General features: G+C 40.3%; 2 protein-coding genes, 1 long non-coding RNA gene and 1 pseudogene across 5 annotated transcripts; 3 read left to right on the top strand and 1 right to left on the bottom strand.

The window, feature by feature from the left end:
• The first annotated feature begins 18,080 nt into the window (after nt 1-18,080).
• On the top strand, nt 18,081-24,317 carry LOC127621739 (U5 small nuclear ribonucleoprotein 200 kDa helicase-like; annotated as a pseudogene).
• Nucleotides 24,318-26,101: 1,784 nt separating this feature from the next.
• On the top strand, nt 26,102-42,295 carry LOC127621771 (serine/threonine-protein phosphatase PP1-beta catalytic subunit). The gene is made up of 8 exons (XM_052095495.1): nt 26,102-26,201; nt 34,206-34,337; nt 35,816-36,046; nt 36,522-36,626; nt 36,773-36,844; nt 37,047-37,198; nt 40,770-40,904; nt 41,271-42,295. The coding sequence occupies exons 1-8, from the start codon at nt 26,150-26,152 to the stop codon at nt 41,373-41,375; spliced, it is 984 nt and encodes a 327-aa protein (XP_051951455.1). The 5' UTR covers nt 26,102-26,149; the 3' UTR covers nt 41,376-42,295.
• Nucleotides 42,296-54,137: 11,842 nt separating this feature from the next.
• Nucleotides 54,138-59,725, bottom strand: LOC127621778 (uncharacterized). Of its 3 annotated transcripts, none has more exons than XR_007967901.1 (3): nt 59,121-59,725; nt 56,979-58,969; nt 54,138-55,104 (listed from the first exon to the last, which is right to left on the bottom strand). It is a non-coding gene; the product is annotated as an uncharacterized LOC127621778 (long non-coding RNA). The 3 variants fall into 3 exon arrangements; XR_007967902.1 differs by having other exon boundaries at nt 54,138-55,063; XR_007967900.1 differs by having other exon boundaries at nt 54,138-55,240; nt 57,197-58,969.
• A 6,139-nt stretch (nt 59,726-65,864) lies between these two features.
• On the top strand, nt 65,865-135,396 carry LOC127621770 (monocarboxylate transporter 10-like). The gene is made up of 6 exons (XM_052095494.1): nt 65,865-66,715; nt 101,685-101,829; nt 103,946-104,375; nt 122,367-122,510; nt 122,693-122,921; nt 134,181-135,396. Exons 1-6 carry the CDS (start codon nt 66,466-66,468, stop codon nt 134,411-134,413), a joined length of 1,431 nt encoding a protein of 476 aa, XP_051951454.1. The 5' UTR covers nt 65,865-66,465; the 3' UTR covers nt 134,414-135,396.
• The last annotated feature ends 3,917 nt before the right edge of the window (nt 135,397-139,313 follow it).

Here is a 139,313-nt window from a genome sequence, read left to right as displayed (position 1 = left end):
CTATAGCCACTAATATGTTTTAAAAATAACATGAACAGGTCACATTTATTTAGATGAACAGATTTGAATTTGTAGTATGTACTTATTTGTGAGGCATCGTTACTTTTACTTAAGTATGGGAATTGAGTACTTTTTCCACCACTACTTGTCATTCCCATTTTAATTTGGATTCTATTCAGGACGGAGCACCTGACATGAGTTTTTTCGCTGTAGACTGTCTGCACTTTATTGAGAGGACACACTCTGAAATGGCCATCGCCTTGTGGAACAACATGGTACACACACACACACACACACATGCACACTCATTATGGTAGGTAATGTGTGTCTTCTTTTAATGATAATTGTCTTGTTTTTGTAGCTGGAGCCAGTGGGGAAGAAACAAGTGTTCAATAACTTCACATACTACCGCACAAAGATCAAGTGCCCTACAGAGGTGAGACTATCTGCCTTACACAATTACAGACTTTTTTGTTGGTGGACCACTTTCCTATTCTATGGATTTACATGGTTATATTTCTCATTCTGAAGTCAAAAGAAACATTAAGATATTGATTTTACTTGTGATTTAACCGCTTGCTCTGCTGCATATTGTGGCTGCCGCCTGCAATTTTTCACATTTAAAAGCTTGCTTACACACATACAGCAGGCTGATTGCAAAATATTTGTCTCATTTTATAGAAAAAGATTCCAATAACTCAGAAATAATATTATATCTTTTACAACATTGTAATTAACAAATAAAAATTGTCCTAACTTTTAAAGCCTGTGATTCAGGAAAAATCACTTTTCGCTATCACCTTCCATCACGATATACAGATTTGAAATGTAGGTGGCGCTCTAATGCAGCTGAGCACTCACACGTGCTCGTCCATAGACATTCAATCTAATTTGTGTGCCGTACACCTTTCCCAATATTTCGTCAAATATCTCGGCCTCTGAGTGGACTAGAAGATTAATCTAGGTGTCGTTGAAAAGCTGATTATATATCAAAAGCTTTGCATTGATATATAACATTCCATCATGATTAGTCAGAAACATATTGTGCCAATGATTTGTTTATCATGCTTGTTCTGCTGTTCTGCTTGTTTGTTCTGGACATATGAGAGAACATTGGATTATTTAACCAAGCAAGCTCACAGACAAGTAAATAATGGCTCATTTTGAAGAAAACTGTTTGTGACTATTTTGGGCTTACAGAAGCAGTGATCGATACAGTAGCAGAAATAAGTAATTTTTCTTATGGAGATCATATTACATTCTTTTGATAATATTTTGAACTGTAGTGTTATGACAATGAAATAATTCACATTTTTGAGAAGAGCTTTCATTAAATATATGACAAGTATATGTAAGACATTTACATTCATATTCATATTTTTACATCATCACCACAAGGTGGCGCTCATTTGCGACACAGAGGTTTTCAGGTCTTATATTATGTAACATAAATGCAAAAGTAATGGAGTTCTGTGAAAAGTTCAGATTCTCAGCTTTTAAATGGTACCACATATGATCCAGGGACTTTTACATTTTAAGTGCAAACTTATTACACACTTCTGGTCCCCTTCCAGAGTTTAAGTGGTTTATAATTCATGCCTTAGAGAGTTAATCGAGATGGTTTTCAGATGCCATAGTGCACAATGTAAAAATAATCTTAGGGCCACCTTAAAGAAGTAAACGGTCTGCCATCATGCTTGTTTTCTCAGGCTCAGCCGTTCATTTTCACCCAGATGAACAGTGTCATCGGTCCTGTTCCAGACTCCACTCCATCACCAGCACAGCCTGAGTGTCCCGGGAACATCCCAGTGTGGGTGCCTGTGGTGGTGGGTCTGTCCGGTCTGCTGATGGGCTGGGCCACCACATGGTTCTTCTTCTCCTGGTATCAGAGAAAAAGGCAGAAAAAGAGAGCTGAGCAGTAAATGATGACACAGATGAAAGGAACTGGATTTTAATGCCAATTAAAACATACTGTGACTTTTGATTCTATTTAATAATATTTGATATGTTCCATATGGTGGAAAGCTTGTGATAGGTGGAGATTAATTTGTTTATATAAAAACATTTATGTAAATGTTAATATAAATAAATACATTTTGTAAACTTCAGTAGATGCTTACTTCATTTAAAGTATGTACTTTTTAGAAGGAAACGGTTTCACTTATAAATGTAAATTCTGCCATCATTCACTCAATCACATGTCGTTCAAAGATAGCAGAAAAAGAGAATTTCTGAAGAATATTCTGGCCACAATTTTTTATATAATGAAAGTAAATGGGATTGAAAAATGAAAAAAAGGTTTGTTGTCAGTCATTTATATTGATGGACACTGGGTGACGAAAGGCATCATTGACGTCAAATGTGATGTAATGCATTTAATGACGTGAACAGTCTTCAGAAATTGTCCTTTAGCGTTCCATGGGGAAAATGAACAGTTTACAGATTTGGTACGACATGATGTTGAGGTTTTTGTGTAAATTATATTCCATTCTCAAATCCCACTAAGGTGAAGGCCTGGCTCATGGATATGAATTAACTTATGTAGACATTGCTGCTCCATAGTAGGTTTGATAAACTCAGACGCGTCCTCTGCCGGTGAGCTGCGGAATCTGGTCATGTCTAGAAGGGATCCCTCTCTCATCAATCTCACTAGATTTTTACACGGCGTTAATTTGAAATCACACAGCAACGAGGAGCACTTGTAAAAGATTATTTTAAATTGATAGTTCAGATGATCAATTCAAGCTCTAATATAAATATTTCACATAATATATTTGATAACTTTAGCTCTGCATTGGTCATGAGTTATTGTTGGTCACTGGAGAAGTGCATCAATCAGCTCAGATATTGTGAGTCTAACTGGGTGGTCTAGTGGTAATTAATTAATTCCTTGTATTAGAAGTTCTGGGTTCTAATTCAGCCGTATGCACTTATGAACTTATGTCAAAACGTGGGATGCTATATGAGATTTCAAGAAGACAGCAGGATTTCTTAATAATAATCATTCCCAGGCAAAAGACTGAGGCTATTTACAACCCTAATTAAATACTAACAGGGCATCACTGCAGTGTGTTTATTTAGGGGGCTTTCACACTAGCACTTTTGGTGCGCACCCCGGTTCGAATGACGTCAGAGTTTGGTTCGTTTGGATGATGTGAACGCTGTCTTACGAACTCAGGTGCGCACCCGCGAACCGTACTCGAGTCCGCTTAAAAAGGTGGTCTGGGGTACGGTTCATGTGAACTCCAGTACGGTTCGCTGCTGATATGAACGCAATCGAACCAAACCGCGGAAGTGAACCGCTATTGATGACGTATAATGTGGTCGTCAGTCTCACACGCGTCACTTTCAAAATGAGCGGAAAGGGTTTACTTTCGATGCGTCGCGTGCGCGTGTGTGTGTATACACTTACCTTGACGAAAAGCGGGATTGACGCACACGCACTGCAAGCAGAGAGATGATTTCTGCTTGCCTTCGCAAAAATTGACTTCGGCGGACAGCCCGCTGTCTTTTGAACGATTTCAGTATTTTTGCGTCAGACAGACGCAAGTGTGTTTCTGTATCTTGATGTTGAAAACAAAACCAAAGGTTAAAAAAAAGAAGAACAAATGTGAACCGAGCAACACGATTACGCACCAGCTGCAGCTTGATGACGCAAGCGTACCGCGGTTCGGATACAAATATATAATGTGAACACAGGCCATCGGGGGCAGGGGGGAGGGGGGAGCAATCGAACTCGGGTTCGGAACAGGCAATCGAACCAAGTGTGAAAGCCCCTTTAGAGTCCAGACACCCTACACCACCCTATCACTGCAAGGAAATCAACCTTTATATTTATTTATTTATTATTGTAAGTACTATAAAAGAGTGGAGAAAGGAAATATAATGGGAAAAACTGTGTCAAAAGGAGGATTAGAACCCAAGTCATCTGCATAGAAAAGCACATTCACACCATCTTATCACACTAAGCCATTGCAGAGAAACTCCAGGAGCAGTTTGTCTTTAATTTTCTTTGTTTCCATCAGACTACTTCAGTGACAATAGCTGCACTATGGAGAAGGATGCAGCTGCAGATGGAGCTCTAAAAAGGGATGTGATCTCCAAATCGTCAATTAATATATAGGAGGCCCCTAACCTTACCCTTTATCTAACCTTAACCATGAGTGGAAGTAACGCCCTTTTAGAGTTATCCCAACCCCCTTTTGGAGTAACCCTGCCCCCTTTTGGAGTAACTCCACCCTCTCTTGGATATTCCGCCCCCATTTGGAGGTCTCCAGCCTGCAGTTATACATGCTTGGCACATTGTGGCAGGTGCAAATAGTCAGTCTATGATAATTATAATAATAACAATGTTATATTATAGAAGTTTCTTGTGCTTTTCATCATTAATATGCAGAGCTGCAAGCAAAAAATCACAGGCGAAAGCATTTTAAGCTGATACCTCTGAACAATATATTTTTGTTGGAAGTTGGAAGACCTTAAGAATCACGCTAGGTGGAATAGAGTGCAAATTGTTGTAATTCCTAAACATGGGGAGGGCGAAGATATGGTGAAATTCCTGGACAAGCTCTTCCCGAGTCTGCTCGACATAACAGGCGATAAGCTGGAAATTGAGCAAGCTCACAGGGTTCCGGCTCGCAGATCTGCTGAGGGAGACAGACCCCGATCAATTCTGGTCAAATTTCTCAGATCATCCGATAAAGATCTTGTGTTCTGTGAGGCAAGGAGCAAAGGAAAGATTTCTTTGAAGAATCACAATATTTTCTTGCTCCCAGACATTGTGAACTCGGCAAGATAGAAACGTGATCGATTCAAGGAATTAAAAAAACTCTTACATCAACGGAAGATCACTTTTGCTCTGATGTTTCCGGCCAAACTGAGAATAGATACTAAGCATGGCCACAAAGTATTTACGTGTCCCAAACAAGCACTGCCCTTGATAGAAACAATGGGTGAGCAAGCCATTTGGTGATTCTCATGTTGCTGTCTAGTGGGCCTGACTCACTGAACATTCACTTGACTGTCTGAGGAAGCTGGGCACCATTTTTTGTTTCTGTTTGTGTTGGTTCCGCCTAGCTGCTGAGTTTTTTGTGTAATAACACTCTTTCAAGAAACTCTTACATCAACGGAAGAGCGCTTTTACACTGAATTTCCTGGCCAGATTCAGAATGGATACTAAGGATGGCAAAATATCTATATGTCCAAAACAAGCGATGTCTTTTATAAAGTGCATGGAGAAGTCATGTTGTGTTTTGTTTATGTGGCCTCCATGTGAATTTAACTCACTCAATACACTATTGACCGTCTGAAGATCTGAGTGACAGGACGGAGGGCTGGGCCGGGTCGTGATTATACACACCCGGTCCCTTATCAGGCTAATTAAGCCTCCGAGAGGGATAAAGGCAGATTGCGGACGGAGGTGCGACGAGAGACAGATCGTTTACGGACATGTCCGTCATGTGTGTGTGTGTGTGTGTTTGTCTTTTGTTTAAGTTAATCATTAAAATAATGTTTATTTCGCCAGGCCGGTTCTTGCCTCCTCCATTCTGGATTTCGGCACCAGTGTAAAGCAGTTCAATGGAAAGGAGGGAAGATATGGGGTGGACATTTTTTCTTTATTGATGGCTCAAGTAAGAGCAGTGGAGTCATTACACTGATATGTAAACATCTACAATTCAAATGTCTCAAGCAGATTAAAGATAAATTAGGAAGAGTCATTATTGTTTTAGCAGAAATTCAGGGGCAAAGTCTTATTTTGGCTAATATTTATGCACCTTACACTGATGAACAGGGCTTTTTTATAAATCTTGATGGGATGTTGCAAGCCGCTGGCACTCCTGTTGATATAATATTGGGAGGAGACTTTAATCTTTTGATGGACTCAGTCCTTGATCATAGTGAAGCAAAAATGTGCAATCCCCCTAGAGCAACATTGATGCTTCACGTGATATGTAAAAATCTTGATCTTGCAGATATTTGGAGACATTTGAACCCATCTGGTAGAGACTATACATTCTTTTCATCAGTCCATAAGATTTATTCAAGAATAGATTTTTTATATACTGTATATAAGTTCCGTCATTTCCATCATCATTCCCTCATTCCATCCGTTGTCGATTTCCCTGGTGAGTTTAGATGTGTTAATATGGAGAAATATGGAGCCGCATATGGAGAAAAATAAATCATATAGTTGCCGCTTTAATATATCCCTTTTGCAAAATCCTGAATTCCAACGAATGTTAAAGACTTCAATCAATGTTTATATGGAGACCAACTGGTCCTCAGTATCCTCAGTGGGCGTGGCTTGGGAGGCACTTAAGGCAGTTCATTAGGGGTCGAATCATACTGTATGCCTCATTCATCAACAAATCCAAAGCAAGATAACTCGTGGAGTTGGAAGGGACTATTAAAAGTGACAAGGTAGAACTGAAGCACAGTATGTCGTCTAATGGCCTCAGAGAACTGACCCAATAGAAATACAGATATAATACTATAAAACAGAGAGTCTTTTTCTACCATTCCCTGAAATCTGGTAGTGGTGAAATTTGTACCTCGGCTATTGATATTAATAATGCCTTTAAAGAATTCTATCTTGATCTTTATAGTTCCACAACTTAATCTACTGATGAAGATATTAGAAACTTTGTGGAACAATTAGAACTCCCTAAACTGACGACTGAGCAAAGAAATGGTCTTGATTCTGAGATAACCTTGGAGGAACTTAACAAGGTACGAGATGAAAAAAAAAATTGTCGAAACTTTGGCTAATCGATTAAGTAAAGGTATGACATCTCTTATACGTATAGATCAGGTGGAGTTTATTCGGGGTTGTAGCTCTTCTGATAACATTAGGCATTTCATCAATATCATGTGGTCAGTGGCGAATGATCAGACTCCGATCCTGGCCATCTCACGTGATCGAAGTCTGATGCCGAAAAGGTGTATGATATGGTAGAACGGGATTATCTTTTTAAGATTTTGAAAATGTACAGGTTTGGGAGTACGTTTATTGGTTGGATGAAGTTACTTTATAGACACCCTGTAGCAGCGGTAGAAACAAATGGATTCATTTCAGATTATTTTACTCTGGACAGGGTTGCCCTATTTCCCCATTATTGTTCTGTCTTGCCCTGGAACCATTAGCAGCCGCAATAAGAAAGGACGATGATTTTCCATGGGTGGTGGTGGGAGATGTGGCGCATAAGCTTTTGCTTTATGCAGATTATATTTTATTATATGTCTCTGACCCTACTAGATCTATGCCTTGCCTCCACAGGATTATTAATTCCTTTTCCAAGTTCTTAGGATACAAAGTCAACTGGTCTAAATCCAAAGCTTTGTCTATGACAGTGTGTTGCCCAGTAATGGCATTAAGTATTTGGGTGTTTTATTCTCAGCAAATGTGTATGATTTAGTTAGAGTTAATTTTGACCCTTTAATAAAAAGGTTTTTGAGCGATGTGGACAGGTGGGATTCATTACATTTATCTATGATTGGGAAAGTTAATGATATTAAAATAAATTGTATTCCAAAATTCAATTACCTGCTACAATCTCTCCCTGTCCATCTCGTATTTCAAGCAATTTGATAGAATAGCGAAGTCCTTCATTTGGAATGGCAAGCCATTCAGATTACATTTTAGTAAACTGCATAGGCCGATTGACAAAGGTGGGCTAGGCCTACCCAAGATTTTGTTTTATTATTATGCATTCTGTCTCAGACATTTGGCTCATTAGTCACTTCCACCTGAGAGCACCTTCTTTTCAGGAGTGATGCTCAGAGATGGGAAGGGTGGCGGCCTTTGAGGAAGGTGCATTTAGAAGTATGGGGAGGTACAACATGTTCGTGGAGAAATGGGGCGGGTATTTGTCATTTATGGATATGTGATTTTTATTATTATATTTTTTATTTGTTTATTTATCTATAAAAAAAATTGTGCATGTATGTCTGTATCATTTGAGACTACTGTGATGTTGTTGGGGTCAGGATGGGACTGGGAGGGGTAGTAGTGGGGGTTAAGATTGATTCTGTGAATATATGTGAATCAAAAAATTGTTAATCTGAAAAAGAAAAGTGGAAGTAATTAATGAAAACTAAGTAGTAGTTGTGGTCCGTGTACTTGGCGGCCAACGGATTTTCGTTTTGAAAGGAAAAAACAAAAACGAAAAACGGCTCGTTTCCCAATTACCATTAGTAAATAGGAAAACAAAAAACGGAAAACAACCCATTATTCGTTTTTTGTTTTGATATTAAAAAACGGAAAACGAAAAACAATCTCGTTATCCGATTGTCCTTGATGTGTTTATAGATGGAAATCGGAAATCAAAATACGTCGTAATCCTTACTTCTGCGTTGGTATTTTTTCGTGACCCGGAAAGTGAGAGAAGTTACTTTTAAATTAATTCACAGATTCTACCCAGTAAAGTGTGTGCTTAAGCGGTATAAACCAGATATTGAATCTGAGTGCTCTTTCTGTAAAAGGTCAGATGAAGATATTTGCCATTTATTTTGGAAATGTTCGTACACAGAAAAATTCTGGTCAGATGTCCTTGAATTTATCCAAACCTTTTTCGTTACAGATTTCTCATTTTGCTTTAAAGATGTTTTCTTTGGTGTGTTCGACCTCAAGACGGACAAGGAAGGAAAGTATTTCATTATTAATCTTTTATTTCTACTCGCTAAATATCACATCCATAAATGTAAGTTCAGGGGCTCTAAACCCTTCTTTCCTTTGTTTGAGAGTGAAGTCAATGAATACTTGGACTCCATAAGATATTCAAAGAACTGTAAAGCTCTGAAGACTGTGCAGACATATTCAAATCTTGTGACATCACGTGACTGAATGAAATTGGAACTTATAACTGTAAGTGATGCTATGAATTGGACTGCTTGTTGATTAGCCTTCCTGGACTTTGCAGACCCCACTGGATATGATTTATTTATGTATGTACTTTATTTATTTTTGTATAGTTTATTTATGTATGTACTTTATTTATTTATGTATAGTTTATTTATGTATGTACTTTATTTATTTTTGTATAGTTTATTTATGTATGTACTTTATTTATTTATGTATAGTTTATTTATGTATGTATTTGTATGTGTTTGTAACTGCAATTGCTGTCAAGAAATAAAATAAATAAATAAATAGTAAGTAGTAAGCGGTTGTCATAGATACACCTATGAGCGGAAGTCATTTGAACATCAATGAGACCATAGACAGTTAGGAAATGGGATCCGCGTTGAAAAGGGAATCCATTTTTGGATGTGATCCTTTCCCCTCTGAAGAGGCCCAACAATGGACTGAAACTGAGTTTGTTTCTCACTTTGACATGTTATCACTGTACGAAAATGTGGTTCACCATAACTACAGCCCTTTTAAAGATGCAGTTAGGTCTCTTATTGATTTCACCAGAAGGTGTGTGTGACCTGCAGTGGTCAATAAAGAAGCAGTATACTAACAAAAATAACATTTATTACAGCGGAAACTGTAAAAGTGGTTTCAGCCACTTCAGCCAAGATAAATTGCACTAACAATGCAGTAACTCTGATTGTTTACAATGAATACACAGCACTTACAATCTTTATTTCTTTATAAAGTCTTTGTTTAAATGTAATTTTCATGTAAATAAGTTGAGCTTTTGTCTAAAAATCTAGCTCAGCAGATCACAATAAAGAACATAACATCAGTTAATCTGTTTTAACTACTTCCTTTTTCTTTTTGATTTCAACTTCAAGTTGGCCGGCAGGACAGAAGTTGATCCTGACAAGTCCCTGCTCAGCACACCACCTCCGCACACTCCTCTCAGAAAACCCCCGTATCGTTCCAAACTGTGAACCCAACGCAGCTACTATATCCCCACAAGACATCCCATTCTTTCGGTTTTCTAATATAAAACTAGCATATTCATCTAAAAACATTTTTACGTCCGTATCATTCTAACTGTCTATGGTCTCATTGATGTTCAAATGACTTCCGCTCATAGGTGTATCTATGACAACCGCTTACTACTTACGATCGCTTCCGGGTCACGAAAAAATACCAAAGCAGAATTAAGGATTACAACGTATTTTGATTTCCGATTTCCATCTGTAAACACATCAAGGACAATCGCATAACGAGATTGTTTTTCGTTTTCCGGTTTTAATATCAAAACAAAAAACGAATAATGGGTTGTTTTCCGTTTTTTGTTTTCCTATTTACTAATGGTAATTGGGAAACGGGCCGTTTTTCATTTTTGTTTTTTTCCTTTCAAAACGAAAATCCGTTGGCCGCCAAGTACACGGACCAGTTGTGGAGGTATGGGCTGGGGAACAGAGTATTCAAATAATTAATTTTAAAATCCATGTAAGTAATTAAGTAGTGATGTGTTAGGTAACATAGGAGGTGTGGGGGTTAGTGGGGGTTAGTGCTCTTGACGATCTCCGCAGAGGATACGTCGATGTTCAGTGGAGAGCGGTCATGCTGATGAGACCCACCACGGTCGTGTCACCGGCGAACTTGATGATGTGATTCGAGCTGTGCATTGCTGCACAGTCGTGAGTCAGCAGAGTGAACAGCAGTGGACTGAGCACACAGCCCTGGGGGGCCCCAGTGCTCAGTGTGGTGGTGGTGGAGATTCTGTTCCCGATCCGGACTGACTGAGGTCTCCCAGTCAGGAAGTCCAGGATCCAGTTGCAGAGGGAGGTGTCCAGGCCCAGTAGGTTCAGCTTTCCAATCAGGTGCTGAGGAATTATTGTGTTGAATGCTGAGGTGAAGTCTATGAGTCCATTTTATCTAGGTGGGTGAGGGGCAGATGGAGGGTAGTGGCGATGGCGTCGTCTGTTGAATGGTTGTGACGATACGCAAACTGCTGTGGGTCTAGTGAGGGGGGCAGCTGGGTCTTAATGTGCCTCATGACGAGCCTCTCGAAGGACTTCATGATGATGTGTGTGAGTGACTATTCCATAGTTTAGTAAATACGAAAAGGATTTACTCCTTTTGGGGATTTTGATATTCTAGGAACTATTAACAGAATTTTGCGATCGTAATGAACGTGATGAAATATAGCATGGTAGAAGGTAATTTAAGTACTGCGGAGACCATTCAAAGCTTTGTATGTAGTAACAGAATTTTAAAATGAATAAAAAATGTAACTGGTAGCCAATGTAACGATGATAAAAGGGGGCTAATATGATTATATTTCTTGGTTCTCATTAGCACTCTGGCTGCTGCATTTTGAACCAACTGAAGTTTATTTATTGATCTTGCTGGACATCCTCCCAGTAATGCATGACAATAATCTAGTCTTGAGGTCATGAATGCATGAATTAGTTTTTCAGCATCAGCAACCGAGAGCATATGCCTTAATTTAGCAATATTTCTTAGGTGGAAGAATGCTGTTCTACAAACATTGGTAGTTTGATTTTCAAAGGACAGATTGGTATCAAATATAACACCTAAGTTCTTCACTGTTGAAGATGATGTAACAGTACATCCATCAAGAGTCAAATAATATTTTAGCTGCTTGTTTTTAGAGGTTTTTGGTCCAATAATTAGAACCTCTGTTTTGTCGGAATTGAGCAGAAAGAAATGTCTGGCCATCCAATCTTGTGTATCATCGGCATAGCAGTGGAAACTTATTCCATGATTCCTGATAATATCTCCAAGGGGAAGCATATACATGGAGAAAAGCAGAGGCCCTAAAACTGATCCCTGTGGCACTCCATATTTTACTTTTGTTTGGATTTAAAATTCCTAATTTACACTGCTAAATTGGACCTAAACCATGCTAATGCAACTCTACAAATGTCAACATAATTCTCTAGCCTATTCATGAGAATGTCGCAATCTATCATGTCAAATGCAGCACTAAGATCTAACAGCACTAGAAGAGAAATGCAGCTGCGATCAGATGATAAGAGCAAGTCATTTGTAACTCTATAGCACCATGGTCCTGGAGGAACTTTGTCTCGTTTCACTGTGTACTGTACTAACTGTATATGGTTGAATGACAATAAAAACCACTTGACTTTACTTGATAAGTGCAGTCTCTGTACTGTGATGAGCCCTAAATCCTGACTGAAATTGTTAATATATATTATTTCTCTGTAGAAATGAACATATTTTGGAGGATACTACCTTTTCTAGTATTTTCGACATAAACGGGAGAAATCGGTCTATAATTAGCCAGTTCAAGTTGTGACTTCTTAATAAGCGGTTAAATAACTGCCATTTTAAAGGTTCTTGGGATATGTCCTAAGCATAGCGAGGAGTTAATAATATTAAGAAGAGGTTCTGAAATTACAGGAAATACCTCTTTTAAGAGCTTAGTTGGTATTGGATCTAACAAACTGTCACGATCCCGTGTTGTCTGCCCCGTGTTTTCTGTCTCACTCTCCACTGATCACGTTCCATGTAACGTTTTCCTTGTTGTCCGCCCCGTGTTTCACTGTCCTTGTATAAACTACACTTCCCGTCTTTCCCGGCCCTCATCACCGCTGTCACAGGGTTATTGTCCGCACCTGTTCGTGATTTTGTTATTACCATGTCTGTCTATTTTAACCCTGTTGTTTTCCCTTTCCTTTGTGGTTCGTTGTATCGTTGCATGTTTGCCTTTCATGTTCTTCAGATTTTCAGTGTTCGTTCGAGGTTTCCCTGCCCTTCATGGATGTTTCCCCAACCTTTGTAGCCCCTTTATCTTCTTCCATGTGTTTCTTATTTTCCCATCGTGGACTTTTCATTTGCTCCCATGTTTGTTGATCTTAATCTGTCTATGCTGGCCAAATAAAGCCGCGTTTGGATCCGAACCTCCCGTCTGCCTTCTCCTGACTTCACACACACATTACACAAACATGTTGTGTCTTTTGATGTTTCGATAAGTTTTGTTAGCTCTTCATGACCAATGACAGTGAAGGTTGAAGTTGCACGTGAGGAAAAGTATGAGACACTGTTTTATGAGTTGCTATGACAGATTATTGCATAATTCTATTCCTCGAAATCCAAAATTATTTCAATTTTATCTGTAAAGAGAAGTCATTACTCTTGTGCTGCAGCGTAATATCTGATTCTGTTGAGGTTTTATTCCTAACCAATTTAGCCACAGTACTGAATAAACACGTAGGATTGTTGTGGTTATTTTCTATGAGTTTGCTAAAATATGCTGACCTGACTGTTTTTAGTACCTGGCTGTAGCTAAAGACGTTCCTTGCACCATGAAATACTTCTAATTTTGTATGAGATAGATCTGGATGATTATTAGTGAAGCTATCTTTAGTTGTCGAAAGAATATGATCACAGCATACAAGAGACGAGGTAATGATCTGAGATGTCATCGCTCTGCTGCAGAATTTCAATATTATCAACATCAATTCCATACGACAGAATAAAAACTAGTGTATGATTATGCAATGAGTTGGTCCTGTTACATTTTCTCTGACTCCAAGAGAGTTGAGAATATCAATAAAGGCTAATCCCAATGTGTCATTTTCATTACCTATGTGAATGTTGAAGTCACCTACAATTAAAGCTCTACCTACAGTAACTACAAGATCTGATAATTTTTTTTTAGCAAATTCACCAAGGAAATCAGAATAAGGCCCGGGTATTCTATACACTGTAGCAAGGGTAAAATACAACATAGTTTTTTTATTTATATCTGATGGTTTCACATTAAGCATTATTAGTTCATAAGACTTACATTTATATCCTGTCCTCTGAGTAACACCAAAAACTTCACTGTAAATTGAAGCAACACCTCCTCCTTGACCCTTCAGACAAGGCTCATGTTCATAACAATAACCTGGGGGAGTAGATTCATTTAAACTAATATATTCATCCGGATTAAGCCAGGTTTCAGTCAAAGAGCGCATCCAATCTATGATTTGTAATCATTTCATTGACAATTAGTGCTTTGGTAGAAAGAGATCTAATGTTTAGTTGCCATATCTTTATATGATGTTTATCTTTAATTTGTTTGTTTCGTTCAAGTTTGATCTTAATAAAAAAAAAATCTAAATTATTTAGTGAGGGGTTTGTGTTTGGTAGTTCTGTGAACAGACACAGTCTCTATGAGATATCTAAGTGATACTGTCACTATGTGTTGTTGTTTATGTGACCTGTGTGATGTCTCAAGGCAGCTAGCAGATGTTCAGATTAACCAGTTTGTCTGCTTCCTGACCTGGGCCCCAGTTAGTCAAATACTATCATTATTAAGACTATGAGCCAAATTACTAGAGAGCAGAGCGGAATCTTCCCTGGAGGCAGGAAGTCTGTCTCTCTTTAGCAGGTCAGGTCTACCCCAAAAACTCTTCCAATTGTCTATAAATCCTATTCTATTCTCCAGACACCACTCAGACATCCAGCCATTCAGTGACACTAATCTACTATAAACCTCGTCACCACGACGAGCAGGGAGGGGACCAGAGCATATTAAAGTGTCTGACATTTGTTTTGCAAATTCACACACCTCTTTAACATTAACTTTAGTGATCTCCGACTGGCGAAGCCAGATATCGTTAGTGCCGACATGAATAACAATTTTAGAAAGTCTATGTATAGCATTAGTCAGACGCTCTGGCACCCAAAATGCAATTAACAATAGTGGCTGGAGTTTCTATTTCCACGTTCCTTACAATAGAATTGCCAATAACAAGGGCTCTTTCAACATGATTCTCAGTGGGTGCATCGCTGAGTGGTGAGAATCGATTGGAAATCCTAACAGGAACAGGAGAGTGGTGTCTCTTTGGTGAGCGAGAATGCCACCAAAACGTCACCCAAACACCTTGCTGCGGGGGCTCTACAGCCGGAACCAAAGTGCAGTCTCTATCGGCTTCTCACTGACCTCCACTAGCGTTCGGATGCGTGTCTCTAACTCATTAACCTTCTCCATCAGCCTGACAAATTCCTTACATTTATTATATGTTAATCCCTCACTGCTGACAGAAGAGGCTATTGTAAACATGTGACATGCAATGCAGGAAGAAATAAAATGAGCAGATGCCATGACTTCCCGCAGTTGTTTGTTGTTGTTGGTTGTTTCTGAGCGGTGAGGGTTTGAGATTCATGTGAATCCCTCACGCAATTGTTTGTTGTTGTTGGTTGTTCTTGGTAAGCAGTGGTTTGAGATTAATGCCATAATCTGTGTAACACAGAGGAGAAATCGGGTGCACGCTGAAAAATGCACGCAGTTGAATCGTGATAAGAGAATAATGTGGGGGAAAACCCGATACGCACTGAAAAATGGCAGATGTTAAGGATTAAAGGCTGAAAACAGATATATAAGCAATGCTAAGCAGGCTACAAACACAAATACTCTTGCAGCGTGCCGTCAGCAACAGGAAGTCTAGTGACATCAGTTCGAGTCCAGTGATATCAGAGAGAGAGAGATAGAAACTTGCTCGCCGGCTCCCAGACGTGCTGTTGTCCAGTCCTCAACCGCTCCTCTGCCCTCTGACAGATGTCAGCTTGCTCACCCCCGACGGATGGCAGCGAGTCCTCTGGCCCCTGACGAATGGAATGGCTCCTCCCCTTCTCGGCAGATGGCCGCAGTTCCTCTGGCTCTCGGCGGCTAGCAGCAACCCCTCCGTCCCCAGGCAGATGGCCACGGCTGCTTCCCTGGCAGATTGCAGCAGCGAGGGCTCCGAGACAGTGTATCCGTCGTCCCTCCCGGATTTCAGCACCACTGTAACAGGTAAAGTGGGCAAGGAGGAGGAACTGGCTAAACAGTCAACAAAGTTAAATGTAAAACTCAACATAAAAGAAACATATACAAACACACACACACATGCAGCGTGGCCAGGTGCATCTCTCTCAAACCGGTGTCCCCAGCCACCCCTTATCTTGCTCTCCCACTGATCAGCTGATTCAGTGCCGGCAATGCTCTGTCAAGGTCCAGCCATGCCTTCCTACTCATCACAAAAAGGCTGCCATCTCCACATTAAAGTAGCTTCAGGAAAGGTTGCAGTACAATGGTTGCAGTTTAGGTCTAGAAACTGATATTAGAAAGGCAATAGTGAATAAAGAAGTACTAATAGGGGTTTTATTTGATATTGAGAAGGCTTACGATGCGATGTGGAAAGAAGCCCTGCTAATCAAAATGACAAAAATGGGAATAAAAGGGAGGTTATATAACTGGGTTATGAGTTTTTTAATGGATCGGACAATACAGGTAATGGTGGGAACATCATATTCAAAAGTATACTCAATATTTAATGGTACGCCTCAAGGTAGTGTCTGCAGTCCCATTTTGTTCAAAATTATGAACTTCTCAAAAATTGGGTCTGGGGTAGGAAGATCTCTAAATGCAGATGATGGAGCATTATGGTAGAGGGGAAGAAATGTCAAATATGTGGAGGATAGAATGCTGGAGGCAATAGATGTAGTCTGAAAGTGCGCCAACAGTTGGGGGTTCCGATTCTTAGCAAACGCAGGTAGTATGTTTTTCAAGAAGAAAAAAAAAAAGTTAAACTAAAGATATAAAATCAAGGTATTAGAACAAGTATCAAAAATCAAGTTACTGAGAGTACTGATGGACTCAAATTTAACATTTGAATGCCATATTCAAAAAGTAGTAGACAAATGTAAGAAGGGAATAAATGTATTACGATGCTTGGCTGGGACAGATTGGGGGGCTGGTCGCCCTTCCCCAAGGAGAATATATAGTGCTTTAATAAAATCCACTATAGATTGTGGCAGTATTATACATAGTTCAGCTTCTGCATCTCTGAAAAAAGGTGGAAGTTATCCAATCCCAGGCATTAACAATTTGTTGTGGTGCATTCAGATCTTTACCAGTAGCTGCTTTTCCAGTGGAAGTAGGAGAAATGCCTTTGGAAATTTGCTGGTTACAATTGAAAATGGTTTATTGGATATCAATAAAAGGACATATTTATAGTCATCCTGTAAAGAAAGTTCTGGACAACTGTTGGGAGTATGAGTATTCATGATGGAATGCAAATCATGAGGCTTACCGAATGTGAATTTTCAATGTTGAAGTAAGCCCAACAATGGCAATGCCAGTGTTACCTCCCTGGATGTTTCCAGTGACATCAGTCCATTTACAGTGGCTGGAAAAAATAAACAACACACAAAGATGGGTTTCTAAGGATATGGTAGTGAGGCAGTATATAGATCAAGAGTATTATTCTTGTATACAAATCTATACTGATGGCTCAAAGTATCCAGAGTTTGGACATACAGCTGCAGCAGTAGTTATTCCTCAATTTGGGAAAAGAACATTTAAATGTTCTTTTCTTTAGGGAAAAGAACATCTAATTATTTATCTGTTTACTCATCAGAAATTATAGCAATACAGTTGGCTCTTCCGTGGGTGGAGGAGGTTCAGCCACTAAATGTGGATTTCGCATGAAATTGCATACATACGTAATTCGCCCGTGCGTGTTGACGTCATATCCGTACACAGTGAAAATAAGCTCCGGCTACTGTAGCATGTGTGGGAGTAGCTGAAGCTGAAAGTTGGTTGTCACAACGAACGAGAAAAATTGACCACGGATCATTCAAAATGGCAACCCTATGGGGAATCACCGGTTGTAAAATAAAGAAACCCAAAACAGAGCAGAGTCTACAAGCAAAAAGGGAACGTGACTGAGTCCGTAATAAAACCTGAATCAACATCGGCTTGGCTTTTCAGAAGTGGCGACAACTCTAAAGGATTTAAAAGCGCCCCAGGGATGACTTTTTTCTTACTCAACAAGTAAGATATTTTATTGGCATGGTTTATATATAGTTGTGTAATCACACATCTGTGTGTGTAGTGAAATACAATAATTATACTGTAATCGGTGCAGAACATTTCATTTGCTAGCACACGTGTGTATCTTTCTTTATAACGGCAATCATTTAAATACATATTTCCTTTAGTCCCAGGCTTGCCAAGGACATGTGAGTCTTGAAATTATGTTGACCACTGGTTGGTAACAATGAGAATCTATAAATTAGTTACTACCATGGAACTTATCAGACAAGCAATCGTTATGCCTAATGTTATCAAATGTTGCCCAACTTTTGTAATGTAATTTATTTCAAAACATCAATGTTTCCAATAAATTAAAACAACAGCAAAAAAGTAGCGTAACTTGCTATGGCGATGAACACAGCTAAAAGCCGACCAACTTTCATGATTAATGTGCTGCTGCAGGCGTACATCTCTCAGCTCAAACTGGAGGACTTTGCCGTCATGGCTGACACGGTCAATGTGAAACAGAGTGCTGGCAGGCTGATGAGGGCAATCTTTGAGATTGTTATGGGTAGATGCTGGGCCCAACTTATTGACAAGACTTTGAACCGCAAGATGATAGACAAAAGGATGTGGAAGTCTATGTCTCCTCTGCGTCAATTCCGCAAGCTTCCAGAGGAGGTAAAAAAAAATCTACGATCTGAGCCATAATGAATTTGGTGAGTTGATCCACATGCCAAAATGGGGAGGACCAACCATAAGTATGTCCATCAGTTCACCTGCAGCCCATCACTCAATCCACTCTGAAAGTAGAACTCACCATCACACCATTCCAGTGGGATGACAAGATACATGGGTCATCCAAGGCTTTCCGGATCTTAGTGGAGGATGTGGACAGCGAGGTCCTCCTACATCATGAGTACTCCCTCCTAAAGGCCAAGTAAGGAAAAACATCTGGTCACTTTCTTCATGCCCGTGTTTGAGCCTCTGCCTCCACAGTACTTAATTTGCATAGCTTCATACCGCTGGCTGTCATGTGAGACTCAGCTGCCGGTTTCATTCCATCACCTGATCTTACCAGAAAAGTATCCTCCTCTCGCCGATCTTCTGGACCTGCAGCCTCTGCCGCTGTCTGCTCTGAGAAATGCAGCCTTTAAGAGCCTTTATCAGAAGTTTCCTTTTTTCAGCCCTATCCAGACCCAGGTTTTGACTTTTAGCTAAATTACCCCCTTATGTTTCTAATCTTTTAACCTTTTGTACAAATAGCTACTGCACAAGATCTTCAACTCAAATTCAGCTGAAAGTCCCAAGGGTACATTCCGAATTTGGTAAAAATGCTTTTTCTTTGTATGCTCCTTGGGCATGGAATGGATTGCAAAATGTAATCAATTTAAATATACTTCCCCCTTTGAGCACTTTTAAATATCTTTTACATACTGTTTTAAAGGAAACTTGTAATTGTTTTTATTGACCTGATTGTATATATCGACTGTATTTTTTTTTGTTTTCTTTGTGTATTTGCAGTATTTATCTTTTGAACTTTATTGTGAAACTTATATGTGCTGACATCTTGACCAAGACTCCCTGGAAGAAGAGATTGTATTATCTCAATGGGACCTTCCTGGTTAAATAAAATATATACATAAATAAATGCAGTGTACAACAGCAATTACAATGACTTTGTTGGTGCCCTTACTGGCAGCAGTAAGAACATATTTGCAGAGTTTACCATTCTCAGGATGCTCCTACACAACTCAGAGGGCCGCTATGTGTACATCACACCCATGGAAGCACTGGCCGAACAGGTTTTTATTGACTGGCACCAGAAGTTCCAGGACACTTTGAATTAGAATGTTGTCTTACTTACTGGTGAGATGACCACCAACCTCAAACTTCTGAGTAAAGGTGGCTGCTGGGTAAAGGTGACATCATTGTCAGCACCCCAGACAAGTGGGACATCCTGTCTCACCGTTGGAAACAGAGGAAGAACGTGCAGAAATTTTGCTTCTTCAGTGTGGACGAGGTTCATCTCATTGGAGGAGACAATGGACCTGTGTTGGAGGTGATTTGCTCCAGGATGAGGTACATCTCATCTCAGATTGAGTGGCCCATTCGTATCGTGGCCCTCAGCTCATCTCTGTCCAATGCTAAAGGCTGTAGCACCACCGCAACTTTCACCCCAACGTCAGGTTGGTTCCTCTTGAGCTTCACATCCAGGGCTTCAATGTGAGTCACACACAGACTCGTCTACTGTCCATGGCTAAACCTGTGTATCACACCATCATTATATCTCCCCATTCAAGCCAGTGCTGGTGTTTGTGCCATCAAGACATCAAACTCGTCTCACTGCTATTGATATCTTCACATTTTGTGCCGCAGATGTGGTCCCACAAATGTTCCTGCACTCATCTGAGAAAGACCTGGCTCCCTTCATGGAGAGTTTCTCTGATGCGATGTTGAAGGAGATCATAGCTAATGGGGTGGGGTACCTGAACGAGGGCCTTTCGGCTACCGAGTATAGGATTGTGGAGCATATTTTCATGTCTGGTTCTATTCAGTAATGGTGGTGTCTCGCTCTCTCTGCTGGGGCACTAACATTCCTGCCCATCTGGTGATAGTCATGGACACACAGTACTACAATGGCAAAATACATGCATTTGTGGACTATCCAATCTATGATGTCCAGCAGATGGTAGGGAAGACCAATCGCCCTCTACATGATGATGTGGGTTGCTGTGTCATCATGTGTCAGGGGTCCAAAAATGACTTTTTAAGAAGTTCCTGTATGAGCCTCTGCCTGTCAAATCTCACTTGGACCACTGTCTCCATGACCATTTCAATGCTGATATCATCACCAAGACAGTGGAGAACAAACAGGATGCAGTGGATTACCTGACATGGACATTTCTGTACCGTCGCATGACCCTGATACCCAACTATTACAACCTGCAGGGGATGTCTCACCATCACTGTTGGATCATCTGTCTGAGCTGGTGGAAAACACCTTGCAGGATTTGGAGCAGTCCAAGTGTATCAGCATTGAGGATAAGATGGACGTGGCACTGCTGAATCTGGGCATGATCACACCCTACTACTACATTAACTACATAACCATCGAACTGTTCAACATGTCGAGATCATCTCATCGAGATCATCTCCAAAGCTGCATAGTACAAAAACATTACATCAGGCACCATGAGGACACTGCTCTGGCAGTTGGCTTAGAAGGTCCCTCATAAACTGAACAATCCCAAGTTTACTGACCCTCATGTGAAGACCAACCTGCTGCTTCAGGCTCATCTGTCCCACATGCAGCTGAGCACAGAGCTCCAGTCAGATACTGAAGAGATACTCAGCAAGGCTGGGTGACTGATCCAGGCATACGCATGTGCTCTCCAGTAATGGCTGGTTGAGTCCAGCACTGGCTGCCATGGAGCTGGCTCAGATGGTTACACAAGCCATGTGGTCCAAAGACTCTTACCTTAAGCAACTACACCACTTCACTTCTGAACACATCAAGCGCTGCACAGACAAGGGTGTGGAGAGCATCTTTGATATCATAGAGATGGAAGATGTGAACCGCTCTGCTCTGCTGCAGCTTTCAGATATACAAATAGCCAATGTGGGACGGTTCTTTAACCGGTATCCCAACATTGAGCTCTCATACAAAGTGGCTGACAAAGAGGACATCAAAAGTGGCAGTCCTGTGGTCATCCAAGTGCAGTTGGAAAGAGAAGAGGAAGTTACCGGCCCTGTTATTGCACCACTATTTCCTCAGAAACATGAAGAAGGCTGGTGGGTGGTTATTGGAGACCCCAAATCGAACAGCCTCATCTTAATCAAGAGGCTGACTCTTCAACAGAAGGCCATGGTGAAACTCGACTTTGTGGCACCTGTTGTGGGTGTGCACAACTACACACTGTACTTCATGAGCGATGCATACATGGACTGCGACCAAGAATACAAGTTTATTGTGGATGTAAATTAGGCAGACAGTGACAGCGATGGGTGGTTGTTATCCGAGGTCATGTTAAAATACATGTTTTTGTTTTTAATATTGTGCACTGTTTAATTCATTGTGATTTAAATAAAGGAATATGTAAATTGGAGAAAAAAAAAAACAGCAAAAGATATGGCACTTATCTGTTCAGATGACATGTTTTCAGATATCCGTCTTTTCCTTTCTTTTGTTATTTATTTGTCCATTCGCTCTGATAAGATGTACTGTATCTATGTAAATTACATAGAGTAGCTTTAAGAAAGGAAAGCATAACAATAGCCTGTGCAATAATTGTTGATTACCGGAAACTGTTGAACATGCTCTATTAGAATGCATAGGTTATTACAAAGAAAGATCTCAGCTTAGAGAAAATGTTAAAGCCATTCCAAAGTGATAAATGTTTTATCATTACAGAACTTATTGAATAACAATTCAAAAGTGAGGGCTGTATTAGATTACCTAAAGATAACAGGTCTGATTAGAGGAATGTAACCTCAAGTCCTTGGGAAATAATATGATATTCAGATGAAATAATTAGATTTCAGATAGGGTTTTCCCCCCTTCTCTTTTCCAACTTTTTATTCCCTTCTTCATCAATGCCTCACACTCCATCCCAGTAGGTGGCGGAAATGCACCTATGATGGTTTGCCAACCGCCAATAAATCCAAAGAAGAAGAAAAATATTAAAGAATCCAAGTAGTTTACAAGTACAGCTGTGGCCAAATGTATTGGCAGTAACATAAATGTTGTGTTTTGCAAATTTTTCAGCTTCAGTTGTTGTGGTGTTGATTCATATTGTTTCTAGATTATTGTGCAGAGTGAACAGATGCATTTTAAATAATTGCAAAAAGCTTAATTTTCCAAAAATAATTTACTTTATCACAAAAACCCAAATTTCACTGTTTTTTGGCCCAGGCACAAAATGACCAGCTAACATAATTTCACTAATCAGATCAGCAGCACTTGGGAAAGTGTGAACGAGTACTAGTGAGAAGGAAATCACTCTATCATTCTGATGGGATAATAAAGAGCAGACTGATTGCTATAAAAGAGAGAAGAAGTGCTTCCAATCATTGTGTTCTTGTTAGCAATGTTACCTCTAAAGAAAGACGTGCAGCCATCATCACCTTGCATCAAAATGGCCTCACATGCAAGGAAATTGCTGCAAAGAATATTGCATCTGAAAGAACCATTTACCGGATCAACAAGAACTTCAAGGAGAGAGGTTCAACTGCAGTGAAGAAGGCTTCAGGACATCCCAGAGTGTCCAGCAAGCGCCAAAACCATCTCCTACTGAGGAGTCAGCTACGGAATCATGTCACCACCAGTGCAGAGACTTGCTCAATATTGGCAGCAGGTCTGTGTGAGTGCATCTGCACGCACAGTGAGGCGAGGACTTTTGGACAATGGCCTGGTGTCAAGAAGGCCAGCAAAGAAGCCACTTCTCTCAAAGAAAAACATCAAGGAGAGATTGAAATTCTGTAGGAAGTACAAGGATTGGACAGCAGAAGACTGGTGCAAAGTTTTTTCTCTGAAGCCTCCTTCCGACTGTTTGGGACATCTGGAAAATCGATAGTCCAGAGAAGAAAAGGTGAACGCTACCATGAGTCCTGTGTCGTGCCAACAGTGACGCATCCTGAGACCATCCATGTGTTGGGATGCTTTTCATCCAAGGGAGTGGGCTCTCTCACAATTCTGCCCAAAAACACTTCCATGAATAAAGAATGGTATCAAAACTTCCTGTAAGAGCAACTTCTCCCAACGATCCAGGAGCAATTTGGTGATGATCTGTTCCTTTTCCATCATGATGGAGCACCATGTCACAAGGCAAGAGTGATAATGAAGTGGCTCGGAGATCATTATGCTACGTTCACACCGGACGCGAATAGTGCGTCAAATTCGCGCCTACCGCGTCTAGTTATACGCTTGACCACTTTGAATCCATTCGCGCGTCAAGAGCGAAATTGACGCGCGTAAAAAACAAAAGTTTGAAGCAAAATTTACGCGCGTGACGTGCGTCGGAGGCGAAATCCGATGACGGCCATCTTTTTACAAGATGGCTGATGTTGATCGAACATTCGTGGAGAGAGTCACCGCTCTTTATTTGCTCTGGAGAGCAGAACAGCGGCGTATGGGTCGTCGTCGCCGTACTTGGGTCCACCAGCGAAGGGCGGGACATGCTGGAGAGGAGCCACTGCCAGGTCTGGGTCGGGTTGCGGCCAACAACTCCACCAGAGAGGCACTCCGGGTGAGGGATGTCTTCATGGCACACTTCTCAGCGGAGGGAGCAGTACCATGGCAGCCGACGGAGTAGCGTTTGAAGTCCTCCTCATGACTTCCCCACAACGGCTCTTTTAAGAGCCACCCACAAACCTATAAAGAGCTAAACTATCTAAAAATAGTCCATTATTATTATATTTTGTATTTTTTTTCCCAGGTTGTCAGCCCCAGTTCCAGGATGTCAGGTCCACAACATGCACATTTATTAAGTTGAGACTTTTTAAAAATGTCAGGTTTTCCATGGTAGTATATCAGGTTAAATTATTTATTTATTTTTGTTTTGATGATAAATGGAGCCAGCCTTCAAAAGTAATTAACCTGTCCTGTGTTTTTCTCCTTATTCAGCACTGTCCAGACACTAATGTTGGTTGTCTTCACATAACAATAATAATGAAAGTTTACGTCACTTTACCTCCTGAGTGACAGCAGGCAGCTAGGCTCCTGATTGGTTAACGCGGCGCGAATTGACGCCAAAGTTCAGATTTTTCAACTCGGGCGGCAGATGCGAATTCGCGTCAAACGCGTGAATGCACAAAATGCACCATTCGCGCGTAACGCGCGTAACGCGCCAGACGCTCAATTCGCGCCATTCGCGCGAACTTGACGCGCGAATGAGGCGTATTCGCGTCTACCGCGCCGCGCTCTACGCCTCATTCGCGCCGCAGGAATTTTTTACGCGCGTAACGCGTCTTTGCATTGACTTAACATTGAAATCACTCGCGCCTGACGCGCTATTCGCGTCCGGTGTGAACGCAGCATTACATTGAAATTTTAGATCCGTGGCCAGGCAACTCCCCGGATCTTAATCCCATAGAGAACCTGTGGTCAATCCACAAAAGGCGAGTGGACAAACAGAAGCCCAGATATTGTGATCAAATCCGAGTACTTATAAGGCAAGAATGGATCGCCATCAGTCAGGATTTGGCCCAGAAGCTGATATCCAGCATGCCAGAGTGAATTGCAGAGGTTATGAAGAACAAGGGTCACACTGTAAATATTGACTCTTTTTATTGAGTGTTTTTGCCAATAAAAGCCTTTAAAAGTTATGAAACACTTATAATTGTTTTCCAGTATACCATAGAAACATGTTAAATAATAATCTACAAATGCTGAAGCAGCAAACTTTGCAAAACACAAAATTTATGTCACTGCCAATACTTTTGGCCACGGCAGTAGGTATAGCATTTGTTATACCAAAATTGCAAATTTCAAGGAAGTTAAGGATATTAGATAAGCTATCAGTGTTCATGGGGGAAATGATGGCAGTTGTGTGTGAAACAGGTGTAAAGGATGTAGTAGTATTCTAGTGCAGCTCTCCAAGTATCGATGCCCAACAGTCTGACAAAAAACAAGATTTAGTAATGGATATTCTCCAGGAATTATATTTGTTGCCACAAATCAGGGTGAGGGTACAGTGTCTGTGGGTTCCAGCACATGTGGGTGTGAAAGGGAATGAGGTAGCAGATAAGCTGGCAAAACAAGCAATACAGGATACAAAAGTGGATATGGATATCATATAGTAGATCAGAAATCAAATAAAATAAATAAAATTAAAAATGGAAATGTTTTAAAGATGGCGGTATTGGGATACTGAAACTAAAGGAAGACATTTGTATTCAATACAGCCAAATGTGGGGAAAGGATATTCTGGCAGAAATGGAAGAGAGGAAAACATTTTATCAAGACTGATACAGGGGCATAGGGCTAAATAAGACAATGCAATTCATCTCCAAACATCCAACAGGGCTTTGTGACTGGAGTGGAATCAGTGAAACAGTAGAACATGTCATGCATTGTGGAAGATTAAATACAGAGTAAAGAGTAATTCTAGAAAAGGACATGAGGAGAAATGGGGAACAAGATATTTAATTAAAAAAATATTTTAAATCTGATAAGAGGGAATATAATAACAGCAGTGTTTCTGGAGTGTTCAGTCCTAATTGGCATGATATAGTTAAATAGGATGTGAGAGTATTTAACCCCTAGTCAAAGTATAGGATTGTGTGGGTATGAATGTATATAGGCTACATTTGTACTTATTTCCTTTCCCCCTCCTCTGGAGCTGAACGCAGCGCTGCAAGAGCGGTGACTCGTGTTGAGCTGGAGGAAGTGTTAGTCTCTGGCTCACAGAGGGTGGCAGTAATGCACGAGTTTTGTTGCGATCTGCCATGAAAAACGAGGAAGAAGAAGAAGAATGGCTGAGGGGGAGTTGAACGTCGACAGCATCATCTCCAGACTGCTGGAAGGTAAATGAGTTTCATATCAGTACACGTTTCATGAATAGAGATCAGAGAGTTTCTCTGTCGCTCGCTGTTTCAGTATTATACCGATGAGGTTTAATATCACTCTGTAAATCAAACAGGTTGTGTTATTGGGCCTGTTGTTTATTTTCTCTGTCTATCGCTTTCTGTTACTGTCTGTCTGTGTTATCACAAGCATGTCACCTTTTATTTTTCATGCTTTGGCCTTTTCTTGCCTTTCTAGTTCATTAAAATGGAAATTTTGGGCCGGTGTGTTATGAGTGGTTCGATCTGTGTTTACATATTTATGCGCACATTAACGCAATTATAGTTTTAAATTCACCCAATTAAACGGCTTATCTGAGAGATTTTACAGCATGTGTGTCAGATGACTGATGATGATGATGATGATGATGATCTTCAGTTTGGTGAAATAGATCTTAAACAGTAATAATTCATCATTTCAGCCCTGTGTTTGATTACTGTGTCACAAAACCTAGTAAACTTCTGTCCTAGATTGTATTTGTGATCATCACAGGTGTGGGCGGTATTTTAGGCGACCAGAAACTATGTAGGCAGCACACTATAGGTTTATGTACAGACTTGTTGTGTTCAAGCAGAATTCTGTGATTAAATGTTGAGTTTTGCAAACGTGTTGAGCCTTTGATCCAAAATAAACAATATCTAGATCCCGCACACATCTGCTGTGTTACTGTTTGAATGGAAGTCAATGGAGGTGGCTCCTCAGTGCGCTAAATAAACGGATTTTGTGTGTAAACATTTCTTCAGTTCTATAATATTTCCTAAACTCAAATTTTAAAGTCACCAGCTTTTTACATTGATGTTATTTTCTTCATCCACTGGAGGGATACATATAAACCTATCAGGACAGTGTTACAGTATATTAAAGCTAAGAACATTTCTGTCTGTTAAAAACAAGCATTCGGTGTAAACTAAAATGCATAAATTAAAACTACAATAATGAAAAAAGATTGAGTCTGGTCAGGGCCGGTTCTAGACATTTGGAGGCCCTAGGCAAAATGTATGTTGGAGGCCCCCCGCCATGCCCTCCTCCCCTCAACCTTTCAGAATTCACGAGTTCACACTTACATCAAATTAAATAGAGTAAAGATTATGCGTATTTGGCATGCTGTCCAGGGGAGGGCTCCAGGCTCTGAATTTTGGCCAGATTTACACAGTATTACATTGGATTGCATTGTATTTTGGATTGTGTTGTTTACATCCAATAAGAGATTATTAAAAATCAAAGTGAGGAGATGAGGTGGAGGGATGCTGATAAACTGTCAATGAACAGAGGTAAGTCTGCAGTATATATACCTCTTATCTCCTTGATTATCTGAATGTGCTCCTCCCGAACTTTGTTAATAAAACATCATTTAATAAAAAGACTTGAAAACAAATATGATTCCTAACCATTTTATTTATACAAAACCTGTTATCAGTATTTTTATATTTTTACTTAAATGTGCATATTAATGTAACTTTAATTAAGGTAAACAAAAAAAAAAATCATCTGAAAAGTCTTCTTTTTTTTTTTTAGCAGTCAGGAAGTTTTTGCAGTAATTTGTTCAGTAATTTATTTATGGTAACACACTAACCCACTATTTGGGATAATGAACAGTTTTGTTTTTGATAGATTAAATATAGTCATATTAGGTATGTATTGTAGAGAAATACCTTATGATACACAAATCAGCTGCTAGTGGAAGTGAAAAGACAAGTTCATTTCGTCAACTGTAATTGTGTGCTTATTCATATGCTTAAGATTGCATACTTATTTTCAATAAATATTGCAACAGTATTTATGATTGGAAAACGAAAGAAATGAAGTCTATTATGGTCTATAGTCTATTATGATAGACTAGAGCAGTTAATGTAGGCTAAACATCTGCGTTTTAGAAGATATACAGACTGTTTTAAAACATAATAAACAATGCTTTAGTATAGTGCGTTTGCTCTTTGACTGACAAACTTGACTTTTTCTGTAGTGTTTTGCGAGTCAGCTCCTGACTAGGGCTGGAAATCGATTGTAGCTACATACGCTCGGATTCAAAGTGTCAGAAGCGAATTCAGTCCATCAACGGTGCTCGCGCTCTTTTGAACTGGAAATAACCGTCAAATGATCCATCTCAAAATGACGCTGATCGTTAGAATCAGTTTATTTTTTACAATACATTACAATCACTCAAAAATAGATGATACCTGAATCACGAGCTGCACTTTCTTTGCGTGCCTGCTTAGCCTTGCGCTTAACAGCCCCTGAAGGATGAGTTCGTTTCGGCGCCATCAGATAAATTTGCAGAAAAGTTGGATTTTATTCCTCTACAATCTCTTCATTCATAAATTCAGAGGTTGGGAGTGACTCGCATGTAAACGGTGATATTAATTGGTTTAACTACAGGTGAATGACAATTGTTATATCCAATGGACAAACAGCATAGTATTTTGCTGCTCTTGATTGGTGGATAAGCATGTGTATGTTTTGGAGGCCCTGCCTCCAAGGCCGAGGCCCTAGGCAACAGCCTAGTTCGCCTATAGGTAGCGCCGGCCCTGAGTCTGGTAGACATCATATAGATAGACGCCCTATCGACCCCTTCTGCCTACTGGCGCGGACGAGCCGCAGCGCCGCCATCTTAGACCGGTCACCTGCTCCACTCAGTGTAATCTGTATGGCAGGTGCAATGAACAGTCAGCGCATTTAATTAATCATACCTCACTGAATACCGAACTGATTTTCACACGGAGTTTTTTTGCTGCAAAGGTCATTCATGTAGCTATGATACAGGACACATGGTTCGGCGTATTTTAATATTCATAGTAGGCTTAACAGTAATATAATAGTCTGATATATAAGATCAGAGGTGTAGTGGTAAAAAAAGAGGTGGGTAAACTATAAATTCTGGTGGACCACGACGTGGTCACCCGGTAAGGTGGGCCACTGCCTACCGGTGTATGTGTGTGCTGATGACATCGCTATAGGCTATCATTTGATGGTACTACCAAGGGTATCACTGGTTGTTCCCTCATCATAGGTCACACAATCACTATTCAATTCATACATTAATCTAAGTTCTTGTTAAAGAGACCCAAGAAGGAATAATTTGGTTGAAATCTATAAAGTTTACTAAATGACAAAACAGAGAGAACAAAAATATTTAAGAGAGATAGAGAGGGAGGCTTATATCCAGGGCTTCCAATGCAATGCACTTGTACATAATGATTAGGGATTTGGGATTATTTTCATAGTCCATTAAGCTGTTGAATATTTTCTCGATTAATCAATTAGTTGTTTGGTCTATAATATGTCAGAACAATGTGGATCAGTGTTTCCCAAAAGCCCAGGAGGATGACGTCCTCAAATGTCTCGTTTTGTCCACAACTGAAAGACATTCAGTTTACTGTCACAGAGGAGAGAAGACACTAGAACATATTCACATTTAACAAGCTGGAATCAAAGAAGTTTTTACTTTTGTCTTAAAAAATGACTCAACCCGACTAATTGATTATCAAAATAGTTTAGATAGTAAAATAGTGCAGATTAATGACAGAAGAATGAATCTGGTGCCACATATTTTAATTTTAATCGTTTGGGCTCGTGAGTGACGGATGAATCTTGATGCAGTCTGCTGCTTCCTGCTGATTGGTCAACACTGACAGTAATGCAGCCAGGGTTTCCCATATGTTCATTTATTTGTGGCGGCCCGCCACAATATCAACGCTGACCGCCACACATTGATTTTCGATTTATTTTTTACTAAGCCTATTTAAAATCGTATTTGATTGCAGAGAGCCGTAGCGCATTCGCGCAGCACTGGGCTACCTCTCTCTCTCTCTCCCGTACCTCTCGCGCTCTCTGTCCGTCATGGAACACCGCTGCATAAATCTGTCCAACACAGCACTGTCAGTTATTACTTATTAGCCAGCATGCAAGGAGCCTAGCTAATAAGGAGAGCTAAGTTATTGTTAGAATACAGCTGGATTTTTGAGGTCAGCACGCTGTATATAGCTGGTAGGAGTCAATATCGATGCACGCGCATGGGAAACACTGGCAGCAGCGCATTATGAAAGACTTCGTCTTAGGTTTAACAACCTATGAAACTAATAATGAACAATATGAAACTAAAACGACATAAGCTTAGTTCCTAAGCCATTTTAAATTATCTATTTAGAGGTGGATAAACCCACTTTGGAGGTGGGTAAACGCTATTTCCGAATTTTGGGAGGTGCGTAAACGGCGTTTACGTGCGTTTAGCCTCCACTACATCCCTGTATAAGATATAAAGTGACCAGACGTCCAAAATCAAAATATGTGATGTAAGATATAAGGTTTTTTATAAATCACACACTATAAATATGACAAAGAATCAGAAACAGATAGTTGCAGTAAAGTAAGATATTTTAGTAAGTTGAAGAAACTATTTATAATGATTTGTGACACACACTCTCTCTCTTTCTCTCTCTCTCACACACACTCTCACTCTCTCACACACTCTCACTCACACACACACACACTCTCTCACACACTCACACACACACCTAGCTAACGTTAGCTGGCTACGATTTCAGTACAGTAATATCAAAGATCCTTGCTCCTTCTCAATTATCTGGTAATATTCTATTCACAAAATACAACCAATAGTACGGTAATGTTAAAACTTACTTGTGAAAAGTAATCCCGATGGTCCGCCGATTAGAACAGGAAAATTCTCCACAGTGCTCTGGCATCTTAACTGCTGCCGCGCAACGAAACTAGGAGTGCGACCGGTTTAAGATGGCGGCCGTATTTCTTAGTGCGCAGCGGCCAATAGGGCATCTAGTCTCTATATAATATCTATGGATAATATTCTCAAATGGAAAATAAAAATTAAAACGAGGGGGAAACAGTGTGTTTGGTGCTTAATCCCATTTAGGGCCCAATGATTTACATGATGTGGAAAACATGGATGGAGTTGCAGAATCCAGTCATAAAATTTAAGTTAACTATATAATGCAGAATAAAATGAATGTATGAATGGAAATATATTTAAGCAATATCACATGATCAAGAGTGCGACATGGCCCTACATCAGCACTGCTGTGTTTCTGCCGCAGGCCAAGTGCCGTAGGTGCTCATGGAACGTCATGACAAAATTTAAACTGTTATACCACTAATATATATATATAATATATTATACACACACATTTAAAACCTTGATATGTCCTAGTGTGCTTATTAAACCACAGAAGGCTGTGATTTAACTAAATAAATATACAGTGTGCATGTACTGCACACTTCAAAATGAATGTGTGATGCTGTCCACTCATACACTACAGGGTTTTTCCTGGCTCAAAATGAGGCGGAGTTGGTAACATACTGATCAAAAAAGTGACATTAAGAACAAGTAAACGTTGGCTTTGCATTACACTCCTAATGACCTGGCAACTGAATAATAGTGTTATTTTTGACAGCTGTTTTTTAATTTAGTCTTAGTCCTTTGTCAAATGTCCTTTTAGTTATCATCATATTTAGTCAACCTTATCCTATTTTTTTTTTTTTTGTCAAGTTTTAATTGACAAAACTCAGGGCATTTGAATGTAGTTTTAGTCAATGAAAACTGTTGACATTTTAGTCATATTTTAGTAACATTTAGTCATATTGACATTTTAGCCACTGAACACTGTAAACATTTTAGCCATAGCAAGAGTATTATTGATAAGCATTTGCCAATCTTGTCTATTCGAAACCAATATACAGTGTTTCACAAAAGTGAGTACACCCCTCACATCTTTGTAAATATTTGATTATATCTTTTCATGTGACAACACTGAAGAAATGACACTTTGCTACAATGTAAAGTAGTGAGTGTACAGCTTGTATAACAGTGTACATTTGATGTCCCCTCAAAATAACGCAACACATAGCCATTAATGTCTAAACCGCTGGCAACAAAAGTGAGTACACCCCTAAGTGAAAATGTCCAAATTGGTCCCAAAGTGTCAATTTTGTGTGGCCACCATTATTGTCCAGCACTGCTTTAACCCTCTTGGGCATGGAGTTCACCAGAGCTTCACAGGTTGCCACTGGAGTCCTCTTCCACCCCTCTATGATGACATAACAGAGCTGGTGGATGTTAGAGACCTTGCGCTCCTCCACCTTCCATTTGAGGATGCCCCACAGATCCTCACTTAGGGTTTAGGTCTGGAGACATGCTTGGCCAGTCCATCACCTTCACCCTCAGCTTCTTTGGCAAGGCAGTGGTCATCTTGGAGGTGTGTCTGGGGTCGTTATCATGCTGGAATACTGCCCTGCGGCCCAGTCTCCGAAGGGAGGGGATCATGCTCTGCTTCAGTATGTCACAGTACATGTTGGCATTCATGGTTCCCTCAAAGAACTGTAGCTCCCCATTGCCAGCAGCACTCATGCAGCCCTAGACCATGACACTCCCACCACCATGCTTAACTGTAGGCAAGACACACTGGTCTTTGTACTCCTCACCTGGTTTCCGCCTCACACGCTTGAAACCATCTGAACCAAATAAGTTTATCTTGGTCTCATCAGACCACAGGACATGGTTCCAGTAATCCATGTCCTTAGTCTGCTTGTCTTCAGCAAGCTGTTTGCGGGCTTTCTTGTGCATCATCTTTAGAAGAGGCTTCCTTCTGGGACGACAGCCATGCCCCCATTTACACCTGAGACCTTGTAACGCTAATGAATCACATGACACAGGAGAGGGAAAATGGCTAATTGGGCCCAATTTGGACATTTTCACTTAGGGGTGTAGTCACTTTTGTTGCCAGCAGTTTAGACATTAATGGCTGTGTGTTGAGTTATTTTGAGGGGGCAGCAAATTGACACCGTTATACAAGCTGTACACTCACTACTTTACAGTAGCAAAGTGTCATTTCTTCAGTGTTGTCCCATGAAAAGATATAATCAAATAGTTACAAAAATGTGAGGGGTGTACTTACTTTTGTGAGATACTTTGTGTGTGAGTATGTGTATATATATATATATATATATATATATATATATACTCACACATTTTATTGTTGTTGTCATTTTAGTGTTATTTTTCACATAAGATTTATCTTATCATGATGATCTCATCAATGATTAAACGCGTTGCTAGCCGCAGACAGCGGGGGTGAGAGATGTGCGTTTCCGTGTTAGCGTGCGCATCAGCCGGCGGAACTTTAAATCTCACCCGGTCTCGACTCTCCCTCAGATTGGTTCTCTTCCGCGACTGATTGAAGCGGCTCTCACTGCACAGAGAATGACAGTTTTAGAGTTTGTCCTTATTTACATGTCACGCTACTGTTAATTGAACTTTAATTAAGGATGAAATACAGATATATCGCCAAGCTGTGATCTGTGTTTCTATCAGACACTGGACACATTTACATTCAAAATGTAATATTTAAACCATTAAATACATAATTTTTTTTTTTTTATAAATTATTGAATAATTAAATCAATAAATGTTATAAAGTTAAATTTTTTAACCTTGAAGCGCACATGATTAGATCATGAAATATTCAGTGTAGTATTAATAATAATAATATATCTATAATAATTACATTTGATTAGATCATCTAATTTGCAACAAATTAAACAGAATTTGGAAAATAAATCAATCAGATTTCATAGAACTCATTGAGCAGTATAAAACTTGTGCAGGTAATTGAATTAAAAGCAGCATGGTTTCAACAACACTGTAAGTGTTCCCGTTGCAGTTGTTCACCGAACAAAACTATACACTAAAGTTAAATATCATTCAAAATAACTTTGAGACGTTTTACTGTCAAATAATAAAGTTTTTTCTAAATGTCTGTAACTAGTCGACTTCACTACCAGACTAGTGGTTGTTGGACGGCTGGTCACGCATCCTGAACTTTCTTTAATATATTTGTTTTGATCCCACTAATTGATTGATTTATGAGAACGATCTTTACATGAAGAACTAAATGTATGTGTGTTACAGCAGTGCTGAAGTGTGTGTGTCTGTTCAGTGCGAGGATGTCGTCCAGGGAAGATCGTGCAGATGACGGAGGCGGAGGTCCGAGGACTGTGCATCAAGTCTCGTGAGATCTTCCTCAGTCAACCCATCCTCCTGGAGCTGGAGGCTCCTCTGAAGATCTGCGGTCAGAAACACACTCATGTTTCTGTTGTCTTTGCTGTATTCAGATGCAATATACAGTAGTTTGTGAAAGATAAACCTCAGTCGCTCATTTATAACACAAGATTTCACACACTTTTACTCTTGTGACTGTGCGGGTCAAGTTTCTGATCACCCCGTTGGCATTATTTATGTAGGTTTATGGATTCATCTTTTACCGTTTTTGTATCTTAGTTTTAACAAAGTTGTCTTTTGTAAAATGTATGACCCCCTAAGTAAAACCTCTCAATATAATAGTTTTATAGTATAATTATTATGGTTATTTATTTGAAATGTACTTTTTATTTGGTTTATTTTCACTTCGTGACTATTAGTTTGAGTTTGGATGAAATAGTTTTGTAGTGTTTGTTTAGTTTTAGTGTTTTGTATATTTAGTTGTTGGACTGCACAAAATGAATGTGTTCTCTGATATCATTTCAATATATTTCAATGCTAATGGTATGTTTGTTTAAATCAATTCATGCATTGGTATCATAAACTAACAATGAACAATATTTTTACTGCATTTATTAATAATAAAAACACAATTGTTTATTGTTACTTCATGTTGCGTAAAATGTATTAGTACATTGTGAGATTACTGAGATTAATAAATTCTGTAGAAGTATTATTTTTCTTATTCATATAACAAATAATTAAGTAAAATAGAGCCTTATTGTACTGTGTTACCAATGTTGTTCATAATATCAACATAAATTCTTTCCCGTTTTTCTTTCTTTTAATTTCCAGTTATGTTAGGTTTTTTTAATTTCACTTAAAGGAATAGTTCACCTAAACATGTCAATTCTGTCATCATTATTTCACCTTAATGTCGTCTCAAACTCATGACGACTTTATTTCTTCTGCAGAACACAAAGAAATGTTGATGGCAATATGTGGTGTTTATATCCATATAATGCAAGTCAATGGGGTCCGACATTTTCATGCTCCAATAAAGACATCAAGGCATCATAAAATGAATCCATGTGACTCCAGTGGTTTAATTCATGTCTTCTGATGGGATTAGATCGGTTTTGGGTGAGAACAGTTCACAATAAATCTTACCATCTGCAGTCTTCTCTGCATGAACATGATTTAAATGCATGGGCAGATTGCTGTACACGCATCATGACATGGATTAAACCATTGCTAGGGATTACCTTTATGTGCTTTTTGGAGCATGAAAGTGCCCCCACACTCCCACACACCCCATTGACTTGCATTACATGGATATAAACACATTTAACATCTACAAAACGTCTTTGTTTGTGTTCCGCAGAAGACAGAAAGCCAAACGAGACGGCATAAAAGTGAATAAATGAGAGAATTATAGTTTATGGGTGAACTTTTACTTTGCAGAAAATGTTTTCATTTATATTATCACTGACCTCCACTGCATGTATCCAAAGTGTGCGTCCACAGATTTCTTTATTGATTTGGTGTCTTTTTGAACTTGTACTCAAGGTGATATCCACGGCCAGTACACAGACCTGCTGCGGCTCTTCGAGTATGGAGGTTTCCCGCCGGAAGCCAACTACTTGTTCCTGGGAGACTATGTGGACCGCGGGAAGCAGTCGCTGGAGACCATCTGCCTGCTGCTGGCGTACAAGATCAAATACCCTGAGAACTTCTTTCTGCTCCGCGGCAACCACGAGTGTGCCTCCATTAATCGCATCTATGGCTTTTATGATGAGTGTAAGTCACTCTCTGCTCGTGATAATTGAACAATTTGGACAAAAAAAATCTATTTGTGATAATCTTACAAAACGTTGTTGCAATTTGAACTGTGATATGATTAACATATGTTTAAAACAAGTTAGTGAATCTTCTGGGCAAATGCTCTACTGCCAATAGAAATGCTTCTCAAGAAAGGCTGTTCACACTTGAAACATCTTAAAAACAACCAGAATAAATAAATTAAACAAAAAATACAATTATTCAATTATTACAGAAATCTCTTTTGGTATGGCCATTTTGTGCTCTCATCCACAAAGTCCTGGTGTTATGGGGTTACTTTAGATTTGGATATTAACTCTTTGCGGTCAAGGATATTTAAATGTATGCAAATGTTGAGCGCTAGACATCATTTGTGTTATGGGCATGAATGCTGCCTCAGACCCATTTTGCTGTTCTGGTCTGCTACAGTCACATCTGTGTTTGTGGTTTTCAGGCAAACGTAGGTTTAACATTAAACTATGGAAGACTTTTACTGACTGCTTCAACTGTCTGCCCATCGCTGCCATCATAGATGAGAAGATCTTTTGCTGTCATGGAGGTGTGTTTTTCTGTCATTATTTGGAGATTCAAGAATGTTCAATAGAATGTTTGATTGACTTGAAGTATGTTTCTCTTAAAATGTTTGCAACATACACTTATGGAGAAGAGCCTTTCTTTGTCATTGGTGCTCTGCTCTTCCCGTAGGCCTCTCTCCAGACCTGCAGTCCATGGAGCAGATCCGTCGCATCATGAGGCCCACTGATGTACCTGACACGGGTGAGTTCAATCAACTCGATCCTTTTTTGGGAATTTAGTTCTTTTATGAATAATGATCATTACATTTTGGCATTGTAAATGAGTTAATTGCATTTATTGAATGATCTTGTCTTTTTTGTTCAATTTTTTTTATGTCACTTTCACTGTATGATTGATACTTAAAAGTCATTTATTGAGCAGCTCATATCTTCTGTGTTTTCAGGCCTGCTGTGTGATCTGCTGTGGTCAGACCCAGATAAAGATGTTCAGGGCTGGGGTGAGAATGACAGGGGCGTTTCCTTCACTTTTGGAGCTGATGTGGTCAGCAAATTTCTTAACCGCCATGATCTGGACCTCATCTGTCGCGCTCACCAGGTAACATCTGTAATGTTTGAAGAAACCTTCTGTACAGAGGAAAGTTGATATTTCGGATGTCAAAATATGTGATTTTTAGGGCTCAAGAGATGAAAGTGCAGAGGCCCTATTGTTAATCTTTTTGTAATAAAAAAATTTGGATATAAAAAAAAGAAAAACACACACAACACATACACATTTAAAATGTAGCCCTCACTAATATCCCTCTCCAATCATAAACCCCACCCTAATCCGCAACAAACACCCCTGTGGTCACATAAGATGATACACACACACACACACACACACAAAACTAAAAATGAAGTATATTATAAACATAAATAACAATTTTAGTATTATTACTAATAATAGTAGTAATAATAGTAGACTTCTCTGTCCCCATCCCTTCCCGAAAGTCCCCCAAAAATGCTAAATAATGACCTCATTTTCTTACAAACAAGTCCCCTAACCCCAGCCTTCTGCTTGCCACCTCCTCAAAAACTGCCACCCTCCTCATTTCTGCACACCACTCCGGAAATGATGGGCTCTGTCTGACTTCCAGCCCCTTAAATAATTTGTCTGTCAATCATAATACTGGTCAGAACCAGATTGTTATATGTTTGCCCCCAAATTTACAACCACCCCATCACCCAAAATACAATGTCGGTGCCAAAGTAAAATTTGAGTGCCCAAAACATCACACACACAAAACTCTTGGATCTTAACACACCCCAAAAGACATGGGTTGTGTCTCCATCTTCTGATTGGCATCATCAGCATGTGGGTGTGTCTTTAAGACCAAGCCTAAACAATCTTGAATTGCATAAGACACACCCTTGCATTTCTTGATATAGACTTGACGTTCTTTAGAAACCTAGCCCACACTCCTTTCTTCAATACCAAGTTTAAATCATTGACCAGTGAGCCAAATGTCTGAGACAGAATGCATAATAATAAAAATCTCAGGTAGGCCTAGCCCACCTTTCTCAATCGGCTTATGTAACTTATTGAAATGTAATCTGGGACGCTTCCCATTCCAAATGAAGGATTTTCCTATGCTATCAAATTGCTTGAAATAACAGAGGGGGACATCTACAGAGAGAGACTGTACAGGTAGTTGAATTTTGGAATACAATTCATTTTAATAACATTAACCTTCCCAATCATAGATAACTGTAATGAAGCCCACCTGCCCACATCACTCAAAAACCTGTTTATTAAAGGGTCAAAATGAACTCTGACTAAATTACACAAATGTTCTCAGAACAAGATGCACAAATACTTAATGCCCTGTTTGGATCACTGGAAGGCGCACGGGTGAAAAGCCGTTACTGGGCAGTACGCTGTCAGAGCCAAAGCTTCGGATTTATACAAATTAACACTGTATCCCAAGAACATAGAAAATAAATAAAAATATTGAATGGGGTCAGAGACAAATAATAAAATATCATCTGCATAAAGCAAAAGCTTATGCGCCACATCTCCCACCACCACCCATGGAAAATCATCTTCCCTTCTTATCACAGCTGCTAATGGTTCCAGGGCAAGACAGAACAATAATGGGGAAAGAGGGAAACCCTGTCCAGAGTAAAATAATCTGAAATGAATCCATTTGTTTGTACTGATACCAAGTGTATATTAAGTAACTTAACCCATCCAATAAAAGTATTTCTGAATCCGTACATTTCCAAAATAGAATAAATAAGAAAGAAAACAGAATTATAAACATGGTAAAAATATCATGTAACTATAACATGTTATATAACTAAAGCATGTTAGTTTTCATGTTCTCTCTGACATTTAATCCACTGTGTGTGTGTGTGTGTGTGGGGGGGGGCAAGTTGACGAGTCTGCCAGGCAGACGTGGAGGAAAGGGGATGTGCAGGTGAGATTCTCCGTCCGGTTGCATTTTATTTCTCGGTACAATAAGTGGATAAACAAATGTAAATGGTATTATAACCGTCAATTTCCATACCGTGAAACCAGCAACCCTAATATATATACATTTATTTTAGGAGTGTAATGGTTCTCTGTAAAAAAACAAAGCATGCAGTTCTCCAGTCACGGATCAGGAAGCACTGGCACCGTGGTCATTTCACCTCAAGTTTAATGATGCGTCTGGAGCACAGGGTTTGGTGAAAATAACAAAGCACCAAACACACAGGCACAGTTATAACCTCTGCAAATGCACCTGAATGGATCTGTAGATGTTTCACTTGATGATATCACAGTTCTGCAAGCGTTGTGTGTAGATGAAAATGGCAAGTGGAGAAAACGAGCCGCTGATAGAGAAGCCCCCTGCCTTTCGTCTTTCTGGAAACATTTTCTTTTTGCAGTCAATAACAACCGCCATGGTCAAAAGACATTTACAAAACAGGCACTGTTTGCAGACATCGCTCGACACGAGTGCTGGTATACTGGTAATACATGTGAGGGTTTATTTCAAATGTGCACGCGAGTTCTTCCTGTTTCCCCTCGCGTCTGTAATCTATCACAAGCTTCAATAATGTGCTTTAAATGGCATTAAGATGTCGTTATAGTAATACATTGCTACAAGATGAATCGTTTATGCCGACATCCCCCAGGGAAAGAGCTGCAGGTGAGCCGAAACTGCACAATCCCTTCAGCTTTTAAACATTGCTAATTCAGACAGACAAGAGACAATAACTACAGTGCAACATCCCTTCTTGTGTGCATATTAATAGCAAGGTTATTCCTTCTATGGTGATGTACAGCTTCAGAATATTGAATATATGTTGAGATGAGTCTGAAGTGTACTTTTATGTTGATGTACGTAGCATATTAATGCAGGTATTAAGTGAAAATATTGATTTAGTAATTAGAGAAAATATTTGTTTTTATAAAGGACCTTGACAAAAATGATCCATGGTTTTACTATACTAAAATTGTAGTAACCATGACTGCTGTCACCATGGTTTTCTGAACAGAAATATTGTTTTGATGTAAAACCATGATACAAACCGAACCGTGAGAAATTTGAACCGTTACACCAATATGTATATTTAGTGTATTTAGCATATATAGTTCTAACCAAGCTGGACAACTTTCATAATTATAGTCATTAGCTTGAAAGTCAATTTTAAATACTCCTATAGGGATTCATGTGACTGGTACCAAGTTTGTGCAACATCATGCCATGACACTGTAGATGCTAAATTGTGAACGGATTTTTGATATTTTGAAAGGTGTTGACATGGCGCAGCAATACATTTATAGCTAAAAATGTGAAACAGGATGATGAAAATTCAGCTGTATGTTTGGAATGGGGCTGATCACATATATACGGCTATTATGGGTCACGGTCATAGTGCCACCAACAGGCAGCAGGAAGTGTGGCTCGTAAAAAAGACTTTAAAAAAGTCCTCTTATATTTACCCAAAGTGCTTCAAAATTGTTTCGAATAATGTGAAATGCCCGATGCATGTCAACCTTGTATTGTTTTCCGAAAGCCACCAGGGGTAAATTGACCAGTTGTGCTTGGCCCGTCATCGCTGCTTGCAGCTACATTTACAGCTGAAATTGCTAGCAGTGACTTATTTTCATGCCCTGGTTTTTTCTTCTCTGTCGGTAGGTGGTTGAAGATGGGTATGAATTCTTTGCTAAACGACAGCTTGTGACGCTGTTTTCTGCTCCCAACTACTGTGGAGAGTTTGATAACGCTGGTGGCATGATGAGTGTAGATGAGTCCCTCATGTGCTCTTTTCAGGTAACATACAATCAGGATACGCCCTCCACACCATTCATACACAAGACAAATCATTATGCCTCAGGACACACCCTTCTTATTCTAAAACACACCCTCCACACTCAAAACATGCCTTTTGTTGTCTAAGACACACCTCCTACTCTAAAAACACACCCTTCATATTCTATGGCACACCCACTACACAAAACACACCCTTCATAGTATAAGAAACACCCTCTACACTCAAAATACCCGTTTATTTTCTTAGACACACCCTCCACATTCAGGGCACGACCTTCATACTCAGGACATGGCCACCACACATAGTTAACATGGCATTAATATGTCACAAACTCGGTCCGTGTTTGTACCTTTTGTGTGATCCAGATCCTCAAGCCATCAGAGAAAAAGACGAAGTACCAGTACGGGGGGGTGAATTCTGGCCGCCCGGTCACTCCACCTCGTACAGCTCAAGCTCCTAAGAAGAGGTGAACTGATTGGTCCAGCTCAATCCAGCAGCACCTCTGAGCTCATCCTACCTTGATCTGGCCTGCAGGAGGCCCGTCCTACACTCAACCAACACATTTTTTATGTGTATATACATTTTGCTGTGAACAGTGTTCTTTATTTGCTTGTTTTTAGGTGTTTCTGTTAATAATTGTTATTATCCTGGTTGTGTGTTTTCCTGCATCATGATGTATTGCTCATCCTGGACTGTGCTTCAAGGTACAGTAATATCAGTTGAGGTTAGAGGATGATGGGGCAATGAGGTTTTGACACATTCTGCCTTTATTACAAAAGATGTGTGCACGTGTGTTTTTGTAGATGTGGGGGGGTGTTACTCAATTCTTGTACATATTCTATACTTTCATCTAATCAAGTGCACTGGGATGGGTAACTCCCATCTGCAGTCATTCTTACTCCTCTCAAACACCAGTGTTGTGTTTCGAAGGGCCTTTATTCCGTTTCCTATTGGACAAAATGTTTGGTAAAATGTCAACTGAATACAGTAGCCCCAAGAAGTTTTTGGATACTTAAAAATGTATGAATGTCATTGCATTAGCCATGTGACATCTGCAAACTGATTATGCTTGTGCTTTTTTTTTATTATTATTATTAAATTCCCTTTTCTAGGCCATGACTTTTGCAACTGGTGCCAAGTTGATTATTAGTGGATGTATGAAGGAAGTTAACACCGTTGTCCTAGCAGTGTAACCAAAGGTGCATATCATCAGACTAACTATGGACATGTTGCATTAATGTGTGACAACATCAAGTCTCCAAATACTGTCTTTATTTACACAAGTTATTGCCATTTCAACCATAACAAACTTCTTTTATGAATGTGTTCCTTGAAAAGTTTGCGCTATCAAATAAATGTCACTTGTTTTAATATATACTTTTGTAAATGTTTTATAAATCTCTACATTTAAAACACAGCCTTTATGGTCTAAGACATGTTTTCTACACTCAAAACACGACCTTCTAAGTCTTAAAACACACCTTCTACTCTAAAAACGCCCTCTACACGCACAACACACTCTACAGTCACACTTTATATTAGGTGGCTTTAACTACTATGTGCTAACATTTAATACATACAAGACTATGTATTTACTGTGCAGCTAGATGTTGTTCTGCAAAATTCCCATATCTATTGCTACTGAGGTTGAGGTACAGGTAGGTTTTGAAATATGGGTAGGGTTAGGATTAGAGTTATGTTTTGGGGTAAAGTAAACAGTGTTACTACAAATGTTCCTAAATGCAAGTATTTTAAATGTAATGACAATGCAACAACATGAGTGTACATAATAAGTACATTGTATCAAATTATTAAGTACCAAGTTATTAAGGCCATCAAATATAAAGTGGGTCCCCCTCTACTCTCAAAACAGCCTTCATAAACTTAGACACACCCTTTGTTGTATAAGACACCCACTATACTCACAAAATGCCCATCATAGTCTAAGACACGCCCTCTATGCTCAAAACATACCATTCATAGTCTTAGGCACGCCCTCTACACTCAAAACACGCCCTTAGTCTAGAACACACCTTCTACTCTCAAAATACACCCATCATAGTATAAGACACACCCTCTACTCTCAAAACACACCCTTCATAGTGTAAGACACACCCTCTACAATCATAACACTCCATAGTATAAGACACACCCTCTACTCTCAAACACTCCATAGTATAAGACACACATCTACTCTCAAACACTCCATAGTATAAGACACACCCCCTACACTCATAACACTCCCTAGTATAAGACACACCCGCTACACTCAAAACACACGCTTCATAGTATAAGACACACCCCCTACACTCATAACACTCCATAGTATAAGACACACCCCCTACACTCATAACACTCCCTAGTATAAGACACACGCTTCATAGTATAAGACACACCCCCTACACTCATAACACTCCATAGTATAAGACACACCCCCTACACTCATAACACTCCATAGTATAAGACACAGATCTACTCTCAAAACACTCCCTTCATAGTATAAGACACACATCTACTCTCAAAACACACCCTTCATAGTATAAGACACACATCTACTCTCAAAACACACCCTTCATAGTATAAGACACACCCTCTACTCTCAAAACACACCCTTCATAGTATAAGACACACATCTACTCTCAAAACACACCCTTCATAGTATAAGACACACCCTCTACTCTCAAAACACACCCTTCATAGTATAAGACACACCCTCTACTCTCAAAATACACCCTTCATAGTATAAGACACACCCCCTACACTCATAACACTCCATAGTATAAGACACAGATCTACTCTCAAAACACACCCTTCATAGTATAAGACACACATCTACTCTCAAAACACACCCTTCATAGTATAAGACACACATCTACTCTCAAAACACACCCTTCATAGTATAAGACACACCCTCTACTCTCAAAACACACCCTTCATAGTATAAGACACACCCTCTACTCTCAAAACACACCTTTCATAGTATAAGACACACATCTACTCTCAAAACACACCCTTCATAGTATAAGACACACCCCCTACACTCATAACACTCCATAGTATAAGACACAGATCTACTCTCAAAACACACCCTTCATAGTATAAGACACACCCTCTACTCTCAAAACACACCCTTCATAGTATAAGACACACATCTACTCTCAAAACACACCCTTCATAGTATAAGACACACCCTTTACTCTCAAAACACACCCTTCATAGTATAAGACACACATCTACTCTCAAAACACACCCTTCATAGTATAAGACACACATCTACTCTCAAAACACACCCTTCATAGTATAAGACACACATCTACTCTCAAAACACACCCTTCATAGTATAAGACACACATCTACTCTCAAAACACACCCTTCATAGTATAAGACACACCCTCTACTCTCAAAACACACCCTTCATAGTATAAGACACACCCTCTACTCTCAAAACACACCTTTCATAGTATAAGACACACCCTCTACTCTCAAAACACACCCTTCATAGTATAAGACACACCCTCTACTCTCAAAACACACCTTTCATAGTATAAGACACACATCTACTCTCAAAACACACCCTTCATAGTATAAGACACACATCTACTCTCAAAATACACCCTTCATAGTATAAGACACACATCTACTCTCAAAACACACCCTTCATAGTATAAGACACACCCTCTACTCTCAAAACACACCCTCTACTCTCAAAATACACCCTTCATAGTATAAGACACACCCTCTACCCTCAAAACACACCCTTCATAGTATAATACACACCCTCTACTCTCAAAACACACCCTTCATAGTATAAGACACACATCTACTCTCAAAACACACCCTTCATAGTATAAGACACACATATACTCTCAAAACACACCCTTCATAGTATAAGACACACCCTCTACTCTCAAACACTCCATAGTATAAGACACACAGCTACTCTCAAAACACACCCTTCATAGTATAAGACACACCCTCTACTCTCAAAACACACCCTTCATAGTATAAGACACACCCTCTACTCTCAAAACACCTTTCATAGTATAAGACACACCCTCTACTCTCAAAACACACCCTTCATAGTATAAGACACACCCTCTACTCTCAAAACACACCTTTCATAGTATAAGACACACCCTCTACTCTCAAAACACACCCTTCATAGTATAAGACACACCCCTACACTCATAACACTCCATAGTATAAGACACACCCTCTACACTCATAGCACTCCATAGTATAAGACACACATCTACTCTCAAAATACTCCCTTCATAGGATAAGACACACCCCCTACACTCATAACACTCCATAGTATAAGACACACCCTCTACACTCATAACACTCCATAGTATAAGACACACCCTCTACTATCAAACACTCCATAGTATAAGACACACATCTACTTTCAAAACACACCCTTCATAGTGTAAGACACACCCCTACACTCATAACACTCCCTAGTATAAGACACACCGCTACACTCAAAACACACGCTTCATAGTATAAGACACACCCCTACACTCATAACACTCCATAGTATAAGACACACCCCTACACTCATAACACTCCATAGTATAAGACACACATCTACTCTCAAAACACACCCTTCATAGTATAAGACACACATCTACTCTCAAAACACACCCTTCATAGTATAAGACACACATCTACTCTCAAAACACACCCTTCATAGTATAAGACACACCCTCTACTCTCAAAACACACCCTTCATAGTATAAGACACACATCTACTCTCAAAACACACCCTTCATAGTATAAGACACACATCTACTCTCAAAACACACCCTTCATAGTATAAGACACACCCTCTACTCTCAAAACACACCCTTCATAGTATAAGACACACATCTACTCTCAAAACACACCCTTCATAGTATAAGACACACATCTACTCTCAAAACACACCCTTCATAGTATAAGACACACCCTCTACTCTCAAAACACACTCTTCATAGTATAAGACACACATCTACTCTCAAAACACACCCTTCATAGTATAAGACACACCCTCTACTCTCAAAACACACCCTTCATAGTATAAGACACACCCTCTACTCTCAAAACACACCCTTCATAGTATAAGACACACATCTACTCTCAAAACACACACTTCATAGTATAAGACACACCCTGTACTCTCAAAACACACCCTTCATAGTATAAGACACACCCTCTACTCTCAAAACACACCCTTCATAGTATAAGACACACCCTCTACTCTTAAAACACACCCTTCATAGTATAAGACACACATCTACTCTCAAAACACACACTTCATAGTATGAGACACACCCTCTACTCTCAAAACACACCCTTCATAGTATAAGACACACATCTACTCTCAAAACACACCCTTCATAGTATAAGACACACTCTCTACTCTCAAACACTCCATAGTATAAGACACACATCTACTCTCAGAACACACCCTTCATAGTATAAGACACACCCTCTACTCTCAAAACACACCCTTCATAGTATAAGACACACCCTCTACTCTCAAAACACACCCTTCATAGTATAAGACACACATCTACTCTCAAAACACACCCTTCATAGTATAAGACACACCCTCTACTCTCAAAACACACCCTTCATAGTATAAGACACACCCTCTACTCTCAAAACACACCCTTCATAGTATAAGACACACCCTCTACTCTCAAAATACACCCTTCATAGTATAAGACACACCCTCTACTCTCAAAACACACCCTTCATAGTATAAGACACACATCTACTCTCAAAACACACCCTTCATAGTATAAGACACACCCTGTACTCTCAAAACACACCTTTCATAGTATAAGACACACCCTCTACTCTCAAAACACACCCTTCATAGTATAAGACACACCCTCTACTCTTAAAACACACCCTTCATAGTATAAGACACACCCTCTACTCTCAAAACACACCCTTCATAGTATAAGACACACCCTCTACTCTTAAAACACACCCTTCATAGTATAAGACACACATCTACTCTCAAAACACACACTTCATAGTATAAGACACACCCTCTACTCTCAAAACACACCCTTCATAGTATAAGACACACATCTACTCTCAAAACACACCCTTCATAGTATAAGACACACCCTCTACTCTCAAACACTCCATAGTATAAGACACACATCTACTCTCAGAACACACCCTTCATAGTATAAGACACACCCTCTACTCTCAAAACACACCCTTCATAGTATAAGACACACCCTCTACTCTCAAAACACACCCTTCATAGTATAAGACACACATCTACTCTCAAAACACACCCTTCATAGTATAAGACACACCCTCTACTCTCAAAACACACCCTTCATAGTATAAGACACACTCTCTACTCTCAAAACACACCCTTCATAGTATAAGACACAACCTCTACTCTCAAAACACACCCTTCATAGTATAAGACACACCCTCTACTCTCAAAACACACCCTTCATAGTATAAGACACACCCTCTACTCTCAAAACACATCCTTCATAGTATAAGACACACCCTCTACTCTCAAACACTCCATAGTATAAGACACACATCTACTCTCAAAACACACCCTTCATAGTATAAGACACACCCTCTACTCTCAAAACACACCCTTCATAGTATAAGACACACATCTACTCTCAAAACACACCCTTCATAGTATAAGACACACCCTTTACTCTCAAAACACACCCTTCATAGTATAAGACACACATCTACTCTCAAAACACACCCTTCATAGTATAAGACACACATCTACTCTCAAAACACACCCTTCATAGTATAAGACACACATCTACTCTCAAAACACACCCTTCATAGTATAAGACACACATCTACTCTCAAAACACACCCTTCATAGTATAAGACACACCCTCTACTCTCAAAACACACCCTTCATAGTATAAGACACACCCTCTACTCTCAAAACACACCTTTCATAGTATAAGACACACCCTCTACTCTCAAAACACACCCTTCATAGTATAAGACACACCCTCTACTCTCAAAACACACCTTTCATAGTATAAGACACACATCTACTCTCAAAACACACCCTTCATAGTATAAGACACACATCTACTCTCAAAATACACCCTTCATAGTATAAGACACACATCTACTCTCAAAACACACCCTTCATAGTATAAGACACACCCTCTACTCTCAAAACACACCCTCTACTCTCAAAATACACCCTTCATAGTATAAGACACACCCTCTACCCTCAAAACACACCCTTCATAGTATAATACACACCCTCTACTCTCAAAACACACCCTTCATAGTATAAGACACACATCTACTCTCAAAACACACCCTTCATAGTATAAGACACACATATACTCTCAAAACACACCCTTCATAGTATAAGACACACCCTCTACTCTCAAACACTCCATAGTATAAGACACACAGCTACTCTCAAAACACACCCTTCATAGTATAAGACACACCCTCTACTCTCAAAACACACCCTTCATAGTATAAGACACACCCTCTACTCTCAAAACACCTTTCATAGTATAAGACACACCCTCTACTCTCAAAACACACCCTTCATAGTATAAGACACACCCTCTACTCTCAAAACACACCTTTCATAGTATAAGACACACCCTCTACTCTCAAAACACACCCTTCATAGTATAAGACACACCCCTACACTCATAACACTCCATAGTATAAGACACACCCTCTACACTCATAGCACTCCATAGTATAAGACACACATCTACTCTCAAAATACTCCCTTCATAGGATAAGACACACCCCCTACACTCATAACACTCCATAGTATAAGACACACCCTCTACACTCATAACACTCCATAGTATAAGACACACCCTCTACTATCAAACACTCCATAGTATAAGACACACATCTACTTTCAAAACACACCCTTCATAGTGTAAGACACACCCCTACACTCATAACACTCCCTAGTATAAGACACACCCGCTACACTCAAAACACACGCTTCATAGTATAAGACACACCCCCTACACTCATAACACTCCATAGTATAAGACACACCCCCTACACTCATAACACTCCATAGTATAAGACACACATCTACTCTCAAAACACACCCTTCATAGTATAAGACACACATCTACTCTCAAAACACACCCTTCATAGTATAAGACACACATCTACTCTCAAAACACACCCTTCATAGTATAAGACACACCCTCTACTCTCAAAACACACCCTTCATAGTATAAGACACACATCTACTCTCAAAACACACCCTTCATAGTATAAGACACACATCTACTCTCAAAACACACCCTTCATAGTATAAGACACACCCTCTACTCTCAAAACACACCCTTCATAGTATAAGACACACATCTACTCTCAAAACACACCCTTCATAGTATAAGACACACATCTACTCTCAAAACACACCCTTCATAGTATAAGACACACCCTCTACTCTCAAAACACACTCTTCATAGTATAAGACACACATCTACTCTCAAAACACACCCTTCATAGTATAAGACACACCCTCTACTCTCAAAACACACCCTTCATAGTATAAGACACACCCTCTACTCTCAAAACACACCCTTCATAGTATAAGACACACATCTACTCTCAAAACACACACTTCATAGTATAAGACACACCCTGTACTCTCAAAACACACCCTTCATAGTATAAGACACACCCTCTACTCTCAAAACACACCCTTCATAGTATAAGACACACCCTCTACTCTTAAAACACACCCTTCATAGTATAAGACACACATCTACTCTCAAAACACACACTTCATAGTATGAGACACACCCTCTACTCTCAAAACACACCCTTCATAGTATAAGACACACATCTACTCTCAAAACACACCCTTCATAGTATAAGACACACTCTCTACTCTCAAACACTCCATAGTATAAGACACACATCTACTCTCAGAACACACCCTTCATAGTATAAGACACACCCTCTACTCTCAAAACACACCCTTCATAGTATAAGACACACCCTCTACTCTCAAAACACACCCTTCATAGTATAAGACACACATCTACTCTCAAAACACACCCTTCATAGTATAAGACACACCCTCTACTCTCAAAACACACCCTTCATAGTATAAGACACACCCTCTACTCTCAAAACACACCCTTCATAGTATAAGACACACCCTCTACTCTCAAAATACACCCTTCATAGTATAAGACACACCCTCTACTCTCAAAACACACCCTTCATAGTATAAGACACACCCTGTACTCTCAAAACACTCCCTTCATACTATAAGACACACTCTCTACTCTCAAAACACACCCTTCATAGTATAAGACACACATCTACTCTCAAAATACACCCTTCATAGTATAAGACACACCCTCTACTCTCAAAACACACCCTTCATAGTATAAGACACACCCTGTACTCTCAAAACACACCTTTCATAGTATAAGACACACCCTCTACTCTCAAAACACACCCTTCATAGTATAAGACACACCCTCTACTCTTAAAACACACCCTTCATAGTATAAGACACACCCTCTACTCTCAAAACACACCCTTCATAGTATAAGACACACCCTCTACTCTTAAAACACACCCTTCATAGTATAAGACACACATCTACTCTCAAAACACACACTTCATAGTATAAGACACACCCTCTACTCTCAAAACACACCCTTCATAGTATAAGACACACATCTACTCTCAAAACACACCCTTCATAGTATAAGACACACCCTCTACTCTCAAACACTCCATAGTATAAGACACACATCTACTCTCAGAACACACCCTTCATAGTATAAGACACACCCTCTACTCTCAAAACACACCCTTCATAGTATAAGACACACCCTCTACTCTCAAAACACACCCTTCATAGTATAAGACACACATCTACTCTCAAAACACACCCTTCATAGTATAAGACACACCCTCTACTCTCAAAACACACCCTTCATAGTATAAGACACACTCTCTACTCTCAAAACACACCCTTCATAGTATAAGACACAACCTCTACTCTCAAAACACACCCTTCATAGTATAAGACACACCCTCTACTCTCAAAACACACCCTTCATAGTATAAGACACACCCTCTACTCTCAAAACACATCCTTCATAGTATAAGACACACCCTCTACTCTCAAACACTCCATAGTATAAGACACACATCTACTCTCAAAACACACCCTTCATAGTATAAGACACACCCTCTACTCTCAAAACACACCCTTCATAGTATAATACAAACCCTCTACTCTCAAAATACACCTTTCATAGTCTAAGACACACCCCCTACACTCAAAACACACCCTTCATAGTATAAGACACACATCTACTCTCAAAACAGACCCTTCATAGTATAAGACACACCCTCTACTCTCAAAACACTCCATAGTATAAGACACACATCTACTCTCAAAACACACCCTTCATAGGATAAGACACACCCCCTACACTCATAACACCCCATAGTATAAGACACACCTCCTACACTCATAACACTCCATAGTATAAGACACACCCTCTACTCTCAAACACTCCATAGTATAAGACACACATCTACTCTCAAAACACACCCTTCATAGGATAAGACACACCCCCTACACTCATAACACTCCATAGTATAAGACACAGATCTACTCTCAAAACACACCCTTCATAGTATAAGACACACATCTACTCTCAAAACACACCCTTCATAGTATAAGACACACATCTACTCTCAAAACACACCCTTCATAGTATAAGACACACCCTCTACTCTCAAAACACACCCTTCATAGTATAAGACACACCCTCTACTCTCAAAACACACCTTTCATAGTATAAGACACACATCTACTCTCAAAACACACCCTTCATAGTATAAGACACACCCCCTACACTCATAACACTCCATAGTATAAGACACAGATCTACTCTCAAAACACACCCTTCATAGTATAAGACACACATCTACTCTCAAAACACACCCTTCATAGTATAAGACACACCCTTTACTCTCAAAACACACCCTTCACAGTATAAGACACACATCTACTCTCAAAACACACCCTTCATAGTATAAGACACACATCTACTCTCAAAACACACCCTTCATAGTATAAGACACACATCTACTCTCAAAACACACCCTTCATAGTATAAGACACACATCTACTCTCAAAACACACCCTTCATAGTATAAGACACACCCTCTACTCTCAAAACACACCCTTCATAGTATAAGACACACCCTCTACTCTCAAAACACACCTTTCATAGTATAAGACACACCCTCTACTCTCAAAACACACCCTTCATAGTATAAGACACACCCTCTAATCTCAAAACACACCTTTCATAGTATAAGACACACATCTACTCTCAAAACACACCCTTCATAGTATAAGACACACATCTACTCTCAAAATACACCCTTCATAGTATAAGACACACATCTACTCTCAAAACACACCCTTCATAGTATAAGACACACCCTCTACTCTCAAAACACACCCTCTACTCTCAAAATACACCCTTCATAGTATAAGACACACCCTCTACCCTCAAAACACACCCTTCATAGTATAATACACACCCTCTACTCTCAAAACACACCCTTCATAGTATAAGACACACATCTACTCTCAAAACACACCCTTCATAGTATAAGACACACATATACTCTCAAAACACACCCTTCATAGTATAAGACACACATCTACTCTCAAAACACACACTTCATAGTATAAGACACACCCTCTACTCTCAAAACACACCCTTCATAGTATAAGACACACATATACTCTCAAAACACACCCTTCATAGTATAAGACACACCCTCTACTCTCAAACACTCCATAGTATAAGACACACAGCTACTCTCAAAACACACCCTTCATAGTATAAGACACACCCTCTACTCTCAAAACACACCCTTCATAGTATAAGACACACCCTCTACTCTCAAAACACCTTTCATAGTATAAGACACACCCTCTACTCTCAAAACACACCCTTCATAGTATAAGACACACCCTCTACTCTCAAAACACACCTTTCATAGTATAAGACACACCCTCTACTCTCAAAACACACCCTTCATAGTATAAGACACACCCCCTACACTCATAACACTCCATAGTATAAGACACACCCTCTACACTCATAGCACTCCATAGTATAAGACACACATCTACTCTCAAAATACTCCCTTCATAGGATAAGACACACCCCCTACACTCATAACACTCCATAGTATAAGACACACCCTCTACACTCATAACACTCCATAGTATAAGACACACCCTCTACTATCAAACACTCCATAGTATAAGACACACATCTACTTTCAAAACACACCCTTCATAGTGTAAGACACACCCCCTACACTCATAACACTCCCTAGTATAAGACACACCCGCTACACTCAAAACACACGCTTCATAGTATAAGACACACCCCCTACACTCATAACACTCCATAGTATAAGACACACCCCCTACACTCATAACACTCCATAGTATAAGACACACATCTACTCTCAAAACACACCCTTCATAGTATAAGACACACATCTACTCTCAAAACACACCCTTCATAGTATAAGACACACATCTACTCTCAAAACACACCCTTCATAGTATAAGACACACCCTCTACTCTCAAAACACACCCTTCATAGTATAAGACACAAATCTACTCTCAAAACACACCCTTCATAGTATAAGACACACCCTCTACTCTCAAAACACACCCTTCATAGTATAAGACACACCCTCTACTCTCAAAACACACCCTTCATAGTATAAGACACACCCTCTACTCTCAAAACACACCATTCATAGTATAAGACACACCCTCTACTCTCAAAACACACCCTTCATAGTATAAGACACACATCTACTCTCAAAACACACCCTTCATAGTATAAGACACACCCTCTACTCTCAAAACACACCCTTCATAGTATAAGACACACCCTCTACTCTCAAAACACACCCTTCATAGTATAAGACGCACATCTACTCTCAAAACACACCCTTCATAGTATAAGACACACCCTCTACTCTCAAAACACACCCTTCATAGTATAAGACACACCCTGTACTCTCAAAACACACCCTTCATAGTATAAGACACACATCTACTCTCAGAACACACCCTTCATAGTATAAGACACACCCTCTACTCTCAAAACACACCCTTCATAGTATAAGACACACCCTCTACTCTCAAAACACACCCTTCATAGTATAAGACACACATCTACTCTCAAAACACACCCTTCATAGTATAAGACACACCCTCTACTCTCAAAACACACCCTTCATAGTATAAGACACACCCTCTACTCTCAAAACACACCCTTCATAGTATAAGACACACCCTCTACTCTAAAAATACACCCTTCATAGTATAAGACACACCCTCTACTCTCAAAACACACCCTTCATAGTATAAGACACACATCTACTCTCAAAACACACCCTTCATAGTATAAGACACACCCTGTACTCTCAAAACACACCTTTCATAGTATAAGACACACCCTCTACTCTCAAAACACACCCTTCATAGTATAAGACACACCCTCTACTCTTAAAACACACCCTTCATAGTATAAGACACACCCTCTACTCTCAAAACACACCCTTCATAGTATAAGACACACCCTCTACTCTTAAAACACACCCTTCATAGTATAAGACACACATCTACTCTCAAAACACACACTTCATAGTATAAGACACACCCTCTACTCTCAAAACACACCCTTCATAGTATAAGACACACATCTACTCTCAAAACACACCCTTCATAGTATAAGACACACCCTCTACTCTCAAACACTCCATAGTATAAGACACACATCTACTCTCAGAACACACCCTTCATAGTATAAGACACACCCTCTACTCTCAAAACACACCCTTCATAGTATAAGACACACATCTACTCTCAAAACACACCCTCCATAGTATAAGACACACCCTCTACTCTCAAAACACACCCTTCATAGTATAAGACACACTCTCTACTCTCAAAACACACCCTTCATAGTATAAGACACAACCTCTACTCTCAAAACACACCCTTCATAGTATAAGACACACCCTCTACTCTCAAAACACACCCTTCATAGTATAAGACACACCCTCTACTCTCAAAACACACCCTTCATAGTATAAGACACACCCTCTACTCTCAAACACTCCATAGTATAAGACACACATCTACTCTCAAAACACACCCTTCATAGTATAAGACACACCCTCTACTCTCAAAACACACCCTTCATAGTATAATACAAACCCTCTACTCTCAAAATACACCTTTCATAGTCTAAGACACAGCCCCTACACTCAAAACACACCCTTCATAGTATAAGACACACATCTACTCTCAAAACACACCCTTCATAGTATAAGACACACCCTCTACTCTCAAAACACTCCATAGTATAAGATACACATCTACTCTCAAAACACACCCTTCATAGGATAAGACACACCCCCTACACTCATAACACCCCATAGTATAAGACACACCTCCTACACTCATAACACTCCATAGTATAAGACACACCCTCTACTCTCAAACACTCCATAGTATAAGACACACATCTACTCTCAAAACACACCCTTCATAGGATAAGACACACCCCCTACACTCATAACACTCCATAGTATAAGACACACCCTCTGCACTCATACCACTCCATAGTATGACACACATCTACTCTCAAAATACTCCCTTCATAGGATAAGACACACCCCCTACACTCATAACACTCCATAGTATAAGACACACCCTCTACTCTCAAACACTCCATAGTATAAGACACACATCTACTCTCAAACACTCCATAGTATAAGACACACCCTCTACTCTCAAACACTCCATAGTATAAGACACACATCTACTCTCAAACACTCCATAGTATAAGACACACCCTCTACTCTCAAACACTCCATAGTATAAGACACACATCTACTCTCAAACACTCCATAGTATAAGACACACATCTACTCTCAAACACTCCATAGTATAAGACACACCCTCTACTCTCAAACACTCCATAGTATAAGACACACCCTCTACTCTCAAACACTCCATAGTATAAGACACACATCTACTCTCAAAACACACCCTTCATAGTATAAGACACACCCTCTACTCTCAAAACACACCCTTCATAGTATAAGACACACCCTCTACTCTTAAAACACACCCTTCATAGTATAAGACACACCCTCTACTCTCAAAACACACCCTTCATAGTATAAGACACACCCTCTACTCTCAAAATACACCCACATCTACTCTCAAAACACACCCTTCATAGTATAAGACACACCCTCTACTCTCAAACACTCCATAGTATAAGACACACCCTCTACTCTCAAACACTCCATAGTATAAGACACACATCTACTCTCAAAACACACCCTTCATAGTATAAGACACACCCTCTACTCTCAAAACACACCCTTCATAGTATAAGACACACCCTCTACTCTCAAAACACACCCTTCATAGTATAAGACACACATCTACTCTCAAAACACACACTTCATAGTATGAGACACACCCTCTACTCTCAAAACACACCCTTCATAGTATAAGACACACATCTACTCTCAAAACACACCCTTCATAGTATAAGACACACTCTCTACTCTCAAAAACTCCATAGTATAAGACACACCCTCTACACTCAAAACACACCCTTCATAGTATAAGACACACATCTACTCTCAAAACACACCCTTCATAGTATAAGACACACCCTCTACTCTCAAACACTCCATAGTATAAGACACACATCTACTCTCAGAACACACCCTTCATAGTATAAGACACACCCTCTACTCTCAAAACACACCCTTCATAGTATAAGACACACCCTCTACTCTCAAAACACACCCTTCATAGTATAAGACACACATCTACTCTCAAAACACACCCTTCATAGTATAAGACACACCCTCTACTCTCAAAACACACCCTTCATAGTATAAGACACACTCTCTACTCTCAAAACACACCCTTCATAGTATAAGACACAACCTCTACTCTCAAAACACACCCTTCATAGTATAAGACACACCCTCTACTCTCAAAACACACCCTTCATAGTATAAGACACACCCTCTACTCTCAAAACACACCCTTCATAGTATAAGACACACCCTCTACTCTCAAACACTCCATAGTATAAGACACACATCTACTCTCAAAACACACCCTTCATAGTATAAGACACACCCTCTACTCTCAAAATACACCTTTCATAGTCTAAGACACACCCCCTACACTCAAAACACACCCTTCATAGTATAAGACACACATCTACTCTCAAAACACACCCTTCATAGTATAAGACACACCCTCTACTCTCAAAACACTCCATAGTATAAGACACACATCTACTCTCAAAACACACCCTTCATAGGATAAGACACACCCCCTACACTCATAACACCCCATAGTATAAGACACACCTCCTACACTCATAACACTCCATAGTATAAGACACACCCTCTACTCTCAAACACTCCATAGTATAAGACACACATCTACTCTCAAAACACACCCTTCATAGGATAAGACACACCCCCTACACTCATAACACTCCATAGTATAAGACACACCCTCTGCACTCATACCACTCCATAGTATGACACACATCTACTCTCAAAATACTCCCTTCATAGGATAAGACACACCCCCTACACTCATAACACTCCATAGTATAAGACACACCCTCTACTCTCAAACACTCCATAGTATAAGACACACATCTACTCTCAAACACTCCATAGTATAAGACACACCCTCTACTCTCAAACACTCCATAGTATAAGACACACCCCCTACACTCATAACACTCCATAGTATAAGACACACCCTCTACTCTCAAACACTCCATAGTATAAGACACACATCTACTCTCAAACACTCCATAGTATAAGACACACCCCCTACACTCAAACACTCCATAGTATAAGACACACATCTACTCTCAAACACTCCATAGTATAAGACACACATCTACTCTCAAACACTCCATAGTATAAGACACACCCTCTACTCTCAAACACTCCATAGTATAAGACACACCCTCTACTCTCAAACACTCCATAGTATAAGACACACATCTACTCTCAAAACACACCCTTCATAGTATAAGACACACCCTCTACTCTCAAAACACACCCTTCATAGTATAAGACACACCCTCTACTCTTAAAACACACCCTTCATAGTATAAGACACACCCTCTACTCTCAAAACACACCCTTCATAGTATAAGACACACCCTCTACTCTCAAAATACACCCACATCTACTCTCAAAACACACCCTTCATAGTATAAGACACACCCTCTACTCTCAAAACACACCCGTCATAGTATAAGACACACCCTCTACTCTCAAAACACACTCTTCAAAGTATAAGACACACCCTCTACTCTCAAAATACACATTTCATAGTCTAAGACACACCCCCTACACTCAAAACACACCCTTCATAGTATAAGACACACCCTCTACTCTCAAAACACACCCTTCATAGTATAAGACACACATCTACTCTCAAAACACACCCTTCATAGTATAAGACACACCCTCTACTCTCAAAACACACCCTTCATAGTATAAGACACACATCTACTCTCAAAACACACCCTTCATAGTATAAGACACACATCTACTCTCAAAACACACCCTTCATAGTATAATACAAACCCTCTACTCTCAAAATACACCTTTCATAGTCTAAGACACACCCCCTACACTCAAAACACACCCTTCATAGTATAAGACACACATCTACTCTCAAAACACACCCTTCATAGTATAAGACACACCCTCTACTCTCAAAACACTCCATAGTATAAGACACACATCTACTCTCAAAACACTCCATAGTATAAGACACACATCTACTCTCAAAATACTCCCTTCATAGGATAAGACACACCCCCTACACTCATAACACCCCATAGTATAAGACACACCTCCTACACTCATAACACTCCATAGTATAAGACACACCTCCTACACTCATAACACTCCATAGTATAAGACACACATCTACTCTCAAAACACACCCTTCATAGGATAAGACACACCCCCTACACTCATAACACTCCATAGTATAAGACACACCCTCTACACTCATAACACTCCATAGTATAAGACACACATCTACTCTCAAAACATACCCTTCATAGTATAAGACACACCCTCTACACTCATACCACTCCATAGTATGACACACATCTACTCTCAAAATACTCCCTTCATAGGATAAGACACACCCCCTACACTCATAACACTCCATAGTATAAGACACACCCTCTACTCTCAAACACTCCATAGTATAAGACACACATCTACTCTCAAAACACACCCTTCATAGGATAAGACACACCCCCTACACTCATAACACTCCATAGTATAAGACACACCCTCTACTCTCAAACACTCCATAGTATAAGACACACATCTATTCTCAAACACTCCATAGTATAAGACACACCCTCTACTCTCAAACACTCCATAGTATAAGACACGCCCCCTACTCTCAAAACACACCCTTCATAGTATAAGACACACATCTACTCTCAAAACACACCCTTCATAGTATAAGACACACCCTTTACTCTCAAAACTCACCCTTCATAGTATAAGACACACATCTACTCTCAAAACACACCCTTCATAGTATAAGACACACCCTTTACTCTCAAAACACACCCTTCATAGTATAAGACACACATCTACTCTCAAAACACACCCTTCATAATATAATACAAACCCTCTACTCTCAAAATACACCTTTCATAGTCTAAGACACACCCCCTACACTCAAAACACACCCTTCATAGTATAAGACACACATCTACACTCAAAACACACCCTTCATAGTATAAGACACACATCTACTCTCAAAACACACCCTTCATAGTATAAGACACACATCTACTCTCAAACACTCCATAGTATAAGACACACATCTACTCTCAAACACTCCATAGTATAAGACACACCCTCTACTCTCAAAACACTCCATAGTATAAGACACACATCTACTCTCAAAACACTCCATAGTATAAGACACACATCTACTCTCAAAATACTCCCTTCATAGGATAAGACACACCCCCTACACTCATAACACCCCATAGTATAAGACACACCTCCTACACTCATAACACTCCATAGTATAAGACACACCCTCTACTCTCAAACACTCCATAGTATAAGACACACATCTACTCTCAAAACACACCCTTCATAGGATAAGACACACCCCCTACACTCATAACACTCCATAGTATAAGACACACCCTCTACACTCATACCACTCCATAGTATGACACACATCTACTCTCAAAATACTCCCTTCATAGGATAAGACACTCCCCCTACACTCATAACACTCCATAGTATAAGACACACCCTCTACTCTCAAACACTCCATAGTATAAGACACACATCTACTCTCAAAACACACCCTTCATAGGATAAGACACACCCCCTACACTCATAACACTCCATAGTATAAGACACACCCTCTACTCTCAAACACTCCATAGTATAAGACACACCCTCTACTCTCAAACACTCCATAGTATAAGACACACATCTACTCTCAAACACTCCATAGTATAAGACACACCCCCTACTCTCAAAACACACCCTTCATAGGATAAGACACACCCCCTACACTCATAACACTCCATAGTATAAGACACACCCTCTACTCTCAAACACTCCATAGTATAAGACACACATCTATTCTCAAACACTCCATAGTATAAGACACACCCTCTACTCTCAAACACTCCATAGTATAAGACACACATCTACTCTCAAACACTCCATAGTATAAGACACACATCTACTCTCAAACACTCCATAGTATAAGACACACCCTCTACTCTCAAACACTCCATAGTATAAGACACACCCTCTACTCTCAAACACTCCATAGTATAAGACACACATCTATTCTCAAACACTCCATAGTATAAGACACACCCTCTACTCTCAAACACTCCATAGTATAAGACACACATCTATTCTCAAACACTCCATAGTATAAGACACACCCTCTACTCTCAAACACTCCATAGTATAAGACACACATCTATTCTCAAACACTCCATAGTATAAGACACACCCTCTACTCTCAAACACTCCATAGTATAAGACACACCCTCTACTCTCAAACACTCCATAGTATAAGACACACCCCCTACTCTCAAAACACACCCTTCATAGTATAAGACACACCCTCTACTCTCAAACACTCCATAGTATAAGACACACATCTACTCTCAAACACTCCATAGTATAAGACACACCCTCTACTCTCAAACACTCCATAGTATAAGACACACATCTATTCTCAAACACTCCATAGTATAAGACACACCCTCTACTCTCAAACACTCCATAGTATAAGACACACATCTATTCTCAAACACTCCATAGTATAAGACACACCCTCTACTCTCAAACACTCCATAGTATAAGACACACCCTCTACTCTCAAACACTCCATAGTATAAGACACACCCTCTACTCTCAAACACTCCATAGTATAAGACACACATCTACTCTCAAAACACACCCTTCATAGTATAAGACACACCCTCTACTCTCAAAACACACTCTTCATAGTATAAGACACACATCTACTCTCAAAACACACCCTTCATAGTATAAGACACACCCTCTACTCTCAAAACACTCCATAGTATAAGACACACCCCCTACACTCATAACACTCCATAGTATAAGACACACCCTCTACTCTCAAACACTCCATAGTATAAGACACACCCTCTACTCTCAAACACTCCATAGTATAAGACACACATCTATTCTCAAACACTCCATAGTATAAGACACACCCTCTACTCTCAAACACTCCATAGTATAAGACACACCCTCTACTCTCAAACACTCCATAGTATAAGACACACCCCCTACTCTCAAAACACACCCTTCATAGTATAAGACACACCCTCTACTCTCAAACACTCCATAGTATAAGACACACCCCCTACTCTCAAAACACACCCTTCATAGTATAAGACACACATCTACTCTCAAAACACACCCTTCATAGTATAAGACACACCCTTTACTCTCAAAACTCACCCTTCATAGTATAAGACACACATCTACTCTCAAAACACACCCTTCATAGTATAAGACACACCCTTTACTCTCAAAACACACCCTTCATAGTATAAGACACACATCTACTCTCAAAGCACACCCTTCATAGTATAATACAAACCCTCTACTCTCAAAATACACCTTTCATAGTCTAAGACACACCCCCTACACTCAAAACACACCCTTCATAGTATAAGACACACATCTACTCTCAAAACACACCCTTCATAGTATAAGACACACATCTACTCTCAAACACTCCATAGTATAAGACACACATCTACTCTCAAACACTCCATAGTATAAGACACACATCTACTCTCAAACACTCCATAGTATAAGACACACATCTACTCTCAAACACTCCATAGTATAAGACACACCCTCTACTCTCAAACACTCCATAGTATAAGACACACATCTACTCTCAAACACTCCATAGTATAAGACACACCCTCTACTCTCAAACACTCCATAGTATAAGACACACCCTCTACTCTCAAACACTCCATAGTATAAGACACACATCTACTCTCAAACACTCCATAGTATAAGACACACATCTACTCTCAAACACTCCATAGTATAAGACACACCCTCTACTCTCAAAACACACCCTTCATAGTATAAGACACACCCTCTACTCTCAAAACACACCCTTCATAGTATAAGACACACCTCTACTCTCAAACACTCCATAGTATAAGACACACCCCTACTCTCAAAACACACCCTTCATAGTATAAGACACACCCTCTACTCTCAAAACACACCCTTCATAGTATAAGACACACCCTCTACTCTCAAACACTCCATAGTATAAGACACACCCCTACTCTCAAAACACACCCTTCATAGTATAAGACACACATCTACTCTCAAACACTCCATAGTATAAGACACACATCTACTCTCAGAACACACCCTTCATAGTATAAGACACACATCTACTCTCAAAACACACCCTTCATAGTATAAGACACACCCTCTACTCTCAAAACACACCCTTCATAGTATAAGACACACATCTACTCTCAAAACACACCCTTCATAGTATAAGACACACCCGCTACACTCAAAACACACGCTTCATAGTATAAGGCACACATCTACTCTCAAACACTCCATAGTATAAGACACACCCGCTACACTCAAAACACACCCTTCATAGTATAAGACACACCCTCTACTCTCAAACACTCCATAGTATAAGACACACCCGCTACACTCAAAACACACCCTTCATAGTATAAGACACACATCTACTCTCAAACACTCCATAGTATAAGACACACATCTACTCTCAAACACTCCATAGTATAAGACACACATCTACTCTCAAACACTCCATAGTATAAGACACACATCTACTCTCAAACACTCCATAGTATAAGACACACCCTCTACTCTCAAACACTCCATAGTATAAGACACACATCTACTCTCAAACACTCCATAGTATAAGACACACCCTCTACTCTCAAACACTCCATAGTATAAGACACACCCTCTACTCTCAAACACTCCATAGTATAAGACACACATCTACTCTCAAACACTCCATAGTATAAGACACACATCTACTCTCAAACACTCCATAGTATAAGACACACCCTCTACTCTCAAAACACACCCTTCATAGTATAAGACACACCCTCTACTCTCAAAACACACCCTTCATAGTATAAGACACACCCTCTACTCTCAAACACTCCATAGTATAAGACACACCCCCTACTCTCAAAACACACCCTTCATAGTATAAGACACACCCTCTACTCTCAAAACACACCCTTCATAGTATAAGACACACCCTCTACTCTCAAACACTCCATAGTATAAGACACACCCCCTACTCTCAAAACACACCCTTCATAGTATAAGACACACATCTACTCTCAAACACTCCATAGTATAAGACACACATCTACTCTCAGAACACACCCTTCATAGTATAAGACACACATCTACTCTCAAAACACACCCTTCATAGTATAAGACACACCCTCTACTCTCAAAACACACCCTTCATAGTATAAGACACACATCTACTCTCAAAACACACCCTTCATAGTATAAGACACACCCGCTACACTCAAAACACACGCTTCATAGTATAAGGCACACATCTACTCTCAAACACTCCATAGTATAAGACACACCCGCTACACTCAAAACACACCCTTCATAGTATAAGACACACCCTCTACTCTCAAACACTCCATAGTATAAGACACACCCGCTACACTCAAAACACACCCTTCATAGTATAAGGCACACATCTACTCTCAAACACTCCATAGTATAAAGGGGCTTTCACACTTGGTTCGATTGCCTGTTCCGAACCCGAGTTCGATTGCTCCCCCCTCCCCCCTGCCCCCGATGGCCTGTGTTCACATTATATATTTGTATCCGAACTGCGGTACGCTTGCGTCATCAAGCTGCAGCTGGTGCGTAATCGTGTTGCTTGATAACCGCGAAATGAAAAGGCGTCAAAATTCAATGAATAGACTTGCTCGGTTCACATTTGTTCTTCTTTTTTCTTCTCAAGATACTGAAACACACTTGCGTCTGTCTGCCGCAAAAATACTGAAATCGTTCAAAAGACAGCGGGCTGTCCGCCGAAGACAATTTTTGTGAAGGCAAGCAGAAATCATCTCTCTGCTTGCAGTGCGTGTGCGTCAATCCCGCTTTTCGTCAAGGTAAGTGTATACACACACACACGCACGCACGCACGCACTCACGAAAGTAAACCCTTTCCGCTCATTTTGAAAGTGACGCGTGTGAGACTGACGACCACATTATACGTCATCAATAGCGGTTCACTTCCGCGGTTTGGTTCGATTGCGTTCATATCAGCAGCGAATCGTACTGGAGTTCACATAAACCGTACCCCAGACCACCTTTTTAAGCGGACCCGAGTACGGTTCGCGGGTGCGCACCCGAGTTCGGAAGACAGCGTTCACATCATCCAAACGAACCGAACTCTGACGTCATTCGAACCGGGGTGTGCACCAAAAGTGCTAGTGTGAAAGCCCCCTAAGACACACATCTACTCTCAAAACACTCCCTTCATAGTATAAGACACACCCCCTACACTCATAATTCTCCATAGTATAAGCAGTGGCGGCTCCAGACAATTTTGATTGGGGGGGCAATAGGGGGTCCTGGTCATTTCAAGGGGGGGCTCATGAAAACCAACAAAAAATACAGTGGACACGGCTAATAACTGCATATTACTGCTACTTAACAAAAACAACACAGCATATCAACTACTTTGTTTTTATTTAATTAATCAATTGCAGTTTGCAAACAATATGCTCAAACTTGAATTGCCATAGCCACATCCATGACAGAAAACATGTTTACAAAATAGTATTTATTCTCATACTCTCACCACCTTTTGATTGCCGTACTTCTGTCCAGTTTCCCCCAGCATCTTCTCTGCTCCTCTTAACTCTCCAGTCTCCTCCTGTCTTCTCTCCATTCTCAACAGGTGTGATTTCCTGCCACAATTGTGTTTATAGCACATTAAATACAGTACAATTTAAACCTTTTAAAATATAATGTAAGGAGTGTACTCACCACTTAAAAGAGAACAATTCGCCTGTTGTTATGATTGGCTGCAAAGCGATCAATAACAACATCTACATCCATCTCTTTTGTTCTTCTTGAGCTGATTGCCAGCACAGCAAGATTGCTGGTTCGGACATCTCCACTTTTGTTTCTGAGGTAGGTTTTTAAACGCCGTAAGCAGGAAGTTTAAACGCCGTAAGCAGGAGTTGATCCGGTCGCACGTCCTCATCCTCCAATTCCTCGGTGTCCTCTGTTTCTAGGATCAAGCAAGGCTCGCCCTCCACTGCAACGGGTATATTTTCACTCCTATTGCTATTTCCGTCTGCTCTCAATTTTTTTTTTTAGGTATGACAAAGCGATGTAGCTTTGCAGCCACTGCTCTGAATGACTCAAAAGAAGATTGAGATGCTGTGGCAGGACCTTAAACAAACAGTTCATGCTTGAATACCCTCCAATGGCTGAACTAAAGCAGTTCTGGAAAGACTGGTGTGATTTCTCAGGATCTGAGTTTACATTCAAACTGTATTTATTCAAATTGTGCACTTACTTAATAAATAGTTAGGATGGTAATGAATGTGTCATTTGCATCTGTTATATCACTGTAGTATATTACTGCATAAAGTGCAGAGCAGATATGCTTTATGATAACTTCTATAGATTGAATCGGATCCATTCTCAGCCAGTGGGCTTGTAGCCCCGCCTCTGCCAGCTCTATCTATATCTCACTGCAGCTGCTCAGAGATGTTTGTGTAGCACAGAGTTTCAGTTACAGGTCCAGCATGACTGACAGTCAATCAGACGCGGAGCAGCCGGAGGTGAAGCGCGAGAACGGAGGCGGTAAACTCACCTCACCGTCCGAACCGGCAGAGTTCGAGCCCCCGGAGGGCGGATGGGGCTGGGTGGTAATGCTGGCGTCTATGTGGTGCAACGGCTCGGTGTTCGGGATCCAGAACGCGTTCGGCATCCTGTTCTTGTCTCTGCTGAAAGAGTTCGGCTCCGAGAAGGACGAAGACCTCCGCTTCAAAACAGGTAAACAGCGACTGATGAGTGTGAGCTCGTGTTCAGTTCGTCGAGAAAAGTCGTGCTGCGCGTGAGGAAGCTCGTGCAGATCCCCTCTACTTAATGATGTCGAATAACCGTTACATAAACTCCACCCCTCAGACACAAGGACGTTTACTAAAGGCTGTGTGTGTGTGTGGTCATTGAACAGGTATAAAGAGTCATGTTGACCTTTAGCGGGGCATGTTGTCACGCAATATGGGTTAGTTTTATCTGGCCAGTTTGAAGACGAAACATTTGTAAGGTCTGTTAATCATTAATTCGCCAATATATCACACATCCGCCTGAGATCTTCTACTGTTATAGTGAACATTATCTCTGAAAACATCTCTCTGTTGTTGAAATAGATCTTTCAAGGTCTTTATAACGTCTGTGTAGAGTGTCATGCCAGTGAAACGAATCATGCAAATACATACAGTATATTTATTATCTGCAATCAGAAGCACACCAGCTGCTTACAGTTGAGCAGAAGGGAATGTTTCCATGTGTTTATAGTGTTGACTTTCTTATAAACCCTACTCAAAGACTCGTTAATAAACATGTTATAACACATTCATAAGTATGAGTGTTGTAATGGTGTCTAAACAAAGTTTGGCGTGTTATTGGCTGTATGAAATACCATCTGTGGTTTGGGGAAGAGTTAAACTGAGGTGTGTGTGAAGTATAAATGCCTCAGGTTGCTGAATGTTGTGTGACAGCCCCGGTGAATGTATAAACAAGGGATAATGCAGTTCTGCTGTGAACTCACACATGATGTTTCTGTTTTTGACCAGGTGTTATCAGTTCTTTGAAGCGTGCAGCACATGCAGACTGTAGATTTATTTGCGGATGAATCATCAAACTAGGACACATCACAATTTAAATTTGATTCATTAAGCATTAGTACATTCATTTGATCCCAAATATGTCAAATTCCACGTTTAAGAGTTTAATTATATTTATATACATTTTCTTTGATTCCATCTGTGTTTTCCGCATTGCAGAAATGAAAGGGCCCATTATTCATAGGGCTGTTTAAAGGAATAATGAAAATTCTGTCATTGCTTACTCACCCTCATGTCTTTTCAAGCGCTCTTACCATACGAACCTAGTTCATATTGGCCATGTTTGTCAAGTTCCAAGAAGGACAGAAAAATAAATCTAACCCATAAAAAACATAAAATATGTCCTCGCAACCTGTGCCCTATATTCCAAGTCTTCTAATGTCATATGATAGGTTTGTGTGAGGAACAAACTGAAATTGTATTAATAATTCACTGATAATCTTACCCTGCGCCGAAGCTTACCCATATGCTATTTTGTATCAAGAATTAAAAATGGTCACATTTGATTTCTAAATAGGGATGCACTGATACCACTTTTACAATTCCGATATGTGAGATCTCATTATCAGCTGATCCGATACCACTGTTATAATGTGTTATGAGACCAGCAATATCCTCTTATAATGTCTTTACATTATTGTGTGGATGCGAGTTTGACTTCAATGATGTTGATGTGCCATTTTTTTTCCAGCTGGACTCAGTGGCAGGATTTGGTGGCATGAATAAAGCTTACATTTGAGCAAAGCTATCATTGGTCTTCAGAAGGCTTGGAATATATTGTATTAATTGAATTGACTACTTTTATTATACTTTTATGGTTCTTTTTGTGGTGCGCTTGAAAATTTTGGTTTCATTAAAAGAGAGCTGCGCAAGAAAAAGAACCAAATACACATTTGGAACAACATGAGAGTGAGTAAATACTGACAGAACAGTACTTTTTGGGTGGACTGTCCCTTTAAGGTGAGATTAGTCACTGTGAGAACAACAAACGTTGCGATTTTACTGAAGGTTTTTGTCATCCCTGTTATGTTTAACTGGTTTGACCGAACAAGAGCTGAAATGTGTTAGTCAGGAACACAACAATAAGGTCAAAATTAACTGTGAAACATCAGCTGTGTTTTTACATTTGCAAGTGACAAGGATCTGTCAAATTTGACTGCTGTAGCATTTAAATTAGCAATCACAATGATGTGTCTAGTGCCCGAAGCTTTCATACATCGTTTCCTTCATAAGGTTTGGTGAAGATTGCATCAGCAGACATTAAGTCCAGCTGTCTCTTGTGCTTACTCACACACACACACACACACACACACATGTACGTCCACTCGTGCCAGTGCTGTTCAGTTCCCAGTTGCTGATGTCTGATGTCACCAAAATCACACTGATATTGTACAATCATTGACTTTCAGTCTTTTTGTCTATGGTCTGGAACATAAAACACTCTATAGTAACTCCCTAGCAATGCCATAGCAACGGTCTAGAAACTTCCTAGCAACCGCATAGCAAATATCATAGCATCCAAAACTGCTCTCTTCAAACTACATGAGGTCTACATTTCCTCAAACTATTGTTAACTTTCAGGCTGAATCCTCTCTCTGACCGATGATGTCAACACAAAGAACACGCAGCTTTTTCCTAGCAACATGTTGCATTAGCTTTACGTTTGGAGCGCTCCCACAATCCACTTAGATCAGGAAATGTACATGAATGTTCTTGTAAAGACGCACGTGATGGACAGATTATACAGATGTTATGCGTTATGATGTTATGTGAAGGGACATCTGTTTCCTCTGGTTATCTTATTTCTGTCTCACAGAATGATATTGAATTACAAAAACAGTATTCTTACTACAGCGTGTGTGTGTGTAGTTGACAAGAAATGCTTGTGGAATATATTTCAATGTCATGCTCTACTCCAGGGGTCAGCAACCTATGGCACAAGTGCCAGCATTGGCTCACGGAGGGGTAATCAACGTCGAGAGAGGACAATTTTAAAAATGAAATTCTACATCTTGATGTAGTCCTTCCTCGCGATCGGCGTGTACGCAGCATGTTTTCATGAGCTGAATGGGATGCTAAACAAAAAGTTCAAACGTGATGGGACTGCAGGATACCCAACAGACTCGTGCAGCGTGTGGACACATGCCGGCAGCGCTACACTTTTGGTTAATCGCGCGAGTAAAAACACCCACTTTGATTCATTTCTTTCTTTTACATGTGATGTAATAAGGAGAACACCACTTAAGATTTCCAACCCAGCAAACACCTCCTTAAACCATGCTCACATTAAACGATTGCAAGAGAAAGCCCCTCATCGTCGGGTTCAAAAATCTTTTCAAGTCTAATCAAAATATCAATTCAACCTGGAAATAAAGTTTTAGGATTTAGCAGGTGCGATTCACTGAAAAGGACTAAATAGTTGATCGGCTTGTGATGTGTGAATGGCTTGCACGCTCAGCGCGAGTCACGTCACACTTTAATAGTGTTTATTCTCCCATTGAACTGATGAAAACACACTCGTGATCATGAGGAACAATTACAATGATGTAGATTGCAATGCAGGTGCAAAAAACTTCTAATAATTGAAATAATCTCTCACTGTTGCTGGTGTGCCACGATTACACGATTACAATGACATAATAACAGAAATATTTATGATTCCACACAATTTTGTTATCAGTTATCAAATAAGCAAATTTGTGACATTAACTGTGTTTACTAATTTTGTACAAAAGAACAGGTTTTCTTTGATTAAAGCACTTGCACATGATGCTCTGAGAGAATTCACATGCAGGATCATCATTATATCATAATCATATTTTTCACTCAAACTGTTATGCTGATAAAATCATTTGTAATTAAAAATAAACAATTAAATTAGAAAAATCCAAAATAGAAACATTTTCATGAGTGTACTCAAACTTCTGAAAACCGCACTCATTTGCATGTTGTTGTTTTTTGCCAGCCATTGACCAAGAAAATAAAAAAATGGCACTCCATGTCAAAAAGGTTGCCGACCCCTGCTCTACTCCTTTAAGCTCTGAATGTGTTTTAAAAGATTCTGTTTCAGTGGCATACACACAATTAAAGCTTATAGTCAAGGTCAAGGGTCAAGTGTTTGGTATCATTGTAAAGGAAACTTATCAAATGTGTTAATGATATAGATTATGATAAATCTTCAGCCTAAGAAACTGCTGAAAAATCCAAAAATGTCTTATTTCTTGTTTTTCTTATTTGACATTATATATCTCTGGGTGTAAATAAGGTAATTCAACTAAGTAGAAAAACTGCTTTTGTTTAGTTCCGAATTATGTTAACTGCATCTGAGAAACAATTAGTGTTGATACGACAAAACAATCGTTTTGCATTTTTGCTTTACAAAAATAATTATCATAGTGTCCAAAAACATCACCAAACAAATAAAAGATAATTGCACATAAGAACTAATTACACATGCAAACACAAGAATGACTAAAGGTTTGCATAGCATGCAGACATGATTTTAGTCATGAGATTTCACACAATGAGTTTCATTCTGTGTCATTTGAGTCATCATTGAGTCTGTGTCGTGTATTTGGCGCCATCTCCTGGTGGTCATATGTAACATTGTGCTTCATGTGGATTATCTAATGATCTATACATCTGATTATCTTGTGTGTGGACTCCATTGAAAGATAATCACAGACTCTAAATAATCATATGTGATGTTTTATATTATATTTATTTTTCGTGAAGTTATACATGAAAATGCAGCATATAAGCAACTCCAACATAATTGTCAATGACATAGACAGAAATATAGTGAGTAATAGATAAGTATGAGTGTAAAACAAATGGGCTGGTTGTATTCTACTCTTTAAGAGCTTTCCAACAAGATATGACACATGACTATTTGATGAGTTTTGTTTTTACATGTGCAAGATTATTAATAAATGATCAAAACGGAGCACTTCTGATTTGTCTGCAAGTTTCAAAGCACTTGTTCATTTTTGGTCATATTGCCTGAATGCATTAGAAAGTAGAGCGTCTGAGCTTTAAAACGACACTTATGTGTGTTGCCTAAGACTGTAGTTGTTAATATTTTGACAATAATTTATTTTAACCTATTGGGCCCATTTGAGCTTAAAGGGTTAAACTGCATGTTGCTAATTCTTTAATAATGATAAGAAATTCAGTTGTCACACTGCAGGACTTTTTAAAATGAACAAGTGAAGGCTGAAGAGTGATCATTAAATCAAAAGAAATGCTGACCTTAGATACAGTATACACATTTCCATATACATTTTCACATAAAGTCTTGAAGCTGTTAAACAATAGTGAGAAAACCATTATTTATTTTCTAAAGCATGTGGGAAACCTCAAGTAAAGCTCTATGTAAGCTGAGACTAATTCAAACTACCACGGTGTACTGTATATTTAAGTAAATATTGTAAAAAAAAAAAAAAGTGTTTATTTAGAGCTGTTGAAATGCATGCGCATGCGATTAATATAAAATATTGACCAATTTGACATTAGATACTGACATTTTATTCAGCTCTGTGTGAGTTATGAACACTGGTTACAATAAGGCAGTGACTTTACAATGTGTCCGGAGTCATTACACTGACATAAACATCACAAACACAACATTGATTCCGTGTTAATGATCAAGTGATGGAGAAAAGACCTCTTTACTGTAGTGTTTTGTACAAAATTTCAGCACTTTTAAAATCTGCGATTAATCACGATTAAATATTTGAATGGACTGACAGCACTATCTATTTACTAACTATAATAACATTTAATTATATACAGTGCACGAAAAGTGTTTGGAGATTGGACTCTTAGCACACTTAAAAATGTCTGAATGTCAGTGCTGTAGATGCAAAATATCAAAGCAATGTGGAATATGTGGAATATGCAAATGAACACTGCTAGAGCTCTTTCCTCAGAATGTTTTCTGAACCACTCTTGTAATTCATTTGATCCAGCTGCTCAAGGTCATTTTGAGTATGAAGTCATTTCCTCTCAGGATTAACAGTATTTCATCATTTCAAACCTAACAAACATCTGTGTGTGAAATGTGTTACTTGACAAATGCGTCTGCTTGTGGTATCTTTCTAAAGTTAATATTGATATTTTGATATTTTTTTCAAAAATATAACATTTTGGACCAAATGACCTCTGTGTTTAAGGTTTTGTAGTCTGCCTTTATCTCACTCTTGTGACATGTGGCCAGGCGTCTCATCTTCACACTGTCAGAACACACTTGTTCAACAGAGATAGGAGATAACAGTGCTGATGTTGGGCTTCTCCTGCTGGAAAAACTGCCAAAATGACTAATTGATGTATCTTATTCTGAAATATATTTTTGTAGAGTGAATTCTTGCTCCAGCACATTAAAAGTGCTCTCTGTACGCTCAAACAGACAGTGTTCACACTCTTGTTGGGAGATCAACCGGTATTTTAACAGAAAACATGCACAGTTCGCCTTTAGAGAAAGCCAAATGCATTTTATTTAGTTAAAAAGTCTCATTTTACTAGTTCATGTGACCATGTTCATTAACACCTTTGACATGTGGAAATTAGACAAAGTTTGGTTTGAACTATTGTCCAGTCTTGACCTGGACTGCTTACCTCTTTTAGTCTGTTAAAATAAAGTTTTGAACAAATCACCAGTGTCCTCATTCAATCTTAAGAATATTTAAAAGACCCCTTAAACTGAATATGTTTTGCCTCATTGGCTCTAACAGGAACCCATTCAGTACTAACATTACATTTATACATTTATTCATTTGGCAGACACTTTTATCCAAAGTGACTTACAGAGCACTTATTACAGGGACAATCCCCCCGGAGCAACCTGGAGTTAAGTGTCTTACTCAAGGACACACTTGTGGTGGCTGTGGATCGAAACAGCAACCTTCTGATTACCTGATTACCAGGTATGTGCTTTAGACCACTACACCACCACTCTCCAACATTAACATTAGCATCAAATCCCTTAAATTATCTGCAACCTTTCTGTAATACTCCCAGAAGTGTACTGTTACGTTAAGAAGCATTCTGCCTGCCCAAAACGCTTGTCTAGACCTGTATTTGGCAGCCAGTTGTTGCTTTAGAATAAATCATATCAAGCCATGAGATCAAACAGTAATCCCTCTTAACTGCGGATCAATCCTGAATGGCAAGATTCTTCTGCACTTAAAGGGCACCTATTATGGAATTTTGAAAATGACCTTTCATGTAGTGTGTAACATAGATTTAAGTGAACAAAAACATCCTGCAAAGTTTTATATATGAAAGTTCACCGTAAAAAAAGTTATTGTCTCTCAAAAGTAGGAGTCGACTCTGAGTCAATGTAATGAATCGTTTTTCCAACGAGTCATTTTCCTTTTCGTTGTGACGTCAAGATGAAAAATTATCAAATTGGCCACGCCCACTCATTGCGCGCGCAGACACCAGGGAAAACCTGAAAACATCATGTCGACAACAAGACGCTGTGTTCTGAAGTGCGTATCAAAAGCGACCTTTAATCACTGCCCAGGGACGAGCGTGTGAAGAATCAGTGGCTAGAGTTTATATTTACAACTATACCACACAAGTATAGCCCGAACCTTGTGCTGTGTTCGCCTCATTTTAATGACGATTGCTTTACGAACATGAATGCTTTCAACTGTGGATTCGCGAGCCGGTTGATACTGAAGGAAGGTTCAGTACCAAGTTTATTTGGATCAGCTTCCTCCTCCGAATCACAACCTGTAAGTATTATTAATAATTGTTGCTTTTATGTGTTTTTTAGCATGCTTAATAAGTATTTGTGTGTGTTGTGTAAGTTACGCTCAGCGCAGCTTCTAGGTCTCCAATGTCAATGTTTTTGAAATATGTGAAATGTTTGTCGATGATATTGGAGTTGTCATAAAGAATAGAGCAATAACTTGTAGTAATGCAGTGCTTTACCAATATATTTATGCGTTGGGCTAACGCAAACAATAACTGATTGGGTGTTTACCACGAACTTTGGGCTATGATCGCTAATATTAATCATCTCAAATTCCTTCTCTGATTTTGATTTTTTTACTATAAAGCGGTGATGGGCGTTCCGTTTCCGACAATCTCTGCACAGAGTATACCAATCACAACTGACTGGGTCATCTGACCAATCACCGCAGATTAGCGTCATGCAAAGGAGGGGTTTGGAAAAATGAGTCGTTGAACGAATCATTTGGGAGTCGGTGAGCTAATCAGGTAAACATAAATGCATATTATAAGACAACAAAAGTGGTTTTTGTCATTGCATGCATGTAAAACTGTTGTTGGGGACTCCCAAAACAATATTAGGAACATTTTAAATGCCATAATAGGTGCCCTTTAAAAGAGTTTACTGTTGATTTATTGCTTTTATAAAGCTATATGCATAAAGACAACAATGTGTGTTAATTGTTACATATATTCTTAGTAATAATATGAATAAACATGTCTTCTAAGTAATATAGTTCATTATTACTCTAACTGTAGGCTGTTCACGTTACAAAGCAATGCATTTGATCATTTGTTTCACTTGATGCATTTATATAGAAAGTGTGTAGATGTCAACGGTTTTCAACTTCAGATCCAATCAACAGTATTATATTTTTATTTATTGTCAAAATGGCTCCCTGAACAAAAAAAGCCCATGCTATTAAAAGTGCAAGTGTATGAATTTGTTTGTGTATTATCTATTGATGTGAGGTCACTGTAAGATGGAGCTTTTTATCCTTGTTCATAATAATTGAGATCATAATTCAATATCTGCTAATTTACCTGGTCAAATCAAGATTTTTGTCCTATCTAAAATAAAAATAGCACAGAAAAGTTTATCGCGCTGCATTATTTCGTTTACATAAACACTATTACTGTGTGCAAATAGTTTTGCTGTTGGCAGCAGAATTTAAACGTTAGGGAACATAACATACAGAGAACGAATCACTCAAAGACGGTGTAGTTATTAAGAAGCTACTTTTAAATCAAATGTATTCCAATTAGAAATGTGAGAAGATTTGTTATTGCTTAGCATAGTTTGGTTTGTGACATGTTTGAGCGTTCCTTCCAGCCCGACACCGCAGCATTGGCTCAGCCAGTTGTGTCCTATCAATGGAAGACAAGGGGACTGTTCTGGAAAGTCATTACAAACATTCATTATTTTTGCAGTTTCATTTGGTGACATTAGTGTTGCAGAAGTTACACCCTTCACCTTTAAATATAGCATAAATCCTCACAAAGGTCCATCCTGAGTGTGTGGGTACAGTCTTCCCCAGAAGTGCCTCTTTCATACAACAAGCAGTCATTCACGGGATTGGCCTTGGAGTTATCTGGGATGAAGCAGGTGCAGTTCGCCATTGACGACACGTGCACTGTGGCTTTCCAACGGTGTCGTCTCTCTCCGCTCCTGCACACGCTAGTTAATCGTCAACACAGCATTTGATCTCTGTTGACACACTGTTTAGTTGAAGGTTGCTGGCAGATAAATATATAGCTTAAACATGGAACATCCTGTTGAAGCACCAATCGCTGCAGCTCTGTATGACAGTGGCAACATCACGCTACAGCTTCAGATGTGTGTGGGAACGTAGATTTGGCAAATGGCCTTATGTAGCCCTGCAGCAGCTGGTTAGTGTGTTGATAAGGGGTAGATATGGGGCAGGGAAGTGCTGCGGGTTAAAACTGAATTTAATCAAATGCTTTTGAGGCCATTTATAATGATCTGGATGGGTTTTCTAAGCCAATGAGTACTTTAGTCTCAACCTTTTGCATTATCACCATATTTATTGTGAATTTGTTTCTGTGACTTCTTTGCGACGCGGCCCGTCTGGTGACACAATATTATATTGATTTCTGGGATGTGATATATTGTGTATTGCTTTATAAACATATTGATGTATTGTACCTTGGTTTTGATGTGCTTATCATTGAAAATCCTTGCGGTCTTGGTGTACAGAGGATCTGTTCGGACATCCTTACTAAGTAAACAATGTATAGATTATTAGCTCGCTCTGACTTTGTATTTAAGTCGAATAGAATAGCTTAATGAATGTTAATTGACCTAATGTTGCAGGACACACTTGCTTGACTTGAGTGGTGTTCCACTCTTTTCCCATGTGAAAAATGTTAAACATTAATCTTCTCTCTCCTGACTACTTTGTCGGACAAAAATGGCGTATTATGATTGATTGATCAGATCGCCAGTCAATCAAACTCCCGGCAAATGTTTTTTTTTTTTACATTTTATACACCCCCACCCCCGATGAAACCGGTATTACCGGTGTTGTCACAAGTCGATTAATCGAATCGAACTGAAAAAATTAATCGTTAGATTAATCGATGCATCGGAAAAATAATGGCTAGATTAATCGTTAAAAAAATAATCGTTTATCCCAGCCCTAGTGAAGAAGAAATTCAGCTGTGAGATCCTTTCACTGTGTTGAGAGTAATAGTTTGGTTTGACTCGTTCCGTTTAATGTGTGTCCAAAGATGAGATCCACACAATCCATTTGTCATTGAAAAATGTCTCTTAATATCCTCTCTGTTCTTTACACTCAGTTGTTGATCTTAAACAACAAAAGGAACATTTAATTCCAACCACACACAACCGAAACTCTTCTGTGAGTCTGAACTGCTGCTATTCTTAAATAGACTGTAGCAGTTTAGCACGTGCACTACATATCCTACATACTTGGAAATAGTACAAATTACGCATGTAAACAATACACATGTAACAAAAAATTATATTTGCAATACACTATCATATTTTATTGATTGAATACATGGATTTGTTCATTTTTATAAAGCTAAAATATGACCAAAATTATGAAAAACTAATCAAATATAATTAGTGAAATGATTAATGTAAACAATAAACATGTAACATTTTATATATATATGCACTATATTATATTTATTGATGGCATACATAGATTTGCACATTTTTAAAAAGCTAAAATGATATAACGTATGTAACCTCCATTCCCCGATGGAGGGAACAAGACGTTGTGTCAGAGAAGCGACACTAGGGGTCTCTCTTGAGCCGATATCCACCTCTGATCTATGAAAAAGGCCAAGGAGAAGTTGGCAGCCAGTATTTGCATGTCCCGCCCCCGGACATACGGGTATTTAAGCGACGCAAATACGGGAGTTCATTCAGGATTTTTCTGAGGAGCCGGAAATGGTCCGGTCACAACAGTGGCTCGGCTCAGCGACGTGGCGGGGAAGACACAACGTCTCGTTCCCTCCATCGGGGAACAGAGGTTACATACGTAACCTAGACGTTCCCCTTCTGTCGCTTTCTCCACGTTGTGTCAGAGAAGCGACACTAGGGGTCCACTTATAAACTTAGCCCTTCTTTGATGGGGAGAAGACCCTGCGGAGGCCAGAGATTTCACTCAGCAGTGATTGTTTGGTATAGTGGAGAAGAAATTCAGCTGTGAGATCCTTTCACTGTGTTGAGAGTAAAAGTTTGGTTTGACTCGTTCCGTGTAATGTGTGTCCAAAGATGAGATCCACACCATCCATTTGTCATTGAAAAATGTCTCTTAATATCCTCTCTGTTCTTTACACTCAGTTGTTGATCAAAAACAACTGACACATTCAATTCTAGTCATGTGTAGGACAGATCAGATTCTTTCAAATTTGAGTCTCTCTTGTTAACATATTCTCGTTTACAGTCGCTCTTTACAGAACTGACGGTTTCCTTAAAGAGACAGTATCGGTTTTTAGCACCTGTTTAACAAATCAATGTAAATACCTGTAAATAGTACAAATTAGGCAATAAAACAATAAATATGTAACAAAATGTAATATATGCAAATAATATCATATTTATTGATTGAATACATGGATTTGTTCATTTTTTTAAACTCAAATGTGACCAACATGATGAAAACTAATAAAATCTAATTAGTAAAATGAATATTTTCATATTTTACCTAGTTAGCAGGTCCCCATATAATTAACATGATTAGCTGAGTGAGAATTTATTTCACATGTAAGCAAAACAGACATTTTAAAACAGACATATTGAATTGATTTGAATTGAATTAATTTGAAATCGGAATCGAATCAAGAATTATGTATGGACATTGAGCCGCAGTGGTTTACATGAGTCCTGAAAGCAGAAAATGCACCAGAGCTGTATGAAATAAACCACATTTTTACCACCACGATCTCTAGCGTTGGGTGTTGGTGTTGGTGTAGGTGGTTGCTAGGGTGTTACTCACCCACAGGATTTTGTGAGACTGTGGTGGGTGGACCTCAGACCCTCTAGGGGGGTCCAGGGGCATTCTCCCCAATAAGAAAATGTTGTATATTTTAAAGTTAAATGCATCAATCTGGTGCAACATTAAGAGGCTAGATCTATGAAGAACTTTGTGCTCTTTTAACAACGTTGTGCTCTAGTAGTCATTTAATCATAAACACATGGCTTGTATATATATGAATGGTGATGACACAGCAAAAAGGTCCCACTCACAAAGCATGGTAAACGAGAGGGAGTTTAACACAGTTCACAAATGGTCAAAACTCAAAATCAACTCTTTTGAGCCATCAAAGAAGTGAAGTAAAAGTGGTTACCTGTGTTGAACTGGTTTATTGTTCAGAAAATGAAAAAGATACAGTGGATACTGATACTGACACACACAAAAATGACTTATTGCCTTGAAAACAACTTATTGTTGTCATCCTTTTCCTTGGTAAAATCATTACAGATATGTTTACACGTCTCTAATTGTGCAAGTCAAAATACCAATCATGTCCTTTCAGCGGTCTGTGTTGTTACTGTTGTCCTGTTAAGGCCAAAATACATCTAGTTGCTCTTGATCTTCTGACTCAGTCTAATCACACACAGCAACAGGAAATGGACTAGATGTGATTCCTCTGAATGTGGCTTCACAGATTCAAGTGTTTGGAACAGTGATGCTTATTTTAGGAGACAATGAAGGCCAGTGTCTTGTTTTTCTCCCTCCTTGACTAAACATTTCCATGATCTTGTCTAAACTCTTGTCGCCAACACAATGCATGTAGTACTCACCCTTGTTTGAGGTTCAGATTGAGGATGTAATGCCACCTAATTAATGCAGCACTGATTGGACCTCCTTAAACCAGAATGTGGGAGGTTAATGAGACTAAAATAACACACACAAAAGTGTTCCAGCTGTTCAGTAAATGGTTTCATTTATCTGCAAATATAATTTGGACTTATCCCTCAGTTTTCTAGAGATGTTCATTCCACAGATGCTGTTGATTGGTTGAAATGGACTACCTCTCTTTGTTTTGACAGATGAAAGTTGTGATTCATACTGTGAAGTTGATGTTTGAGGACACGAGTTCTTAGAGCCCAAGTTTGTTTGCTATGCTAACATTGTGATTCCGCCTGTGTAGTTTCTCTGTGGAAACATGGCTCACATGAGTCACATCATGATGTGAAACCGAGGTGATGAGCACTGGTGCACACAGTACATGATTAATCATTCAAAAATAACACAGACAACCTGACGCAAAGTGAGGAAAACTGAAACTCTCTCTGAGCTGTTTCCAGACTAATGTTGTTGAACATGTTCTTTCTCACTGGATGCAGATGGTTTCTCATCCTAGGTTTTGGTGTTTGATAATGTTGGTGTTGATGAGTGTAATTAGTTTTACAGTGGGGTTGGTGAAGTTTAAGGGTAACTTGAGTTGATTACAGAAGTAATACAGACCCCAGGGCTCAGTTGCAACCAACCCCTTGTGAGAGATGTTTGAAATTGCCAGGTTTTCTCTGGCAACTGACAAGTTGTAGGTTTATTACATAATTGCATTTAATTAATATGTAACATAATTACTTAATTGCTTTTCATGTTTACTTGAAAGTTATTAAGTTATTATCAAGTTACTAGAGAGTTATTTTTCACTATCTAAGTTCATGGACCATTTTGAAATCAACGCAGACTTTTTTACTTTAATGTGCCATATCAAATCGAACTAAGCTTAATTTATTTACCAACTTATTTCTATAATTTATTTTTTAGAAAGACAAGCTACATTGATCTTACTACAGAATGAGCAGCCATCTATGGTCAAACCTATGCTTATGGCATTGCACTGTATATATAAGGGCAATTACACAAATGGCTTTAACCCTCTGGGGTCTGAGGGTATTTTGGGCCCCGGAGAAGTTGACATTTGTGCTTTTTTCAGTTGCTTAAAAACATATTAATGGCTAAAGTCTGATAACACTGTATTCAACACAAACTGGGCTACAATAATATGTGAGCAACATGTGTGTACATGTTTGTATTTTTGAGAAAATAACATTTATGCATGATTTGAAAAAAATAAAAATAAAATAATATTTAAGTCATTGAAATAAGGCCATATAACACATACTAAACATTTGTCCACAATACTTTTGAGAACTGGATTTTGTAGCCTAGAGTTTATGCTACAAAATGATGTGAAAACCATCCTGATCACTCATTCATACAAAACAATATAGTAATTGAACTTTTGTAAGACACTTTTAGTGTTAGAAAGGTCATATGTGAGGAGGCGTGAACTATCATGAATATTGATTGTAATTCACACCTGAGGAGACAAAAGACCCCTCCCCTGGGCCCATCAATGAGGAATGTGACAAAGAGAATGAATGTGAGGAGACTTAATGATTAAAATCAAGTTTTAAGTTAAAAGAAGTAATCTGACAATACATTTTCTTTACATAAAGACTTTACTTAATTTTAGACCTACACTACCATTAAAAGAAGTCTCTTCTGCTCACCAAGGCTGCATTTATTTGAGCCAAAATACAGTAAAAACAGTGATATTGTAAGTAGGGCAGGGCGATAAAACGATCTCGATATGGCATCACGATAATATTTATTTAGACTACGATGATAAACTTTTGACATGTTTACTCGATATGGATAGACCTAACAGCCTATTACAAAGCAGAAATAAATGGACAACAGCCAGTCAGAACGCAGATTTTGGCTTGTGCGTCTAAGTACATGCCCATTTGCTAGCAGAGCACTGTTTGAGCTACCGGCAGTGAAGAAAGTGAGTGTAAAGAGAAAATGAGTGGAAACGACGAACACGAAAGCGACGGTGAAAGTGAACTCGAACTATCTTCCAAAGCTGAGGAAATTGTTGACAAAAAAGGTAACAAGACGTCAATTATATGGAAGTGGTTTGGATATCTGAAAAGCGACGACGCGCAAATAAAGACGGTCTGCAAAATATGCCGTTGGTCGGTGATAACCAAGACGGGAAACACAACAAACCTTTTCGGTCACCTGAAAAGGTACCATCCCAGCGACCACACCGAGAGTATGAAAATGCGGGCCCATGTTAATGTTACTCCGTCCACAAGTTTTGCCCAACATGCTAACGTTAGTGGTTCTTCTGTTGTTAGCAGGCATAGCGGGCTGTACCTAAACAACAATCAATCGTGTCGTCTTTTGCGACCATTGCCCCATATGAAAAGCGATCAAAAAGGAGCAAGGATATAACCAGCGCACTTTCTTACTTCATAGCGAAAGACATGATGCCCCTGAACACAGTGGAGAAAGACGGGTTCAGAAAATTGATTAAAGTGTTGGACTCCAGGTACGAACTCCCAGGCAGAAAATACTTTTCTAAAACCGCACTGCCTCATCTTTATGAAGAGTGCCGTGGGAAGCTGGAAATTCAGCTAAGGGATGTGAAATACTTTGCCACAACTACCAACCTATGGTCCAGCCATACATCAGAGCCATATATGAGTCTGACTATTCATTACATTGACAAGGAGTGGGCTCTTCAAAGCAAATGCTTGCAGACGGCCTATTTTCCGGAGGACCATACTGCCGAAACGATCAGCCAGGGGTTGGAGGATGCACTCGCATCTTGGGGCCTTAGCGAAGACCGACAGGTGTGCATCACCACGGACAATGCGGCAAACATGGTCAAAGCTGCTTCCCTTAAAGATTGGACTCGCCTGCAGTGTTTCGGTCACAGACTTCATCTAGCCATTGGTAAGTTAATGAACACATCTTCTGTGTGTATTTATGTATGTATGTAATAGAATAATGAGAATAATTACAACATAAAAGTAGACCCTTTAAAGTCTCTAATGATGTTTTACACTTATCTGTATGCCCCAAAATGACGGAGTATTTTAAGTTCTTTCCGCTGTAATGATGAAAATATTCAGCAGGACACGTCGGCGCCTCCGTCAACCCCAGAGGGTTAAAGACTGGACCTCCAAGACTTATAGATAAATTATGGACAAAGTTTTCCTCCTGTTTTCCGCCATTCTTTTTGAATGATGTTTAATATTAGGAAATAAACTAGCCTTGTTTGCCTTCAGATATTCCTAAATATTACTTGAATTATTAAGGGCTCGATGAAAGGAAAGCAAGATCTGTTATGGAGTAGGAAACACATTTTCACTAGCACAGTCACAGCTCAGTAAAGTGTTCTTTCAACAGTTAGAATAATATAACTAGTCTTGTTCATTTTATTTATGAATTTTTTTTTCCATTTCCCAAAAAATGTTCAATGCCGGAAATACCCTGTATGTAAGGCATGGGGTATGAATAGAAGTCCCAGTCAGTCTTCAGCCCTTTTTAATTTGCTGCCATGTATTCAAGCGAATCAAAATTATGAAGTTGTCCACCTTAATAGTTTTAGGCAATCCAGATGTTGAAAAAAGTAGTGCTGTAAGTGAGCTGTTTTTGACATCATTCTTTTCATTGGCAACCTAGGGGGGGTGTCGGTGGAGATTTCCTTTCTGTAAACTTCCTGCCATTAGACAAGGGCCCTTTCATTCGCTACCCAGTGATAATGCAAGAAGCACTGAAGCCCTAGTCCACCTTTCTGTCTTATCTTCTGTAAATGTATGTTTTATATTTTGTGAGCTTTAAAGCCCCAGATAAAAGGCATGATCACCGAGTCTAATGACCTGAAAAAAGTCCACGTCAGAAAGATGGGTAGGTTTTGAAAGAGGTACAAGAATCTGGGCAGAGAGACCATTTTGATGGCATTTATACGGCCCACCATAGAAAGAGGAAGGGTCCAATAGCCCCCTTACAGTTCTTTCACTTTCTGAACAAAATTAATAAAACATTTTTGGCTGAACTACTCTGTGATACTTCAGTCTATCTGTAATTTTGAAGGGGAGATTGTGCATAAATTCAGTGTTAAGATCAGCAGTCAAGGGCATAAATTCATTCTTCTGCCAATTAATTGTATAACATTTACATTTATGCATTTGACAGATGCTTTTATCCAAAGCGGCTTACAGTGCAGTTATTACAGGGACAATCTCCCTCAGAGCAACCTGGAGTTAAGTGCCTTACTCAAGGGCACAATGGTGGTGGCTGTGGGGTTCGAACCAAGGACTTTCTGATTAACAGCCCTGTGCTTTAGCCACTACGCTACCACCACTCCATATAATAATCAGGATGCAATAAGAAGAACAACATTCGCATCGAAGCAAAGAGCAGCCACCTTAGAACCTGTGTTATACTTAAGATACATTATGTTCATAAAACTTCTAATGTTAAAAAATGAAAATGTATTAAGGACAAAGCCTGTTTGGTCCACCTGGACAATAGATGAAATGTACTTATTTAATCTGTTTGCTAATAACTTTGTAAAGATTTTCATGTCAGAGTTCAATAATGCAATAGGATGATAAGATGAAGCTCAGTCTCGTCCCTACCTTCTTTTAGTATTAATATTGGCTTCATTTAGTGTGTCAAGAAATTTCCAGTTTTCAAAATGAACGAGTAAACATCTCAACAGAAGGGGAGCCAACTGCCCAGAATACTTTTTGTACAATTCAATACCAAAACCATCTGGGCCCGCAAAGGAAAGGATTTTATAGCATAGAAAATCTCTGGAATAGTGATGTCAGAGTTTAAGGCCCCTCAGGCAACATCGCTCAATTTAGGGAGATTCAAATGTCCCAGCCAATCAGAAATGTCCCCTTTTGCCTTTGACATGTATAATTGTTCATAATATTCTCTAAAGCAATCATCTATACCCTAAGGATCAATAACCATGTCCCCAGATTTTGATCTGATTTTGTAAATAGATCAATTAGCTTGTAAGCCTCTCAGCTGTTGAGCCAGTAATTTATGGGGCTTTCCCCAGCTCAAAATATTTTTGTCTTATCTTAAACAGTTGATCCTATACCTGGTCAGATGAAATGGTGTTATATTCATACTTCAGTTTAAGAATATTCTGTAAGATGGAAGGGCTGGAGGAAGCTCTATAGGTGGGTTACAATTGAGATAATTCACATTACATTTCTAAGAGGCTCTTACGCCTTTCTTTTTGATCAAAGATTCAAAAGAAATGATATGTCCTCTAATCACGCCTCAAAAGTTTTCCACAAAGTGTAGTCTGTGACATCCAAGTTGTCTTGATGGAAATGAATTGGCTGAATGATGCGTCAGAGAGCAGGGATGGACGAAAGTTATACTGCTGCTTCTTATGGTTAAGGTTGAGAACCTGTGAGGTCGGAGAATGATCAGAAATTAAAATATTGCGATAATTTGAAGCGATCACATTAGTACGGAAGAGGATTAGGGCCAAGCAATAATTAAAAAAAATAAAGCCATCTCGAGATTAAAGTCATTATAATGCGAGATTAAACTCGTTAAATTTCGAGAAAAAAGTCGAAATACAATCTTGAGAATAAACTCATTAAATATCGAGAATAAAGTCGTTGTGTTTCGAGAAAAAACTCGTTAAGTTTAATCTTGCATTATAATGACTTTATTCTCGATATTTAATGAGTTTATTCTCAAGATTGTATTTCGACTTTTTTCTCGAAATTTAACGAGTTTAATCTCGCATTATAATGACTTTAGTCTCGAGATGGTTTTATTTTTTATTATTGCTTGGCCCTAATCCTCTTCCGTACATTAGATATCAGTTTAGAGTCGAATAAGAAATAATCTATTCTTGAAAAGGACTTGTGTGTTTGTGAGAAACAGGGTAGTCTCTATCCGTGGCATACCTCAGTCTCCAAATATCAACCAGATTAGCGGAAGTCATTAGGTTATTTAAAACTGTGGAGGCAGATGGCAATTGGCTTATTTGGGCTGACCTGTCCAGAAAATGATCAACCACACAGTTAAAATCACACACTATAATCACATGTGTATCAGAGAGATCAGACAGTAAATTAAACATCTTACTAAAGAATGTTGGGTCATCGAGTCACGTGACGCGATGCGAGAGGAGGCAGCTTAGCAGCGAGCTCCGCTTCAATTTGCTACAATTATCCTGTTATTTATTTTGATTCGGTGAAAACACCAATTGTTCGGTCATTTAAGTAATACTGGAAACAGAAGATGTCTAAAATTCAGAAATCCTCGGCCTGTGGGGATATTAAAAGGCACCTGCGTTCGCACACGCCCGACGCCACTCAGGAGGACCAAGATGGCCTGGTTGCGGATCACGCCAACGTACATAACGTTACTGATGGAAGCCAGGACATCGCGAATATTTATACAATTCTGACAAAAATCTCAGGTGACATGGAGGGAATTGCGGAGATACGTAAAACTACCGCGTCAATGGAGGCTAAACTATCCTCTTTGATTACAAGACTGGATGAGGTTGAAAAACGGGTGGAGTTTTTAGAGGGGGCCGAGAAAGAATCACAGGCGAATCCACCTGCCACCAAAGCCGAGCTGGAGCAGATATGGGACAAAATGGAAGACATGGAGAACCGGAACAGACGCAATAATATTCGTATCGTCGGGATCCCGGAAGGGAAAGAAGGCCAGGACATGGTGAGCTTTCTGGATGGACTTATCCCGCAATTGATTGATTCGACGGACCGACAGCTTAAAATTGAACGTGCACACAGATCTCCCGGTCAGCGCCTCAACTCAACAGATAGACCCCGGCCGGTTTTGGCAAGATTCCTATGGTCAGCCGACAGGGACTTTGTGTTACGGGCGGCGAGGGTTAAAGGCAAACTATGCTGGGAGAACAATAATATTATGATCTTTCATGATTTCGCCAGATCAACACAGCAGAAGCGAGACAGATTCAAGGAATGCAAGAAAATGCTTCACATGAAGAAGGTGAGCTTCGCACTGCTTTATCCTGCAAAATTGCGAATCGGAACTAAGAATGAGCACAGTACCTTTTTTTGCCCACGACAGGCTATGGCTTTCATTGAAAAAATGGAGTGATCGCGGATATACTTCTTTTTTCTCTCCACCTCTAAATTTTTTTTTTTTTTTTTTTTATTTGTAGTTTTAGCTGTAACAGCTGTATTTTATTGCATACAGAATACATGTCAATAATACTGGCATGGTTGTTTGTTACACTTAAGACTAGAGGGGAGATCATTGAATTTCATCGGTCATAAGTCATGACTACCGGAGTAGCAGAACTGTTGCGTGAACGCCTCTTGAACGAGTCATGGACCTTTGGACCTGTGGGGGGTGGTTTTTTGATAAAACGTTGGTGCGCAGTGTTCAAGTTGAAGCGCATTTAGTTTTTTTGTTTTTGTGGGGTGTTTTGGGGTTTATGGTCACACTTCCGTTTGATTATGGTTTAGATGATGTGGACACACCTGATTGTACATTTCAAATATGTCACTCCTTGACCTAGGTAAATTATCTTTCTTCACGTGGAATGTGAATGGGTTGGGGCACCCTATTAAAAGGAAGAAGGTGGTATCATCTCTTAGGCGTAATGCATCAGATATAGTATTTCTCCAAGAGACTCACCTTGGTATGCAGGAAGCTGAGAAACTAGGCAGGGCATTTGGCGGATATGTGTTTTGCAGCGAAGGATCAAGTAACAGTAGGGGAGTTATAATATTAATAAAAAAGCAATTGCAATTTAGATGCGTTAAACAAATGAAAGATACATTTGGAAGAGTTATTATGGTCTGGGCTGAAATACATGGGCAAAATATATTATTGGCCAATATCTATGCGCCCAATCTTGACGATCAGAATTTTTTTATAGATTTGGAAGTGAAGTTACAATCTGCTGTGAACTATGAGATTGTGCTGGGTGGGGATTTTAATTTGTTAATGGATCCACTCCTAGATCATAGCTGCTCAAAAGTATATAACACACCTAAAGCAAAATTTATAGTACATAGGATGTGTCAATCTCTCGGCCTCATAGACATTTGGAGACTCCTGAATCCAAATGGGAGGGACTATACCTTCTTTTCGAATGCACATAACATTTTCTCTAGAATTGACTTTTTCCTTCTATCAAAATCACTTATCCCTTCTGTCATTGCATGTAAAATTGGGAATATCATCATCTCGGACCATGCCTGGGTATGTTTAGAGTTGAAACCTTCTATAGAGAGGAAAAAATCGTCTAGATGGCGTCTTAATACATCTCTCTTACAAAACCCAGTATTCCAACAAATGCTAAAAACAGAAATTAATGTTTACATAGAAACTAATTGGTCATCAGTATCCTCAGTGGGAGTGGCATGGGATGCTCTTAAGGCAGTTATTAGGGGATGTATCATTCAATTTGCCGCACACTCTAAAAAACTTAAAGCACAAGAACTATTAGAGTTGGACAATAGCATTAAGAGGATTGAAACAAAGATGAAACGCCAGGTGACATCTAGTGGTCTTAGAGAACTAACTCAATTAAAATATAACATAATTTTGTCTCAAAAGATTGAATTTTTGTTATTCAGGACAAGACAGACATATTTTGAGTCAGGAGATAAGGCAGGGAAACTTCTAGCTAATTATATTAAGCACAAGGAGTTCTCCTCCATTATTCCATCTGTTAGGTCTTCCAGGGGAGATATATTTACTGCCGCTGCAGATGATAAATAGAACATTTAAAGAATTCTACATAGGTCTTTACAAATCAGTGTCGTCATCAACTGATGAGGATATTAGTGGATTCCTGGAACCGCTAGATCTCCCTAGGCTTTCAAATGACCAGAAGCAACTTCTGGATTCAGATATAACTTTGGAGGAAGTGATGGAGGTGATCAGAGCATTGCCCACGGGGAAAGCTCCGGGTCCGGATGGTTTTCCCACTGAATTTTTTAGAGATAATGTTAAAGAACTTGCTCCATTAATGCTAGAAGTCTTTATGGAGGCATTTCAGAGGGAGGAATTACCACCAACAATGTCACAAGCCCTAATTAGTCTTATACTTAAGAAGGATAAAGATTCAAGTGAGTGCAAAAGTTACTGTCCAATATTGTTGATTCAACTGGATCTAAAAATTGTCAAAAATCCTAACTAATCGTTTAAATAAAGTTATATCAGCACTTATACACGTAGATCAAGTAGGGTTTATTAGCGGCCGTAGTTCTTCTGATAACATTCGACGGTTTATTGACATTTGGTGGGCAGTAGGGGAGGAGCAGACCCCAATTGCCGCTGTCTCACTGGATGCTGAGAAGGCTTTTGACATGGTGGAGTGGAAGTATCTTTTAAAATTCTAGAAGTTTATGGGTTTGGAAACACGTTTATAAGATGGATCAAATTACTGTATAAACAACCGGTAGCAGCGGTTCAAACCAACGGCCTAATTTCAGAGTATTTTCCGCTTGACAGAGGGACCCGACAGGGCTCTCCACTTTCCCCGTTGCTGTTCTGTCTTGCTTTGGAACCTTTAGCTGCCGCAATAAGAAAAGATGATGATTTTCCTGGTATTGTAGTGGGGGGAGAGGTACATAAGCTTATGCTTTATGCTGATGACATTCTATTATTTGTTTCTGACCCTTGTAGGTCTATACCTTGTCTTCTTGGAATAATTGATATCTTCTCTAAGTTTTCAGGTTATAGGGTGAATTGGTCTAAATCAGAAGCTCTTGCATTGACTGCTTTTTGCCCTGCCTCAGCGTTTCACCCTGGCACATTCCAATGGCCTAAATCAGGCATTAGATATTTAGGCATTTTATTCCCCCCAAATTTGAATGATTTAGTGAGAGTTAATTTTGACCCCTTAATGAAAAAGATTTCCTGCGATATGGATAGATGGGCTCCACTCCATACAGTATGTCAATGGCTGGAAAAGTTAATGTAATTAAAATGAGTTGTACGCCAAAACTGAATTATCTATTACAGTCTCTCCCAATACAAATAACTCTCTCTTACTTTAAACAGTTTGACAGATTATGTAAGGCTTTAATTTGGAATGGTAAGCGACCTCGGATGCATTCTAATAAGTTACAGAGACCTGTTGAGAAAGGTGGTCTAGGCCTGCCTAATATTTTGTTTTATTATTATGCTTTTAGTCTTAGACACCTGGCTCATTGGTCACTTCCTCCTGAGCGAGCCCCCCCTTGGTATAGGATTGAACAATCTATCTTGCCGTCTATCTCTTTGTTACAGAGTCTGTCCATTAAACTGGAAGGAGAGGTGAAAAAACATCCTATTATTTCACACTTGCAGGCAGTATGGTTAAAAACGTCCCGTATGCGAAGCTTTGACCCTTACCTAAATGCTTGTTCAAGTATCTGGCTGAACCCTAAATTGCGTATTAATAAAACCCCCTTTCTATGGAAGGAATGGATTAAGAAGGGTGTCGTTATATTAAGCGACCTTTATGAAAATGGCAGTCTGAAGTCATTTGAACACATACAACAACAGTATGGTATATCTAGATCTCAGTTTTTCAGGTATTTACAGTTACGACATTTACTTTGTACTAATTTTGGTTCTAGTTCGCAGTTACCTGAGTCAGCAGATCTACACTGCATGGTAATTTTGGCATATGGGAAGGGTCATGAAGCATCAGTGTACTTATTCCTGGTTGATTCAAAGTCTTGGTGATGGAGCTTTATTAGCTCTTAAGAAAATTTGGGAAAGAGATCTGAATCTGATATTCAATGATGAGGAATGGAATAGAGTTTTAAAGAATGTCAAAACGACATCTAGGGATGCAAAGATACGCCTTATACAGTTTAAGATTCTGCACCGTTTTTACTGGACTCCGTCCAGATTGTATAGACTTGGGTTAAAAGAAACACCATATTGCTGGAGGTGTAAAACTGATGATGGAGATTTAACACATGCTCTGTGGTCTTGTACAAAAATTCAGGATTTCTGGAAAAAAGTTCATGAACACATTTGCACAATTTTGGATACTCATATTTCATTATGTCCTCAATTGTTTATATTAGGTGTGTGGATAGATAATGAAATAAGAGACAATCACATAATGTCCTGGGTACAAACCAGTTTAATGATTGGCAGACAGATAATTCTTAGGAGTTGGAAGTCAGAGGAGGCCCCTTCTTTTCAGGAATGGGTAACAGAACTAGGTAGAGTGTCCGCATTTGAAAAAATGTCTTATAAACAGACTGATAAAGTAAATCTATACTATAAGAAATGGTCCAGATACTTAACATATTTGGAAAAAGGGCAGTAATAACTGTGTTAGAACCATGCTCACGCTCGAAAGTGAAATTGTAATGGTATATGTATGTATGCTAATATTTTCTTTTTCCTCAACATGGTATGCCGGAAATTATCTTAATTGTACTTAATTGTATAGTGAAGTTGTGACCAAGTTGGGAGGGAGTGGGTTGGGGAGTATCGGAGTAAAAATGTTGATTCTATACATATGTATCGTGTGGTACTCTGGAAGTTTTTGTGAATCAATAAAAACTGTTAATCTGAAAAAAAAAAAAAAAAAGAATGTTGGGTCATCAAAGTTTAATCCATTTACATTGAGGATTGTAACATGAAATTAATATATGTAGCCAGTTACCAGAATATATCAGCCATTTGGACCGCTCACAGTGGAAACATTTCTAAATGGATCAGTTTTGCTGATCAAGATTGTCACTCGTCAAGCTTTACTGGAGAACGTGGACTGTAGATCTGGCCGACCCAGCTGCATCTAAGCAACTTCTTTTTCGTGGGTTTAATTTGTGTCTCTTGCAAGTACATGACATCAGCAGAAAGAGATTTGAAATGGGTAAACACTTTAGCTCGTTTGAGCACTTGAACCAGGCCACGCACATTCTAGCTGTTAAAAGCAATGCTGCCACCCATTGGAGGTAAATTAGGATACATACCGAGTTTGAAAAGTGCCAGTGTACACACATAACACCCTTGTAGAACACTGATAGAAGTCAAATTAAAACATAAAGAAAAACAATAAAAACATTAAGCACACATCCCACAGATTCATTCAAGGGTTGCCGGACCATCGGAACAGCTAAACTGCAGCTAAATTTACAAAAGAGCCATGTTGCTCCCTCTCCAATAGTATGTCCAGATACTTATAAACATGAAAAACGGTCATGCAAATGTCCCAATCTGAGTGATTGCAGAATAAAAAGTCACATACCAGAATATGCCATGCCGGCATATGGATAATTAAGTTAGTATTCAAGTCAGAGTCTCAGCAAAAGCCACAGCCTCACCCAGAGAAGAAAACACCTTATCAGAGGTACCGTGGGTGATGCGCAATCATGCCGGGTAAATGAATCCGCTCCTAACGCTGGCATCCCGGAGTCGCTTTCGGACATCGTCAAAAGCCTAGCGCTGCTTCATTATCTTTGCCGGGAGGTCAGGAAAGGAGTGAAGGGTCTGCCTTTATAGTGCAGAGGAAACTGCTGGTGAGCCAGTTGTAGTATTTTCTCCTTTGTTTGGAAATGATGAATCTGAGCCATCATTATGTGCAGTCTCGTGTCTTCTCCGGAGAGCTACCTCCCCAGTCGGTGTGCTCGATCCACTTCCAGCTGTCTGGAGAATTTCTAGCACTCAGCAGGTCAGCTATAAACTTTGTCAGGAACTCTGTCGGGCACCTGTTCTCGATCTTCTCAGGTAGGCCAAAATGTTTGATATTCTGCCATCTGGAGCGAGCCTTCAGGTCAATCACGTTCAGGCAGAGAGCTTAATTCTCTGACCATATTTTTATGCACGTTTTTTTCAGCGAGTGAGAGGGGGCGGTCATAGACAATCTATCACTGTGCACCTCCTTTATTCGGCCCCCGAGACGCCGCTAAATGGTCGAATCGATTAGACATCATCTTGCTCATACTCCGCAACAGCCTCGTTACCAGACTCTGAAGCAGCAGCGGCCTGCTGAGGACAGTTGACCATCAATCTCATTTGAAGCTTTATCCAGCTTCTTTCCCCTTTTAGCCTTTGGCTTTGTCATTCTGCATCTCTTGAGATTCTTGTGAGGTAATGCCGGCAAAAGAATTAAACATTAAGTGACTGACCGAATTATTTGGAATATGGAGAGGAGCACAGAAAAACACTTCTCCTCCATACGATGCTCACAAGCGCCCCTTATGAACTGTCTTTTAGACTTTCTTTCTTTATTACTTATGAACTTTCTTCAAAAAATATCTTTCAAACTTTTAAACATTTCAAAAACGATTGAAAACTTTCAAAATCTCTTTTTAAACGTTCTTTTTATGAACTTTTTAATTTTTTTTATTTCAAACGTAAGTGTGTGTGATTTGTATAATAGTATAAATCAAAATGTCAAAATATACTTGAATATCATGTCATATATAAGAGAATTGTAGAATGTACTGTTTGTGTGTGTCTAAGGGAGAAAGTGTTCTATAACTCATCGTGTGATTATCATTACTTCCTCTCTGAAACTGTAAACAGTCAGAGACAGTCATGCCGAATCAAGGGCATTAACATATGCCACAGAAAAAGAAAAGGACAGCTGTCTGTCATTCTGCCCGTCTGTTTTGTGTTCAAAGGATGGTCATTGACCCTTGACCTCTTCTCCCCACTTCTTTCTACCTTGTTTTTCTGTTTCTGTTTGTTAGTGCGATTAAAAAAAAGAGATGCAATATCCCATAAATGAGCTGTGTTTTGTGTTATTTGTGCCACGATTGATCTCCAATGGTTGTTGGCGATCAGTTTATTAATGAATATGACATAACGACTCGGTTACTAACGTAACCTCGGTTCCCTGAGAGGAGGGAACGACTATTGCGTAAGTAGCTTACGCTATGGGAAAACTCCGTTTCTCGAGAAATATTGAAGTCTTTATGTAAAACGCATTGCAGCTGCACAGCAGACAGTGATGAGCGAGGCAGCTCGGTCATTGGCTGTGCTGCAGCAACTGCTCGAACCAGTGACGGGGCGACTTAGAACGCGCGACCAATGGGGGCGCGTCCCGCATTCGCGCGCTCAGAGCCTGCTGAAATTAGCATATGAGGGCTATATAATGAACGTCCCGTCATGCCAGTTCTTTTAGGTTCAATCGACTGAAGCGAACTGACCAAGCACAGACACGGCAGCTTACGCAATAGTCGTTCCCTCCTCTCAGGGAACCGAGGTTACGTTAGTAACCGAGTCGTTCCCTATCGAGAGGTCTCTCCTATTGCGTAAGTAGCTTACGCTATGGGAACACCATGTAAAACGCAGTGCGTGCTGACTTCGCTCTATAAAGCCAGAGGCAGGTGCCTGAGCCTTAAAGCAAAGTGATATTCCACGAGCCGGCCAGCGGCGAGCTATATAGTGGGGTATGACAGGGCTCCTTGCCTTCAAGGTGGGGCGCTCCTTGTACAAACACAAGCACATGTCTCATGTACTGAGCTTTTGTGTACTGGTACGCATAATAAACCCTCTAAGTCGGTCAGAGACGGACCTTATAAGGGAGGAGATGATGCCCAGCATATACATACTCCAGTTCATTCCACAGTCAGACTGATAGAATGTTGGAATGCAGTGAGGGGACCTGTAGGTTATAAAACCTGATAAATGTCGAAGGCGAGGCCCAGCCTGCCGCCGCACAAATATCTTCAATGGGTATCCCACTCGACCATGCATACGAGGAGGCCATGCTCCTCATAGAGTGAGCTCTGATGCCTAAGGGGCATTGAAGGCCCTTGGCTCCATAAGCTAGCGCTATAGCATCCACTATCCAGCGCGATATTCGTTGCTTTGAGACAGCGAGACCCTTAGTTCGGCCGCCAAAGCATACTAATAATTGTTCCGTCTGTCTGAACAGGGCAGAACGTTCCAAATATACTCTGAGCGCCCTGACCGGGCAGAGTAAATTTGCATCACCTTCGTCTGCTGAGGACGATAGCGCTGCCAGAGATATCACCTGTGCTCTGAAGGGTGTAGAGAGCACCTTAGGAATATACCCGTGCTTTGGCCTAAGGACAACTCTGTGGAGGGTGTGCGGCCCGCCTCCATCAGCTCCTGCAAAAAGGCGAGTACACTTGGTATCTCGCACGTTTTGGGGTTCAAGCTCTTGGTATCACACCAGTCACTGAACACTTTCCACTTTTGGGCATACAAGCGCCTGAGAGGGGCTCGCGCCTCAGTAATGGTTTTCAGAACTCCACTGGGGAGGTTCTCGGAAACCCGCTGAGGGGCCATGCATGGAGGGCCCACAGATCGGGCGGGATGAAGAATCATCCCGCTGGCCTGTCCGAGGAGGTCTTGCCTCAGCGGAATCGGCCATGGGGCAGATTGCATCATCTGTACCAGCTCTGGAAACCACGTCTGATTTTTCCAGAGTGGGGCTACCAGGAGCACTGCACATTTCACCTCCCTGATCCGACTGATGACCTGAGGCAGCATCGCAATCGGGGGAAAAGCATACAAGGGGCGGCTCGGCCAAACTTGGGCGAGCGCGTCCGTGCTTTTTGAGAAGAAGAGAGGGCAGTGCGCGTTTTCCTTGGAGGCGAAGAGGTCGACCTCTGCCTCGCCAAAGGTTCGCCATAACCACTGAACCGTCAGAGGGTGGAGAGACCATTCTCCTGGGAGAACTTTGTCTCTGGATAGCATGTCCGCTCCTTGGTTCAGGACGCCTGGCACGTGCGCTGCCCTTAGCGAGCGCAGGTGGTGTTGTGACCATAGGATGAGCTCCCTGGCCATAGAGTGCAGGGAGCTCGACCTGAGTCCACCTTGGCGATTTATATACTGAAACTACCGTCATGTTGTCCGTTCGGACCAGGACGTGTTCGCTTCGCGAGGTACGGAAGCAGGGCTCTGAGAGCCAAGGCGACCACTTTCATTTCCAGACAGTTTATGTGTAGGCGCTTTTCCGGGTTTGACCAAAAGCCGGAAACAGGCCTGCCCTCGTAAAGGGCCCCCCATCCTATTTTGGAGGCATCTGTCGTGATCATTTTTCGCCGCGTATTCACGCCCAGACTCACGCCGGTTTGATACCAGTTTATGGCTTTCCAGGGCGTCAGGGCTTTTATACAGCCGTGATTCGCTCTGATCAAAAAGTGGCCCGAGCGCCACGCGTGAGTGGGGACACGGCTCTTGAGCCAGCGCTGGAGAGGACGCATGTGCAACAATCCTAGCTGGAGTACAGCTGATGCCGAGGCCTTGAGACCGAGCATTCTCTGAAATCGTTTGACGGGGGCGTGCGCGCCCGTTCTGAACGATGTTGCAAGGCGTCGAATAGAGAGCGCCAGCTCTGATGAGAGGCGTGCTGTCATCTGCACTGAGTCTAGCACTATTCCCAGAAAAGAAATATTCTGGCTGGGGGATAGCACGCTCTTTGCAAAATTTATTCTCAGACCCAGGCATTGTAAATGGCTGATAGTCCAAGATCTGTGTGTCATTAACTGAACCTCTGATTGTGCTATGATTAGCCAATCATCGAGGTAATTCAGTATCCGCACTCCCGCTGTCTCAGGGGAAAGTGCCGCGTCCATACATTTCGTGAATGTATGGGGGCCAATGATAGGTCGAATGGTAGTACTGTGTACTGGTATGACTGTCCCTCGAAGCTGAATCTCAGAAAGGGCCTGTGGTGAGGCGCTATCGGGATGTGAAAGTAAGCGTCTTTCAAATCCACTGATAGAAACCAATCCCCGGGGCGAACTTTCGCGAGGATATGTTTGGTTGTTAACATTCTGAACGAGCGAATCATCAACGCTTTGTTCAGATGTCTGAGATCCAGGATGGGGCGAAGGCCACCGTCCTTTTTCGGGACGAGAAAATAGCGGCTGTAAAAACCCGCCTTGCTCAAAGAGGGAGGAACAGTTTCTATAGCGCCCTTCTCTATCAGTTTGAGCACCTCGGTGCGTAGAACATGTGACACATCTTTCCTCACTTTCGTCACGACCACCGCTGAAAAGCGGGGTGGTCTGCGAGCGAATTGAAGTGAGTATCCGTGTTTTATTATGTTCAAAACCCATTTCGGCATGTCGGGGATTTTTTCCCAGGCTTCTGCTCGCACAGATATGGGCTGAATATAAAGCAAATCGCTTTATTTTCACTTTGAGTGCCGAGTGCAGAGGTGCGTGTGAGAGTACAGGCACATGCGCTATTTCCGAAATGCTCACAGCATGAGTCGGAGAGGTGCTTGAAACTGTATGAACAGTGTTTTGAAGTGGGGGTGCATTCATCATTATGGGCACGCGCGCCACATTCATAAAGCTTTCCGCATTTAGCGGGGAGTTTCTTAGCTCGCGCATTGCATCTGTGATGTTTGCGGCATAGCTGTTTGAAACTGTGTGGGTAGCTGTGTGTAGGGGTGCGTGGAATACGGCAGGCACACGCGCTACACTTATAGCACTTCCCGTTTTTACTGGGGAAGTGTTTATAACTGTGGGAACCGTGCTTGTGTGTAGTGGTGCATACATGACAATAGGCACACGATCTACATTTTTGAGACATCCAGCCTGAGCTGGGGAGGTGTTTGGCACTGTTTGGACAGTATTGATATGTGGGAATGCGCACTTTAGTGTGGACATGTGAACCCTTAGTGACACAGGCAGAAAATGACTCTTTTGGTGATTTCTGTGTGTCGCCGTGAAAACGGCGTTTGATTGCAGGTGAGCGAGTTTTATTACTGGCCCATTGACTGCTGTATAGACATTTCCAGCCGCCTGTAAGGGGACTGGGTAATGTTTTAAATGTTTGCGAGGGAGCGGTCCGGCATTTGCGAGACGCGTACTCCCTCTCTTTCTTCCTGCTGCTAGGAAGACTTACGAGGCTCTGTGTTCAGGGTGATTCTGGGTCAAGGGCCTCGTTGCTCCTGCGGCTTTCTTCGGCCAGCGGAACGCGAGCGGCGTCAAGCGTCCTTTTCAGGTCTGCTCTTCGGCTGGGAGACGGGCGGCTCTGCCCTGGCTCGCTGCTGCTGCTGGGGCGGTTTTTGAGATGAGCTGGAGCACTTAGGCAGGAAGTGATGCATAGCTTGCGAATCCTTCCGCGCCTCAGTGAAGCGCTCCGTGAAATCTCTCACCGTAGGTCCGAACAGGCCGCTCGGAGTGAAAGGTGCGTCAAGGAAGGGTGCCTTATCCGCGTCCTTCATCTCCGTTAGCGCTAGCCACAGATGGCGCTCAAGGACGATCAAATTAGCCATGGCCCGGCCAATGGATTGGGCGGTGGCCTTTGTGGCTCGCAGAGCTACGTCCGTAGCACTGCGCAGGTCCTTAAAAGCGTCGGGTTCAGGTCCAGACTCATCCATAGAGCGGAGAAGTTTGGCCTGAAACACTTGTAGAACCGCCATCGAATGCAGCGCTAACGCAGCTTGACCGGCGGCGGCGTATGCGCGACCGGTGAGAGCTGATGTGGTTCTGCACGGCTTCGATGGGTGAGAAGCTCTGGCCTTCCATCCAGCGGTAGAGGGTGGGCATAGATGGTTGGCCACAGTCTCCTCTTGGGGCGGAGTTGCCTCGTAGCCTCTTTCTCTCGCGCCGTCCACTGAGGAGAGCGAAGAAGAGAAAGAAGGCTTTAGGCGAGCCGAGTGCGGGGCTTTCCATGACTTTGTGAGCTCGTCGTGCACCTCAGGGAAGAAAGGAGAAGACCAGTCAAGCCCGAGGTCTTCCACGGCCTTAGACAGGATACGGACGATCTCCGAGTCCATGCTGGTGCCCGCGCTCGTGTCCGCTGATGCCGATGGCGCGGGGTCGAACGAGCCAGTCGTCGGATGCAGCGTCAAGAGAGAGGCTGTCATCCTTTCCGTCGTCGTCCCCTGATGTGCCGAACGAGACGAGACCCACCGCTTTGTTGGAGGGGTGCAGGTCCGCTCTCGCGAAATGGACCGCCGGCGGGGAGACATCTGGTAGCGGTGATGCCCGCGGGGACTGAGCCGGCGTGACATCACCGGAGTCGGGGTGCTCTGGCAGCCTCTGTGAGCGGCGCTTTTTCTTGCGCGGCTCGAACAGAGGTGGCAGCACGGGGGCAGCCGGCTCGCTTGTGGTGAAAACGGCAAAGCGAGTGCGCAGCTCGGCGAGGCCCAAGGAGTCGCATTCAGGGCATCCGCCCTGAATTAGTGCAGCTTCTGCGTGGTCCAGACCCAGGCAGCGAGTGCAGATGGTGTGCCGATCTCCGTCGGAAAGAGGGCCTCTGCACGAGGCGCAGGCTGAAGGCATTTGAAACAACGCCTGGAAAATAACTCTTTTACTCTTAAAAGCGTCGCGGGGGCGAACGCTTGTTCAGTAAAGGATATGCGATGCACGCCGGATGGCGTAGCAGAAGGCTTCGAAGGCGGCTGAAGATGCCGGCGTCCTCTCAGCAGTCCCGCTGTAAGCTTGTCCACGGCGGCAAAAGACTCCAAAAATCCGGAGGATCCAGCGAAGAGAAGGTCTTCGCTGAAGGAGATTAAATCTAAAAGAACTGGCATGACGGGACGTTCATTATATAGCCCTCATATGCTAATTTCAGCAGGCCCTGAGCGCGCGAATGCGGGACACGCCCCCATTGGTCGCGCGTTCTAAGTCGCCCCGTCACTGGTTCGAGCAGTTGCCACAGCACAGCCAATGACCGAGCTGCCTCACTCATCACTGTCTGCTGTGCAGCTGCAATGCGTTTTACATAAAGACTTCAATATTTCTCGAGAAACTGAGTTTTCCCATAGCGTAAGCTACTTACGCAATAGGAGAGACCTCACGATAGGGGTCTCTGATATGGGTCTTATCGAGCAGTTTGACCAAAAAAGAGTGACAGTTAACTGTATGTCAACATATAGGGTTTTTTTATTTTATTTTTGGATAATCCAGTGATGTAACAATAATAATCTGTTATGTAACACTTGAGTTAAATATTAACACTGATATTAAATGAATTCTGCACATCAGATGGATTCATGTACCGAGTCGCGACGTTGTTCTGAACTTCACTTCAGGTTACACCCTTTGAAAAATGTTATTCCCCGTCTTGACTTGTTTGGGACACATCTGCATGTTCCTTTCATTCTTACATGTAAATAAAGTCATTTAGTGCTGTACACGAATAGCTGCATAAAGATACCTACCACACTACTGTATAAACTCTATAGTAAAATCACATTTCTGTCATTGCTCTACAGCGATTTGTATTTTTGCTAAATATATTATTTGTTTTTGTTTGAGAAGTTATATGTAATGTGCATCGTTTGAAACTTTTATTTTTTTGTTTTTTAACCCAGTTTGATGCTTGTGCTGTTCTTTTTAAAATTATTTTAATAACCTTAATCCCTCCAAACCCCCTCCAGCTGAAGCCGATAAACCTCCAACCATCAATACCTCATCAGCATGGCACACTCAATATTTCACAAATCCCCACCACGCAAATCGTTCCAACACTGACTGCGCTTACATGCACATTATTACACCAATTGTGCTTAAAAGCCAACAATGTGTACGGTCAAGAAAACGCTTTAAATAGGGGAAGGTCATTAACAGTTAAGGCAAAGACTGTTACTAGGGCTATCAAAAGGGCTGAGGAACTAAACTTCACCTTAAATATTACCAAAATTTTAATTATATTCGAAATGCGTACATAGACTCTATGTTACCCTACCCTTGCCATGGTACTCAAGCTTACAAAAAGCAGCGGTAATACGGTGTATTCATTCATTAAAGTTGTATACGCATATAACAGATCGCTGGGGACTCAAGATGTTGACAAAATGAACAAAACTGGTTCTGTGTGATGTGAGATGCTTATAAGAAAGCAAGACTCAACGACCAAGAGTTGGCGTCAGTGCTTGGCATATATCTACAATTCAAATGTACAGTTTTTGCAAATTTGGGGAATATTTGATTTTCTCATTTGAATTTGACAGCCTTTCCTGTTACCCTCTTTCTCCTTGATTGCAAGTGCCTTTATTCCATTTTGTCAGTTGATTCAATGAAGTTGACGTTTTACCTCATTAATTATATGTATACAGTATAAAAATTAAATTAGTGGGTAGAGAGAGGATAATTTGATCAGGATTCTTCACGGGTCATACTCAAACCTGTGTCCCCTACATGAGCATCATTAGGAAGATGTGCACTGATCGCTGCGTGACAACTTCAATAGTTTTATACTGAAGTTTACATCATATTATGTCATTAATTACTCGTCCTCATGTTCCAAACTCATATGTTTTAGTTTTCCATGGACCACAACAGGCGACGTTTTTGAGAATGAGCTGTTCACCACACGACAACAGTGTCTGTGAGCTCCAAAAAGGACAAGAAACCATAAAAGTATTTTACATTTATGCATTTGGCAGATGCTTTTATCCAAAGCAACTTACAGTGCACTTATTACAGGGACAATCCCCCCGGAGCAACCTGGAGTTAAGTGTCTTACTCAAGGACACAATGGTGGTGACTGTGGGGATCAAACCAGCAACCTTCTGAGTACCAATGTATTATACAGAGCACTTATTACAGGGACAATCCCCCCGGAGCAACCTGGAGTTAAGTGTCTTACTCAAGGACACAATGGTGGTGACTGTGGGGATCAAACCAGCAACCTTCTGAGTACCAATGTATTATACAGAGCACTTATTACAGGGACAATCCCCCCATAGCAACCTGGAGTAAAGTGTCTTACTCAAGGACACAATGGTGGTGACTGTGGGGATCAAACCAGCAATCTTCTGATTACCAGTTATGTGCTTTAGCCCACTACACCACCACCACTCTGAATCTTACAAGTAGTCCTTACGACCTGTCCGCTATCTTCTGAAGTGTTATGATAGCTTTGTGTGAGGAGCAGACCGAAATTTAAATCGTTAGTTTGTGAAGATTCTTCAAAAAAGCTTTTGGTGTTATGCAGAAACAATTCAACATTGGAATTTGGAATGAGGGACGTACATAATGATACATTAGAATTTTCTGGTGAAATATTCAATAGTTTGGGTTTGAGTGACAGCTCTGACTGGGTGATCTGATTCTTTTGAGTATTGTTTTTTCTTGGCCTGTTTGCTTTGTATAAATTCACTCTGTTTTGTGTTTGCAGCATGGGTCGGTTCTCTCTCCATGGGAATGATCTTCTTCTGTTCACCAATCGTCAGTGTATTCACCGATCTGCTCGGTTGCCGGATAACAGCGATTGGAGGCGCTGCCGTGGGGCTTGTGGGACTTCTGGCCAGTTCATTTGTCACGTAAGTACATTATACTCCACTGTATTATCATGGATCTCTATGTGTTCGTTGCAGTGCTTTTAAAACTTTAGACATTTTATTGTTTATTGTGTATATTGAGTTATGATATGTTAATGAGCAAAAACATTGTAAAGCATTTTTATTTTAATGCACTTCATTTTGTTGAAACACTTTTGACTTGACTGGGTTGAAATCGATTGTGATTTGGTTGGTTGCTAAGCAGCATTACAATGCGTCAATTTGAGGAAACTAGAGGTTGACTTTTATGGGTTTTTCAATGGCGGATGCAAATATCAATGCAGCCGTTAAGATGAGTTGGAAATATCATAATTACGAGTTGAGCAAGAAAAGTCTGCTTCCCAGGAGCAGGTAATGCCAGTATATATATACTATGCTTCACATACATCATACAAATGAATAAAGGCATATAAGATTGCTTGTATGAATTGAACACTTTCCTGTTCCCAAGAAACCCACAGTCTATTGTTTGAACTCACCTCAGTTATCATGAAGTATTTTGAGAGTTTGTTCGAGATGCACACCACCCTCTGATTGCATGATTCCCAGGAACAGATCAACAGAGGATGTGATCATCACTGCGCTCTAACACTCGGATTATAGAGAGACACCTTTGTTGACTAAAGCTCATTAATCAATACCTAAGTGTCAGAATTTGAGTTTTGTGGCTTTTAGTCCATGTCTGTTAGCGAGTCTATCTATATGCTAGTGTACTCCTAAAGGTTGACAAAAGGATCTCATCTGGGAAAACAGACCAACAATGCTGGTCTCACATCTTTGCACTGAGATTTAAATCCAATAAAATGCACTTTAGAATGAGGATGTCCCTCTTCTTACAGGTACAGCTCCCAATGCAGAGGTCTTCAGACATGTTTTTCTAAGTTTCAAACAATTTTTATCTTGACAAAGTGCCTTTAAAACTCTGTTTACAACATAACACAACCAAAAAGTGAGATGCTACAAAAGCATCCGTCTGACACATGCATACACGCGTGTCCTTAGAAAATCAATTTTCGCCATCTCGGACAGATTGACGTCAATTCAAGTGGCTTTTATTGTCATTTACGTAGAGGTGGGAGAAAATATTGTGGACATCCTGGGCCAGCAAATATTGATATATGCACTCGGCTTAACCCAAGGAAGTTAACGACAGTTTAAAAACAATAAGCCAAATTAATAAAAAGTTAAAAGAATACATCTTCATCTTTTTTACCACTAGGTGGCACGATCCCCAAACGTTTGAGAACCTAAAGGACATGGCCATAATGACTCATACAAAATGTCATAATGATACGCCAATGTGTTTGTAATATACAGCAATTTAAGACAACATTATTATTCAACTCGTTATGCACCAAGGAATCTAAAGAGACTAGTCTGATCATTTTAGGTCAAACTGTTCAGAAGTTGTATGAAAAATAGCCTCAAATTTTTCACATTTCTTGACAACTAGGTGGCGCTGTACTGAAACTGTGCAGGTACCCTCAGGTCATGCTTGTAACTACACATACCAAGTTTCATGTCAGTATGCTAAAGGGCGAAGAGAGAGCCTCACTTCCATTTTGGCTTGCTCATGGTTGAATTCAAGAATGGTTTGTCATGATGAGTTTGTCAATGGTTTTTCCAAAAGGAGAATTTGTTTTATCGGTTCAAAAGTCATAGTCCGAAACATAAGTGAAAATTTGAACAGTTGGTGGTGCTAGAGGGTTTGACTGAGAGACCCCAAATTTGGATTAGTTACATTTCATAGTGTCCTCTATCAGTGTGGAACATTTCACAACTTTCCAATGTACGGTTCTATGGGCAGCCACAGACTTCCAGAGAGGAAGAATACTAACAGAAACAAAAGGTTTCTCAGCACCTTTGGTGCTTAACCCCTAAAAAGAAATAAAGAACATTGAGTGGTTTTCATTTCAATATATTTGTTTGATTAATATGAACAGCATAATAGACAGCCACTGCAAGGTCAAAGTTCATTATGCCAGATTCAAAGATTAATTCAACAAACCACAGGAACACACAAAATCACAGAAATGCACTGTGGAAATTTCACAAAATTAGCAGTTGCGCTTAAAATATTCTCTCTTTCTCTGCGCAGGTCTCTCGGGCCATTGTACTTCACCTATGGCATCGTGTTTGCGTGCGGGTGCAGTTTTGCGTATCAGCCGAGTCTGGTGATCCTGGGTCACTACTTCAAGCGCAGGCTTGGCCTCGTGAACGGCATCGTGACGGCGGGCAGCAGCGTATTCACTATCACGCTCCCGTACATGCTGTCCGGTCTGCTGAAACGTGTGGGGCTGCAGAACACGATGCGGGTCCTGGCCATCTTCATGCTCATCCTCATGCTGGCGGGCTTCACCTACAAACCTCTCCTGCCCAAACCCGTGAGCAGCAGTATGTCTGGAGGCCGCTGTCTGTCCCTCAACAAGGTGTTTAATGTGCACATCTGGAAGTCTCTGGGATATCGCATCTGGGCATTTGGAATCCCTGCAGCCCTGTATGGATACTTTGTGCCTTATGTTCACCTGGTGAGTGTGCACCATGTAAATCAGTGTTGTGTATGTTGCTCACACAACATGTGTAAGGAGAATACCTTAAAGAAGATTGCTTGATGTTATTACTGTGTCCTTTCCTCAAAATGTGGCACGTGTAAGACTTCCCAAACTTTATGGATGTGAATCACCTGAAAAACCCTACTTGAATGTGTGAGCTTTTGCTTTAGAGTTGTTGTGTGCAGGAAGTGACACGGATGTGTGATGTCTGTGTGGTATTGTCAGGTCTTTGATCTCACGTATCAGGCCATTTAAGAACACTGTTGTTTCTCAGTTATGGCGCTTTTCCACTACACAGTACCTGCTCGACTCAGCTCAACTCGCCTCGACTCACCTCGCCTCGGTTCGCTTTTCGCTCCGTTTTCCATTGCAGACAGTACCGCCACAAATAGTACCCGGTCGTCATAGCGACGCCGCAGGAAACTGCCGTGACGTAATCTTATACGCGACACATATCCGCTACCCACACACACAGGACAATGGAGGAAATCGAGTGTATGCTGTTTCTTATCCTCGGGATGTGGCTGTTTCTCACAGCAAGAAGACAAACGCTGTTTCATGAGAGGCTGAGGGCAGCAAAACGAAACACTGCTGAAAAAAACAGGAGAGTTTGGGAATTACTACAGAGTTCAGACTACGAGACGAATCCGGTTGTTCAAAGCCGACGCTAAGAGGGTAAGTTATGCCAACATAGCTAACGTTTGCATATGTGTAAATACTATACTATATGCAAAGTATTTAATCAACTTTATAGCTACCAGTATCACGTACTAAAATGTGCATGGTTTATGTGTTTCAGATCTGTTTAGCTTTGCAAAGTTGCCGCGGCAGACCCTCTGTTTGGGCTTTCAACCGAGCTACCGAGTGGTGGGATGTTATTGTTCCTGGTTTCACAAACGCGCAGTGGGTTCAGAACTTCAGAATGTCGGAAGAAACATTCATATATTTGTACAACAAACTGCGTCCAGTGATGGAGAGACAAGACACAAGCTTCCGCAAGTGTGTTCCTCTAAAGAAGAGAGTGGCCATCGCACTATGGAAGCTTGCGACCGGTTCAGAGTACAGAACTATCGGCCATCTTTTCGGAGTAAGCATAACAACTGTTTGCCGGTGTGTTCAAGAGTTCACTGCTGCTGCAGAAACGTTGTTGGTTCCCGAACAAATCCGTTACCCAGACCAGGAGAAGTTTGAAGAAATGGCTGCCTACATTGAGAACAGATGGGGGCTCCCGCAGTGTGTTGGTGCTATTGATGGATCACACATACCCATTTTGGCACCACAGGAGTACCACTGTGACTATTTCAACCGTAAAGGCTGGCACTCCATCGTCCTTCAAGGTGTTGTAGATGGAAAAGGACTGTTCTGGAACGTGTTTGCAGGACTGCCTGGCAGCTTGCATGATGCTCGTGTTTTAAGACTGTCCACATTGTGGGAGTTGGCCAGCCGTGGCAACCACTTTCCAGCTTACACCAGGAATATTGGTGGGGTGGATGTTGCCTACTACATCCTGGGAGATTCTGCCTATCCCCTGCAGAACTGGCTCCTAAAGCCATTCACTGACACTGGACGGCTGACAGTAGAACAGCAGATCTACAACAAGAAAATATGTGGAGCACGGGTAGTGGTTGAAAACGCTTTTGGTAGACTGAAGGGAAGGTGGCGTTGCCTCATGAAAAGAAATGACTGTGATGTTACAATTGTGAAATCTATGATTCTTACTTGCTGTGCTTTGCATAACCTTTGTGAGAGTCACGGAGAGGACTATGACAATGACTGGGATGCACCTGCAGCAGCAGAGCCTGTGGTGGCAGTGGCACAGGGTGTTGAGGAGGAGGGCAGAGATGTACGAGAGGGTCTGATGCGTTATTTTAATTACTAAATAAATACATTATCATTAAATATGTTGTCTCTGCTGTTTTTCATTAAAGGTTATCACAGTATACAATCTGAAAATACTTGTTCAAACCCTTGTAAAAAGCAAACCATCAAAAAAGACACTGTTTGTAATAAGTTTCAAAAAGGTTTTATTTAAACACGCATACAAATAGAAAAAATTATAATACAAATATAAATTCACACATCAAACTATATACATATGTTACATGTAGTGCAAACATTAAATTAAAATAAACAAAGGGGTTTCAGTCCAGGGGCGGTGGAACAGCATCCCGCCGGTTCAGTGCCTGGACAAGCTGGCCCAGGGTTCCCAGAAAGGCCTTGTTGAAGGACGACGTTGCAGCAATCTCCTCTCTCCTTAAAGCCGCTCGAAGTTCTCGGGCATGTGCTGCATCATCGAGTGCCATCTGTAAATGGCGCCCCGCTGTGCCCGGTTCAACTCCAGCTGCTCGACATCCGATGTCTGCATCTCCCTCAGGACAGTCAGATGCTCCTGTTCCCTCTTTCGTTTCCTCCGTCCTGGCCAAAAAATAATTACAATGAATGAGTTATAAAGAAAAACGGACAAGTCACATTTCATTCAAAGGGGTTGTGTGTGTTTTAAATTGTTCACATGTATTATCATTACAGCTGCTACACAAAAAAGACAAGCCCACAACTTACTATTACGTTATATAGTATATGTAACGACTTAACATCTGAGCCCAACTATTTTAGTAAATGTCAACTTTAAAATACTATGTGTACAGTATAGGTGTACACTGTGTTCGATCTGAAAAGTTATAAAAATACTGAACAGGTATATTAATGAATCCTGTATTCCCATAACTGGGAATGCTTCCTGTTGTTATGCAAGTAAGTTTACGTTATTAATGAGTAATTGATACGATTAATGATATATTAATAAGTGTGTATAGATTCACAGACAACAGGCTAGAAGGGTTTACTTTTTCTCAATTATACTAACCGGTTGCTGCGGGTCTCGGTGTCGACGCTGCTGCAGGTCTCGGTGTCGACGCTGCTGCGGGTCTCGGTGTCGACGCTGCTGATCTTGTTGGTGTCGATGGTTCTGGTGCCGACGTGGCATCAGTTGGTGTCACTGAACCATTCTCTCGTCGAAAATGAATCTTAGATAGAAAGATCATACAAAAGTCAACACAATACTGAAAAATAGCAATGGCAGATAGTTAGCAGCTAGCTAGAGGTAGCAGCAATTGTTTACAGTTTACAGTCTTCGTTGTTATAAGTGAGCTTCAGCTTTTCAAAAGCCAGCCTACAGAAAACATAACTCTCGAGCTGAGTGCGCCTACAGAATTAATGTAATGTAAACTTAAAACACTTACCATCCTCCATCAGCGACTCCAACAAACTGGTGGCCGAGTCAAGTCCACCCTCCCTCCCGTTACTCGCCGGTCTATGGCCGTAGATACAGTCCATCTGCTCGTACCACTTCCAGCTTTTTCAGTTTGAACCACTGCGGCCGTTGTGGTCCTTTACAGCTCTGTAGTCACTTTTCAGTTTTTTTAACTTTTCCCTACATTGCTGGAAAGTCCTGTTGTAGCCATGTGTGGACAGCAGTTCGGAGATTTCTCGAAAAACTTTTTCGTTCCTCGTTGCCCCATCAAGCTCTCGCTGGATCCTTTCTTCGACAACCAAACAAAGAAAAGTCTGCACCTCCTCGTTTGACCACGGCGTATTCTTCAGAGTTGCCATAATAATACTTCTGTAGGCTATATCTGTGCAAACTATTTAACAATGCCGGGTTATTCTGGATACTCCGTCTGGCTGCGCAATGATGACGCAGTGAATAGTGACGATTCTCTCGGACCAATCAGCAGTCGGCATTGTTTTTACGTCACATTTTAGTATCGCCTCAGCTCGCTCAGAACCTCGCCGAGGTGGTACGAAAAAAGTGCACCGAAGGTACCCGAAAGCAGGTACAGGTACAACTTTTACACAGTGGAAAACCAAACAAAGTCGAGTCGAGTTGAGCTGAGTCGAGCAGGTACTGTGTAGTGGAAAAGCGCCATTAGGGAAGAATCCATAATTAAGTGAGGGATGTTGATCCTGAATGAACGAAACGCTGCTCAAAGGACACACAGGTAGTCACGTTTGCTAAAGTATCAATACAGTTCCTTCATCCGCACTGTGGACTCCTGCCCCGGGAGGTTTATTTCAATAAAAAGACTAATTGATCTGAGGAAACTAGACTTACGGCCTGTGCTTACACAAACATCAGCTCTGTTTTTGTAGGATCTACAGAGGTGTTTAAGTTGCCCTGCAGAAGGGAAAGAGGTTGTTTATGTGTGGAGAGCAGTTCTCTTGCTGGGAAAAGTCAGTTTCTCCAGGGAATCCTCTGGAAGTTTTCTCTCCGCTGGGATTGAGGTGAGGTTAGTTTTGACAAACATGCTTCTCAGTCGGAGGAGCACACTTAAGCTGTTCCTCGGGGTTAGAAGGCAGACTCTTCCTTGCCTTGTTGAATTTGGCTTTCGATATTAAGGCCCCTAACCACGTTCTCACACTTCTTTCTGCTTGACTCAAAACTTTGAGACAAACTTTAAATCTGCGCTCTAGAGCAGTCATTCCAACCTCCAACCAAAATTGGGTTTTGCTTTGTTGAACCTACAAAACAAAATGTATGGCTTGAAATAAAAATAGTAGGGATTTCTCACGATTTTTGTTAAAAAAATGAGGTTTAAGACAATTTTAAATGAAAAAGTGTCCTTTTATTTTATTGCTGCACATTTCTTTGTGAAATTGAAATATATTTGATGTTAAATAACAAAACTAAATTGAAATTGAAAACAAATCCCAAATCAAATAAATAAATAAAAGAATAATACAAATACAAATCTCTTGATATAAACAAACTAAGGCTTTGCCTGTGCTCTTTCCTAGCTTTGAATTTTTTTTTCATTTAAGAAATATCAGCATATGCACATTTTCCGTCAGAAGCTGAGATCTCTGCACGTTCACAATGTCCCCTGCTGTTGAAAACACCTTTCACTAGGGGCAGAGGTGTCTGGTGTGGAGAGCAGTGGGTACAGCCTAGCATCAATCTGACTGATGTGCTGTGCAGCTGGTTCATCAAAAGTCCCTCCAAGGGAGATCTTTCAATGCTGTGTTCTTGGAAGGAGGTTGTTTCAGCTCAGCTCCTGATCTGTCTGGGACAACAGTGACAGGGGTTTCACATTGTTATAAAGGCAAGATTTTAATATCATTTGTTATCATTTCTATCATTACTCTTGCAAGAGTTAACACGAACACATTTAGAAAAATATTCCATAAAAAATCCATTTAGAGAAAGAGAGTAAAATCAATACAATACCTGGTTCTGCAACATCAGCACAGCTTTCTCCTTCAGTCTGTGGAATACATCCTCACGCTGGTCTTTCTCTAGATGAGGCAGAGCCCGGAATCTGGGGTGTAATGCGGTGCACTCCAGCAGGTGGTGTCCTCTGAAGTGTATCTGTCTGAAAGGTTGTTCAGTAGAGCTCTCTTCATGTTGCTCACAGTGAGGGATCTTCTTCACTGGATGCCATGTTATGCTCGATCGTATGCTTTAAGGGCACAATGAGAGACAGAGTTGGATTTTATTCATCACAGCACAGCACGTTTTGAGTGGCTTAAGAAGCCTCACCGTGTCATCGATACTTTCGATAGCTCAGACATCCGTGATGTGGAGGACATGGTGAGGCTATTGCTCAGGAGAGTCGCTGTCATAGCCGCTTGGCGTTCAATCATATCCAGACTGCTGTTCCAGCGCATAGTGACATCGATGACTAAGCTTCAGTAAAAGAACGCAACAATGCGCCTCACTCTGCCCATGCGTGGCACACTCAAACCTGCTTGGCTCTGGGCAAAACACCTGACTATGGGGGCTAGCCCAGCCTCTCTGACAGCAACATCAATATTCCTCGCGTTGTCCGTGACAACAGCAATTACATGATTGGACTTTTGAAGCCCCCATTCACTCAGCTGATTTGAAAACTTCAGCAATATTTGTCCCAGTGTGTGTTTTGAACAGAAGGTGAGTTTGGAGAATAAAATTAACCATCTCCCACTTTCTGGTTGTCACATGGGCTGGGACTGTATGAGGGGACTGTCCAGCTGTGGTTGTAATTGATACGCTATCTGCTTTTTTGTGTGTCTCAACCACCTTAGATTTGATTTCCCTGTAATGCACTGGCATGACAGTCTGGCTGAAGTGGGGCATGATAGGATGGTGTATTGGGCTCCAGTGTGTTGACCAGTAGCCGAAATCCTTCATTTTCTACAGCCTCATATCTTTTGCCATGAAAACACTGATGCACCTTGTGATCTCCATGGCTCTCGCACTCGTCGCCGAGAGTGGGGCTGCAAATCCACGGTCAGTGTGGTTTTGGCCTATTAATAGCTTTTTACGTGCAGACAGAGGTGACTGGAACTTCTCACTGCGGTGTCGGTTTGTATGCTGCATCATGTTTGTTGTGCTATTAGTGTATATTAACATCTTCTTGCAGTATTTGCACACAGTTTTTGTTGTGTCTGTTACCACCTCACTGCATTTTTTGTCTTCGGAAAGCCACACCTCCGATTTGAATGAGGATTGGGCCTCTTCAACATCTACACTTGCTGCCGCCATGTTTGCTACTGTTTAACGCTACAACATGCCTATAAAGCGAGGTCAAATTATACAGCTTCAGCGCCCCTGCTGTTTAAAACATGAATCTCAACCGTCACATATTTTCAACCATCTCAGAGTGCATCATTACATCCCAATGACAACGTCTTTCTTATTTAAGCAAAATGGACATTATAACTGATATATACCCAAATCAATTGAAACTGAAAGCTTGTGAATCGGAATCGAATGTTATATATCGAATTATGACTTGTATCGCAATACCTATCGGCTCGCAAAGTTTGGCATTATCCAGCCCTAATATACTGTATATGAAATAGATTATATAACATTTTAAGACATTTATTGATTGAATACATGGAATTTGTACATTTTTTAAAAGCTAAATGTGACAATAATTATATATTTTTTTTACTAAGTTCATGCAGGAAACTACATCTCGCAAGCTGATAGGTTCTTTGAACTTGTTATCTGTCAATCTAGCCATTTAGCTGAAACACATGTGAAATCTCAAGTCAATCAGTATAAATTGTGTAAGCTGATTGGTCTTTTTACATGTAATCAGGCAGCCAATCAAATTGTGTGTACTTCTTCTTTGCCTAACTTTGAAATTTGCACAGTTTTCAAGTACGCCAGTTTCACTGCAGCATACTGTACGTTTTTTCTCTGAAAATGCTATTTGCTTAGATGGTTGCTATGAGCTTGCACAGTAAAGTCTGCTTTTAGTCATGACACATATAAGGGCATCTTTATGAAGGTTAAGCTGTAGTCAAATCAGACATTGGCACACATTGCCATCTAGGGTCATTAGTTTAAATAAATCCATACGTATCTAGTCTAAGTCACTAGTTACAGTTAAATAAGCTCTGGGTTTTCCTGGTTTTAAGCCATTTGGCCAAGCAGGCCCAGGCACACCTAGCTAGCATACACCCTGTGCACATGGCTCTTCAGAGCAGCAGCAGTACAAAGGTTTTGGAGGTAGATCTACTTGTTTGGGGGTTTGTGTTTTGTGTTATGCTTTTGTGTCTCTTCCCTGCTTTGTTGGGGTATTGCATTTGCATCTAATTGTGCAGCAGAATGACTTACATGCTTGAAGGAGCAGATCTTGTGTTTTTGTAATTGTGCAGTAGCAGCAGCATGCCCACATGCTTAACTCAGTATGTCTGTGTATGTTCTAGCAGTAGCATGACTTTGTACTCGCTCTGCAGTAGCAGTGTAGCAGATCTAGTCCACCAAGACCAATATCCTATCTATATGTCATACCTACACAGACAGTCTTTCTGAGTTGTCATGACAGAATATTTGATTAAATAAAACAAATTATATTTTGTTATAAATATACTGTATAATTAAAAGTATTAGCTGAGAGAGATTTTTTTTTTACACATGTAAGCAAATTGGACATTATAACTGAAATATACCCATATGAATCCGAATTTAATCAAAATATTAATTGAAAAGAATCGAGAGTTTGTCAATCACATCTAATTGGGAAATCTTTATCAATACCCAGCACTAATAGGGATGTCAATAAATCCAACCAATTACCAATTGAACAATAATAATCAATATTAATGAAGACATTAAACGATATGTAGTCTTTGGTTAATCGAGCCTTACTAATGGTGCTGTGAGGGAAAACTGGTCTCTGATATGAACTGTGTTCCTTTTATATACATTTATATGAAACCAAATGTTTTTGCTAATATTTGTAATAATTCATTGAAATTCTTTAGTATGTATGTATGTGTAGAGGTTCAAGGAAAGGAGGGCCCAGGAAGGCCTAAGGCTTCATGGCCATACAGTGAATGAACTTTTAAGCAGACGGTACAACGGTCGGCTGCGTTCTGGTTTGCTGTCTGTCATCTGGCGGTGGCGTGGCCGTTTATATGCTGCTCTCCCCATTCTCACTGGAATTAGAGACAGGTGTTAGACATCATTTTGCTCAGGTGTAAGTGCTCTTACCTCTTTCTCTCTCTCCGGACAGGTGCTCTACCACGTCCCCGCTGCCACAGTATGTTTATGTGCTGGTTGTTCACTTTATGTGCCGTCCCATGCATTCATTCACGTGTTTCATTTGTGGGATTTGAGACGCCCACACCTCTGTGCAAGGATGTTTAGGACATTGCAGTTGTTTATTGGCTCAGCTTTCTAAAATTATCTTTGGCAAATCTGCCACTGATTGGTGGACAAACGAAAATAGCTGAGCAACTTTATCAATAAACAGCTGCAGTAGTTTCACATGACTTGTCTCTTCACCAGCGCACACGTGACAGCATTTCCTGATACTACAGTTCGTTGTCTTCTTTGAGCATCCTGACTAGCCCAACACAGGTCATCAGCGGTGTAAGTTTAGGATGGGACTCTCTTTTTTGTCTGACCAATGGCAGATGGGGAAGTGTTTGGGAAACCATTTCATGCTCCATCAAAAAGTGCAAATGAGCAGTTGATTGTTTTATGACCGTCTCTATGGTCAAGTAGTCACAAACATACTGCTATCTTACACACCTACTCATTCTTTATTATTACTACTGCAAAGTCTCTAAACTAAATGGAAGTATAGGAATAACATAGTGACCAAATATATTAAACCGATCAAAACTATGGTATATTTGAAAGGAGCGCCCCACATTTTGGTCATTCTTTCGAGCAACTTCATTAGTTGCACCCTGAGATGCTTTTTAAACACTTTTGAAGGAGTGTATATGCATAAAACATTTCACCATCATTCATTATCATCATTCAGCACTGCAGAATTGCAGCTTTAGAGTTGAAATAGACTGTGAAATTCCTTGAACTTGTTAGAACTTGTTTTACACTCATGTACTGAAGCATAGAGTGATATACTAACTTGATATACTAACCTTCTTAATCTATATAAGTCTGATTTTCACTTTACATGTATTGTAACTATCACTGTAATAACTAAAAAAGGCCACATGATAACTTTACCAAGAGTGTCCCTTCCAGGAGCAATAATGTATTAATATTACAATAATATACAGATAATGCACAGTGTCACTCACACAAACACAAAAAACCATCAGAGGAACACACGTGACACTAAAATAATGCAATAAACCTTAACACATCTACATTTAATATAACACAGAACACGCCAATATACTGTCCATATTTGATATTAAAAATAAGAAGAAAAATATCTATTTTCATAAAATCTAATGAAATGTAATGTTCACTCAGGGACTTTTGGGAAAGTACAATTCAAATGTTTTACTGTAATTTGAGCAAGTTTGCTGTAAAATATATATGTATTTTATAATTGTTACTGTAGCATTTGTACATTATTTTACTGTTAAGATTACAGATTGTTTTATGGTTTTAAGATGGTTTGTAGCAGTTTGGAGCAGTTGATGTGCTGTCACAGGTGTGTGTAAATCAGCTCTTATACAGTGACTATGAATGTGAGTCAAACTATAAACAGCCATTATATAATGTCTGTAAAACAGTAATTATATGCCAACTCGGTCAGGGCAGACATGGCCCAAAATGATGTTCTGACTGTCATGTTTTATAATGTTCCTCATTTTTAACACTGTGTGTGTGTGTGTGTGTGTGTGTGTGTGTGTGTGTGTGTGTGTGTGTGTGTGTGTGTGTGTGTGTGTGTGTGTATGTGAGATTGAGTGTGTGAGTGAGATTGAGTGTGTGTCTGTGTGTGTATATGTATGTGTGTGTGTGTGTGAGATTGAGTGTGTGTCTGTGTGTGTATATGTATGTGTGTGTGTGTGTGTGAGTGAGATTGAGTGTGTGTCTGTGTGTGTGTGAGTGAGATTGAGTGTGTGAGTGAGATTGAGTGTGTGTCTGTGTGTGTATATATGTGTGTGTGTGTGTGTGTGAGATTGTGTGTGTGTCTGTGTGTGTATATGTATGTGTGTGTGTGTGTGAGAGTGAGATTGAGTGTGTGTGAGTGTGTTTGGATGTGTGTGTGTGTGTGTGTGTGTGTGTGTGTGCGCGCGTGTGTGTATCTGGATTGAGTGCTCTCACGGGACAGTGGCTGGGCCGTTCCCCTCTCTCACTTCTCAGATTGGTGCATTTTAGTAGGAGGACCCCAACGCCCAGGAACCGTTAAACACATCTGGATCACATCTCACTCATGACTTCGCTCACCCTCCTTTCTTTCTTCTCCAGTGCTCATTTTACACCTCTGTTCTCCTGCTCTATGTGAACATGTGTGTTTTCTCCTTGGAGAACTTTCCTTAAAGCACAGTGTTGAGGAAACGCTGTTGAAAATGTACTAATTTCAAGTAGTTCAGTTGACTTTAGGTTCTTTAGGTATATTAAATCTCTACATGGCCCAATCTGATCGGTCTTTTGACATATAATCCGTTTAACACATCGACTGGCCATACTCTACAGTGGACAGGAAGTGCAAAACAAAACAACAAATCTGAAAACAAAAGAACAAATCAAGAAATACAACAAGTCAGTGGAAACGCAAAGGGTTGTATTCTTGATTGATTCACTGTCCGGCTGCACAATTATCTCAAAACGAAATGAAAACCATGCCAATATCTCACTGAATGAGTGGTTTCTCACTCAGTAAAACAGTAATGGGATAAAAAATGTAAATAATGTAATTTACCTCCCCTCATGTTGTTCAAACCCATGTAAAACACAATCCACTTTCATTGTTAAATGTCATATGTTAGGTGACTGCAAACAACTATATTGAAACTATTTAGAGAGGAGGCAATATATATATATAAATACACTGGCGGCCAAAAGTTTGAAATAATGTTCAGATTTTGCTGTTTCAGAAGGAAATTGGTACTTTAATTCACCAAAGTGGCATTCAACTGAACACAAAATATATTCAGGACATTACTGATGTAAAAAACAGCACCATCACTATTTGAAAAAGTCAATTTTATCAAATCAAGACAGCAGCATCACTCCAACATCTTATCCTTGAGTAATCATGATAAATTGATCATTTGATACTAGAAAATCACTTGTCAATATATCAAACACAACTGAAAGATATTTGGTTCATTAAATGAAGCTTAACGTTGTCTTTTTGTTTGTTTTTGAGTTGCCACAGTATGTGATAGACGGGCATGTCTTTAGGTCAATATTAGGTCATAAATGGCAAAAAAGAAACCAATTTCTCTAGAAGCTCATCAGTCAATCATTGTTTTGAGGAATGCTCAAAAATGCTTTCAATGCTTGAAATTGCCAAAAAAACTGAAGACTTGTGATTACATATACTGGGTTGGGAGGGTTACTTTTGAAATGTAGGTCGGTTGCTGAGTGCAGCTCTTGCATCAATCCCGGGTCAGGACTACCCTCGTGCAGCATTTTCAGAGCCTTGGCGTGTAAGGAGGGTCAGGAGGGTCATTGCTTGCAAGGTGGAGGCGGCCTGTCCAGCAGCACTGTAAGTCTTGGTCATCAAGGACGACGTGAACTTACACTTCTTGGACGGGAGCCTAGGACATTCTGCCAGGTGGCGGTGTTTTGCGGGCACAGGTGCACCGCAATCGCCTGCTCCACCCGAGGAACCTCCATGTACCCCCTGGCCACCCCTCCATCGAGGGTAGTGAGAGTGGAGGAACTCACGAACCAGGACCGGGCAGTAAAAGTTGCCCACCATGACTTTGTGAGCTCCTCATGCACCTCAGGAAAGAAAGGATATGGGGCAGAGCGCAGCTGATGCGGTGCTCTGAGACCAGGAACCAATCGTCCAACCGTGAACACTCAGGGCAGGGTGGAGGGTTCCACTCCGCATCGGCCTCTGACTGGGCTATCGCACCAGATGGTGGGAGCCCTCTAAGTCCTCAGCGTCAGACTGCAAAAGCCCGCTCTCTGGCGCTGTGATCAATACCTCATCCTCATCTCACAAGCCCCGAATAAGACATTAAGCCCACCCTGGGGCAAGCCACCTGACTCATCCATGAACTCAACTGGTGGAAACGAGCATGCTTGGGAATGGGAGGTCCATGGGGATTTACCCAGTGGAAATTCTCCCATTGAAGCCCCCAAATCACGCACAGCGCTAGCTGCCACAGCCTTGTACATGTAAGCAGAATGGCCAGGTAGCGGCTGGAGTGGCTTTCCCTCTATGAAAGAAAGAAAGCTGCGATCACAACGCCGCCATGGTCATGTTCTCGCAGTGAGAACATGAACCATCCATGAATGCTGTCTCAGCGTGACTACGACCCATACACATGAGACATCGATCGTGGCCGTCAGAGGAAGAGAGAATCTGACCGCACCCAGGAACAGCACATAAACGGAAAGGCATCTTTAAAAAGACACCCTCCATCAGTGCTTACTCTTTTAGAGAAAATAAACCATTAGTGTGGCTGCTGAAGCGCCCAGGGGCGTTCTCTGCACTTATCGGTGCGAGAAGGGTGAACCCGCTGTAATGTGCCAGATATGTAACAGCCTTTATATACACTGTTAGAGGTGATTGGAACGCCAGTGGATAAGTCAACACTGAATGTCCAGGGGAGTGGCATACAAATTCCCCTTGCCAATTCTCATTGGCCTTTTCTCAAATATCAGAGGTGATTGGGGCTCCCAAGTTTGACCCCTAGTGTCATTATATCGACACAATGTCAAGTGAGTGACAGATAGGGAACTGCCTTATTTTCTACTGAACACTGAGACTGGAATTACTGTTAATTTTGCTGCTACATTATCAGTACACTAGTTAATAATAAAGTGTTTCTTAATAAGCAATACATTTATATTGAAATCATTTGTAGTTAGAGGTTTGTGTTTCTTTACATATTAAAGAGTACTCCCACCTGTGTGTGTGCGTGTGTGTGTGAGTTCAGGTGTCTGTTTGGAATATTTTAACGGATCAGTCCCTCACACGGGCCCCTTTTCTTGCTTGTTCATTCCAAGTGAATTCCTGTACGTTTGTAACACATTCATCAGTCACACAAACACACACACACACACACACACACACACACACCAGTATGGATGGAAATCTCGATTCCAATAATAAAACGTTTGAGGAATCACCCCACCCCCCAGTAATTGGTTCTACCTGTAAAACAAACTAAATAGTACACCAAATCAATGGTACTGTACATATTTGTGTGCAACAGTGATAAGAAACCTAAACTGTAGCACTTGATAATGATAACTAAAAGGGATTGCTGCAAGACTTGAGATTGGGTGATTCTCATGAAACCTGTCAAGAAAATGTGCCGCTCCTATATTACTCCACAATCAAAAGAGACAAACAATATAGAAAATGAAGCCTGTTGTTTGGCCATTTAGATTTTTCACAGGGCACAATTCTCATTACCACAATGTGCACATTTTTGTATATATTTGATATAAATTGTAAAGTATTTATACAGCACAATAGTACTCTCTTTGTACTGACTTTCATTTCTCTGATTTTAATAAAAAAAATAATTAATGCAGTACAAAATTTCTGTTACTGTAGTGAGAGTTTAGGGGTAAAATCTTCTCATGTGTCCTAAAAATATGATTACAATTCGAAAAATATGAATGATACCAAATGTAGTCGTCATTTCTTTATGCAAAATATAATTGTATATATATATATATATATTTATGCAGTATGTAATTTCATTAACAAGGTTCGTGAGGAGTAAGTTCATTTAATCTGACCAATCACACAGCCAGAGCAAGACTATATAAACAGCTGCTTACCTGTATGTGGCACTGAGAGTTTTCGGCACTCGGCCCCACTCATTGCCCATGAACAGACCCATGCAAGTGACTTGATTCATTGGATGCAACTTCGCTACAAAGCATTCGCCTTCATCAGAACAGCTCTTCCATCTAAATAATCCCGTTTTTCAACAGAAGCTGCCGCAGCAGCTCACTTATTTTACAGCATTGATGGCTACCACTTTCTTTCTTCCTAATCTCTATTCACCAAAGAAGATTATTGTGTGAAGCTGCTTCCGCAAACTGGCTGCTTTGGCGCTGTATACATGTGAAACAGCTCCCTACGATTACTCATAAGTTCTTTTATCTAAACTTTCCACCCAGAGCCGTCCATCGCATGCCCTGCCTCCACAAAAAACTTCTATTCATATTTAGACTTTAACATGACTTTCCTCCCGCTCTGGATAAACGCTTCACGCATTGAAACCATTCATTATTTTTATTCTTACAGACAAGTCTTCACCAATTTTACTCTAATCAATGGTTTATCAAACCCAAGTTTGACCATAGAACCTATTTGCTGCATGACTTTAAAAGCGTTCGACAATCTGTGAATCTTACACTCACCCAAGTTTAAAAATAATGGGTTTATGGGTAAATGCCGGTACTGGGCAGTATGCTGTCTGAGCCAAAGCTTTGGATTTAGACCAATTGACTCTGTATCCCGAGAACTTATAAAAGGAATTAATAATTCTGTGGAGGCAAGGTATAAATCTAATGGGGTCAGAGATGAATAATAAAATATCATCAGCATAAAGCAAAAGCTTATGCGCCATACCTCCCACCATCACGCCTGGAAAATTATCTTCCCTTCTTTTCGTGGCTGCTAATGGTTCCACAGCAGGAACGCTTTTGGCTAGATATATAAAGCAGAGTGCTTTATATATCTAGCCAAAAGCGTTCCTGCTTTGTCCCCCAACTCAAAGTATGACTGTCTTGCCCTGAATAGCCAAAACTCCCCCTTCTGCGTCAAAATAGTATTATATATTTATTTCAGTCAGTTCTCTAAGACCTTTAGATGACATTGGCGCTTCAGCTCTGCCTCAGCACTTTTAATAGTCCCTCCAACCTCCACAAGTTCTTGTGATTTGGATTTTTTGGTGAATGAGGCATACTGTATGATCTGACCCCTAAGTGCCTCCAAAGCCACGCACACAGAGGATACTGAGGACCAGTTGGTCTCCATATAAACATCGATTTCAGACTTTACAAATTTTTGGAATTCAGGATTTTGCTAAATGGATTCATTAAAGCACCAACTATATGATTTCTTTTTCTCCGTATGTGGCAACATCTCAACACACCAGGGCGTGATCTGAGACTAAAATATTTCCAATTTTGCAATCAACAACAGATGAAATGAGGTGAAATTATTGTCCCTACCAGATGGGTTCAAAAGTCTCCAAATATCTGTAAGACCAAGATTTTTACAAATCCTGTGAAGCATCAATGTTGCTCTAGGGGGCTTACACACTTTTGCTTCACTATGATCAAGGACGGAGTCCATCAAAAGATTAAAGTCTTCTCCCAATATTATATCATGAGGGGTGCCAGCGGCTTGCAACATCCCTTTAAGATCTATAAAAAAGCCCTGATCATCAGCATTAGGTGCATAAATATTAGCCAAAATAAGACTTTTCCCCTGAATTTCAGCAAAAACAATAATGACTCTTCTTAATTTCTTTAATCTGAGACATTTGAATAGTAGATGTTTACGTATCAATGTAATGACTCCCCTGCTCTTACTTGAGCCAGCACTAAAGAAAACATGTCCACCCTAAATCTTCCCAAATTTTTCAGCTACCTGTGGGGAAAGATGCATTTCTTAAAGAAACACTATATCATATTTCTTAAGCTTAAGAAGAGAAATAACCTTCCTCCTTTTAATGGGGTGCCCCAACCCATTCACATTCCACGTGGAAAGACAATCCACTCAAATTAACATTTGATATTTTGACATATTAGAAAAATAGATTGTGTGTCAAAAATAAAATTATTAAAAAAAAACATTCCAACATTAGTTCAACAAACAAACCCCAAATTTCCCCCAGAACCAAACAAACAGAAAAAAGAAAAACGTGCGCATTATCCCCGTGCAAGATAGTGCCAACTGGCGTCCATCCCTCTAAACTCAAACAGTCCATGTACACCTTCGAGAGCCCCCGTGACAACTTTGCCATTGGATTGCTCAAGTCTGGTGTTTCTATACAAATTTTGTAAGACAGAATTACACAACAGAAAATAATCTATAAAACAAACTCCAGCCAATAGGTGAATAAACACAAAGAGCGTGTAGATTCATCCACATAACTGTCCCAAAGGAGTGTTCCTCCACAAAAAACAAGCTCCAGCGGAACCAGCACACATAAAAGAAAAAAAGAAAAGAAAAAAAGGCTGTTCAGTTTACTCAGACAGTCAAACAAATGTTCAGTGAGCTTTGAACTGCCATATGAGTGCAGCAAATGACCCAATCACTCCAATGTCCTGCAAGAAATACTCCATAAAACAAACTCCAACCAATAGGAGGCATAAGCATAAAGAACATACAGATTCATCCACAACACTGTTCCAAAGGAGTGCTGCTACACAAAACAAAAAAGAAAAGGTGCTCAGTTTCCTCGGATGGTCAAGTGAATGTTCAGTTAGTCAGGCTCACTTGGCTGCAACATGAGTATCACAAAATGACTTACTTATTCCATTGACTTTATGAAGGACAACCCTTGTTGGAGACATGCAAATACTTTACGGCCATCCTTAATATCTATTCTCAATTTGGCCAGGAACATCAGTGCAAAAGCGACCTTCCGTTGATGTGAGAGTTTCTTGCATTCCTTGAATCGATCACTTTTCTCTCTTGTCGAATTCGCAAAGTCTGGGAACAAGAAAATACTGTGGTTCTTCCAAGAAAGCCTTCCTTTACTCCTCACGTAACACAAGATCTTTATCAGATGATCTCAGAAATTTGGCCAGAATTATTCGTGCCTGTCTACCTCAGCGGATAGCGTGCTTGTGGCATTGAGAGTTTTTGGCATCCCTGCTTCTCTGATCTGTTCCATCAATAGTAATCCAGTGGTATTCAAGCTCGGGTCATGTCTCGAGCCTTGAGCCCTTCGCCCAGGACAGCAAGACATGCGTGTTTACACTATCCTTAATTCAGGATTACATTCATTTGCGATTTAGGATTACTGAAAAATACATTTGGGTTTAAATATGACCTGGACATTTTTAACAGGTTTTGTGCAAAATACTACACATACAGTAGGTACTCAAGCAAAATGATCCTCTTTACCGTGTTCAGTACTTCTGCGTTAATGCTTTAAATCGTCACACATGAGACTCGTTCGCCAAATCACCACCAGGAGGTGCAAAGGGACACTGTGGCAAGTAGGAGGGTGGGGCTGGGCCATGATGATGCACCTAATCATGCTAATCAAGCCGACAAGAGGGATAAAGGTGGCCAAAGTCGGTAGTTTCGGGAGGGAGAGAGCTACAGGCAGCTGCCCTGTATGTGTTTATGTTTTTGTTTAATTAAATATTATTTTGATGCTTCATCCGGTTCTCGCCTCCTCCTTTCCCTTTTACCGTTACAGACACTTATGTCACCATCCTTTAGTAGTGTGAAGTACGCGTTCGTATGATTAGCATTGTTAATATTATTATTTGTATTGTATTTTTATTTAAGTTATAACTTAGTTCTTGAATATATTGTATATGACATTACTCGTTTCTGTAGATTATTGTTTAAAGTCTGTATGTGTGTGTGATATCAGATGAAACATGTAGAGGAGCGGTTTGGAGTGAATGCTAATAAAGAGGTTCTGCTCACATGTATCGGCATCACGTCTTTAGTGGGTCGTCTTATCTTCGGCAGAGTGGCAGACTACGTACCTGGAGTCAACAAAGTCTACCTACAGGTGAGAGAAGAATTACCTGGCATTTATAACAGGTAACCTGTATTTCAAAATACCATTTTCAGTCTGGAATAATTGAACTGGATTTTCTTTCAGTTTTCTGTTACGTTACAACAAACATAGTTCACAAACTTTGTTTTTCGAACCATTTCTAATCCTTCTCTTTGTCCGCTTCACATCTCCAGGTGTCTTCATTCCTGGTCATCGGCGTGATGTCTATGATGATTCCTCTGTGTCACATCTTTGGTGGGCTGATTTCCGTGTGTCTGCTCATGGGTCTGTTTGATGGTTGTTTCATCAGCATCATGGCTCCCATCGCCTTTGAGCTGGTGGGCTCTCAAAACGTGTCACAGGCCATTGGCTTCCTCCTGGGCATGATGTCTATCCCCATGACCGTTGGACCTCCGATTGCAGGTAATGCATGATGTGAACTTCTATGCTGAAGTCATTTCACATGCTTTGGCAATAATGCAGTATTGTGTGATGTTTTATTATTGTATGTTCTGAACGTGGTTCTGCACCGTTCTACAAATTGCAGCAGTCAAACTTGTGTTAGATGAATACACTTTATGACTAAAAGTATGTGGATTCCTGAACACCACACGGGTATGTGCTTACTGAACTCTTCTGGTTCAGTTTTCCCACAGATGTTTAATATGGCTTCAGAGATTTAGGGGGCTTTCACACTAGCACTTTTGGTGCACACCCCGGTTCGAATGACGTCAGAGTTCGGTTCGTTTGGATGATGTGAACGCTGTCTTCCGAACTCGGGTGCGCACCCGCGAACCGTACTCGGGTCCGCTTAAAAAGGTGGTCTGGGGTACGGTTTATGTGAACTCCAGTACGATTCGCTGCTGATATGAACGCAATCGAACCAAACCGCGGAAGTGAACCGCTATTGATGACGTATAATGTGGTCGTCAGTCTCACACGCGTCACTTTCAAAATGAGCGGAAAGGGTTTACTTTCGTGAGTGCGTGCGTGCGTGCGTGTGTGTGTGTATACACTTACCTTGACGAAAAGCGGGATTGACGCACACGCACTGCAAGCAGAGAGATGATTTCTGCTTGCCAAAAATTGTCTTCGGCGGACAGCCCGCTGTCTTTTGAACAATTTCAGTATTTTTGCGGCAGACAGACGCAAGTGTGTTTCAGTATCTTGAGAAGAAAAAAGAAGAACAAATGTGAACCGAGCAAGTCTATTCATTGAATTTTGACGCCTTTTCATTTCGCGGTTATCAAGCAACACGATTACGCACCAGCTGCAGCTTGATGACGCAAGCGTACCGCAGTTCGGATACAAATATATAATGTAAACACAGGCCATCGGGGGCAGGGGGGAGGGGGGAGCAATCGAACTCGGGTTCGGAACAGGCAATCGAACCAAGTGTGAAAGCCCCCTTACTCTCATTTAGACAAAAGAACTTCAGTGAATAGGAGACATATAGGCACTTTTCATAAAAATCTATCTAAAATAAAGCTCATTAAAGGCCAAAGATTGATTGAAACATATTGGTTTGTACAGAGAGTCTTTAACCCTCTGGTGTAGACGGATGCGCTGGCGCGTCCTGCTGGATTTTATCGTCATTACTGCGGAAACAACATAAAATTCTCCGTCATTTTGGGGCATACAGATACCGTAATTTCCGGACTATAAGCCGCAACTTTTTTCCCACGCTTTGAACATCGCGGCTTAAACAACGAAGCGGCTAATATATTGATTTTTCCCGTTTTCAAATTGTATTTAAAAAAAAAACAAAAAAAACATTCTGTGACGTGCTCAGTTTTTTGGCGGCATGAAGCTTTCATTAGACCAATTGAAATTGCCGAACGGGTTAAGGTCAAACAACTTTTTTGTTTACTGTTTAGATTAAATCGAGCGCGCTCAAACTTCCCATCATTCTGATTACGGTAGTCATTTTGTCACCCTCACCATGGCAAAGACATGGAGAAACGCATATGATGCAGCTTTCACGTTGAAGGCGATTGATCTGGCTGTTGAAAAAGTAAATGGAGCTGCTGCACGGGAGACGTTGGAAACAGCAGCGTGAGGAATTGACTCAGTGCAAAAAGACAACTAAAGCTGAGGCTATTCAACTCTGACACCGAAGGAGATGACTTCAGTGGTTTCATGTGCACAAGAGGAGGAAGATAGTGACCAATGACTTTCTTGCTAGGCTACTGTTTACTGCTAATTTTGTATTTTTTGTTACAAGCCGTGTGTGGCAGCGGGGGCGTGGTCAAGCGCCTGTCCGGGAGAGAAAAGCGGTAAGGGCGCTTACACCTAATGTCTAACACCTGTGTCTAATTTCAGTAAGCGTGGGGAGATCGGCATAAAAAGGCAGCAGAGAGAGTGAGTGAGTGACAGACAGAAACACGTCAGTCTAGTGTTGGCGCATAGAAGACCAAGAATTGAGAAACTTTATAAAATTGATTGTAAACATTGCTGTGGCCATTAAAAGCCTTACCTGGAACGTCAAGTGCCCTTCTTCACGTGTCCTTCTTGGGAAAACTGTCACACTGGCACCAGTGTGACAGTTTTCAGCACTTGATGTAAGCGCCCTTACCGCTTTTCTCTCCCGGACGGGCGCTTGACCACGCCCCCGCTGCCACACCGTGTTTCGTTAAAGCCTGTGTAAAGTTCATTTGTTTCAATGTACCGGTAGGCACCTGCGGCTTATAGACAAGTGCGGCTTATTTATGTTCAAAATAATATATTTTTTTAAATTCAGTGGGTGCGGCTTATATTCAGGTGCGCTCAATAGTCCGGAAATTACGGTAAGTGTAAGACATCATTAGAGACTTTAAAGGGTCTGCTTTTATTTGTGTACACTCACAATAACAACAAAACCTTGTGCTTTTGTAAAATAATGAAAATAAAAAGGGTGAGCTTTCAGCAGTCTCTGTGTTCACGAGCATATTTCAGAAACACGTTGTGGCAGGGCGGACGGCGGGGCCGGGTCGTGATTCTACACACCCGGTCCCTTATCAGGCTAATCAAGCCTCCGCTCTGTCACACACGTCACTAACATGAACTGAAACTCAGCGAATACTTATCACACAAACATGAAACATATGTCTAAAGAAAGCTTAAAATGTCTACTTTTAAATAAAACAAGTCAAATTTAAAACAAATATTCTCCTGCAATGTAATCTGTATGAAACAAAGCGATGTAATTTATCTCTAATGTGATCACACCCACCAGCAGAGCGCGCCATTCATACGCTAATGTGCTGAGACGATCAATGCAAATGCTAAACGCCCCCGACTGTGCCTTAAAAACAAAATTCATTCACTTTTCTGTGCGTTTGAATGACAGTACGATACACAAGTGAGAAAACTCCTAGATAGTGACGAAGAGTTAACATTTTCCTCAGAAGAAGAGCGAGACTCCGATGAACATTTGTATTTTGAAGAGAGACTTGATCTGGCCGAGGATACAATTTCAGACGAGTAAGTCAGTTCGTTTTCATTAGCTGACACGCTATTTTATATAAACATGTACATATTTACTAGTGGGACTGTTTCCAGACTTACCAGCCAGGATTCAGAGTATTGACATTTGAAATATGTCCTAATAAGCAAGTTTTAGTAACATTGAAATGCTGTTTGGCTAAAGCAGGTATTTAAATTGTATGCTGTATGATATAAAAATAATATGAATGTTTAGATTATATTTTAACTAGTGTTTGTGCTGCCTCATTATCATCATCAAAGCTTGTGCTTGCAAATATGTGTTCAGGTTAAATGAGTAAAAAAAACTTTAAAGGGGTCATGACATGAGAAACCAAATTTGCCTTGATCTTTTGGTATATAAGAGGTCTTTGTATCATTAAAACGTCCTGCAAGTTTAATATTTTAAGATGTCCTCCCCATTCTAAACGAATCATTTATTTAATCAAGCTCAAAATACAGCTCGTTCTGGATTCATGGTTAGAAGTGACGTGACGGTTAGAAGTGACGTACCAGCGTTTGCATATGACCGCCTCCAGCACAAGATAACTACGCTTTAAGCGCCAAGACAACTCACGCTCATTTCAGTATCGCCGTCGCCTCACAAGTGTTCAGTCGATGGACAGCGAGCTCTGACAGAGACTACTTGTGCACAGGAAAATTACGATGCCACACAGATGTGCTGTTCCTGGCTGTGGTCAAACAAAACCTCTGAATAAGCTGCCGAAAGATCCAGGCGTCAGGGAAAAATGGATGCAGTTTATTTTTTGCGGACGTCCCAGTCACGGCAGTGTTAACTTAAGCGTTTGTTCTGTACATTTTAAGGATGACTGTTTTGAGAACAAATCTCAATATGATGCTGGCTTTGCCAGAAAACTGTTGCTCAAAGATAAGTCCGTGCCGACTATTCTGGGAACAACGACGACGCAAACTGTAAGTAATCTATTTTAAACTTTAAACTACTTTTTAAAGCGCAATTTCATTCATTATGAATAATCACAGTGTTTTTACTTAGTTTACTTGCATATTGTTCTGGCTGGAGGCGTCAATAATTGATACATAGGCACTGGCGTTAGCCAATCATAACAGTGGGCGTTAACACTGAAGTCTTAAATGGAAAACGCCCCCAAAACAGACTGTTTGAATCAGAGGATGAGAAACAGGGTGGGAAAAGGTCATAAATCACTAGATTTTAAAAGTTTTTCTTAAAAAAATATATATTAATACTATAATTGCACCTAAGGGAACATAATAATACAATAAAAAAACCCATGTCATGACCCCTTTAACTTTAAATATGCCCATATTTGAAAATCACCATCTTATGATTTCTGAAGGATCATGTGACACTGAAGACTGCAGTAATGATGCTGAAAATTCAGCTTTGATCACAAATTGCATTTTACAATATATTCAAATAGAAAACTATTTACAATATCACTGTTTTTACTGTATTTTGGCTCAAATAAATGCAGTCTTGGTGAGCAGAAGAAACTTCTTTTTAAATGGTAGTGTAGCTATAAAATTAAGTAAAGTCTTTAAGTAAAGAAAATGTATTGTCAGATTACTTCTTTTAACTTAAAACTTTTAATCATTAAGTCTCCTCACATTCATTCTCTTTGTCACATTCCTCATTGATGGGCCCAGGGGAGGGGTCTTTTGTCTCCTCAGGTGTGAATTACAATCAGTATTAATGATAGTTCACGTCTCCTCACATATGACCTTTCTAACACTAAAAGTGTCTTACAAAAGTTCAATTACTATATTGTTTTGTATGAATGAGTGATCAGGATGGTTTTCACATCATTTTGTAGCATAAACTCTAGGCTACAAGATCCAGTTCTCAAAAGTATTGTGGACAAATGTTTAGTATGTGTTATATGGCCTTATTTCAATGACTTAAAAAAAAGTTTTCAAAAACATGCATTAACGGTATTTTCTCAAAAATACAAACATGTACACACATGTTGCTCACATATTATTGTAGCCCATTTTGTGTTGAATACAGTGTTATCAGACTTTAGCCATTAATATGTTTTTAAGCAACTGAAAAAAGCACAAATGTCAAGGCATCAAGGCATGAGTATTCTGTGTTCAATACAAGTTAAGCTCAACTGAAAGCATTTGTGGCATAATATTGTTCACATAAAAGTTTTTTTCTTTAAATGAAGCAAAATCAGTGGAGACACTATAATGCAAGTCAATGGGGTTTAATCTGTAAACATTCAAATACTCACAGTTTCAAAAGTATAGACACAATATGTGTGTTAACATTATTTTACTGTCATTAAATCACTTTCTAACCGCATCTGTGGAAAGCTAGAGAGAAATTTGAAGATGTAACTAAATACACTAAAGTCTGTCTGCACTGGTCTCAGAACAGTTATAGAGAGATATAGGATGCTCCCTTGCTCCCTATTTAGTGCATGACTTAACCTCCAGTGTGTGTCTGTCTGCACTGGTCTCAGAACAGTTATAGAGAGCTATAGGATGCTCCCTTGCTCCCTATTTAGTGCATGACTTAACCTCCAGTGTGCTGTCTGTCTGCACTGGTCTCAGAACAGTTTGAAATGCATCTTATTTTCATCATAACTCCATATAAAGCCTCTGAAAGACACATTAATACATTTATTCTCAATGAATATGTCCCAAAATGCACGCATGTGGACATCAGGTTTATCATTATTTTAAAGCGGCATATCAAACGAAACCAGAGACGCGACTCTTGATAACCAAACAGGTTTCGATGACAACACTTGAAGAGGTTTCTTCCCAGAAACACTTTTGTTGGTGCTGCACCTGTTGAAGCGCTTCACGAAACTCAACGTCATGTTGTTGTGTCACATTAAACCCTTAAATGACAGTCTAGAGTGTTCTAAACTGAGATAAGTCCGTTTTTATCCATTTCAAATATGTGTTGCGTTTAGTGAAGCCAAAATGCACGCATGTAGACGTGGCGTCGCATAAGGTTGAACAACCACAAACGATTATTTAAACAACTTTACAGCTTAAATAATTCATGATTTATAACTAAATGTTTTTTAATTTCTGTGTTTAAACCCTCCAAAAGTTGACCCCATTGACTTCCATTGTAAGAGTGTCACTGGAACACACATCTGTGCTGTTTAAATGAAAGGAGGAACGAGTCAAAATACACTTTTGTGGTAAACAACGTTGTATCATAAATGTTGTCAACTGAATTTAAGAACTTATTTTTATCCATATTTAGTTTTGAAGTGAATTTTGAAGAAAAAAATGTTTATGGTTGCAAAATTTCACCACTTTTTTTAGACAGTAAGTTTCATTTTTCTATCAGTAAACACAATATATTACAGGTTTACTAACTTCTAAAAGTTTTAGAAATTGTGTCAACTAGTTTTTCTATTTTGTGTAACTTTAGCAATCCATGACAGTTAATATGCTGTTAGTTATGTGTAGTTTCAGCTCATATGATTATTAATGAATGAATGAATATTAAATCATTCTCTGCGGGTCAGTCACCATTAAGACATTTTAAATCAATGTTTTTAATGTTACATTTTTGAGGTCTGCACTCCACAATCGAGGAAAGCCCGGTTGTTGCACGCACGTGTCAGAGAGATGATCGCGAGCTCGTTGCACGTGAGAAAGTGCGGATGAGAAGCTTTGAACTGATTGCGAGATTATCGTTAAATCTGACTCGGCAGTCCTAAAGAGGCTATCACTTGGACGGCCGCTGAACTATCTTCAATGGGAGGACCATGATATTGTTCTTTCTCTGCTGCCTGTGACCCAGTCCGAATAGACCAGTTGAGAAACACTGCTTTAACTCACACACTCAATTATGTCAGACCCCCTCGCCTCGCTTCTCTCTGACATTTAATCCACCGCGTGTGTGTGGGCGTGCGCGTGCGTGCGTGCATGTATGATGGAACGCCAGGCAGTTCAAATATACGCAAATTTTAACACGTAGACAAAGCGTAAACAACACGTCAACAACACGTTGTTTGCACGTTGTTAACGTGTTGTCTACGCATTGTCTACGTGTTAACTTTTCACGCGTTGTTTACGTGTTGTTTACGTGTTATCAACGTGTTGATTTCATGTGATTCTGAGCCATTTGGCCACTTGTCCAGTTTGAAGGGGTGAGTGCTGCACTTTTCCATTGGCTGCTGAGTAGTAGGGTTAAACCATTTCTGTAAGCCTGGGGGGTTTGCCTGCCACTATTTAACATACTAAGATCCTCTAATTTCTTGGTCCTTTTCTTCCTTTTGTGTGCAAATGTAATATTTGGATTGCAGTTTTAAGACTTTACAATTTATTTTAAGTTATAAATTATTTTCATAAAGACAAATTGCCTCCTTATGCTTCACTACTGATATTCTTGCTTTACACCATTCAACAATTGTGATGCTGCAAAGTTACAGTGGTACTCACTAAATGATGGTTTAGGATACAAACCATTGTAATAAATGTATTTGGAAAACATGAAATTTTACTCTTTGAACATTTTTATTGAATGTAGGTTATGACCAGCAGGGGGGCATACCAGACTAGCCTATACCCTTAAGATATAGTGAGTGAGTGAGTGAAAGTAAAACAATTAGTGTGACGGGTGGTAAGTCAAACTGAGGGACGCACACAAATCATAAAATATTTACCAAAAAATAATATTTATTTTAAATAAATATATCTTATATATACAGGGACAAATCCTGAAAATAATAAATGTTTGAAAAAAATGTATAACTTATTTGGTGATATTTTAGATGCAAGTGTCATGTTGGTCAACACGGACATGTGAAATTGTACTAATGAAAAATGATTAAATATAGTATGTTACTCTTTAAGAATAGTATTTTTATCATATATCATGTTAACAAGAACACTTCATTTAATAACTTTAAGCTTTGGAAACACACTTTGGGACATTTTTTGTGCCTTATGCATCTCATCAAACGTTGCGGACATAAATGGCAGGCGTTTCATAGAATAACTATTTTACACAGTTATGTTTTTAACACTAACAGACACCTCCTGACCTTACGTTCTCAGTTAAATATGATCATAATCGTTTGTCTTTTTTGGATATGTGGATCGAATTATGCAGTGGGATAAACAGATAAGACTACAATCTGCCTAGCCAGCAGTGCTCATCGAGCTCTGGAATATGGTTTACCCAAGAGCTCAGATGTCATTCTAATGAGGAACTAATTGATAAAGCTGCTGCAATGAAAAATAAAGCTTTTGGGACAGAGCCTCCTCTTTACAGTGTGTTGATGAGGTTTACCAAGGTGCATTTCAATTCTAGTTTGATCTTTTACAAAAAAGTGTCAAATAGGGTAAAATTTACTCTGTCAGAACACTATTCTTAAACACTGGCCTATTTTGGCCTCTGATCCGGCATAAGCATTAGCATACCCAGCATTTTAATGATCCTCCCCTCTTTGTCTATAGAAGAGGTCCTAACTTATGCAACAAGCTGGTGCAGGACTAACATTAAGGCAGGTCCTAAACAGAATATTTTAGCTCCTCTAAAAGATGGGAATAATCCATCTGGCAAACAACAAGGGAAGATCCTCAATGTGGATTGTGATATGTGTTGTGCTGTAATCCAAGATGTTCCTTTTCTTCATCTCTCATGTACAGTTTAGGGTCTATGGTTTGTGGTGCCCCTCACCTGATAACTCTCCATTAACCCTCTGTGCTGAGATGTTTTTTACTTATAGATCTGGGGACTTCTGATGGCTCAAGCCTGATCCCTCTCAAATCCCCATTTAATTTGTGATTAGATTGTATTGTACTATTATCAGGGGCAAGCAAGGCTTCTAATGGCATGCATCACAGTACGCCATTCAGTACTCAAAACCTCAATTCCCAGGAAGTGGAGCGTCTGTCATCGGGGTTTGCACATAGACTTACAGTCTATTGGCGTGCACAGATGTGTTGGCACTGCCAGTGACTGGAATGTGATTGGTTATTTCTGCCTGTCTATCCAGTGTTGAGTTGTGTATGCTCTGATGAAGGTCTGTTAGACCGAAAGCTTAACAAACTGATACACTGCATAGATTTAAGTGTGCTGATATCTCTTTTATCAGTTTGGACTCATTGATGCTTCCAGCACCTTAGCAAAAATTAAGCCGGGTGGAGGAGTGGTCATCCTGTTTTATTTCTGTCTCTGATAATAAAACAGTGAAAAGACATGGATTGATTTATTAAAGTGCAATTTAAACTTTTATTTTGTATTTATATAGTTATTTATGACTGATATAGTGTATGGATTTGATGGCTGTTTTCAAGGCTTTCAGGCTTGGAGACACTTCAAGATGGATTTACTTTCAACATGCTTAATACACGGCATAGTTTCTGTCTTACAGGTTCTCACTAATATAAGCTTCAAAATACATAAGACTTGATGCACTGGATTTTTCATTCCCCCAGTATCTCCAATATGCTGCATGCGCTCATTCATACTAAACAAAAACTTGCAGCATAATCCCACAACCATGCTTTCACATAGTGATGCGATTTTCCGGAACCAGCTGTGTGACAGAAAAAGACCCAACAGACACAACACCATCATGCCGGCTGTGGCTTTTCACACAGACATTGTTCCATCTCTGTTACTACTCATGTTCCCGGCGCAAAGGTGGATCAAATCAGACCCCCCTTTCACGCTCCGTACCTTTCATATAGCGAGACAATACTCCCAGAAAATAATGCAGTGTGAAAACAGCTATGGATAGCCAGACTCATGATTTAATTGCCAAAAAATTAGATGAGAAGTCTGCTGATATTTAACAAGGGCCATCAGACCATTTGCACAATATTGGGCACAATTAAAACTGTTGAACCACATTAATATATATAATGTATTATGTATAAATAGGCTGTAACTGGCTAAACACTTACTTCTCAGGTTTTAGGCTTTAATAAGAATTTTAAGCATGACCTAGGAGTTTGGCACCGTAGTGTACATCTGCTGTCAGCACTGTCAAATCAGTTACTATCTGACCTAATTACAAACTTTCATTCTAATACTGACAGTCTTTGGAAGGCTGTACATTTCATCAAAATGGGTAATATCACCTGTGTGCATATGTCTGAGTGCTTAATATCTAAACAAAAAGAGGTCCGTTTAGGTTTTAACAAGCCCCATAATTAGTCACAATGTGCCCTCTGCTGGTCAAAGCCCTACATTAAATTAAAATGCTGAAAAAGGTTCATGTTGTTTTCCAAAGACATATACAGTATTTATTACAATGGTCTGTATCTTACACCAACATTAAATGAGTACCACTGCTGTTAGTTTTTCCCCACACAACTGTTAATGTTTTTTAAGATATAAAACTAAAGTTGATGAATGGTGTAAAAGCATGAATTCCCTCTAATGTGTTTGTTTACCAAAATAGGCAGTAAAGGAGCAAAAGGGGCAATTTATCTTGATGAAAATAATAATAATAATTTATTTTAAGTCCTAAAACTGCAATCCAAATATTACATTTGTATAGGCTACACACAAAAGGAAGAAAAGGACCAAGAAATTAGAGGATCTTAGTATGTTAAATAGTGGCAGGCAAACCCCCCAGGCTTACAGAAATGGTTTAACCCTACTACTCAGCAGCCAATGGAAAAGTGCAACACTCACCCCTTCAAACTGGACAAGTGGCCAAATGGCTCAGAATCACATGAAATCAACACGTAAACAACGCGTGAAAAGTTAACACGTAGACAACGCGTAGACAACACGTTAACAACGTGTTGTTGACGTGTTGTTTACACGTTGTCTACGTGTTAAAATTTGCGTATATTTGAACTGCTTGGCGTTCCATATGCGTGCGTGCGTGTCCGTGTGTGTGTGCGTGTGTGTGTGTGTGCGCGTGTGTGTGCGTGTGTGTGTGCGTGTGTGCGCGTGTGTGTGTGCGTGTGTGTGTGAGTGTGTGCGCGCGCGTGTGTGTGTGTGTGTGTGCGCGTGTGCGTGTGTGTGTGTGTGTGTGCGCGTGTGTCGGGCAAGTTGACGAGTCTGACATGTATGCATCTACTGTAGCAGAAAAAGAAAACGCTTCATTTGTCACACTGTATTAATAAACAAGTCATCAAACACACTCTCTCCATCATCCTCTCCATCTCGTGTAGCGCTGGGAAAAGTTACACCGGTGTCGCTACTTTTAGTTAGTTACTTCCTAACACTGAAATGTAACACATCATTCACCTGATTTCTTTCTGTGCTTTTGTACCCAGGATTCCTACGGGACCGTCTGGGCAGCTATGACGTGGCGTTTTACCTTGCGGGCATCCCTCCCATCATCGGTGGAGCCGTTCTGTGTCTGATCCCATGGGTGGAGGTGAAGAGGAGGAGGAAAGAGCAGGAGGAAGCTGCCGACACCACTGAGAAAATGCTGGAACACAAGAGTGACGCACAGGACGACACAGACAGCAGAGTGAAGACTGACGACCCCAAATCTGTGGTGTGAGGAAAACACAATATCACCAACAGAGGTTCAATAAAAATATCAACCATGTGCTTTTCTAGCCCTTTATTTACTACAGGAAGAAACTTTAGCGGAACATGAAGAGTGAAGATGTGAAGATATGCATCATTCATGTTTTAATCATGTGAACAGTTCTTCATGAAGAAGGGAAAATGAATTCTGACAATGAATCCAGATTTCATTTGGTTACATGCGGCATAGAAATGAATAATTGCTGTACATATGTATTTCCTTCTGCACTTGAATAACTTAATGAGTGTATTTGCATATGTACATTTCTTCAACAGGAGTGCTGAGCAGTGTTTATTACGGGACATGTCCGGATATGGACTCCAAATGAGGAAACATTAATGCTGATTTGACTTCATCTGAATTACTTTTATTAGATTTGATTTCAAGCCGAATCGGTCATTCAGTGTAAAGTTTTGAAATGAAAGTATTGAAAAAGTCTAGATGTATGAATGCATCGTTCCCATCGCACTGTTTGTCCTAAGAATGCAGGATTTGTGTTGCTGTTTTTAATGAAGCGTGTCTGAGAATGATGACACGTGTTTTACACACAGATATCAGGATGTGCAGCGATTGGAATTTTCTTTTGTATGCGGCGAGGATCCAGAGACGCTCTAAATTGAACTAATGTGGGAAAGATCTTAAAGTGTGTCATTGATCCACACATGTTGCCATAGTGACCATGACTTGTCCATTACAGATGCAGTGTCAATCAAATGTGATTATTATTGTGTGTGTGTGTAATGTGCACATCTGCAACATCATTTCATATCATTCTTGGCACACTTTATAATACATTTCTAAACATTAATATTAGTTTTTACAGCATTTATCATGCTTGATTATTGTTCATTTCTAAATCTGGTTTTGATTATTATGGAAGCCCTGAAGCGCACTGTAAAAAATAAAAACATTCACTAGCTGAAAAAATGTTTTTTTAGGAGTGTTAGTTTCTCCTCAGCCTACAAATCGTTTTTTCACTCTCTCAAAATTATTTTTTATTTTTTTACTTTTTTTATTTAAATAAAAAAAAAAAAAGTCAAAGTCTGATCAAAGAATTCGTTTTTTTAAATATATTTTTGTTTTCCTCAAAAATGAGAAAACAAACAAATAAACAAACAAACACGTCTATCTGGCGCATGTTTACATGGGCCAACAAATGAAAACAGCAGCATAAATATTCACATGAACGTCATCAAACAACTAGAAATAACTCCCGTTGACAACCAATGACACACATGTAACCTGAGCGAAATTCATGTAGCAGACTATCAAACATTATATGTTTCTTTACTTGATTAACGTTTGCAAAACATTCTTGTTAGACTATTATACAACTATAAATCAACACATTAAGCAGCACAGCTGTCACTTTGTATTACTGTGCAATGGTATGAGATTTTCACGGTACGATAACCGTCTCAGAAAATATGACGGTTTCACAGTATTACACAATTATTATAATTTTTTTGGTTGAACAAATGCTTTATTATAATTGAAACATATACTGTATGTGCGCGACTGCTCCTGTCTGTACCTTTAACTTGGTGATTCTCAACTGGTTCTGCTTCAGGACGGATTTTACATTAGAAATCAAGTGGCGACCCATCATAGTAAAAACATAACCTGTATTTAATGTATCCTGGGTCGCATTTCCTTTTATGTTGCATAGTTTTGTTCATGGTTTTCCAATACAAGGACATGTGTCAAGTGACATTATTACCGACAGGAAGTTTTTTCTCCCCCTTTTAAAAATGGAAGAGCATATTTACTTATGAGCCTATTATTATCCCATTTGTTTCCTCATTTCAAACAGAACATACATATTACACAGGAGGAAAGACCATGACCATGGTTAGGTCAGTGTAGCTAGTCTTAAATAATAGTAATAAGAATAATAAATTAATGTATTTATGAAAAATAAATACTAGCTGAAACGCATCTTGAAACTTTAACTACAACTGTCACTGTTGATATAAAATGAGGTCTAATAGATTCTACCTTTTAGATTATTTCATATGAAACTGAAACATTTTGTGAAAATATAACAGTTACTTTTACTCATGAAAAATCCTGAAACAATTTTGTAAAGGTGAAAAATGAGTGCATAGCACAGTGTTGCTCTTTTCCTCCTCAGTGCTGTTTGGCATGTCAGGACTGTTACTGTTTGAGAGGCTCGACTTAAAGTTCCTCCGTAACGCTTTAAACTAGAAAAGTCTCACTAGAATTGAAATTGGTCACATCAGTTTCGAGGTCTGCACATGTTATTATAACCATCAGTTTTTGTTGTGTCAATTCGTGGTTACAAGTGTACTGAGCACTCTAAGCCTATATTCAGGTCACTCCCAGAACACTCCCAAACTGCAGGGGGCAACCATGCAACAAAAGTTGGTGGAACCAACTTTTGGGAAGTGCTCTTGGGACCATATTTGCCTGCCCACAGGAAGTGCATGGCATTGAAATGTTTGTGAAGAGCTCAGTTGGCTCACTCTCTCTCACTTGTTCCTGGGAAAAGCTACTATGACCACAGCTCGTGATCATCTCAAAGACGCAACTGGTAGGACAGTATAAGGTTAAAATGTGTTTGAATGTGTTGAGTTCAGGCTTCTCTATGTTCATATGTTTGCTTTTGCTTGGTTGTAACATACAATTTAAATTAAATAAGGAAGACTTTATTATTGTGACGCTACTCTAAGCATTTGTATAAGTTTCATTACGGGATTGGTATTGTTATTGTTATTATTAGACATCCCAGGTTGATCTGAATGACTTTGTTTGGTTTGAGGATTCAGTAGCATTTATTTATTACTTTGAGAAAGTTGTGGTGAGATTGATTTGTGACTAATTTGTGATTTGTTTGTAACTAATTCGTGCTTTTGGTTTGTGTATTTTAAAGGTTATCAACCTATTCTGTCTCATCCCTAATCTATCAAACCATCTTGAAGAAATAAAAAATCATAAAGTGAACAGATTTGAGTTGTCCTTTGCGTTCATCAGAGATAAAGCAGTTTTCAAGTTTGGGCAGAGCTGTGGTCAGTTAAAAAACACACACAACTTGACAGTTGATAACCAGCGTGGCAGTGAGAACAAGGATCAAAGGCTTGAGGTCAAGCTGTCAACGCAAAGGAAAAATTGACTGGAAACTCTGCACCATGGCAAAGGAAACTCTTGGGAAAACAGTCAAGCAACTGAAGCAAGAGCGGACTTTAGCTAAATCTGCTTTCACCAAGCAAGCAAACTATCTGAGCAAAGCTGCAGATAGTATGATTAAGCATGAACTTCAAGAGGAGTTCAGCAAGCTCAGTTCCCTGGCAAGATATGTGAGCGATGCAAATGAGGACTACAGGGCTGGCCTACTGGCTGAAGCGGGATCTGAGGAGGATGAAGAAGTCAAGCTCGACGAGAAGAGTGCGACATGAGACTGGGGGACATCCGTAAGGCAGTCCAATCCAACCTCTGGCCAAGATATGGTAAAGAGGAAGTAGACTTTGCAATCCAAGAAGCGGAAAAAGCCTGTGACAGAGCCCAGGTAAGCCCCATCACTGCTATCAATAGAGACGGCTATGAACTACAGCTGGAAAGAGCAAGGAGGCTAATCCATGGTGCAACTGAAAGCCTGAAAGACTGGGAGAAATGGATCCCACATGATCAGACAGCAGACCTGAGAGGCAGATTAAGAGACCTGAGAATATTCGGCAGCAACCTGGAGGCCAGAAGGGCAGAATTCCTCACCGCACAAAAAATTGCAGAAGAGGAAAGAAGAGGTCCAGACCAACAGCCTATTCCAACCGCAGATCCCCAACCAGTGGTGAGAATAAAGCCAACCAGTCTACCTAAATTCACTGGGATTAGGAGGAGTTTCCATAGATGGAGGAGAGACTGGGAAAGTCTACAAAAGCAGGGAGAGCCGACTGGATCAGTGGAAGTGAAGAAGTTCCAACTCCTTGACAGTGTGGACGAGAGGATAGGTAGGGACCTGAGCTTGACAACATACAACAGTGCTGAAGACATATTTAGAGTACTTGAAAACAGGTATGGAAACAAGCCAACGATTGCTTTGGAGATAATTGGGGACCTAGAGAGGATCCCTCCTTTAAAGTCACACCAGCCAAGGAAGGTAATTGACCTAATTCAGGCTGTGGAAAAAGCTCTGAATGACCTCACGGAACTCGAAAGCATTGGAGCCATAAAGAATCCCCTTGTGATCAGATCCATAGAGAGCAAGCTCCCAGATAACATAAAGAGGGACTGGCTGGCGTTTATGGTCAACCCAAGAAATGGGGTCACACATGACAATCACTTAGACATCCTTCTGACATTCTTGAAGACACAAGAGGACATTCTAGAGAAACTAGACCAATTGGGTGGAAGTGAAAAACCTGAAAAGAAAGCTACATACCTGGAGAAGAGGTATGCCTCCACAAAGTCCACAAGGAAAGGAGGATGTGTTGTTTGTGGAGATGAGAAGCATCGTGAGAAAATCTTCTTTTGTAAGCAGTTTAAAGAATTGAGACCTGGTGAGAAACTGAATGCTATCGAAAGGCTGGGAGCATGCAGAAGATGTCTCAGATGTCATGAAGAGGATGAGGAATGTACGGACATTTACCTGTGCAGGAACAGAGACTGCAGAAGAGGAAGCTCTTCAGATCACCATTTCTTTCTCTGCCTGAAAGGAGGATTCAAGGGGAAAGAATCTGTGAAAGTGGGAAAACCCAGCACCAGGAGGCAAACATTCACAGAGGAGCAAGAGAAATTGATGTCTGAGCTTACCCCTGACATGGCAGAAAAAGTCAGGAGAGCCTTCACCAATATGGCTGCAAGATCACACGGCACTAGAAGAAGCCTTCCTGGAGTGATGGACTCAAGTACACGT

This window comes from Xyrauchen texanus, chromosome 28 (assembly GCF_025860055.1).
Source record: "Xyrauchen texanus isolate HMW12.3.18 chromosome 28, RBS_HiC_50CHRs, whole genome shotgun sequence".
In the NCBI taxonomy this organism is placed as follows: Eukaryota; Metazoa; Chordata; class Actinopteri; order Cypriniformes; family Catostomidae; genus Xyrauchen; species Xyrauchen texanus.
Note: the sequence above shows the minus strand (reverse complement) of the source record. Positions and strands in the feature narration are given on the sequence as shown.

What these genes read in the sequence shown, in the direction of transcription:
- LOC127621771 (XM_052095495.1), top strand. Translation starts at nt 26,150, where the DNA reads ATGGCTGAGGGGGAGTTGAACGTCGACAGCATCATCTCCAGACTGCTG. An exon ending in GGCTCCTCTGAAGATCTGCG is followed by an intron (nt 34,338 to 35,815) that starts GTCAGAAACACA and finishes CTTGTACTCAAG; the next exon opens with GTGATATCCACGGCCAGTAC. An exon ending in CACTGATGTACCTGACACGG is followed by an intron (nt 36,845 to 37,046) that starts GTGAGTTCAATC and finishes CTGTGTTTTCAG; the next exon opens with GCCTGCTGTGTGATCTGCTG.
- LOC127621770 (XM_052095494.1), top strand. Translation starts at nt 66,466, where the DNA reads ATGACTGACAGTCAATCAGACGCGGAGCAGCCGGAGGTGAAGCGCGAG. An exon ending in AGACCTCCGCTTCAAAACAG is followed by an intron (nt 66,716 to 101,684) that starts GTAAACAGCGAC and finishes TTGTGTTTGCAG; the next exon opens with CATGGGTCGGTTCTCTCTCC. An exon ending in TTGTGCCTTATGTTCACCTG is followed by an intron (nt 104,376 to 122,366) that starts GTGAGTGTGCAC and finishes GTGTGATATCAG; the next exon opens with ATGAAACATGTAGAGGAGCG.